At 34.8% G+C, this 144,179-nt stretch overlaps 8 protein-coding genes across 11 annotated transcripts; 4 read left to right on the top strand and 4 right to left on the bottom strand.

Annotated features, from left to right (window-relative positions):
- Positions 1 to 33,926: 33,926 nt before the first annotated feature.
- On the bottom strand, positions 33,927 to 35,502 carry LOC129877249 (protein EXORDIUM-like 5). Its single transcript, XM_055952739.1, has one exon. The coding sequence runs from the start codon at positions 35,323 to 35,325 to the stop codon at positions 34,267 to 34,269; it is 1,059 nt and encodes a 352-aa protein (XP_055808714.1). The 5' UTR covers positions 35,326 to 35,502; the 3' UTR covers positions 33,927 to 34,266.
- A 10,847-nt stretch (positions 35,503 to 46,349) lies between these two features.
- Positions 46,350 to 57,038, top strand: LOC129876585 (protein NUCLEOLAR COMPLEX ASSOCIATED 4). Its single transcript, XM_055952055.1, has 15 exons — positions 46,350 to 46,793; positions 46,886 to 46,978; positions 47,066 to 47,142; positions 47,598 to 47,659; positions 47,761 to 47,812; positions 49,502 to 49,602; positions 52,588 to 52,661; positions 52,829 to 52,930; positions 53,514 to 53,572; positions 53,670 to 53,844; positions 54,468 to 54,641; positions 55,000 to 55,162; positions 55,841 to 55,898; positions 56,005 to 56,110; positions 56,486 to 57,038. Exons 1-15 carry the CDS (start codon positions 46,419 to 46,421, stop codon positions 56,666 to 56,668), a joined length of 1,854 nt encoding a protein of 617 aa, XP_055808030.1. The 5' UTR covers positions 46,350 to 46,418; the 3' UTR covers positions 56,669 to 57,038.
- A 6,238-nt stretch (positions 57,039 to 63,276) lies between these two features.
- LOC129876341 (calcium-dependent protein kinase 4) lies at positions 63,277 to 70,887 on the top strand. Of its 3 annotated transcripts, none has more exons than XM_055951752.1 (9): positions 63,277 to 63,368; positions 63,516 to 64,349; positions 64,753 to 64,896; positions 64,976 to 65,128; positions 65,796 to 65,911; positions 66,095 to 66,262; positions 66,725 to 66,949; positions 68,200 to 68,343; positions 70,558 to 70,887. In XM_055951752.1, exons 2-8 carry the CDS (start codon positions 63,605 to 63,607, stop codon positions 68,320 to 68,322), a joined length of 1,674 nt encoding a protein of 557 aa, XP_055807727.1. In that variant the 5' UTR covers positions 63,277 to 63,368; positions 63,516 to 63,604; the 3' UTR covers positions 68,323 to 68,343; positions 70,558 to 70,887. The 3 variants fall into 3 exon arrangements, 2 of the variants coding, with proteins under 2 accessions (XP_055807727.1, XP_055807726.1); XM_055951751.1 differs by having other exon boundaries at positions 68,200 to 68,347; XR_008763366.1 differs by lacking the exons at positions 68,200 to 68,343; positions 70,558 to 70,887 and having other exon boundaries at positions 66,095 to 66,381; positions 66,725 to 66,834.
- Positions 70,888 to 71,030: 143 nt separating this feature from the next.
- Positions 71,031 to 75,245, bottom strand: LOC129876342 (uncharacterized). Its single transcript, XM_055951753.1, has 5 exons — positions 74,968 to 75,245; positions 73,999 to 74,441; positions 73,545 to 73,754; positions 71,478 to 71,678; positions 71,031 to 71,287 (listed from the first exon to the last, which is right to left on the bottom strand). The coding sequence occupies exons 1-5, from the start codon at positions 75,179 to 75,181 to the stop codon at positions 71,246 to 71,248; spliced, it is 1,110 nt and encodes a 369-aa protein (XP_055807728.1). The 5' UTR covers positions 75,182 to 75,245; the 3' UTR covers positions 71,031 to 71,245.
- A 3,240-nt stretch (positions 75,246 to 78,485) lies between these two features.
- On the bottom strand, positions 78,486 to 89,361 carry LOC129877677 (damage-control phosphatase At2g17340-like). Its single transcript, XM_055953204.1, has 12 exons — positions 89,063 to 89,361; positions 88,693 to 88,758; positions 83,324 to 83,390; positions 83,152 to 83,220; positions 82,608 to 82,748; positions 81,034 to 81,162; positions 80,829 to 80,915; positions 80,075 to 80,149; positions 79,922 to 79,999; positions 79,439 to 79,516; positions 79,126 to 79,188; positions 78,486 to 78,899 (listed from the first exon to the last, which is right to left on the bottom strand). Exons 1-12 carry the CDS (start codon positions 89,230 to 89,232, stop codon positions 78,819 to 78,821), a joined length of 1,104 nt encoding a protein of 367 aa, XP_055809179.1. The 5' UTR covers positions 89,233 to 89,361; the 3' UTR covers positions 78,486 to 78,818.
- Positions 89,362 to 89,753: 392 nt separating this feature from the next.
- On the bottom strand, positions 89,754 to 99,341 carry LOC129877676 (pentatricopeptide repeat-containing protein At1g62350-like). 2 transcript variants are annotated; one of them, XM_055953201.1, is made up of 3 exons: positions 98,895 to 99,341; positions 90,344 to 90,750; positions 89,754 to 90,093 (listed from the first exon to the last, which is right to left on the bottom strand). In XM_055953201.1, exons 1-3 carry the CDS (start codon positions 99,258 to 99,260, stop codon positions 90,009 to 90,011), a joined length of 858 nt encoding a protein of 285 aa, XP_055809176.1. In that variant the 5' UTR covers positions 99,261 to 99,341; the 3' UTR covers positions 89,754 to 90,008. The 2 variants fall into 2 exon arrangements, with proteins under 2 accessions (XP_055809176.1, XP_055809177.1); XM_055953202.1 differs by lacking the exon at positions 89,754 to 90,093 and having other exon boundaries at positions 90,162 to 90,750; positions 98,895 to 99,339.
- Positions 99,342 to 101,652: 2,311 nt separating this feature from the next.
- On the top strand, positions 101,653 to 105,535 carry LOC129876995 (cellulose synthase-like protein D4). The gene is made up of 6 exons (XM_055952471.1): positions 101,653 to 102,125; positions 102,293 to 102,670; positions 102,754 to 103,558; positions 103,642 to 104,049; positions 104,138 to 104,472; positions 104,569 to 105,535. Exons 1-6 carry the CDS (start codon positions 101,653 to 101,655, stop codon positions 105,533 to 105,535), a joined length of 3,366 nt encoding a protein of 1,121 aa, XP_055808446.1.
- Positions 105,536 to 109,952: 4,417 nt separating this feature from the next.
- Positions 109,953 to 113,880, top strand: LOC129877187 (cellulose synthase-like protein D4). Its single transcript, XM_055952672.1, has 6 exons — positions 109,953 to 110,425; positions 110,648 to 111,025; positions 111,106 to 111,910; positions 111,994 to 112,401; positions 112,493 to 112,827; positions 112,914 to 113,880. Exons 1-6 carry the CDS (start codon positions 109,953 to 109,955, stop codon positions 113,878 to 113,880), a joined length of 3,366 nt encoding a protein of 1,121 aa, XP_055808647.1.
- Positions 113,881 to 144,179: the final 30,299 nt, after the last annotated feature.

Here is a 144,179-nt window from a genome sequence, read left to right as displayed (position 1 = left end):
GGCCCAACAGATTTAATATCGGTATTCGGGTAAATACCAAACGGTATAATTATAAATACCGAATACCAAAATTAAAATACTAAAATGTTAAATTTCAGTACCGAATATCGAAATAGCTGGTTCGGTTCGCTAATTCAATTTTTGATATTTTATGCCCAGCCCTAGTGAGCCATACTAAGGTACTTGCAAGTTCCACAAATATATTTCCAAAGGAGTTAAAAACTACCCTGTGGGCCTTTGATTCTGCGGATTTTTAGTATGATAAGCTATAGAATGTAAGTATTAGCAGTAATATAAAGTTAAAGACAAGTTTCTTACCATAAGATAGACGATCGGAGCAAGTAGATTGAGAGTGTTTTGGGAAGTTTGAGTGAAAGAGTGAGAACAATGGGGAGGAACTTTCTTCTCTTCTCCTATACTATTTGTGAATCAATTTTAGAAAAGAAGAATCGTCACTTATTTTTTAAAGAAATTAAGAAAACTTAATTTAAAAGACCCTAACAGATTTAAATCTTAAAAATTCAGAGAAAAAGGTACGAGGTTCTTATTTCCACTTTGAGAAGGTGTTAGGCATTCAAAGTGGCCGCTAACACGCAATTATCCGACGATTTAAAAATTATTTGACTAACTTTTAAAAATATTAATTTAAAAGGAAACGACGACTTTAAAATAATTTTTTGAAAAAAATGATCAAACTTAAATATTGAAAATACCTTGTGGTCGGGCCCTTCCCCGGACCCTGCGCATAGCGGGAGCTTAAGTGCACCGGGCTGCCCTTTTTATATATATATATATATATATATATATAAAAGAGTAAAATTTACCAAATGTCTAAGTAAAGGTAGAAAATGATCTAAAGAGTAAATTAACATGAATTGGTTTATCTTTAGGGGAATCTAATTAAGTTAAAATAAATTAAAATTAATATCTAAATAAGCATAAATAACATAAGTAAATAAATTATTACAACCCGAATTAATATAAATAAACAATAAATAACACCTGAAAATATTGTCCGACATTTAGTTTCTGTACGCCTGGACTAAGCTGTTGGGTCATCTGTATTTTGGATCTTAAGCACAATTCCATTGTATATCGCATTTGTATACACACTGTATATCGAAATATATATATATATATATATATATTGTATATAGTCTATACAATTTTATTTCTTTATATCAAACTGTATACACATAGTATACCACCTGTTTGTTCCCTGTATCTGCTGGATATCACTGTCTATCAGACTATATATATACTATATATTAGTATATGCAATATTGTTTTCTTGCATATCAGACTATATAGATGATATATATCAGTGTATACGACACTGTTTTCCACCTATATTCTGTGTATACAACCCAATATCAATATATAAATCATGAATATTACCTTCTTTTTCACTTATCAACTTTCCAACAATTCAAACAAGATGATGGGAGACTCAAACCTCAACGATATGCAATGATGGGGTCCAAAGATGGATTCGAATTGATATCAAATGTACCAAAATAAAATTACATAAGTATTTACTTATTTTAAGCTAAACTAAAGAATATATCATGATATTTTAAGTTATCAAATTGATGAACATCCTAGAAGTGACTAACAACATGCATATATGTGGACAAAGGAAATTAAAGAAGAAATATATTCAAGTAATTAAAGAACACGGATTTAATATATATGCTATACTAGCTCAAATTTTAAAGAAAGGATTAAATTAATTAGGCAATGGAAGTTCTAATTGAATAATAACTTTAAGCATATTTTTGTTATCTAAATCATGTTAAAAGAAGAAATTAAGAACATGAAAATCTATATTGTCAAAGAAAACTATTTGAAAAAATAATGAACAAAACTAAGATCTTTCATTAAATAATCCTAACACATGATAGCTAATTATTTCTAACGCATACTAACTATTAAAATTTTCTATCATTAATCTAATTATTCTTAATACATGCTAACTAAAAAAAATAAGACTGCGAATCAACTAAATATAAAACATGAAATAATAAAATAAAATAAAGTTGAGAAAATATTTTACTTTTTTTCGGACAGCAACACTGAAAACGATGAGCGGAAGACAACTTCATCACCATCCAAGAGCTTGATGGAACTCCAATCTACAAAAAAAGAAAAGATTAAAAATTTAGACTCGAACCTTCATGGGTTCGACGTTATAAGAACACTGTTCTTAGCCTAAATTTTGACTTCAATCTCCTATTTTCTTGAAGAAAAATATAGATTGAAAGTTAGAAATTTTCACAACTTTTAGGCTAGGGACAAGAGTCTAAAATCTTAGTCAAGTTAAGAAAATTTCTAACTTTGGGTGGCTAAAAAAACTGTCACCTCTTCTCCTTTCTTAATAAGAATATGAGCCTTTATATAGGCTCCAAAAACTTCAAATTTTCATATAATTTTCGATGTGGGATATTGGAGATAATTTTTTTTTTAGAAAAAACTAAAAATTTTAAAAATGCAAACTATAATTAAACTAACCTAACTAACATTGTATTTAGTTAAAAAATAAAAAAAAATTGAGATAATTTTTGAATAACTACACAAATAGTAATCAAAGATATAGTTTATAAAAATATGTATATTATATTAAAATTTATATAAAAAAATAAAAATAGTTAAGAATAACGTGAAAATATCTTTGTTTCTATAAAAACTAATTATTTCAAAATATTTAAAATTTAAAGATACTCGATAGCTAATTTGCGTTGTAGAGGGTCTAAATTGGGTGCCAACAACAATAATATAAAGTTAATGACAAGTTTCTTACCATAAGATGGACGATCGGAGCAAGGAGTTTGAGCGTGTTTTGGGAAGTTTGAGCGAAAGAGTGAGAACAATGGGGAGGACCTTTCTTTTCTTCCCCTATACTATTCACAAAAAATCTCGTTAAAGCGGGATAGGGGGCACATTGAGTTTGTGAAATTAGGGCCAAATTTCTTTAAGTAATCCTTGTCGGATGTATGTTCGTAGTAATTATTTTAGCATCGTAATTTAGAGTACGCAATTTTTCCTTAGATTATGGGCAATGGTCATCTCATTAAATGAACTCTAAACCGGCTCATGTCTTTCTTCATGTGTCATTTGAGGATGAACGAGGGGTAATCGTCGTTAGTTACGATTAAAAAGAAATCGCAGAAATTTGGCTTGACTGGGTCCCACCATTCTACTAGAGCAGGATGGTCTCGCCTCAGTGGCACCTCCAGAGCAGGAATATGGTTGCTAGAGCCGGATATCGTGGGATATAACTAAAGTCGTGAATTTCTTATTTCTCTCATTTCTCCTAAGTGGAAGTTAGAGGCGAGAGTTTATGTAAAATCCTCCTAAAAAGCTGCTCTTGACCTGTAGAGTATAGGGGAGGGAACTCAACATTTGCAAGGCTTTAATCGGTGGAATTTAATCCGTTCCTTCCTGTAGAACAACCGGAACCAATGAATTTAGCAGCATTATCTCCCCATGGTTGCTTGGCGCCCATGTAGGTCAGGCTTCTCAATTTTGAGTAGTAAATCTATACCTATTGTGTTGTAGACAAGGAAACGTAATGAGAAATCATATAACTAAGCTGGAGTCATGGGTCACGAGAAAAATTTTGATTGTGTTAGGGTCTAATTTAAATGTGAATCGGGTAAAAAAGACTTGTAATAATTTGGGAAGTGTGTTGTGTGTGATATTATTGCATACAGACGGTTATTTTATAATAGGCATAGTATTGTGTACAAGGATATAAAACTAAGTAGAGATTGATGATAAACCTAAGGGTTTGGTAGTGTGTGTTGGTTTGGTTCTCGGAGTTGTTTTAATATGTGTAATTGTGTTACTTATGACATGCCTAAATGCGTACCGATAGGGGAAACAAGTTAGTTCTTATATAAGCGATTATTTGCTGGTTTGTTTGTGATGAACCTATTATGTTGATATAATGTGATATATTGTTGGTATTTTATGATTAGTTTGTATAATTGGATCGAGTGTCACATTTCGACACATAATTGGATCGAGTGTCATATTTCGACATAATTTTTGGATCAGGTGTGACATTCCGACACAAATATGACTCGATTGGGTCCTTTGAGAGGGCCAAGTATGTGTATGTGTGAATGGTCCCATGAGAGAAACTAATGATATCTGTAATTCCATGTAATATAAGGTTAGTGGCAAGTACACTATGGATTAAGAACCAATAAATGAACTCTTGAGTTGAGGTGTTGGTTATAAAGAATTGTGAGCTTGAACAACTTATTGGTGGGTAAGAGTATAGGTTGTACTGGGTCTTTATGTGATATATGTGTTATAAATTCATTCTATACTTATAAGCTTAGAGGTTGATGTTTTTGTTGACTGGGAGTTTTATCATTGAGTCCTCGACGAGTAGCTGAGGTAGTAGTAGTGGATACCGAAAATTGGGTTGAGTAGAAAGCATGGGTATGGGAGGGCTAGGCCCTATGTCGTGATACAGTTGGTCTAACACCACTGATGGTTGGGTGGAACCATTGAGTGGCTACGGTTGTTAGGTGGAGACTGTTAGTTGATTGAGCAACAGTAAAGTAGGCATCATAACCCATAAGTCTTAAGTTGTAACTAGGGTGGTAGTGAAGCTCTGAAGTTTGGAGTAGTGAACACCTAAGGTGGGAGTAAGGAGTGTACTTGTTTGGTTGGGGTGGATAAAATGATAAAGTTAATTATTATGATATCTCTTATTTTTCTGTTCATATCTTATGCGGTGGGTATCAGAATGAACGATGATGCCTACCAGTACGTATTGTTTGTATTGATACTATTCTTACTATGCCACTTGGCATAGTCTGGTTGCAGGGTCAGTTATGTCTCTTAGGTGAAGACGAATACGATCCTCCAACAACTTCTATTTTTCTTTCCTCTTGGTGAAAGCTGGGTCATTGGTCTTTTAGCTTATTTCTACTCTTAGCAGCTCTTGTACCTGTTTTAGACTAGTATCCACGGGGGTTATACAAGTGTATTACTTCAAATTTTTATATTTATAAATTTTTGGCTTAATTACTTAGGTTGTTGATTTAAATCTCGCAATATGTTTATATAAGGGGTTAATGGTTCTTCTACTTAGATTATAGAGTAGGTGCCCGCACGGTCAGTGGATTGGATCGTAACAACTATTAACTAACACAGAATACGTGGACCAACTAATATGTTCAAGAGAGAGTAGAAAAGAGTGATTACAATCAGGAGTCTTGGATAATTAAATAAAAAAGAAAGGAAAGAGTTTTATCTTGGACCGTTGGATATGATGAGATGTTCACACGATTAAAAGTTGGGTTTGAGATTTGAAATTGGGTCAAAATTAATTATTTTGGCTAAAATTGATTAAAATTCAATAGAATTGGCTGAAATTTAATAATTTGGAAGAAAATCGAATATATTGATATTTAACTAATAAAAGAATACACATATTAATAAAGGATATGCATCTCATTAAATTATATTTATATATCAAACAGATATGAAAGAATTAAAAGTATTAAGACCATTATTCCAAATTTAAAACGATAAAATAAATAGTGATTAATAAATACTAATAATTTTTATAAAATTATGTATATCAGTACGATTAATTTGATAAATTTATATCAAACAACAATTTAAATGAAGTATGCAAAGGTCAAAAGTTGGGATTAACATATAACAAATTATATCACATGTTTGTCTTCTTATGTAATTTTTTCTTAACAATTTAAGGTTTATGATCCTAAAAAGTTATGGTAGTAAGGAAAATAAAGATTATAAAGTTTTATATTAAAGAATTTCAGTGAAAGGGAATAGTAATTGCCACATTTATTTTTATACAATAGTGAGAAATAGATAAGTAGGGAGAAAATTGTCAATAAATAAAGGAAAAATAAATAAATAGAATCCTTAATCAAAGAGAATTGTCACATCACTCTTTTTTTGCCAAGCTTTATAATATATAAGATATAGATATAGATATCAATTGTTAGTAATATTTATATTAGTCTATTGGATGACATTGTATAAAATTTTATTTATTAGTATGAAGATGTGAGTAGTTTAATTCAAAATTCAAAAATATTATTCTAGTATAAAATATAGACTTTTTTTTTTAAAAAAAATAAAGATTCTTAAACTCTTTATTTCTATCTTAATTTTATAATATTCAAGCAACAACAAAAATCATAAAATCGACTATTAATCAAAAAAATTGGGGCGCAAATTTTTGAGGCCTAAGGCAAAAGTTTCATTAGTCTTCCCTTAATCCACCCCGAGCCCTTTCCCATCCAATCATTCAGTCGACGTGATTCTGTTAGGAATTAACCATGTAATTGAGTTATAGTATTTTATTTAATCTCTTGAAAGATCATTTATTTTATTTTATTAATAAACTCTTCATTTGAATAGATCATTATGTTATATGTGTGTCATTTGCTTTTATAATATACGATTTTGTGTATGAAGTTATTTAACTCATGCACGGAAGATTAAAATTGTAGGTTCTTATAAGTTATAAATTATTGTTCACAATCAAATATGAGATTAGACAAACATCTTGATGATTGTAACACAAGATTAAAAATGATTCGATCTTAATTATGGGAATGAAAAATTTCCAACTTCTAGTGCTAGTATATTTTGTATGTATTGAATGGAACAAATAGACATCTACATTTGGGTTCTGAATATTAACAAACAATATCTCTAGTCCATTATATGAATTTATACTCTTAATCTTGATATAATAATTATGATCTGTGTAGTCTTATAACGACTCGTCCAATCGTCATGGAAAAGCCAATAGTGGAAGGATTTGGGCTAGAAAGTTTTTGTGTAGTAACTTAAAAATTTCATGCTAGGTCAGTTTCAGACAGAATATGAGTAAGGTGAAGTCTAGGTAAATTCGAAAAAGAATTGGGGTTAATGTCTAAGCTTGGATTGAATTTTCTATTAGCTAAGAAGTTAATAAGTCCGTAGGACTTTTTGAAATTGAAATCGGGTAAGTAGAATGCCATTTATCGAACTTGGTGTGAAAGAGTTACTTTAGAACGTCAAGGTTCGAAGATGTGTGGCGAAATGGGGGCTTGGGAAAAGAATTTCCAAGTTTCTGTTTTTCTTGCAAGTCTCCGTAACGAATGAAATTCCACTATGGGGGATGCTATAGCGGACTAGTGACCGCTAATGTGGGCCAATGGCAAATTTAATATAGAAAAATCTCTAAATTCTTTTTATTCTGCAAATTTATTCTTGAGAAAAGAAAGGGTGACCTAGGGCTATTTTTAACGGTCTTCCACCAGTTTCTTTAGTAAAGGTAAGTTAATTCTTGGACCTTAGAATCAATAGTGGTTACTTTATGGTGGGGAAAGTCCTAGTTTGGGTGGGATGATCATGAATTTGGTATAGAGTTAGGATTAAGTTATATTCAGGTACAATTAGGTCATTGTTCATTGATTATGCTATATGCTTTTTATTTTAGAACAAGATAAATCCAAGACATTACAAAAGGGAAAAACTCAAGTTCTTTAGAGTTTTTAAGGCTTGATTCGAGGTAGGTGATGTTTGTTCTTTTCTGTTGTTGTTTTATGTGCTTGTAAACCGCTTCGTTAGTATTGCGTCCATGATATATGATTAGTGAAAAGGAAAGAGCAGGATTTGAAATAATAAATATTGTCAATCGCATGCAATGAATGTGTTTACTTGGGTGTACATGTGTGATTGTTATTCGTTATTGTTGTTAGTGTGATGTGTGAATTTTTAATTGGATCGGGTACCATACCGATATATATTAATGATTGGATCAAGTACCATGTCGGTATACTAACTAATGATTGGATCAAATACCACGTCGGTACACTAACAGTTTGTGTGTGAGTTCCATAAGAAAACCAAGTAGGTTGTGGTGCGATTGTTTCATGTTTATTGTGTATATCAATTTACAGTAATGACTAGAAGTTCAAGTTATGTCATAATTGTGATTGAATTATATATTGTCTGTTTTACTAAGTTGTAGTTGCATGTTCATATTTCGTGTAACGTGAACTAGTCGTATGATCCTACTAGTACACAGTGGTTTGTGTATTGATACCGTACTTGCTCTTTCTTTTTTGAACATAGGGCATATTCAGACGGCTGGTGAGAGACCTCAACTATGAAACTTCCACTCATTGAATCAAAGGATGAGCTAATTTATTATGATATAGTTAATTCATTCTTTTTCAAATTATTATCGTGATTATAAGCCCCGGATAAATAAATGTGCGATTACTACTATGCCTAATTAATTGATAGAGCTTGAAAAATTATAGAAATAATAAAAGTCGAGGTGATTATTTTATTCTATTGATCTTCTTAAAAGAATTGAATTTTTGAAATTTAAATATTGAACTAAGAGCAAAAAACGTGTGGCCTTAATAGCTAAAGTCGTTTTATCGTAATATCAATTTATTCCTCTATTGATTGCCTCTCTTCATTGCTCTTTATATAACCCGTGTTGATTTTTCCTCTTCATGCTTGAGGGGAAAAACATGTATAAAAGGGATAGAGATAACATAGGAGAACTCATCCTTCTAAAGCAATACTTGCCCACACAAGTACATGGCAAAAGAAACTAGTCAAGAAATAGTAGAAGATTGTAGCTCTGGATAATCTTGCCTTGAACAAGTTGTGCATAAGTTTTAACAGGTCAATTTTCTAAATTTGTTTATATTATACTGTTTATATCACGACTTAACCCATCGGGCTGTGCGGACACCTGCTCTAACACCTAAGTAGGAGAACCCTTAATCCCCTAAACATAAATAACATTCGAAAGTTTAACAAAATATCAATAATAGTCCTTAGAGTCAGAGATACACTATAATTGACTTATCAAAACTTTAAGGTTTAGTACAACAAATATTCTAACATCCCCAAGGATACTAGTGTTACACCCCACATCTTTGAACTCGGAAGGTCCCTTAAGTTACTTAGAAGCTAGTATGTGAGCCACTTAAGTTACGACACTATCAAACGGCTCTAAGGAAGGGAGAATGTGATACCCCCATACTAGAGAAGGTTGGAGATGAAATCATAAGAGTCCGGAAGGAATTGGAGGACAAGTAATGGGTCGTAGGACTCGATTTATCTACTTAAGCTACTAACTTGGAAGTCTTACACACTGAAGCTATTGGAGTACGTACCAAGTTTGGGTAGCATAGGTTACATAGGCTCTTAAAATAAGACGAGATTACGAACCTACGAGAGGGAGCAAAAACTAGTTTTCGAACTTATGAAAGTGAAGCAAGCAAGTGACAAGCAAGCAGGTGACAAGCAGGCTGGTGACTCACCTATTTGGGATGGACCTCACACTGCCACGTGGCAGTTTTGTGTTGGAAGCTTGGACGAGGTGTCACTCTAGGAGGCTGTCACGTGTCACCCTAGGGGGCTGCCACGTGTCACCCTAGGGGGCTGCCACGTGTCACCTCCTAAGAAGGTGTATATATACATGTTGGCTGACTCTTTAACTTATTTTCCATCCAAAAACATCAGCCAAATGAAAGGAAAAACGTGAAGAACCAAAAGGAACAAGGCAGCAACGTTTTTGAAGAATTAAAGGTGAGTTCTTTGATTTTTCCTCCATGAATTAATTAGCTACGGTGTTCCTCAAGCACGTGGAAATGTATATATGTATATATATATATATGATGATGACTTAGGCATCGTTTCTTTAACCTTACGCCTAGAAACTTGAAAGAAGGTTGAAGGAAAAAATGTTAAGAACTAATTAAACAACCCGTTTTTGGAAGGGACTGTTGTTGGTAATATTAGTATAACTTCTTGTGTACAGATTCTTTTCGAATGATTTAATATGTTTTGGAAAGGTATTTTATGGGTATATAACTTTAATTTAGACTCCAAAATCCAATTTTACTTTTAGAAGCTCGAAAAAGGGTGATGAAGGGTAGAGGAGGTACTGCCCAGATTTAGTTTTGGAAATCCTACACGGACAGCTGTGAGTATTTTGGTCATATCTTTTTGTACAAAATTGATGTAGGGATGATTCAAAAAAATTTGCGACCCTAAGACACATGTATATAACTTTCATGAAGGACGTAAATCCTTTTTCCCTCCATTACAACTTCGAAACGAAGCGACAAGGTAAAATAGTAAGCTGTCCAGATTTCACATTTTGGATAGTTTTGGCGAGTTTGACAAGTTTAACGTAAGGTAAGGCCTTTCCTTTTAAATTGGAGTTTATGGTATTGTTATATGGTGTATTACACCCCTTGTATGCTGCTTTAAGTTTAAGAATGTCGTAGAAATGCTCGACGTTTGAAATAAACTAAATTAGAGTCGCTAGAAGTGAATTGTCATCGAAATAAAGTGTCGTTCTTGTGAGTTGCTGCTGCAGGGGTGTGTCTTGTTGTTGCAGGGCCTGAATATGTACTAATGTGGGTTAGGGTGCTTCTGGTCTAAGCAACATGACCCCTCGTTACGTATAACTAAAGACGTCACAAAATAAAGGCTAGACGCCCTATTTTGATATCGTATTTTTGAATAAGTCGTTTGGAGTTTATGTTGTATATTGTTGGTATGAATTGCTGCAGGTTGTTGTTGTTGGTTGGCTGTAGGTATTAGGGACCTAATTGGAAATTTGGATAGGGCACATTACAGGGGAGGTGCTGCCTAATTTTCGTCGACGCCTTAGCGAATAACAAAACTAGTCGGGGAAACGACTAAGGAAATAGATTCCATTGATACTAAAGTGTAACCTAAGATGCTGGAAAGTTAAGAGGGGTTGATATTTATATTACTTTCATGTTGAATAGGTTCAAAGGACGGCGAGGCAAGTAGGATAAGGAATAATTCAGACAAGGTATGTAAAGCTTTCTCTTGGCATGTTTTGGTATAAGTTCGTACAGCTATCTTTCTTTCCTTTTGGCAAGTTTTAGCCTTAAGTGAATTGTGTGTGGAATGTGGGGATAATTCCATTCCCAAAACTCCAATTATGCCTCATAACCCCTATCCACTTCTTAGTATTGGAATTTCTGCAAGGATTGAGTATTGCCTAGTAAGGCTTCTACGTGTTAAACAGTAGTGTGTGGAAAGATATCTCTCATTTCCCTTGATACGTATTTGGTACGAAAGTGAGATTATGATGCCATAATGATTCACCGAGCCCCATGATGGGCCGGGTATGAAATATGTGTATGCAGATCCCATAAAGGAAAGTACAGACTATATATAGTTTATTCTCTTTCTTCTTCTGACATGTCTTAGTTGTAGGTTAAACATGATATGAGTTCCGGGGTAACTCCATTCTTAGCATCTCTTATTTACGTCTGAATATCGGACTTTTATAATAATCGAACTATTTCCCTGGAAACTTTTATATGTTAAAAAGGTAACAAATGTACAGGCTCCAAGTCTTACAAACTATTTGTTAACAAATGTTTCTGGATCCATGAGCGATTTGGCTTTACTTTAGTACATGTCTAGGAGCCTCGAGATTATAATTGATATTGTCCATAATGGCATTTAGAAGCCACTCGAGATGACTACACTACTACTCGAGTCCTCCGACAAAATTTTAATCTTCTTATACGGTCAAGTCTCTAATAATGATTTAAATTGCATATAGTTACTCACTACTCTACTCGTGTATATTGTAACATTTCTTTCTCTGAGTCCCGGGCCAGGATATATTCTCGTGCACAGTTCACTGCATTATTCACTGAGTCCCTCAATAGAGGGCCAGGATACATGCATAGATATATGATGATGTGATGTAATAAGGTGGAGATGGCACCGGACCTATGATGGTCCTATAGATATGATTCACCGGACCCCTGAAAGGGCCGACTATATGGTATGACTTAAGCATGCATGTTTTCCTGATTCACAGAGTACAGGTACAGGTTTCGAATTTGATATATTATCCCCTGCTTCTCTATTTCGAATATACCTCCAGTGTATTATGTTACATTTTACATACTCAGTACATATGTCGTACTGACCTCCTTTCTCGGGGGGCTGCATTTCATACCTGCAGGTACAGGTACGGGTTTTGGGAGTCCGACAACTTAGGATCCCGCTTAGCTCAGTTGGAAGAGGCTCCATTGTATCGGAGCCTAGTTTTGGGCATTAGCCACTGATGTGTATCATCGTTTTATTTATTCAGGGGTACGGCGGGGGCTCTGTCCCGCCATATGTTGTCAGTTATATTTCTAGAGGTCAGCAAACATGTATATGTGGGTTGTGTATGTCAGTTTGATTCAGCTGGGTCTACATGATATATGATGTATGTTACTATGTTATGGCAGCCTTGTCGGCTTGCGTGTCTTGTCATGTTGTGATACAAACAAAAAGGGCTACAGTTTATGAAAATGTTATCGCCTAGTGGGGCTCTGTTACATGATATTGTCTTATTTACGGTTCAATATGACCTCAGCTAATAGATATGTGTATGGGGGTCCAGGTCGGACCCCAGTCGCGGCCTACGGGGTTGGATCATGACAACTAGTCTAAATAGGTACAAAAGCTTCTAAAAATACATAGTGTAATTAAAGTAATAACACAACTCCACTAATTATCTTTCATTCACTCCCTAACACAAATCACAAAATTCTCTCTCTAAAGTTCTTTCCCAAGGTTCATATTCTTCCTCAAAGAAAATTTCAAGGGTTTCAAGCTCAAGTCTCCAAAGTCAAGAGCAATTTAGGTCTTATAAAGTCTAAGGTATGTGAAAATTCATCCATAGATCCTTTCAACCATGGAGTCCCAAGGTTTTCTCCAAATCTCTTTTATGAATTCTTCTTCTTAGCCCTAGTTATCATAAAATTGCATTGGGTCTTCTCAATTATGATATATTTGATTGTTATTGATCTAATTATGCATAATTCATATCACGTTGCATGATTTCAAGTTGAATTTCAATGACCCATGCCACATGATATTTTCAAGTATGTTTTCAATGAATTATGATTATGAATTTTAAGAGATTTCAATTAATGTTTTATGAATTATTATAAAGGCTTATGAATGACTAATGAAAGTTTATGAATGATGTTTCAAGCAAGTATCTATAGTGTGAAAGGTAATTCTCACACACTCATGTTAAAGAGGTGAAAGGACATTTCCACCAACTCATGTATTCTTATGAATCAATTATGCTAATGAGCTACTCTTGTGATTATTTTATGATAAGAATAGATATCTATTATTGTCCTTCCTAAAGATGTTAATGACTATAATTTATGAATTTCGTTGGATAATGACTAAGTACCGAAAGGAATTTAAGGTGGGGTTCAGTCCGATAGCCAAAGTAGCTACCCAAGGGAATCATAGTAACAACCTTTAGTCCCTAACTATGTTGCTCGCGTAGGTTTATGTTGCCAAAATGGCCTAGCTAGTGGATCCACAAAATAGCTCAATGTTAATGGAAGTTTCATCATGGAGTCTACCTTGGCAAGTAGCCTCCCCCTTCTTAGTGTGGGAGTACATCAAATTTCATGTTATAGGTCGCATGGTCTTATATATCGGTAAAAGGTTTTATCTCACACCAAGGTATATGAAAAAAAGAATGAGTTCTCATGATGATTCATTGATGCATTGACGACATGATATGATGTTTAAATATTTTCAAGGTTTTACTCATTTTCAAGATATTGGTCATGCATCTCATATTTATATTGATTAAGTCTTATTATCACTGTCCATGCATATTACCAACATACTTAGTGCATTTTATGTACTAACGCATATTTTTTTGCCTAGATTATATCATATGTAAAATTGGACGATCATTGCGCACCTCCCACTCATGGCTAGAGTTGAGCCTTATTTTCCTATTATTGATGAGTCATCATGATCCGAGGAGAAGACGTTATATTTTCATGGCTTCTTATGACATTTTCATCTTTTATATTAGATGAGTTAGGAGCTTGTCTTATGCCCCCATCTAGACTAGTAGAGGCATATTGGATGTCATGGAGCCTATGTTATCTTTCTATTTCGAGTTTGAGACTTATTCTCTTTATTGAGATTATTCTTGCTGGGATTTTATTTTCACTTTTATGTTTAAGTTTTATTACTTTATTTACCTTATATATGCTCATGAATAATATGATAAGAGGATTAGTTGGGGTCCTTCGGGATTCTAATCATTGTGTCATAACTAGAGACTAGCTTGGATCATGACAAAAGTATAATAAAAGAGAAAAGAGAGATCGCCAGCATAGATCAGCTACCTCTCAAGTATCCTCAAAAGCCTCAGAATAAGATGGAGAAACTGAATCACTCTCTAGGGTAAGAACTTACACAAGTGTAGATAGCAAGGAATGAATACCAAACAGTACGGTACTCAGCAAGTCAATTGACAAAACGAAGTAAATCTAATAGACACTAGAAGTCCTTTCGTCCCAACCAAACCTCCTCAACTATAACCTGCACAAAAATCATCACAATCTATATTACACAGTTCATATAGAACATAGATCAATAATAGCTGATCAACATCACTAATAAGTCACATTAGTATGAAATGTATCAGTCACACAGATACATAAGGGGCATATAAAATGTAATGCAATGCAATGTAATGTCACGTAAAGTGATGCATATTTGTTCTAATGATACACATTCGTTGAATCTCAAACCAGAACCCATAGGGATGCACAAAGTCTATGTATCCGCCTAAACCATTTTCCATCGGCATAATCATCAATCGCCGGAATCATTTCCTATTGGCACAGCTAAAACTATTTCCCATCAGCATAAGTATCAATCACCGGAACTATTTCCCATCGACATCACTATCAATTGTCGAAACCATTTTCTATGATAGTGTCCACAGTCACAACGCAATTTATATCAATAGAATTCATGTCACACTTTCAATAGTAAACCAACATCAACATTTACATCATTATAAGTCATCAAGACTCTATTTCATTACCCCTTTATCACAATTAGGAACAATCGGTGAGCAGATATTTCAAGTCTATTTCCATAATCAACAATGATCAAAAGAAATTTTCATCAAGTTCACGATTACATTAAGGTTATCATAGCATTTCATCATTTCACATCAAGTTCAAGTCAATAAATTCACATTTTCAATCGCAACCTTAGTACACATTGCCTTTTATCAACCCCGTTATTTAATTAAGCATAATCTATAAGATTATCATCCAAAATCTTGCTCCTATTACTCCCTAACACACATACGAAAGAAAGTTCAAGTAACTTATAAGATTTACGGGGTTTTAAAATTTCACTTGCCTTAGTCAATAATCGATCAATTAAGTATTTGAGCGTTTTCTTTTCACATAACCTACAACTCACCTAATCTAATCAAATAATGATTCACCGTCAAAAACTAATTCTAACAACACCAAAAATATGAAATTTGGATAAAAAGATCAAGACAACTCAAAATATCTAATTCCAAAAATTGTGTTTAAATTTGGAAATTTTTATACGAAAATCATCCTCAAAGCATTTGGAATCGAAAGGTGAAAACCAATTCAAAAACAAAGTTAAGACAAACTCAAAATCACCATTTTATCAAAACTCAAGTTCTTGAACAAAACCCCAATTTCTTTAATTTTAAAATCACCAATAAATTAGCCCAAAAAATCACTTCAAATATTGTGTATTCAAGCTTTTAGGTCTCAAAAATGAAAGAAATGAAATAAATTCTGGGTAAACCCTTGCAGGTGTCGCTTTTGCTACACTAGATCTCAGCACTAGAAATTCCTCCAATTTCTAAACTTCTGAATACACCCTCGGGATTCCTTCGAAATTCCTTACACACAACCCATATATGCAACCTTACTAATTTCAATGATCTGGACTCAATGTAACTGTTGAAATTTGAATTTAAGGTCTACTTGACCCGAAATCTGAAAAAGCCTCCAAGAAACTAAAGTTAGGTTCTAAAAGACCAATCTCCCAAATTTGACGAAGTCATCAAAATTCAATCTGAGCATCCAAATTCCGAATGTTCACCAATGTCAACTTTATAATAAAAAATTCAACAATTTCTAATTTAGGACATCAAATCTGTGATATTATTCCAAATCTGATTTCGTCAACTGTCCCAAATCAAATTCTATATTACGGAGCTAATAAAATTGATGGAATTCTTTTTTGAGACTCAAAACTCCAAATGGCCTCAAATACCACTATTTTATAACTTAAGCCTTCCAAACTCAAAACTTTCCAAAAACCTTAACTGTTAAAATTTTTTTAGAAGACCAACTTTGAATACTGACCAAACATGACCCGAGACAACTACTAAAAGGGGTGAAATAGTCATTTTATGAAAATTATCAAAAATGACCATCACGGTCATTAGATTGATGATCGAAAGGTCTGGCGCATAGTTGGAATGCGGGAACTAGTTAGGTTGATTCAATTTTTAGAACGTATCAATTAAAGGGAAATTGAGTCAATATGGTTTAATAAGAGTCTTGCATGTGGTTTACTGAAGTGGGTCAAGGTACAGGGTGTTCGCATGATTACTTGAGGGAGAATAGTAGACTGGTTAGCAGGATTGTAGTAGTCTTGCCTATGGGGAATCTCTATTTGATAGAAGGTTTAGGTTATGATCTGCTGTAAGGGTGGCATAGTACTTAGAATTGGGAAGTTTTAGCGGACTGTATAGGATAGTCTTGGTAAAGCTTTAGCATGATGATAGAGTGAAATGGTAAATGGCAGAGTTAGCAGTGGAAGAAGGTAAGAAGTTGGGATCAGTGTGTATTAGTTAAAGATAGTGTATCTAGAATAGTAGGGGCATAGTGGCCAGGTTTGGAGTGCAAAATTAGCGTATTGCATGTTCCCTTCTTAATGTCTATTTGATATTATATGGTAGGTTCGGAGATCAATGATGCCTACCAGTATATGTTGTTTGTATTAATATTACTCTTGCTATACAATTTAGCATAGTCTGGTTGCAGAAATTCAGTGATGGTCTATAGGTGAAAAAGATAATGATCTTTGACAGCTATTACTCCTCTTTTCTTATAGTGGGAGTTATATCTTATTTCTTTATAAATTGTACTCTTAGAAGATCTTATACCTGTGTAGACTACTTCCTTAGGTGTTAGTAGGTTTTCTTGTAAAACAACTTTGGAGGTTTAGTTCATTTTATGGTGATTTCACAACCAATTAGAGTGTTGTCTTACGATTTGTTTATTTTTTTGCATGTTATAATCGGTAGGAGGTTGAGGGTTCTCCTATCTAGATAGTAGAATATATGCCTGCACGGCACGCTAGATTGGGTCGTGACAAAGTAACTTACAAAATTTCAGATTATGGTATAACATTTTCTCACCATATTTTTTGTTGGATATTCTCCCGCTAAAAGTTAGAATATGAATTTATGGGAGGCTTAAAAAAATATGCATCAATTATCAAAATCACGTTTTTATTAGGCACTCTTCCTTTTTTGATATTTTATTCACAAAATTTTTAAATTGTACTCTAAAAGATCCATAAATTATTTATTACAAAAAAAACAGAAAAATCATTTACTAAGCAGGTTTCCAAAGAGGATAACTCATGAATTTCTACAACATAATGGAAAATGGAAAAGTGTCACAAACATTGGAATTACGTAGAAACTTTTCATATAAAAGAAGACCCCGTTTAATTATTTCCTTTTAGAATCTTAGTCTAGTATTTTAGATTTTATTTTTTATTTAGAATTTAAATATTTGTTATAATTAATTGCTTGTTGGACCCATCATATCAGTTAACTAAAAAAAGAACTATTTCTTTGCTTTTGGAAGACCTATTCACATAATTTCATTAACTCCCCTTTAGATACATAGAATTTGAATGAAAGTACAGACTTATCTCAATGAAAATGGAGAAATCAAACAAAGCAAGTTGGTTATTTGGCCATGAAATATTCTTACTTTTTTTAAAGTTAAACTTCAAAAATTATGTTTTCACTCTTTTCACTACCAATTACTCACAAAATTCAAAAAACAATATCAATTTATATTTATAATCAAACGCAACTCTAATTTATAAATAACAGTTTTAAAACATTTGTATGAAATTCTAGCCTCTGATTTAAATGGCATAGTGTTACGGACATAGACTTCAATTAAGACCTCCGTGCGGCACTTGACAACTTACTCATTAATTTTTCATAGTTTTGCAAGCTCAATTAGCCTTTTAGACTAGATCGCTAAGGGAACGCTAGACTAGAAGAAATACAAAAGAGCTTTTATGAAGAAGGCTTTGTATATTGCCTTGGAAGATTGCTTATTGATTGATGATCTTACAAATGAATGGCCCTCTCTATTTATACTACTCCAAAGAGGCTTAAGTGTAAATAAAAATTACTATACAAGTTCTTTCATATTTACAAAGAAGTCTCTACTCTAAAATTCTCTACACACTCTAGAGTATTCTAAGTCTTTCAAGACTTCTCTACAAGAATCTAGAGTCTTCTATTAAACTCTCCAACTCTCTAGATTCTTTCCACTTCTGAAAAATCAAGTGGCGGGTCATGACACTCTCCCCCACCTGATATGGCAACGACTGCGGTGCAATACTGCTGTAAGAATTCTCGGATGTGGTAATTAACTGCCATAAGTCTTCATATCTCTCCCATGTGGCCTCCTCCGGAGATTGTCCCTTTCGATGGACAAGAAACATGAAAATGACCTGTTGTCCCTATTTTCTCTTCGCTTGGTAGTCCATAATGGCCTCAATTTTTTGATCATGGGAGGCGGTGATTGTCCTCAAGGTATGGCTTGAGGACACAAGCATGGAAGACGGGATGAACCTTGAGATACAGAGCTAGCTCCAACTTGTATGAGATCTTGCCAATCTTGGCAATGATCCTAAATGGGACCTCATACTTCGCACCATGTTTTGATGCACGCCTCGCAATACTTTGAATTACTTGGATTGAACTTAACCAAGATCATATCTCCAACTTGATAATTGGTGGGACGACGCTTGCAGTCGGCAAACTTCTTCATTTTCTTAGTTGCTTTGTGCAAGTAGGACTTGGCAGTGTCAAGTTGATCTTCAAAACCCTTGGCCATATGATAAGCACCCAAACTCTTTCCCTCAAACGCGGCCAGTAGTGAATGTGAAGTTTGTGGTTATTAGCCTATGGCTAGCTAAAATGGTATTCACTCCATGGCTTCGCTCCACTTTAAGTTATATGAGAACTGGGCCATATCCAATAGCTATGCACAATCCTTTTGATGAGAGCTCATGAAATTCCTAAAGTAGCACTCCAATAAGGCATTGACTCGTTCCATCTAGCCTTCCGTCTACGGGTGGAAACAAGTGGAGAAGTGCAACTCCGTGCCAAGAATTTTTAACAACTCTCTCCAAAAGTTTCATGTGAAGTGTGGTTTTCAATCACTAATGATATATCTTGGAAACCACAATACTTCATCATATTCTTGAAAAATATCTTGACAGCCTCCTTAGTGGTGCAACCGGCTGTAGCAGGCATGAAATTGGCATACTTGGAAAATTTGTCCACTATAACCATAATAGTCCCATACACATCGGACTTTGTCGATAATGTTATGAAGTCTATAGTTACACTCTCTCATGGACGCTCCACTACAGGTAGTGGCTCCAAGATTCCTTCTGGTTGTCACTGCTCTACATTGTCTTGTTGGAACATAAGACAAGTTAGCATATAACACTCAATGTCATCTCACATACGAAGCCAATAGTAGATCACCTTAATCAATGCCCTCGTGTGATGCTGCTCTAGATGCCCAGCCCATAATATGTCCTGGCTCTCCTTCATGATCCGTCACCTGATGGTTCCGAATTTTGGCACATATATCCTTCATCAAGTGGTAAGCAGAAGTCCATTTTCTATCCAGAAAAGTCTTGTCTTGCCCTTTACGACTAGCTCCATAACCCTCCTTGCCTCCGGATCGTACTACAGGCCATTCTTAATTGCATCTTTGTAACACCCCAATTTTTTTCTGCCAAGACTCAAACCATTCTTCATGTGCATGTAGGATCAAAATCGGTGACTTCTAGTTGTATATATGAGTTAGTATCAATTACTAAGTATTTGAAGAATATTAGATGTGTTTTAGGATCATAAGGGATCTCTAACATCAAGCCGAGTCCAAAGAATGTTTATCAACTAAATTTTCCGATGAGTTCGTATAAGAATAAATTTCAAACGACCATATCTCCTAAAATATAATGAATTGATGGACCATGACCTATCAAATTAAAGGTCTTTGAGTCTTCATTCCAACACCACCAAGATTGCATTTTTCTGAGTTCGGAGTCAAAAGTTATGCTTGGTTGATCAGAGAGGTTCGCGATAAGTCTGCATCGCGGACCTGCAGCAAACTTGGACAATTTTTCCAGATTTCATTTTTTGTCAACTAGAAAGGTGCGCGACAAGTCCGTGTCGCGGACCTGTCGCCAACTTATCCAATTTTAGGGCATCTTGAGAAAATTACCTAATAATATATATATATATATATATATATATATATAATCTTGGATGCGTTTTAGGGCAAAATTCCGCCCCCATCTCAGTTTCTAAGGATTTTTCTCTACAAAAACATCCAAGAGCATAGAGAGCAAGGATTGAATAAGAAAAATAAGAGTTAAGTTTCTAGCCATTCCTTCAAGTCTTGATTTTTGGTGAGATGATCTTCATTCCAAGTAGGTAAAGCTAACCTAAAATATTGATTGAGTTCTTCCATATGCCCCATAGATGTGTTGGATGGAAATTGTGAAAGACTTGAACTTTCTATGAATGTTTTCTTGAATTTTTCCAAACTCTAGAATATTTTTACATACTATTAATTGATTGATGATTTTCATGACTTGAATTCTTGAATAATTACTTTTCATATTTTATTTCATAAACCATAGCTACATACTAACTACAAATGATTATGTATATGTATTGATTGGAATAAAAAGAAGGAATTGGGATAGCTATTAATGTAAATGACATAAATAGAAATGAAATTTTGGTAGAGCTAGAATGTTCTTTTTGTCTCTATAAATTGAATATAGAATTAAATAAGGATTTTGGAACAAGATGTTTGATGATGATGTGAATGATGATGTTGGATAATGATGTGAATGATGATGTTTGAGGATGATATGAATGATGATGTTTGAGGATGATGTGAATGATGTTTATCTTTAATAAAGGTAAAATGATCGATGAAGAGGTTATGTTGATGATGATGTTTTGAGATGAAATGGATTGGAGTCTAATTTGATACATGATATGTTTTGCTTAATTTGATTTGATTAGAGTCATATGAGTGTAAATGATTGTTTGAAAATGAGTTTTAAATAAATGATTTGTTAACATTTTTGCATAAACTATTTATACACTATTTTGAGTTTAAAGAATGATTATTTTTATCTTTGATTTAAAAATAGTTTAAGCATGAGTTGAGTTTGAGAAGTCTATTAATTATACTTTGAACATGATTATTTTGAGTATAAATGAGTTGAGAAATTTTACATCAAAATGTCTATTTTGAGTTTGAGTTGAGGAGTTAAAATTATGTTTTAAATGCATCTAATATTTTCTGCATTCATTGAGTTGAGATGGTATCAAATTCAAAAAGAAGAGTTTGATGATTGAGATGACTTGATTGTTAATGAAGGTCCAATGAGACCACATTGATTGAGTTTAGAAAAGAGTCCAATGAGACCAAATGAGTTGATTTGAAACTAAGTCCTAAGAGACTAAATGAGTATTTTGAATATTTTACTCACTTGATAGATATGTGCATATTGAGTCTTGGAGGGAGTATTGTGCATCGAATTGGGTAAGAGTATAGTCCATACTCGAACCTCATGAACTACATAGTCAACATAGGAAGGGATTGGACCGTTAAAGTCGGATGTTTTCCCATGGGATTGGACCATTAAAGTCGGATGTTTCCCATTTCATCGTCCTTAAATGATAGGACTTGATTGATTGATGGAACCATGATTGGTTGATTCGTTCATACCCTAGAAAAGTATGGGGGGACGTGTCAACGACTTGGCTCGTGTACATCACCTATTTATAGGTGGTGGGATTGTTGTTGGTTAGAGAAACTCTCAGTTTGTGCGGATTGTGCATAATATGATTAGGTGGATTGTTATTGTAGATGATTGAGTCAGATTCTATAACATTACTAAATTCTAATTTGCATATCTATTGAGTTGAGTCCTTTGACTTTGTTGTTGAGTTGATTATATATGATTGGATTGGATTGAATGGTATGTGATTGGATTCTAAACGATTGGATTGGATTAAATTGGATTGTACATGATTGGATTGGATTGGATGGTATGTGATCGAATTGTAAATGATTGAATTGAATTGGATTGGATTGTATATGATTGGATTGGATCGGACTGTATATGATTGGATTGGATCGGATTGTATATGATTGGATTGGATCAAATTGTAAATGATTGGATTGGATTGAATTGGATTGGATCGAATTGGTCTCTGTCTAAATTGTGTTCTTATTTTAGACTTATCACACTATGATTGCATCTCTTTTATCTTTATGACTTGATATATTTGAACCGGTACTGTTCTATCTTGAAACATATTTCATTCTGTTATATTACATACTCGTACATTCCACATACTGACGCCCATTTGAACCTGCATTATTTCATGATGCAGAGATAGGTTTAAGAGATCAACAATAGGAGCAGCGTTGAGGATCTGTTCACACTCAGCTTATTTATGAGTCCTCCACTACATTCGGAGGACACCACTTATGTTATTCTTGCATTGAGTTTAGTCTTTTCATTCTGATTTGAGGTAGCCATGAATTTGTTATTGGCACCAATTAGATAGTAGTGATAGAGGCTTCATAGACTAGATAGTAATGGATCGATTGAGTATTTTAGAGGCTTCATAGACTAGATAGTAATGGGTCGATTGAGTATTTTATTTTCTTGAATTATTTTTGTCAAACTATTTAATGACATAGATTGAAGTTCGATTTCTGGCCCTTGGCCTTTTTTTATTGAGTTAAATTGTTGATTGGGATTATCCACCTAATTATTTATTTATTTTAAGTCTTCCGCTGATTGAATGAATGAACGGATGTATGATTAGGTCAAGTGGTTCACTTGGGAGCCAGTAATGGTTTTTGAGCGCCAGCCACATCTAGGTTACCCTCCCGGAGTATGACAATCTTAAATGTCACAGCATGTTGTAGTGATGGAAACAAGCTAAAACTTTCTTCTCAAGGCATCGACCACAACTTTGCCCTTGCCTGGCTTGTACTCTAACTCATAATCAAACTTAAATAAGAAGTCCTTCCACCTAGATTGCTTTGGTGTGAGCTTCTTTTGTGACTGGAAGTAGCTAGTGGTCAGGTTATTGATCTTGACTATGAACTTGGATTCAAGTAGGTAATGCATCTACGTGCATAGGCAATGGACAATGATCGTCTTCTTCTTCTTCTTCTGCATAGTGTACCATCATTCTGTCTCGTTCAGCTTATGGCTCTCGAAGGCAATGAGATGCTTCTCTTGCATCAATAATCCCCTTATGGCATAGTCGAAAGCATCCATGTGCACCTCAAATGTCTTGGAGAAGTCCGGAAGCGCTAGGACTAGTTCATCTATCACGGCAGCCTTAAGTTCTTCAAATGCCTTCTTGCAATACTCTCTTTAAACCCACAACTTATTCTTCTTCAAGAGTTCGATCAGTGGAACTGCTTTGGAAAAGTAGCCACTTATGAACATGCGGTAGTAGTTAGCAAGTCCAAGAAAATATCTAAGTTCGATTACCTTTGTGGGCGCCTCTCACTCCTCGATAGCATAAACTTTAACCTCCTCCATCTGTACCTTGCCTTGACTATGACATGTCCCAAAAAGTGCACCTCGTGTTGGATGAACTCACACTTCTCCCGCTTGATGTAAAGTTCATTCTCGCGCAAGACTTGGAACACTTTCTTCAAATGCTCTACATGCTCCTCTAAGGTGTTACTATAGATGACTATGTCATCAGAGCATACGACGTGAACTTATCTAAATAAGGATGGAAGATCTTGTTCATAAGTGTGCAAAAAATGGAGGGTGCATTGGTTAAACCGAAATACATCACCAACCACTCACAAGGACAGTACCTCATCACACACACCATCTTTGGCTCATCTCCTTTTATTATGTGTACCTAGTAGTAGCCCTTCCTTAGATCCACCTTGGTGAAGTAATTGTCATGCCCAGTCTATTAAACAAGTCAGCAATGAGCGGGATGGGATACTTGTTCTTCACGGTTACCTTATTGAGTGCCCTGTAGTCTATGCATAGGCGCAATGAGCCATCCTTCTTCTTTTGAAATAAGATTCACCGTTATAAGGTGCTTTGGATAGATGGATATTACCAGCCTCAAGGAGCTCCTTCGGTTGGTTCCTATCTCCTCTAACTCGAGTGGAGCTATGCGGCATGGTAGGTATGCGAGCATCCTGGATCCAGGCTCCAGCTCAATCTTATGATCTACCTCACCCCTTGGAGGTAGACGTCTCGACAAATCCCACGCATCACTTCTTTATTCTCATCAAGTATCTTCTCTATACAAGGTGGAAAGGTCTCTTTAGCACCATTGTCTTTATCCAAGCTTATAATGACAACTATGAATATCGGTTCCCCCTTCTTTATGTCCTTCACAAGCTGTAGGGCCGATAAGTAGACTTGTCCTTCCGCCTTTAGCACCTTGATGAGAGGTACCATGCAGGGTCCCTCTCGCTCCATAACCAAGAGTTATTGGAGGTAGGGATCGATCATCGTGTGGCATCGTTGGAAGAATTTCTGCCCAAGGATTATATCAAAAATGTCTAAGGAAGCAACAGTGAAGTTGGTTTTACCTTGCCACTTGCCCAACGTGATGTCCACTCCATGAGTAACTCCGTACAAGGGTGTTAGTGGCGTATTAATCATCTTCAGGCGCGTATTTCTTGGACCATAGCTTTGCCGCAGACTTGGTCATGATGTTGGCCTCTGCTCTGGAGTCTACTATAGCACGAGCTGGTCATCCGTTAATGGATACTATACTCTCCCGCCTTCTCTGCTTGCTTTGCATTGGCTCCACATAGCTCAATCATGCCCACCTGAGTTGTGCCCGAACTGTGCCCTTGGTTCTGCACCTCTTTTTCCTTTCTTTCTCGCAATATGGCCCCAAGGTTGTTCATCTCCGAGCACATGGCATAGCCATCAGGACCCCCACATATGTAGAATCTACTTCCCTTGGTGGTATGCTCCTTCTTCTCGATATAGCCGTATCGTTCGAACTTTCTACCATTGGTCTTGTCATGACTCTTAGGGCGTGGGTGTTTCTCCTTGCTCTTGATGCATTCTCCCCCACCTTTGGCATGACTACTTCTTGATTTTTTATTTGTTCCTGTCATGCTTGTTATGCCTAAAGTTCATCAGGGCTTCAATTTGTATGATGACTTCATCGATGGTATTGAACTGTCGGCGGTCCAACTTTATCTTAGACCAACTCTGTAAACTATCCATAAAGTGGAATAATATGTCTTCATCCAACAGGTTTGGAATCTAAAGTAGGAGAGTAGTGCACTCTTTCACATGTGCCCGTATGTTGTCTGTTTACTTCAGTTCCCTAAACTTGCACTTGGCCTCATAGATAACATTGTTAGGGAAAAAGGTCTTCTTGAAATTGTCCCAAAACTACTCCCAAGTATTGATGGTGCATAGCCCCTTTCCTATCTTTGACTCCTTGCGCTTCCACCAGAGCCTAGCCATTTATGAGAAGTATAGCACGGTCATATTGATCCTCGTCTCATTGCACTTTACTTTTTTACACTTGGAGTTGTCCTCCAAGTGCCAAAGGAAGTTTTCCACTTCCTCCGCGTCTCTAGCGCCTTTAAACACGGGTGGATTAGGAGCCTCAATCTTTGCCTCCCTGTCCTTACTAGACGACGCGCATCTCGCAGCTTTTATATCTCATTTATCTCATACTTAGTATGTCCACGAGCCTACACTCTAAGAAGGTGATAGTCTTTTTTATATCATACTCGGCAGCCTTTTGCACATCTAAATCCTTCTGGATGTTGTCATTCTCCTCAAAGGTGAAATCCTCTAGAGTCTTGAACTTGGCATCGAACTTATTCAAGCGTTTTCCCAGTATCTCTATGGCCTGCCAGGCAGTATCCAACACTACATGATAGGAGATTTCTTCTCCCTTTCCCCTTTTGTAGTAAGTTGTTCTCATCGTTAGAAAAAGTCCAATGGAGAAGGGTTTCAGGGCAGAAAACTTTAAGTGGTAACTTCAAAAAAAAATAGCCTAGGCCAGACTTGGATGATTTCTGAGTCAGGTGAAGTCTAGGGTGTCTTGGTGAATAGTGAGAGATCGAATCTCTAATTTATTTGGATAAGATAATATCCGAGATGATACAGAATATTTATGGCTTTATAGAATCGCATTCGGGTGAGTAAAACTCCCAGAATCAAAATTGGTGTGAAGAGTATATTTTTATATGTCTTGGAAAGAGGGTATGTCGTAAAAGGGGAGACTTGAAGACTCTTTACGAACTCTCTATCTCCGCCTATCCTGCCAGAGCGGGGCCTCTAGATTAAGATTGGTCCTGCCAGAGAGGAGTAGTCATGACTTAAGTCTGGAAAAACTACAGAAATAGTCTTTTTCTGCAAAAAAAATTAAAAGACTTCAGGAGGCGACCTAGGGTGATTTTCATCAATTTTCCACAGATTTCCATGCTTAATACCAAGAACAAGAGGAACGAACCAGAAAAGAGAAAGCTCTTGCATTGTAAGGTTGTTGAAGTGTGAATTTGAGATAGGTGATGGTTTGTTTCTCGTATGTATTTCATATACTTTCTAAACTGCTTCATAATATGCATATGTGTCTATGAATAGGGGGACTTGCTAGATTATGTGTGAAATGATCATTTGCTGGTCTGTTTTTGTGATGAACCTGTTCTTGGTGATATAATGTTGTAAATACTGAATGTATTTATAATTGTGGTATGATTGGACCAGGTAATGTTCCGACACATAAATAGGATCGGGTGTCACGTTTTGACACACATTTGGATCGAGTGTCACACTCCGATACATATTTGGATTGAAGTTAATTATTTATAGGTCCTTGAGAGGACCCTTATGTGAAGTTATAGTATGTTGAAGATATTGATTGGGTTCTTGCTGAATATGGTTGGAGATAGGATTGGTTAAATTATTTATTTATATATATATATATATATATATATATATATATATATATATATATATATATATATATATATATATATATATGTTATGTTTAGTTTACTCTTTCTCTGCCTTTTGTTGAGTACAAGGCATATTCAGCCGTCTGTGGAGAGACCTCACCAAGATAAATAGAAATCTTATTCAAGTCCAAGGGTGAGCTATTCTGTCAAACTGCCAGGGACTTTCTCATTTGTCTTAGTCCTTCGTTCGGGACTCAAATGTTTAGACAACTATTTTAGTATTATTACTTCATTTTGGGAGTATTTTCCTTTCTCTTTATTGGTATTTGGTTAGAGTTTTGGTACGGGCGATGTTCAGTTCCTAAAATGTGTTTACTTTCACATATTTTTGGTTGATAACTAGTTAGTTTCTGAGTTTATGGGAACTCAGCATTTGTTCTTGTTTTACACCTATTTTGCATTTTTAAATTTGGGATTACTGTGTGATTGGTGTTGTTGGGCTGTTTAGGATGGTTCTACCACCAGAGAGTTAGTGTGGGTGCCAGTCACAGTGAGTCGAGGTCGTGACACCCCCCCTCCCCTCAACTATATTGGCATAACAACTGATGCACATCACACACAAAGATTTCCATATTTACTAGGAGGAATAAGTCACAATTATGTCTAAGGAATTCCTCTATCACTACCATTTAATAGGTACAATTTCACCCTATTGATCTTGACTATCCAAAATCTATAGTTTCTCTACAATTACTCATGGCAAGTTTTCCTATTCACATACGCATATGCATATAATGCAGTAATTTAGCAAGTATATAAAACACATATGAGAAACAAAACCATCACAAACCATACGATTGTTTATCATGAGGTTATGGCATACCACCCAATCATGAGTTTTTCCCTTTTTCTGATCACAACTTATAGAAGTCCACGCAATTATATCCCACATAATTTCAAGTAATTGGCACGCATACTTCACTGTCTGTTAACAATTCTACAACACTGTGCACATGTTCTCATTACATCACTCAGATAGGTACATTATGCATTTAATCACCTCATATGATTCAGACAAGTACAATAACCATAAATTCAAGTTAATCCACACATTGTAAATCAGGTAGACAACACTATACATATATTTAAAAATTTTGAACCTCGTCATATAGGCAAGTTAATTCCTTGTCTTAATTCGCTTCATGGATGATCATCAGTTGATCATCTATGCATTTACTCGGCTTGTAAGGCCGGATACCAATTGGAACCTTCTCAATTCCAACTTCTCTTGCTTGTGTTCTTTCAACTATGACTATGGCATCAAGTTTACCTCATTGAGATACCAATTAGAATCTTCAAATATCAATTAGATTCAACTCATATTACAAGCAACAAGCAGCACGAAAGCAGTAAAGAATTAGAATTATTTCCTAGAATGTTTCATAGCTTTCTAAAGATTTGATGTGGACATCAACACACCATCCTTAGGAGTCTATTCCATACTTTCTCTTGTACTAGGAGACTGGTAACCTGGACTTTGATACCAACTTGTCATGACCCAACCCACTGAGCCGTGCGGCACCCACTCTATGACCTAAGTAGGAGAACCCTTAACACCTTATATGAAATAAGTATTATGGAAGTTACAGAAATTTTAAATAATAAGTCAGGAAGTTCAACTAAAACAACAATAAGTCACTTTTAACAATTTTTATATAAGACTCTGATTAAACTCCCACAAGAATGTTAGTCTATACAAGTACAAGAGCTCTAAAAAATAGGAGATAAGACAAATGAAAGGATACAGCTTCAACCACGTGGAAGGAAAGTAGGAGCTACCGGGAGATAATCTTCGCCTTCACTTAAGCAACTTCACTGACCCTGCAACCAGACTATGCCAAGTGGCATAGAAAAAGTAGTATCAGTACAAACAATACGTACCGATAAGCATCATCGATCAATATGATATCTACTGCATAATATATGTATAAAAAAATAAGAGAGATTATAAACAATTAAGCTTTCAAACTTGTCCACCTCAACCTGCTAGTAAACTCATTACTCTCACATATATATGTATTCATCCCTCTACTAACCATGGATTCACTACCAACTCTCTTTTTTATGAACTTGGGACCTGTGGGTTATGGGCCCACAATGCCTCCCGCTACGCTCACCCTAATATTCAGCCAACCACAACCTTAACCACTCACAACAACTCAACTACCACTAGTTTTGACCCATTTACCTTATAACATAATTACCTAGCCATCTCTTATCCACACCTAATAACTAAATTATGATTCTTATGCAATAACTACTACTACCAATATCCCCTAACCAAAGCTCCAATGAGATCCACTCTCTGCCAGCAACAACCTCCACCTACCTAAAGGTGTAGACTGTCACACATACCTCAACGTGGCCTAACAAGGTCCGCTATCTTACCCACCAATGAGTCTTTGCTGACTCGTAGTTCTCTACTAATAACACACCACAAAATCAATGGGACTATTTTATAAATCTTATTCCCTAGCTTATTAACTATACTTGATATTCAATAATTATAGATATCATCGGGTCCTCTCATGGACCAATCACACACATTTGGCCCTCTCATCGGACCCAAACTCAGCCATATATGTGTCAGAATGTGACACTCGATCCATTAATGTGTCAGAACGTGACACTTGATCCAAGAACATGTCTGAACGTGACACCCAATCCGCACAATCACAAAATCCATATTTATAATTTAAATAGACAAACAAACAATGCATATATAGTCACTCAGGTCTTGCCCTCAATCAAAATGGTTGTTAACCCCTTCGATTTATCACAATTCTTCTCATATTTTCTACCAATGTACGTTCGATTATAGCATCTACAAATACACAGGTCTAAAAGCGACACTACCAACATAAATGTTCCCAAAATCATGATACAACTTTCTTCTCCAGGTCACCTCAAGTTTAACCACTAATAACACTCGAATTTCTACCAGTGACTAGGAGCTTAATCATGCAACCTCTCATTAAATTCCTTTTTATACTATGCAATGGATATAGATTTAACTATTCAGATAGAGAAACCTAGCCTACCTGAACGTCAAACAACTGTAGAGAGATAAAACGGCTCCAACTCTTGATTCCAGATGTCTGACGGGCAAGACAGGCCTATTTTGCCAATAAACCAATCCAGATTGTCTGTTGGTATTCTATAACGATTCGAATCGTCGTTAATTAAGGACGAATTTTTTTTTTAATAAGAGTAAGTTTATTGGGGCCTGCCATCCCGCCAGAGAGGGGGCAGTCCCGCCATAACGGCGCCTCTCCAGCAGGATACCAACGGGACACTACTATTTTTGTTTTTTAGTGTTGAGGGGTGGCCAAAAAATGCTTATTCCTTGCTAACATATCCAAATTAAATGTTGAAATGTCTTTTTCTTGCCTGACAATTTTAAAGGGCCAAGAGCTAGGACATTGGATTGGGGACATCACAATTAACTAACGTAATAAGTGGTCCAAATAAGATTGTCCAGCTCATACTCACCTGAATCCTCATCATGCACAGATTTAAAATTCGTACGCATATTTAAGATTTTAAATTTATAAACTCTTATAGTAATTTCAAATGAATTTATAATGATAATTGAATTTCTAACTCAATTTTTATAAATTTTTGATGAAATTTTTAATATGTATACAGAATATAAGTAAAATTATGAAAAAATTATGCGAATTAGCAAACATTACTAGTTTATTATTTAATATAGATTAAATTTTATATAATTATGAATCGCAACTACCGTTTAATGAAATTTATTATTATACAAATCTGAGGGCTTATATATAAATCTGAAAGCGAATTTAAGAGCTCATATACAGATTTCTAAAGCAAATTTATATTTTCTTTTGTATTGATATATTTCAGAGCTCATATACAAAGTTATGGGGGCTTATATACAAATATCTAAGGGTTTGTAAATGTATACAAAGCGATTTAAGGGTCCATGTACAAATCACCAAAGCAAATTTGTATTTGTATATAAAATCACTTTAAAAAGCTCAATTTGTATAATGCAACGAGATATACAAACGGAAACTTTCAATTTGTATAATGCAACGAGATATACAAATGGTAATTGGCATAACAACTGAAACTATAGCTATAAAACGTAATTAGGTGAACTGTAGTTAAGAAGCTCTTTTTACTATTTTTAAAAGTTCCTCCAAAATTATTGAATTTTTAAAAACTCGTACATGAAAAATAATGCTCATTTGTCTAATTTATATAACATAGTTGAAATTTTAAAAAAAATTGTGCAGTGTAATTCAAACTTATGATGGAGAGCAAATTTTAAACCACTACTGTATGGGAATTGAATTGGTTCCAAGATGAAAGGACGATATGTGATAATTAAAGTTGCAAAAAGTGTGTGGTCATAGCTGTAAATTTAAAATGCTCATAATTGTCGTGATCATAAATTAACTAATTCAATTAATCTCAAATTTATTTCAAAATTATTATTTTTATCTCCCCAACGTCGAGGGTTGGAAAAATAAAATAAAAACTTTTTGGTTTGAGGTTTTAAATGTGATTAATGCACTTTTTTTAATAAACAAATGAAAATATCTTGTTCTACTTCCACCTACCACTTTTAAGACATCCATAGATCTCTTTTTAAAATCTTACATAGTGAATTAAAATCATCCAAATACTCTTTTTCTCACACTTCCCAAAAGTTTGACCAACATTCTAAGAGGTATTCATTTCCATCTTCCTATACACAACAAAAAAACAAAATGATTTTAATCGCAATTGATATTGATAATGAATTAATTTAATGACATAAAAGTATATACTAATAATTAACCATGTAATATAAATAGCAAATGCGACAAAACTTTACTAATGAACTTGTCAATGTCATTTGGTTGTTGGTTTTTGCCATAACCGACTTACTTAAATTAACGTCGTAATTTAATTGATTAATAATAAATTTAAGTGAAGTATTGCAAAACATCTTTAAATTTGACTCAAATTATTAGTTTTATTTTTAAACTATTGATAACATTAAAACACCCTTTTACTTGACTAATAGAACTTAAATACACACCGATCTACCCCAGTCTGTCACACGATATAGCAAGTGGTTTCAAACTCTTGGGATGAAACGTTTGAAGGTCATGCGGGAACTTACTCCCATTTCACAATACACCTTTAAATCTTAAAGTCTTAGCTAACGAAAAATCAACACAAGCTTAGATATTTTACCTAATCCTTTTCTCGGATTGCCTTAAAGTTTTACCTCACTCAGAAATTGTCTGAACCTAACTTAGCCTGAAATTTACAACTTACTACCACGAAAGTTTTCTCACCCAAATTCCTTCACTATTAGCTTGCTGATAATGACAGAAAGGATCGTTAAAATTTGCTTAAAGAATTCATGATTGTTATAGAGAGTATTATTAGTATATATTTTTATATTTGACGTTTAGATTTATTTAGTATGATTAAGTTTTTCTCCTATCCTTCGGCACAAGTATATTAAAGTTGTTGGAGAAAAAACATAGTATTTAAATTGATCATACAGTGTACGTCATTCTTAATAGTAAATCATTTTTATTCTTATTTTGTTATTTTAAAATTTCATCATTTGTTTATCTCATGGTCGATGAGCATGGGTTAGAAAACAGCATAATTTATTCGATTACTTTTTAAGTATAGATTGCATCCCAGCTGGCTAATATCATTCCTTACAATTATTGAAAGTGTGTCAAATGTTCCCACATGGGCCCAAAGTCAAATTGCATAGATATTATTGTCCACTTAGTTGACTTAAACATACTTTCATCATACTATTCATTGGGTCTAAAAGTCATTTTGAGTGGACCATTTAATTTGCCATTCTTATTAAAAAATAAATAATTTAATTTTTTAATTTGATTTTTATATTAAAAGTAAATATTTTTCTTTATTAATTAGTTCTTATAAATTAAGAAAGTTTTATTTATTTATTTTTCCATTTACACCTCCGAACTTTGAGAAATAATTATTCTCTAAATTAAGAAAAGACTTTGATTTTTAAAGTAAAATTCGAAGATGTAGATAATTTTTACTCATTTATATAATATTCTTTGAATTTTAAGAATCAAACTTTTTTATTTTGATTGTCAATTCAGATATATGATCTTTATTTTAATTTACATACACATATTCAATATCGTTATTATTTAGACCAACTCTTTTCAAATTTATTAAAGAAGGATTAACATTTTAAATAATTAAAGATACTCTCTTCATCTACTTTTATTTGTCGATTACTATAATTTTTATATTTTTTTTCTTGTTTAAGTTAAAAAAAAAAAAATATCACTTAATTAATATTCTCTTTGCTATAGTCATTTCTCAAAGAATAATATTTATTATATTTAAATAATAACACTTACAATAAAATTATTATTTCATTTTCAGCTCAGATATCAAATCAAAATAGTGAACGAGTAAAATACCATGAAAGGTGTTACTATATACAAGTACTCAAGTATTGATTTCTCATCAGTGTCTGATAATAGCCGTATTAAAGTCTAAATTTGAATTCTTCCTAAAAGTCTCACTTTGAGGTAAGTATTCCCTAAGAGTATTTAAAAAATTCAAAATTAAAATATCTAATTAATGATAAAAAAATATTTAACATTCATCATAAACTCTTGTGGGAAGTATTGCAATTAGTAAATAAGAATCATAAGAAGTTTAATAAATATTTTTTTTTACATCAGTATTATGACTTAATGGAAATAAATCCAACAAAAAAAATTAGTAATACCCTCCCCAAAAAGCCAAAATCAGTCGGCAAACCGCTCACTCATGGACCATCTTCTTCCCCATTTCTTGCGACGCAGTAGTCATCTCACAGGCAGGAAATTGTAGTATAATGAGATTTTAAACCATCTTTCTCTGTTTCTGTGCTCTACCCATCTTTCCCTTCTCTCCATTTTTTCCTTTATTTTGATACTTCATGCAGTTTTTTTAGCTAATAATCTACAAATTCTTGAGTCCACTAGTCCATGGCATTGGGACCAGCACAAGCTTTGAGAATTGGACTCCAGATCCATTGCACCAAGAACTTCCTTCCCCTTCTCCCGTTCAAGTTGTAAGTACGGTCATCTCTGTCTTTCATTACCTGTCCCATGTATCCTCCACCACCCCCTGTACCGTACAATCCCTCACACAAATCACCGATTTCCGTCGGAGCAACTGGGTCCTCCCCTGCATACCAAGCGTTTATCAATGGATTTGAGGATAGCTCAGCCAGTTCATGACCTATAACACTTATCATACCGTCTACCCCGACGTCACCGTTTGGGGCTTTTAATGCACCAGGTCCATTTCCTCCCATGTATCCTGGCACTGCAAATGGGTATGCACAGACTTCAGGGCATTGCTTACCGGAATTTCCAACCCAAGCGTATGGAAGCGTGTAACCCACTTTCGATGCGAAGGTGAAGTAGTGAAACCCACAAACTGCTCTGCAGAAATCCTGCATCGTTACGTCGACGGAAGTTAAGACTAGGTAGATCCCTTTCTTGTGGTCGACTGTAAAGGGTTTCGATTTGACAGCTTCGGCAATGACGTCTTGAATTGAGAGGCGGGTGAGGTGGGTACCTTGAGAGTACTTACGATCGGAGTATTCTCCAGCGATGAGTACAGATCGAGAAATGTTAGCTCCGGTTTGATCGGTGTACAAGGAGACTGTACTCCACCACTCAGCAACTGAAGGTGAAGGCACAGCACGATGATTGAAAGTTGAAACGGAAAGAAGAAAATCCTTAATGAGGAGTTGTTGCGACGGTGCCCATTTTCCGTACCAAATGAGGTAAATGTTGATTGGGGAAGAAAGGACTGGACCCATATGGTAACGAAGGTTTACTAGTTCTGAAGAACCTTCAAATTTCTTGTTCGAAGACAGTGTCCTCGGTGGGAGTTTTGGGTTGAAGAAATTTGGGTTTTGCAGGTCAAGTGTTTGTTCCGCAGGGGATCCATTGTTGGATCCAAACTGAATAACAAGAAACAAAAGAAACAGATTCAGTAAAGCTCCACACATAACGAAAGAAGACATGAATGCAAACGAAAGAAGAGTTAACTAAGCTTAATGCGTGAGGAAGAAGAAAGGGTGGGGGGCAGATTATATAACGTGGGATTTTATGGGATTTGAGTATAGGAGGGAAATTGGCTGGAGACAGCTGCCATTTTTGTGGGCTCCAAGCACCACTCATCCAAAAAGGTTCTCGATTCCCTTGTTACTCTCAGGGTCTCTCTGACCAGAATATATAAACCCATCTAGTTTAGACATTCAAAAATTGGCCGATTGATGGAACTTGGTGCCCACCACACAAGTGATCTTTCAATTACAAATCATAATTTACATCACAATTGAAACAATAGCTATAAAACATAATTAAATAAACTATAGCTAAAGAGCTATTTGTCATGATCCGCCACTTGATCATGAAGACGGAGAAAAGATCTAGAGTCTTGGAGAGGTTAATAGAAGGCTCTAGAATGTTCAAGAGAATTCTTGAAGAAGGTAGAAGAACCTAGAGTCTTGGAGAGGTTAGTGGAAGACTCTATATTCTTGTAGAAGCTTGTAGAGAAGTTTTGAAAGACTTGGAATTCTCTAGAGTGTGTGAAGAGTTCTAGAGTAGAGACTTCTTTGTAAATATGAAAGAACTTGTATAGTAAATTTTATTTACACTTAGGCCCCTTAGAAGTAGTATAAATAGAGGGGGCATTCATTTGTAGAAGATCATCAAGCAATCAAGCATTTTTCCAAAGTAATACAAAAGTCTTCTTCATAAAAGTTCTCTTGTCTTTCTTACTATATATTGTTCCCTTAGCGATCTAGTCTTAAAGACTTACTTGAGCTTACAAGATCGTGAAAAATTCGTGAGTGAGTTGTCAAGTGCCGCACGAAAATCTTAGCGTGAAGTCTAAGTCTGTGACATCTTTCTGTTATTTTTGAAAGTTCCTCCAAAATTATTGAATTGTCAAAAACTCGTACATGAAAAATAATACTTTTTTATCTCAATTTATATAACCTAGTTCAAATTTTAAAAAAATTTGTGCTGTGTAATTCAAACTTATGATGGAGAGCAAATTTTAAACCACTACTGTATGGGAATTGAATTGGTTCCAAGATGAACGGACGATATGCGATAATTAAAGTTGCAAAAAGTGTGTGGTCATAGCTGTGAATTTAAAATGTTCATAATTGTCCAGTTGTGGCCATAAATGAAAATGATGTTACTTGTCTCCTCTGGCCAATAGGTGGGTCACTCCCGGAATAGGGCTAATTTGATACGCGGGATGGATAAATATGATATTTATAAATTGAATAAGAACATTTTATCTTATGTTTAGAAACCCTGGAGCCTTCCTCTCTATCCATTCCTTTTTCATAATCATAAAGGATGGAAATGCTTAGCTTACTAAACCAGCAACAGCGGAGTAAGCTCCCATATCCGTGAAGGACTGCTTTCCAGCAGAGGAATAAGATAATAATGTTGTCATTTTTAATATAAATAATAAGATAATTTTAGAATTAGTTAATAGCTTAAATTAAATATGAGATAATATTAATTTTAAATTTGTTTCAAAATTGTTATACTTATTTTCACGTATCAGACTATTCCTAGAACTTTGATATTAACCAGGGTTGGAAAAAGAAAATAAAACCTTTTTTGGTTTGAGGTTTTAAATGTGAAGTGCTTTGATGCACTTTTTCTAATAAATAAATGAAAATATCTTGTTCTACCTTTAAGACATCCATAGATCTCTTTTTAAAATCTTACATAGTGAATTAAAATCATCCAAATACTCTTTTTCTCACACTTCCCAAAAGTTTGACCAACATTCTAAGAGGTATTCATTTCCATCTTCCTATACACAACAAAAAAACAAAATGATTTTAATCGCAATTGATATTGATAATGAATTAATTTAATGACATAAAAGTATATACTAATAATTAACCATGTAATATAAATAGCAAATGCGACAAAACTTTACTAATGAACTTGTCAATGTCATTTGGTTGTTTTTCCCCATAAACGACCCACTTAGATTAACGTCATGATTTGATTGATTAATAATAAATTTGAGCGAACTATTGAAAATACTTCTGAACTTGACACAAATTATTAGTTTTATTTTTAAACTATTGACAACCTTAAAACATCATCCTACTTGACTAACTGAATTTAAATACACATCGATCTGCCCTAGTCTGCCACACGACATATCAAGTGGTCTCAAACTCCTAGAATGAAACATTTGAAGGTCGTGCGGGAACCTACTCCCATTTCGCAATACACCTTTAAACCTTGACGTTCTAAACTAACCCCTTCACGCCAAGTTCGATAATGAGAGTACTACTCACCCGAATTCACTTTCGAAAAATCCTACGAATTCCTTAAAGTCTTAGCTACCGGAAAACCAACACAAGCTTAGACATTTTGCCCAATCCTTTTCTCGAATTGCCTTAAGTTTTACCTCACTCAGAAATTGTCTGAACGTAGCTTAGCCTGAAATTTACAACTTACTACCACAAAAGTTTTTTCACCCAAATTCCTTCACCATTAGCTCGCTCATAATGACAGAAAGGATCGTTACAATTTGGCTAAAGAATTCATAATTGTTATAGTGAGTATTGTTAGTATATATTTTTATATTTGACATTTAGATTTATTTAGTATGATTAAGTTTTTCTCCTATCCTTTGGCACAAGTATATTAAAGTTGTTGGAGAAAAAACATAGTATTTAAATTGATCATACAGTGTACGTCATTCTTAATAGTAAATCATTTTTATTCTTATTTTGTTATTTTAAAATTTCATCATTTGTTTATCTCATGGTCGATGAGCATGGTGTTAGAAAACAGCATAATTTATTCGATTACTTTTTAAGTATAGATTGCATCCCAGCTGGCTAATATCATTCCTTACAATTATTGAAAGTGTGTCAACTGTTCCCACATGGGCCCAAAGTCAAATTGCATGCATCAATAAATAATTATTGATTTTAATAATATTTTTTATTTATTATCATTTATAATAATATATAGTAATATTATAATATATTTATTATGTATTAAAATTGAATTATATATGCAATATAAATGTATTATAAGTATTTTAAAATATATTATGCTTATTTGCTAAGAAATTAACACAATATATTATAACCGTATTAAAAATGTGTGATAAATATATTATTTATGAATAAAACTTGTATTATATGAGTTTTATAAATTATTCTCGATAATATGTATTAAAATTATATTATAAATATATAATTATCTAGTGAAAAAATTTATTATTACTATAAATGATAATATTTTTTAATGTACTATATTTATGTAAATTTCCCTTGACTTATTTGTCATTGAAAGGTTGAGTGGACCATTTTATTTGTCATTCTTTATTAAAAATAAATAGGTTATAATTTTTATTTTATTTTTATATTTAAAATAGATATTTTATTTATCCATTTTAGTAAATTAAAATTTCTTTTATTACTCTATTTGTTTCAATTTATATATAATATAATTTGCATTTCAAAAGTCAATCTTAGATTTTAATTGTGAATTCATATACATGATCTTTAAGATTTTTAAAAATAATTAACACACACATGCTTTAATATTATAATTATTTAGACTAAATTTTTTTAATTTATTAAAGAAGGATTAACATTTCTAATAATTAAAAAGATACTTTCTCCATCTACTTTTATTTTTCCACTATAGTAATACATATATATACACACACTAGATGGAACACGAATATTTGCTCATGTTTTGAGTTTGAGAGGTGTGAGTTCATGAACAAGAGAACGGAATTTTTGATCTAAAATCAATCGTTCTTCCTTTGATCAATTATACAAATTTATCAAATTACATATTGTTGGAATCTACAACATTTATCAAACAATGATGAAGTGAAAGTAGGTTTACCCTGCATCATTAGATGAAAGAGCAATAGGAAGTTGTGAATGCAAGTAGTTAGAAGTCTTCAACAGGTATTTGTAAGAACTTTGAGTAGGATGATGCACCACTTCGTGACTTTGGCTGCAGTTGAGTTAAGAAATGAGTATAAACTTAGAGAGCACACCCATTTTACACTAACTATTTGGTAATTCAGAAACAAATATAAGCATACCGAATGATGTGCATTCAAGAGTAATTGATCATGGCATAGCAAGCCAGTACTTGAGTGTAACAAATGGATTTTCAATCAACATTTGATGTCTATAAGTTTTACTAAGCTTCATGCAGACTCCTCCTTAACACATTTGATCAATTCGATTGTAACATCTCTCAATTAACTGGCATCGTCCGGAGCTTACAATAGGATCAGAATCTATCATTTCAACACCAGAGTTTTCACTTTGGTCTTGATTAATATTTTAGTATGCTGGAGTTCATCCATAATATGATGACATGGCTCCAAGCTCATATTTGTTGTTACATTTTCTTTTAATTCAACAATCCCCTTCACGTTTGTCCATGGATGTAGTTCATATAAACTTACTCTATTCACAAGGATCCGACTGGGTTCTGTCGGAAACAAAACTTCAACTCCTCGATCGGATCCTACCTTGCGCTGTGCAGGAGCAACGCTTTGTTGGCGCTTGGTGTGTTGAGGTTGCCAATCAAGTGTTGCATCCATGGAATGATTTCTTCCGGTGGTAGGATAACGTGTGGTAATTTTGGAGCATGGTTCAGGATATCCTTTTCGAAAATTCTATGTGGGTTGAAAGGTAAGAAGCGAGCAAGGGCACGGAAAGACAGCCAGACAACAAGGCTTCAACTCCTCCCATATGATTTCATTGCACATGGTCAAGCGGGCCAAAATGTTTAAAATTGCCACAAGTCATTACAATTTTACCACAAGTAATAAGTTGATTGAAAGGCCTTACCAGTACCCAAGGTAGTTTACCATGAACTTTTGAGTCCAACAAGCAAGAAGCAAGTCTTTATAAACCTCCATTCCCTAAAGCTGCATTTAGTTGTTGTCAGTCATTACACTAAACAGCTTAAGCTAATTTCAGTATACTACTATCCGGAGTATGTCACACATCAGATAAGCTTCAATTTGGGGGTATTAGGTTGGGGTTTTTGAAATAAAACTATGGTAACCTTCAATCTTTCTCATATTAGAGTAGATTTTTAAGTGTCAGTAGTAAGTATCCACAGAAATCCAACCTGTCTGGTTACATCTTCTACACTGTATCCGAGATTAGTTACAGCATCTCGATAAGGTCCTGTTATGCCTAAGTTATCAATAGCATTGAGTAAGGCTATTCCCTGCAAGTAAGGAAAGCATGTTAAAGCAAACTAACTCCAAATGAACAATCTCTCGGTCAAATCATAAACAATTGGGGTGCATATTCCACTTCCTATCACATTAAAAGGAAAAAGAAAGGGACAATTGGACAAAAAATATATATGGATGCAATGTCGTCTTCATTTTTTCTTCACAAAAGGAGAACCATTATTTATTTGTATTGAGAAGCTTAGAGCAAACCATTCCACCGCTAATCAATTATCTCAATTCAAAAGAAATATAGTACCTAGCTAAAAAGAGTTCCAACTTTCATTTCTTTCCCATTTATACAAAAGGTTCTCGTCTCTATTTTTTTTCATGTTGAGTGCTATCATTGTGGCATTAAAAAGGGCACACAAAGAAGTTCTGTCAGAAATTAAAGAAGGAGAACAAAGATAAAGAGGAAAATAAAGAAAATGACAATGAAAATTGCCTAGCCACCGTCTCCATCGAAGATCTTGTTATAGTCCTTGATGCAGACCTGATAAATATTACTTGTGATGAATCAAGCTGGGTTGTGGACACTGGTGCCGCATCTCACGTGACATCAAGAAAGGAATTTTTCTCTTCCTATACTCCTGGTGACTTTGGAACCTTGAGTATGGGTAATGAGACTGTATCTAGGGTGGTTGGTGTTGGTACAATCTGTTTGGAAACTAGTATTGGAACTAAACTAGTTTTGAACAATGTAAAACATGCACCTGATGTTCGTCTGCACCTAATTTCTATTGGTATTCTAGATGATGAAGGATATGTTAGTACCAATGGTAATGGAAAATGGAAACTCATCAAGGGTTCCTTAGTTGTGGCTCGTGGTGACAAACATCGTGGTCTATACTGGACCACGACTTCTACTTGTACAAATATGGTGAATGCAGTTGAGAGCGATAACTGCTCAACGTTGTGGCACAAAAGGCTTAGCCACATCAGTGAGAAAGGACTCAATGTTTTGGCCAAGAAGAAATTGTTGTATGATTTTCAAAGTGCTAAATTAAACAAATGTGAGCACTGTTTGGCGGGAAAATAAAATAGGGTCTCCTTTAAGTCTAACCCACCTTCAAGAAAGACAGAGTTGCTTGAGTTGGTGCATTCTGATTTATGCGATCCAATGAAGACAAGGACAATGGGTGGTGCACTCTACTTTGCCACTTTCATTGATGACTGCTCAAGAAAGCTTTGGGTCTATGTCCTGAAGACTAAAGATCAAGTGTTGAGTGTCTTTAAGCAGTTTCAAGCTTCAGTTGAAAGAGAAATCGGAAGAAAACTAAAATGTATTCATACTGATAATAGTGGTGAATATTGTGGATCATTTGACAAATACTGCAAGCATCAAGGCATTAGACACCAGAAGACTCCTCCTAAGACTCTTCAGCTTAATGGATTGGCTGAAAGGATGAACAGGACCTTGATGGAAAGAGTTAGATGCTTGCTTTCTGAAGTAAAGTTGCCCAACTCATTTTGGGGTGAGGCCTTATTGACCGCTGCACATGTTATTAACTTATCTCCTGCGGTTGCTTTGCAAAGTGATGTTCCAAATAAAATTTGGTATGGAAAGGATGTTTCCTATGACCATTTGAGAATATTTGGTTGCAAAACCTTTGTACATGTGCCAAAAGATGAGAGGTCAAAATTAGATGCTAAGACAAGGCAGTGTATTTTTGTTGGATATGGCCTTGATGAATTTGGTTACAGACTATATGATCCAATTGAGAAGAAGCTTGTGAGAAATCGCAATGTTATCTTCATGGAAAACCAAACCATTGAAGATATTGACAAAGTGGAGAAGCTAAAATCTTTAAGTTCAGATGGAGTAGTCCATCTTGATCCAGTTCCTAATACAAGTGTGGATGATGTTGATGGGCATAATGATCATGGTGATGCTCAGAATCAAGTTCCAAATCAATATGTTGATGCTGATGATAACAATGATACTGTTATTGATAATGCTCCTGCTAATGAAGTTGTGGAAAAAGTAAATAATCCTCTTAGGAGGTCCACAAGACAATGTATTCCCTCATCTCGTTATTCACCTAATGAGTATGTGTTACTTACTGATCACCTAATGAGTATGTGTTACTTACTGATGGGGGTGAACCAAAGTGTTATGAGGAGGCCATGAAAAATAAGCATAAGAATTAATGGATTGAAGCCATGTAAGATGAGATGAAATCTTTACATGAGAACCACACTTATGAGTTGGTGAAATTGCCTAAGGGCATAAGAGCTTTGAAGAACAAGTGGGTGTTCAAAGTTAAAGTTGAAGAACACAGTTTGAAGCCCAGGCACAAAGCTAGATTGGTTGTTAAAGGATTTGGTCAAGGAAGGGTGTTGACTTTGATGAAATATGCTCCCTTGTTGTGAAAATGTCCTCCATTCGTACAGTTTTTGGTTTGGCTGCTAGTCTAAATTTAGAGATTGAGCAGATGGATGTGAAGACGGCTTTTCTTCACGGTGACCTAGAAGAGGAAATTTATATGGAACAACCTGAGGGCTTCAAAGTAAATGGTAGAGAAAATTTTGTGTGCAAACTCAAAAAGAGTCTCTACGGGCTAAAGCAAACTCCTAGACAGTGGTACAAAAAGTTTGAATCTGTTATGGGGGAGCAAGGCTATAAGAAGACTTCTTCAGATCATTGTGTATTTGTACAAAAATTTTCTGAAGATGATTTTATCATCCCCCTGCTATATGTGGATGATATGTTGATTGTGGGCAGGAATATTTCCAAGATTGAAGAGCTGAAGAAAGAGTTGTGTAAGTCTTTTGCTATAAAAGACTTGGGTCATGCCAAGCAAATTTTGGGCATGAGAATTTTTTGTCTCAAGGATGAAAGAAAGATTTATCTGTCACAAGAGAAGTACATTGAACGCGTACTGGAGAGCTTCAATATGAAGAATGTTAAGTTTGTTAACACCTCTTGCTGGTCATATGAAGTTGAGCAAGAAGATGTGTCCCACAGTTAGGGAGAAAAAGAGAGCATGACCAAGGTTCCATATTCCTCCGTCATCGAAAGTTTAATGTATGCAATGGTATGCACTAGACTTGATATTGCTCACACAGTTGGTGTTGTCAGTAGATTCCTTGGCAATCTAGGAAAATAGCATTGGGAAGTTGTAAAGTGGATACTCAAGTATCTGAGAGGAAGCTCAGATAAATGTTTGTGTTTTGGAGGATCAAATCCAATTTTGAAGGGCTATACAGATGCTGATATGACAAGTGACCTTGATAATAGAAAATCCACTACTGGATATTTATTTACTTTTTCAAGGAGAGCTATATCATGGCAGTTAAAGTTGCAGAAGTGTGTTGCACTGTCTACAACTAAAGCTGAGTATATTGCGACTACTAAAGCTGGCAAGGAGATGATATGGCTCAAGCAATTCCTTCAAGAGCTTGGCTTGAATCAGAAGGAGTATGTCGTCTATTGTGATAGTCAAAGTGAAATGGACTTAAGCAAGAAGTCTATGTACCATGCAAGGACAAAACACATAGATGTGAGATATCACTGGATTCGAGAAAAGATAGAAGACGAATCTATGCAGGTTGAAAAGATCTCTACAAATGAGAATTCTGCGGATATGCTGATCAAAGTGGTAACAAGGAACAAGTTCGAATTGTGCAAAGAACTTGTTGGCACGAGCTTTCTCTAAGAAAATGAAGACATCTCCTTCTGGTGAATGGGACTGGAGGGGGAGATTTGTGGGGTCCAGTTCCCCACCTATTTTTCAAAAATTGCTGGCCACAATTTTTGTCAAAAGTTGTTGGCCAAAGTTTTCAAAATTTACAGCTTCTTTGTGCTCCTTTTTTTGTCAACAAAAGTGGGCAACGGTAGGTGCAAGAGCTCCTATAAAAGGAGCTTTCCAGCTCCTCATTTTTGCATCCAATTCACAACCAAGATAGAGAGAAAAATATTTGAGTTGTGAGGTTTTCATAGACTGTATATATAAGAAAATAGTCTATGAAGAAAAATAGAGTGTGAGCGATATTTTTTAGTAAGGTGGAGATCAAAAGAGTGTTATTCTTTTTTGAGTGTGTGGTAGTCATTTTTGAGTATTGTACTTGGTACTGCCCAGTGTAAAATTCCTTACTATAGTGATATCAGTTGCTCTTCTTGGCCCGTGATTTTTTCCTTATTTAGAAGGGTTTCCACGTAAATTTTTTTGTGTCATTATTTTTTCATTTTATTTCTACTATTCTTGACTATATATATTTTTGTATTAATCCGTTTTTTCCAATAATTTAGACCCCAAATATAAAATTGAAGGGGCTTCTTGGAGACAGGGAGAAAGTTTTAATTGGTGTGTTATATTTTTATTAATAATACTATTGATTGAAGAATTTTTAGTCATTAAAATAGATTTTATAAAGTCAAAATTAATGAGCTTTGATTTAATAAGATCGCGTGAGCAAGAAGGACAAGAGACAATTGAGTGATGAGAGAGGAAGAATTAGAGTAAGAGCCTCTTTGAATAAGTTTTTTAAAAGTTTTTTATAAGTTGGAAATAAAAGATTAAGTAACCCAATTTATTTTATTTGGCTTCAGCTTATAGAATATTTTAGATAAGCTAAGTTAAACAAATTTAATTTTTTTTTAAGGTTTATTTTAAGTACAAAATGATTTTAAGTTGACCAGCCAAACACTTTAAAAAAACTGAAAACAACTTATAAGCTAATCCAAACGGGCTCTAAAAGTGATATGATTTGAAGTGAATGAGTAAATCAATGAGATAATTAAGTGGGTAGAACTCTATTTTAAGTTAATTTTAAAGAGTGTTGTATCTTAATTTATTTGACTCCAAATCTTGTACATAATAATTAAAGGAAAAATTGTGCGTATAAGCAAACATATACTAGTTAATTAGTTAACATACCTACAGTTTAATTATCATTCGCCACTAACTTACAATCATAATTATATGGCCACGTCTAGAATTTGTATAATTCGGCTCCTAATTGTATAACTCCAGAATTTTTCTAATTGTATAAGTCCTGAATTTGTATATGCTTACCCTCACTTGTATCTAATTATCATGTTGATACATTTGATTTGTATAAATTTTATAAAATTTCTAAATGTATAAATACGGAATTTGTATTGTATATTGGCAATGAATTATACAAATGGAAATATTCATAGCAAATGAAACTATAGCTATGGAGTGTAATTAGACAAATTATAGATAAGGAGCATAATTAAAATACTCATAATAACTATTTGTAAAATTTTCTCATTATTAAATACTGGAATAATATATTTGAAACTATAGAAGAGATTATTAGATATGATATCTATTATGTATTTTTTTAGAAAAAATTACCTAAATACAGATTTTATTTTACTACAATCTCTAAAATTTTCTACCATTTAAAATAATTTCAAAAATCTCCTCTCGAATACATCTCTTTTCTTTCGTTGATACATCCTTATCTCCCTCTCGGATACATCCCTTCCCTTTCGGATACATCTATTCCCTATATATCCGAAAATACTATCCCCTTTCTGATACATCCCTCCCCTCTCGGATATATCCCTCCTTTATGTATCCGAATGTCGGTATATGTATTCGAAAATCAATAAATTTTAAGAAATTTTTATAATTTGAAAAAAAAATAAAGAAATAATATAATTATGAAATTTTGTAAATTACATTTTTTTAATCCTAATTTTCATAATTAAAATTAGTGGTAGTATTTTTTATTTAGTAAATTTTGAGGGCCAAAAGAAGAGCTAAAATAGGAATTAAAAATGCTAGTCTTTAACCCTAAAAATCAAACTTCCTTCTCTTCTGTTTTCTCCCCAAAATCAGAAGTAGCAGAAGAAGTTAAACAATGGCTTCTTCTCTGGCCTCAAAGAAGCAGAAGAAGAAGAAGAAGAATGATAAATACTCACTAGCAGACCTTAAAATCCTAGGTCACCAGCTTCTTTCTTCAAGAGTTCATGTCAATAACCTTCCTCTTCTCCTCTCATTCATCAACCCCTCTACTCGTCCAAAATATGCACTCGAATCTCTCCTTTCTCTTCAATCCTTCTTCACTCCTTTGCTTCCTAAACTCCCTTCTTCTACTCTTTCCTCTTCCCTCACTTCTGAATCTCAAGGTGATCCTGAGTTTATTTATCGAACATGGGTTCGTTCCAAGTTTGATGACTTCGTTCAATCACTTCTCGATATTGTTATCTGTTCGCAATCTGATGAAGCACTTAGAGTGAGTGCCAGCTTCACTTTTTAACTTTTTATTTTATCATTTAAGGATGTGATGTAGTGTGTGTGTGTGTTAACTTTGGTTTGGATGATTAGGAAGTTGTGTTGGACACGTTGATGGAGTTTGTGAAAGTTGGAAATGGTGGGAAGTTTCACTCTGCTATTTACCATAGGCTTCTTCATAGCATTGTAAGTTACATAGCGGTGGTCACCTCTTTTATTTATTGCTTTTGTAGGGACTTGATTGACGATATTTTGTTTGTTTCTATGTTGTAGGTTCGTTCCTCCCTCGAAGTCGATGATATTTTGCTTGATTTGCTCGCATCAAAGTATTTTAAGTACATTGATATTAGGTATGAAGACTATATCCTCAAATGATTATTAGTGAATGCATATTGTATTGATTTGGATAAAGGTTCCGGAATTAATGTAAACAACTAAGAAAAAAGAAACAACTTCATAGAATAGCCCTAATAGATTATTTCCCTACTTTATATATAGGCATCATTCCCGGGTTCCAAATGTTATTTGACATGTCCCCACATAGGTCCTCCATCTTAGTTATATTCATCACAATCAAAGTAGGAGATTTTATAGGAGAATGGAAGTAGAGGATTTTCTTAATTCTATGTTTAGCAGCATGGCTGACATACACTCTCGTATGCTGAGACATTTCATTGAACTTCATAAGTCCTGTCTGTTTGCTCCCTTAATCCTATTGGCTGCATTCATGTTTAATGAGGTTACATCATGATTAGCACATATACATTTTTACATGTTTTGCTGATCAGTTGGTTTCTTTCATTAGATATTTTACTTATATCAGCTTCGAAAAGCTTTCCCGAAGTATAGGAGCCAATGATATCTCAGGTATCACTACCTTATTTACTCCATATTAATATTCTGTCTTTTACCTCTTTTATTTTTCTTGAACCTGTTTTCATCCCTTTTTTTGCTGTTTCTACAACCAGATGATAGAAGGGAGAGCCTAGAAACCACCGGTTTGAACCAGCCAGAATCAAGGTTGGCTTAAATATCTGACTGGTGCTTATTTCCTTCAGTGAGAAATTACTTAATGGACAATACGTTTTTTTATCAAGTGGATGATACAAAAGTTTTTCTTACGCAATTAATGTATGACTAACTATTCTTTTTGTATTGGATGCTGACCGTTTCTAACATTTGATAGCCAGAAGGATAAATTCAGATTTTCTTTTCATTTTTCTTTAATTTTATAGAAGCACCTCTAAATTGAATATAGATAGCTAGGATGCTGAAGAAAAATAGGTCTGACAAAGGATCAGCTAAATTATATTTTCCAGGTCATTGCATCTTGCCCGTCAATTCTGATAGAGTTTCATTCGCATGATGGTTCTCAAAAACAGTATGGTTCACCTTTTATATCCTTATCGAATTATATGGAGGCCAAGTTTTGTGGCTATCTGAATTAAGGTGTCAATTGTTTTTCACTTCAACAGGTCTTCTTGCATAAATCTGAATTTTTAAAGTTGAGAATGATACATTCTCATTAGTTTTGACATGGAAGAAGTATTTCTGGTTAATTTTCTGGACAATTATTATCAGGCTAAACATTTAGCAAATCTTTTACTATAAAGTAGAAACTATTGTTGCCCTTGCCCATTTATTTACTAGTGAATACTATATTAGCCTGGAAAATGGTGGGGTTTTATTTGATCCCTGGAAATAGTTTTAAGTTCTGTTTTAGCACTAATAGCATGTTAAGATGAAATTATCAATCCTTGGTATGCATTAATTAACATTTCTAATAGAGCCACAGAAATCCAACTTGGAAGTGCCTTTCAAAATCTCTTTTATTGTTTCAACATGGAAGCAACTTGGTCTTAATTGTCTTCTGTTTTCAATATCTTGTTCTCCAACAATCAGTAAAATTTCATGATTTGTTGGGAATATGAGCTTACAATGACAACAAGCTACAGATGGTGAATATTAGGTTAAAGATATGCAAAGGAACTTCTAATTGTAGAATTATACCAGTATAATGATGAAAGTTGTTTATAGATAAAAGATTATTTATAAAAAGGTAGAATATAATATGAAAAATCAGCTTTTAAGAAAATTTGCTCGTTATAATGAACTGTCGTTATAGAAAGTGACTGTTATAGAATGTTTAACTATACAAGGTCCAACAACGACTCTTCTATCAATGAATATCTGAAATTAATTTCTTTTTCTTATTTTGCCTTGGCATTTTCTCTTTGATATGTTATCAAGTGTTTCAATATAATTTCTTATAGATAATAATAATTTAGTTAATGTAAATACAAAAGGTAAAGCTGAAATTGCAGATAAAAATGATCCCTTATATTTGGGGATAGGTTGAAAGTAATGCATTATATAAACTCTTGATTAGTTCCGGCATGTCATTTGTAAACTGAGCTTTATCACCTTTTTAGATCCAGGATATTTATCTAAGTATTTAATTTGCAGTAGAAGTCTTTTCTTTTTTATCCTTCTCATAAGATGTTTCTACTGTATATTAAATCCTTTGATATCCAATTTGAGCAAGTTGACATGACAGTTTTTGTTATGGTTCCGCATGCCGCATCTATTTTCAACTCATAGAAGCAATTTTTCCTTTTAGTCATTACCCAGAAGTTTTAGTTTATTAGTGGGATCAAAACATTGCGCTCAAGATTTTCCTTTTGTAACTTTGTTTTTCATGTTTTAAAGCTTGGACCTATCAGTTCACAAGTTATCTCATCTACTATCTCGTATCCCTCCCCTGGAAGGTTCAGATGACAAGGCAGAATATGATATGTGGAACCCTGCAGGTAATTTCACTTGACTAATTGTTGGATCCTGACATAGGGCTTCGTTTCTATTTGACATCTAAAACAAGTATAATAGCAGATAAACCTAAGTCCCAAACAAGTTGGGTTTGGTTATAAGAACCTTTCTGACCATGTTATTCCATTTACCTTCATATGACATATACTTCCATTAAGATATGGAAGAATGTTTGCCCCAATGGATTTCACGATCCATCATAGTAGTTAATTTGTGCTATTTACTGTTGTGTAATCTCTTCTTATGAACAAATAGCTTTTTAAGTTGTTAATGATGTATTGCAACTGTCATTATGAATTGAAAAGATCACATTTCAGGGTCCTGATCTAAAGATTACACTTCATGGCCTTATATTTTAGGTATTTGCAATTTTTATGCCTATTGTATTAAGTTGGCAAAGGAAGCCGGTCTGAAGAATCGTATAAAGGGGGGGGGGGGGGTTGCAATGGGTTGATGATCAGGGTAGAAACAATCTAATTATGATTGCATTTTGAGTACATGCAATTTCAGCCCCCCCAACTAATTTTGGATTGACGATTGCGGTATCTTTGTATGATTGCATTTTTAGTGTAGCTACCGAAATTCAATGCTCATAGTTTGACGAATGAGTGGATCTTTTTAGATTATAAATGCCCTACATTGTTTTTTTTGGGATAAAGTATCTAAATTTAGTAATGATGGGAAACCACATGTACAAGATGTATTCAAAAACTTAGAAGACCTACAATTGTCCTGATGTTAATTTTTTATTTTTTTGAAGTCGACCAATTATGTCATGACTTGAGTTGCACGCGCCAAGATTCAAAAACATATAATATGAAGTAGCTCAAGCTCTACGTGCAACGTCAAATCTCAAGTACCCCAAAACAAGGCATCTAAATATAACTTCAAATTATGAAAGCTATTAAGGTAGCGTTTGGCCCCAAGTAGTTTTTGGGAAAAACTTGAAAAATATTTGGGAACTTGTGTTTGTCAATACAATTTGCCATTATTTGGCAAATATTTTTGGCAAAATCCCCAAGTTCCCAAGTTTTAAAAAAAATTAGAACTTGGGAACTTGGAAAGTTTTAAAAATTTAAAAATAACCCCAAACTTTTATTATATTTTATAAAAACACGAATCATTTATTAATTCCAACTAAATATTTATCTACCAATTTACTCCATTAATATGATCAACCAATACCATTAATCCCTCTTAAATAAAATGGTATTGGTTAAAATGGTATTGGCCCCAAATAGTTTTTGGAAAGAATAATTTGTTTTTAATTCGATTAATGTATTGTATATAATGTTATTTTGTTGTCGTTGATTGTTATCAATTATGTTATAAAGTTTTTTTTTAACGGAACATGTTCATTATAAAATGATAACACAAACTTATGGGTATTTTTAATAATTTTTAGAACTTACAGGTACAAAATAATATTTTTTGAAATTTTACCAAAACTTGAGAAAACTTGGGGCCAAACGCATGGTGCAATTTCACCAAAATTTCTCCCAAGAATAACTTGCCAAGAATATTTGGGAACTTGTGGCCAAACGGGGCCTAAGAGTTAAGGGGTTTGTCTATGGTCAAGCGCAAAAGTGCCCAACACTTTTGGAAGTCCATGCGTCCAAAGTGCAAAAACAAAACTTGTGGAACATTAGAACTTTAAATTCTAGTATCAGGCCCCAATAATTTGTTCTTCTGTGACATCCAAATGTTTTTTGAAAGAACTCTCAACCAAGCCATTTTTTATACCTTTCATGGAGGAGATTAGTGCATAATTGATTTTTATATGACATGTTGCATGTAAAGCACATATCTGTATACATCTGACCAGATCTTAGATAGATGTAGTAGTGAATGGTTCTTGCACTTGGCATAACTTGTTTCCTTGCTGTCATGTTAACACCTAATCTGTTTAACAAAAAAGACACCCTATACAGATGGAAATGTCATCATGAATAATTAAAAGGACAAAGTAGCATGTCAAGTGAAGCGCAAAAAGAGTCTTTACAAACAGAGAATAAGAAAACAAAGACGAATAGAACACTAATTTGTACATGAAGAGTTGTCCCCCACCCCCACCACCTCCCCCGCTCTTTTTTCTTCATCTTTCAAAATTTAGAATTGAAGAAGCAATTGCTTTTCACTGGGATTGCACCTATATGTATTCTGTTTGATGTGTGTGCTTCTTTGAACTCTGTCCATGACTTGGTTCACCCATGGAAGATGATGACATTTCGCTTCAGATTGTTTCATACTTAGAATGATGGTGAGAGCTCTTTAAATAACATTTTAAAAGAAAAAAAAAACATTATCTCTTTGAACAACATTATGATTTCCTTAATAACATCATTCCCACCATTTATTGAATTCAGTTGCATTTGACTTCTCTAAAAGAAATCTCAACGAATACCACGTCACCTAGTTGCTACCTCTAGTAAAACTTTTGTCACCTAAAATACCTCTAGTCGCGGATTCAAACACTCCAAGAGTCTGGTATTTAATTGGAGAAAGGTAGAGGGCGGGTTTATTATCAGTCGAGTTCCATACTGTGCATCTAGTTATAAAAAAAAACTGAAACTTTTGCTGGCCATGGATCAGGCTACAATGGATTGATTTTTTTTAATTTTTTTTTGATAAGGGGCAACGATGAATTGGATTAGACTCTACTTTCTTGGTTGGTGTGTTCCCTGAGAGTGCTAGCTAGATACTTGTGAAGCAAGGGCAGTAAAATACCAAACACATAGCTGCGTTGTGTATACAATGCATATATCACTCTATTTGGTATTGATTTTTGAAACATTCATTTGGCAGGATTGTGAAATTCAAGTTTTAACAGTTTCTAGTTTTTACTATTTTAGGCCTAAAGCAAGCTACCCGTACCATTCTTCTTGGAAATGCTTGAAATGTGACCTATTCTAACTTAATATTGTTCTGTTATTGCCTATTGATGTGATCTTATATTTATGTGGATTTAGGTATATTTACCGGAAAAGAAAATGACAAAGGACACACCGGAAAGCAGTGCAAGGGTGAATCAACTAATATCAAGGTATTTAGTGAAAAAACCTTGTGATTTAAAAAGAAAAGAAATGAAGAATAAAAAAGGACCTTTTCCTCTGTGTACCTCACATTGATGGACCGTTCTTTTATGGACGTCTACTGATTCTCTTTGGGTTTTCATGCAAGCTAATATTATAAATACTTTGTGATCTTCAGGTTTTATCTCCAGCCAACATTGCAAAAAAGATGAAACTGAAATTTACAAAAGCCTGGATATCATTCCTTAGATTATCACTTCCTGTTGATGTTTACAAAGAGGTAAGTAAACAGTTCAATTGACTGGATATCTGTTTCATGCATTGGAACAGGGTCTTGGTGCTATTAGTCTTTTTACTTCCATTTTTCTGGGAACATTTGTTCCTCCATGATCTCTGCTCCTCTCCTCTTCTCTTATCCGGTTTCTCTTGATCCAAGTTGTGTAAGTGATGCGCTCATACTACACCTTGATTTTTATTTGACCTTTAAAGTTTTATAGCATACTGCATAGCATGTTTATATGAAGAAATGGATATCCGTCCTATCGCTAATAGTCCCTCTATATATGATTTAGCATTTTTCATGAATTTATCTTTATCGTGAAACTGTGCAAAATTGTGAAATTTATTGTAACTATAGCTTCGACCAACCCCAACTAGCCTTTGAAAGCCGATGGGAAGCAATTCTGGGGCGGAGAAGTGAAATCTATTTCACATTAATTTTACTATAGACCCTCTTAACAATTTGGTTGAAGTGGTATTATTCCAAAGCCATCTTTGTTTGAGATTCTGTTCTTCTTGCTTACCCCTGAAACACGATTATTATGATGATTTCTAACATTTTCTCTTTTGCTTTCTGATCTCAGGTTCTGGTGAACCTTCATCAAGTTGTTATTCCTTATCTGTCTAACCCTCTCATGTTGTGGTAACACATTGTACTTTTTTCTTGTTTGTCTCATTGATTCTATTCTTTCAGACTTGATAAGTTCTGTTGAGTGACTGCACTACTTTTTCATATGCAGTGATTTCTTAACGCGGTCATATGATATTGGTGGGGTAGTCAGTGTGATGGCTCTTAGCAGCTTGTTTGTTCTCATGACACAACATGGTCTTGAATACCCCAACTTCTATGAAAAGCTTTATGCTCTATTGGAACCTTCTATTTTTATGGCAAAACATAGGGCTAAGTTCTTCCAGGTAATAGCAAAAACTTTTACATTCCCCTTTTTGTATTGGTTGCTATGTGGAATATCAGACTATCAGTTCTGTTTTGAGGGATTATAGTTTGTGCTTAGAAGATTTTGGTTTCGAGTTCTGATTGACTTGAGCTTTTATACCAATCCCATATGTAACATAAATTTCCACCTGAGGGCAAGTACTAAGGCCAAAATATGTGCATCTTTGTTGCATGCTTCCAAGGAAAGTAAGAATTACTGTACCCTTGGAAATGTTCTGCATATGCTACATTTTCTGCATATGGTTTTAAGATTACTGTCATCTCTGTAGTTTAGGAAGTTGATTTCAGGTTCATAAAGTTCATCGTAGTTCCATCATTGGTTCTCTGACCAAGTGCATACTGAACTGATCTTATCAAGCAGTAAAGGGGATATCTGAATTATTTGATATTTTGTGTATTGCTCTTTAAAAAATCAGTTAATTTCTGAGCAATAAAAGAAGGTGTCACTTGTCAGTACAACATGGTTTACTTGTCAATTAATTTGCTTTATTGTCTTTGATGGAAATACCTTTGTCAATATGTCACAATATGGCAGATCTAGTTATTATGTTTATGGACACTAACTACAGAATATCACTTGCAGCTTCTTGATTCGTGCCTGAAATCACCACTTCTTCCTGCATATTTGGCAGCTGCGTTTTGTAAAAAACTCAGTCGGCTATCGCTCGCTGTCCCTCCTTCAGGAGCATTAGTCATTATTGCTCTAATTCATAATCTCTTAAGGAGACATCCTTCAATAAATTGCTTGGTGCACCAGGTATGACTATGGAGTCTTCCCATTCTTTTCTGCTGAAGTCATTGTTTGAGATGTCGTATCTATGACTGTGAAGGGATAAAGCGAGACTTAGAGAAACCCTAGTTTGTGTAGTAGGCAAGTTTGTTGAACAATGGAGCGAAACGGATCTAAATAGGGCAGAGTGGATGTACAAAACTCATATAGTTGACCCCAACTAGTTTGGGATTGAGGAATAGTTATTATTATTTTTATGAATGGATGACACACATTAGTGCAAAATATTTCTCTGCTCGGAAAATGTCATAGTAAAGTTTTGTGCCTCCTGCCTCATCGCTGAGAGAGATGTAAAACTCATATTTGAGATAAAAATTCTTTGTAGGAGGATGGTAATGAGACTACTAAAGACATTACAGGAGCAGAGAGTGGGGCCGATGATGACAGCACTGAAGACTCCAGTCCCAGCAGAGAAATGTCAAGCGTCAAGCCTGGCATTGATCTTTTTGATGACAAGCAGACTGATCCTTTGAAGACTAACGCAATGAGTAATTTTCTTGTTTGATTAGTTGTCGTATTATAAAGTTCAATCATTCAGTAATTTCATTAAAAAAATCAATTTCAAAAAAAAGTTCAATTGTTCAGCTATCTACAGTCTCCTAAACCACTTCTTGTTTCTTTCTAAATTGAGTTGAAAAGGCATTCCCATGGCATTATAACTCTAAGCTTCAGTCATTCAACCAATGTAGTGTCAAGCGTTTTTCCGTCTCCATTTTTCTTTCTAATCAGTTAAGAGGCTTTTCAAAGTCCCCAATCAACTTGAATTGGTACTTGTCTTTGTTTTTTCGGTTATTATTATTATTACTTTTTTTTTTGGTGGAGAATACTTTTCTTTCTTCTTTCGGTGGAATGGGGTGGCCAAGGAATTACTTGACCGTTCTTAGCTACAGGATCTTTGCATTGGTGTTGGTAACAAGTGTAAATTTCTCTGTGGATTTCAACTTTTGTTTTATTAGCGTAACTTGATCAAGTGTGCCTTTAAGTGGAATTTAAGTTTACTAGACCAACATTCGCAGTGTTTTTTGCTTTATTCATTAGAAATGTTTTGGTTGTTGGGGTATTTGTAAGGTATAGAAGTGAGTGCCTTCCTCAATGTATAGTTTTCATTTCCTTGTTTAAAACACTACTCTTGACATATATGATGTGTTAAATTCTACTATTCTCAGGGAGCTCTCTGTGGGAAGTTGACACACTCCGTCATCACTACTGCCCGCCAGTTTCAAGGTAAGTGTATCATATGATTATAGCTTTTCCTGTGTCAACGTGCATTTATGGTTAGTTTACTTGAGCCTTTGAACTAAGTCTCTTTACTTTTTTCTTTACATGTTAGATTTGTTTTGTCCCTTGAGAACGATTTGACAGTCAGAGCTAAAACTACTGAAGTAGCAGTCAAAGATTTCAGTTCTGGTTCATACACAACGATTTTTGGTGATGAGGTGATGTTCACTACGCAACTACATATGTTTTGGTTATACAATCATATTCACTTATCGGTTTGACAATACTTTTTTTTAGAAAAGTTTATTGCAATTGGCTGACATTCTTTCTTCAGTATTATGATTGCTTCTTTAACCGATGAATTGTGTCGTTTGGTTAAATGGCCTGAGTTGCTCTTCCATTTATTTTCTTGGGTTTGTCATAGACTCATAGTAGTAGATTAATATCTCTTCTGGTATTAGGTTTTTGACATTCCTTTTCCTGGTTTAGGCATTTTTCCTCCGTATCCTTACTGTATGCTGGCAATCTGCCTCATTTATTATATCCGTTAATGTTTCATGTAATTGCATTCTAACTATAATATCTCGTTGCAGATTAGGAGGCGAGTTAAACAGGTCCCTCTTGCGTTTTACACAGCAACTCCAACTATGTTGTTTCCAGAATCGGATTTTCTAGGTTGGACTTTCAAAATGAAGGAAAAGGATAGTACTGCAGTACTGGACAACACATCAAACGAAAATGGTTATATTTCTGGAAAACGCAGTCGAGGGGAGTAGAGTTCATGATTTTATCGAAACCAAAATGGTTCTCGACCTTCTGTCAATGTTCTTTACTAATTTATTGTTCTTTCTAATTTGTATCACCATCCATTCAAATTTCTCTTTTCATCCTTTCAAGAAGCAAATTTTTTGACAATTTCACTAAGCTGTACCTGAGTGCTTAGTGACTTAGTTGCATTTGCTCTTGGTAAAGTCTTGTATCTTGTCACTGTAGAATATTCACGAAGAGGATATAAATTGTGGGATAATTTACTGTTTGCCCACGATGCTCAAAAAGATTACCAGAAAAATACCCCTTTTAGAAATATTACAATGTGTGACAAATTTGGGTAAAATGTTTTATAAAATACTTAGGTCTGTTTGGTTATATGAGATGAAGTTGAAGTTTTGTTTGGAAATGTAAAAGTTGTATTTTTTTGCTCATAAATATAAAAACTCCATAAGTTGTGAAAACTATTAGAATTGTCCCAATGCTTTATACAATCTTACTAAATAAGCAGTAGTTCATAACCAAAGTATAATACACTATCAAAAAATTATTCTAAAAGAAATGCGACACTTATTGTTCAAATTTTAGTTCAATAAAAAAATAAAATTGAATATAACACATTGATGCATTTGCCATGGTGTTAGCATTACGGCAAATCCGTGTCAAATATATAGCGGATTTGGGCGCTCAACCTAGCTCACTCGATGAGTCCCTTCTCTTTTTTCTGATTACCCAATCTGCTCTCGCTCGCCGCTACTAACGGTCTCTGTTGATTTCCCTTCCTTTAGCTAAACTAAATATTGGGCAAGGGCGCGTACTCTCTCTTCTATGGATACTCGGGCATTTATTGAGGTAGTAAAATATTCTGTTTCAGAAGGATCTTTCCTGGTATTAAAGTCAGCCAGCAAGCATAGGAAAGAAATCCCCCCGGGGAACTGATTATTAATGCTAATCCATTTGCACCGACCATCCAATGGACCAAGGACTAAACGGCCACTGCCTGAAAGGACTATGTCCAGGGGACCGCCCCCCCTCCTTGGTTTTTGCTATTTTTTTTGGGAGGGCTTTGACCCGGGTCTACATCTTTTCTCACATAGGTCTGGATTTCACTTATTGTTCAAACTTTAGTTCAATAAAAAAATAAAATTGAATATGAGTTATAGTGTATTCCTCTTTAATATAAGTTGTTTGTTGGTTAATATCTTTAGTAAATATATTATTATGCTCATATGCCGTGAATATTTCATCTCGCAAAAAATTATATAGATATAAAATGTGGTTTTTATTTTACAAAATATAAACTTGTGGGTCCATTTTCGTATTTGAAAAATGTGAATATGATATGAAATTCTCAAATCAGGCTTTTTAGAGAATTTGAGATTTCATCTCATAAATTATGAGACGAAATCGCATGTCTAAATAGTGATTTTATATCATAATTTCAAATTACGAAATGAAATTGCATGTCCAACGCCTACTTAGTATGTATGTCATATAGTTTTGGCTGATGCATTTCTTATGTTATATTGTTGTGTACCTTAAAAGGAGTTGTTTGATTATTGGGATGGGATAGACAATAATATCTCATGGAAGGAGTTATCCCACCTATGGCTCCACTATTTTAGTATAACATTGGTTTCGGATTTATTTAATACTTATAGCTAAACGTGGAATAAAAAAAATTCAGCATTTTATGTAATTTACGATAACAACACAATTCTGTGTGATGCAAATTTAGTCTACCTAAATAATCACGTAAAAATCCCATAAATTTATCCCAATAAATGTATCACAAACAAATAAAAAATATATAATTGTTAAGATATGTTCAATTTTGTGTTCTCTCGATTTTTTTTGACTATCATTAATAGCACATTTTTTGAATTCAAGATAATGTGGATTTTCTTGGAATGTATTTGCTCATCAAGAACATCGAATATCACTTTGAAATTTTGAGAATTGTTTTGATCTTTTTGTGAATATTATTCGTGTAGCCCTCTTTAGTTTTGTGCTATTTCATCATATTCTGTCGGAATTTGTAAGAGATTATGAAATATTCGTGAATATCTCATTAAAATATATACCTTTTTTTTAAAAAAATAAGTGCAAATTCAAATTTAGAATGAAATAACCTCCTAGAAACTCTGATATCAATTAACTTTTTCCTAATAAAAATAGTAGCATGGCAGAAGGAGTGGAATCTCTATACAGCAAGTGGAAAATTGAAAATAAAAAGTAATAGTCTACCTATTGGTCTACACGAACTTGGTGACATCCATTACGTCCAGCTTTATATAGTGCAATATCCAATGAATATCCAAATTCATAAGTGGGGTTCTTGATGCTATATGGTCAGATAAATTTGTATGCATTTTATAAAATATTTGTTACTTTCATCCATAATAGATAATTAAATTAGCATGTTCATGAAAATTAAAACGGATGAAAAAATCATTACCAAATGAGATTCTTGCGGTTTTGATTTGAGAAAAATTAAATCTCAGAATTTCACTGCTCAAGAAATACTTTCTTCGTTTTAAAACAAGTGAAACTTATTTCAATTTTTCAAAAATATGTTAAAATAAATATCACCTCAATTTTTAAAAAATACTTATTAAATATGAATAACTTAATAAACTAATACATCATATTTATTATTTTTCTAATAGATCTAACTTTTGCTATGGTGATATTTAGTGTCATATTTGGACTACTTTAAGTTTAAATTATACTTTTTTTTTTACATTTACTTGTCCAATATTATAAAAATAAATTATTAACTTTTATTTTTCACTTAATATATCAAGAAAAAATATATTTTTTCTTTATAGTTTACCTTTAAATTTATTACTTATTTCTCAAATTATTTTTGAAGTATACATTAATTAATTTAAATATTTTTTTAAAAATATTTATAGTAATCAATATTTCTTAAAATATAAAATTCAATGGACAAATAAATATACGTACCTACCGAAGACACGTGGCTTAATGATGTTTCGTGACAATGCCACATTTGGATGCTTTAACATACTGGAGTTGTATTTTTAATTAAAAAATATTCATAGCATGTGTGTATATTCCCTTCCTTTGATTTTATGTATTCTAATTTGATAGGACATTACGAATTTAAAAGATTTTTTTTTTCGAAATACCCCGAAAATTTTGGTGTGAATTATGAGTTTCGTCTTTAAGTTATTGACAGTCTTAAAAATATTTTTTATTTGACTAATTAAATTTAAATATATCAGTGCTTTTGCAATATGAGTAAAATATATCTCTAAGTTATTGTCAAGTTTAGGGTATTTTCAACACTTCTCTCGATTTTTTATTAACAATCTCATGCTCCTATAAGAGCAAGAGACCTCTTGATATGTCATGTGGTAAATCGGGGGTATCTAAGTTTAGTTAGTCAAGTATAAAATTGATTTTTAAGATTGTTAATAGTTTGAAGACAAAACTAATAATTTGCGCCAAATTCAAGGGTGTTCTTAATATTTTTTCATGACCCGAATTCGGGTGTGATGACACTCATCTCAACCCACCGAGATAAGTCAGCCTAATACCCAACGGAAAGTAGATGCGGAAGAAAAAAAAGGAAATCAAAATTTAACTTAACTGAAAACACATAAAATAAACTCAAAATCCCCAAGATTGGTTGTCAAGTGTACAAGCCACTAATACAATATCGAAGTACGAAAGAAAATACAGTCACAATGTCTTTGTCTCTAGAATATGACTAAAACATATTAAAGAGTAAGAGGTATCCGTTAGATGGATGTAACAACTATCTCAACACTCGAGATGATAGCCTCAAACGTGGTAGAGAACACTAAGAGATCAAGTAGGTCCGGGCTCACAACCTACACAAGTGTAGAAGCAAGGGGTGAGTACCAAACAACACGGTACTCAGCAAATGGACAACTAAAACAAAGCAAAGCTCAATAGATACAAATACTCCTGTCCTTCCAACCGAACCTCCTTAACTACAACCTGCATAAAACCGGTCCAACTCTACACTTGTACAATAATAACAGTAATACAGTCCATGAATACTCATCAATAGTCTCATCAATGAATCATATCAAGTCAAGTTCAACATATACAGAGCAATAAAGGGGTAAACACGAATTCACAAATATCAACAAAATGCGATGTAATGCAATGAGATGATACATGTCTGTCCTATCGGTACACATCCGCTGAATTACAGTCCGGAACCCATGGGGGACATTTCTGTTCATGTAACCTGCCACGGAGCGTGTGGCCTGACCCCTTTATTTCATAATACCTGTGATAACTGCGTCGGAAGCCTCAGCCTCGGGTCTCCCTGGAAAAGCATAACACTGAGCTCCCCTACCACCTCCGACCTGCCCAACACCTCTACCTCATCCTTGAGGGACTATAACACCACCAGCACCCCTACCAGGAGTGCGACCACCTCTACTAGTCTAGGCTCTACCTTAACCTCTGACCGACGGCGCTGGTCCTCTAACTGAAATTGAAGAACTAGGCTGGGTTCCTCCTCGACCTTGAGATGTACACTGCATTGAAAGATGATCCGGATCACCACAAGTATAACATGCTCTCCCATGCGAAAACCTCTGCAATGAACCTGAAGAACTTGTATAACCACCCCGGCTCACCGGCCTCTACTGTGACCCCTGGTAACTCTGACCTGTACTGTAGGACCCACGAGGTGTCTGACCATCCTCAGAAGCCGGCATAGATGCATGAACTGGGACAATACCTGTACAACTGGTAGAAACGAGTCTCATTCTCAACAACTGTAAGACCCTTCTGCCTCAAATTCTCGAACCGTAATTGGCTCTCTTCCTTCACACTCCAGGGGACGAAATGGTCATAAAAGGCACTAGCAAACTCATCCCAAGTCATCTGGGATGACCCAACTAGCTTGGAACTCAGATACACTCTCCACCACTCTCTGGCTAGCCCACGTAACTGGAGTGTAGTATAACAAACTCCGTGAGTCTCAGCTAACCCTACTGCCTCCAACAACTCTCGGCACATGGTCAGGAACTCGTGTGCATCCTCAGTCTTCCCACCCTGAAACTGTGGTGGGTCCATTTTTCGGAACCTCTCATATCGGCGTTGCTCGTCATCAGTCAACATGACTACAGGTGCACCCTAGGCTCCTCCTCCATCCTCATCAGCTCTAGGGCCTGCAGGTGGCTGGCCCACCGGACCCTAGGCAACTGGAATCTGATGCTACTCGGGGTCTGAGCTCCTGCTCTAGTCTGAGAAACCTCAGGTGTACCATTCGCCCTTACACTCTGATTAAATCCTTCGAGCGCATTCAATACTCTCAACTTAAAAATGTATTTTTTTTCCAATGAATTAGTACTAATAATTTGTTTGATTAATTTTTTTGTAAAAAATATTTATTTTAAAAAGTTGAATCAAATTTTATTTTTTAAACTATGTACTTCTGAATAACAACAAAAGTTGAAACAAGTAAAAAAAAAAATACTTTTCAAGATTTTGACTAAGAGTTTATTTTTGTTCTACTAATAAAAGTATTTAAATTGTTGTTCTCTATTTTTTTAAAGCTTGATAAAATATGGTATAAATATATAAAAAAAACATTCTTTTTTTATTCACATGGGAGAAGAAATATGTTTGTTTACCTGAATAAGAATTATGGTGAACTAATAATTATTATTGAAATTTTTTGACTCGACTTTGAACCTAATGTGAGAACTTCTTGGAGTCCATCTATTTCACATTAGTTCACATTAATTAATTATTTTTTATTTTATGCGATACTTAAGAATTCATAAATAAAATAATCACTTTATCCATATTGATGAACATCAAACTAATTTTTGAAAAGTAATAGCATAAGATATATGAATAAATATCATTGAAATATATAAAAAGTAACTAATGAGCTCTTGATTTATTTATTTTTTTGAAATTTCTAAATTTGTTTAGGTTTTCAAAAGTATTAATTATAGGGAAAAATGCTTCTTTTTTTAAAAAAAATTTATTGTTATCTTAATTTAGTAAAGTGAACAAATATTTTGAATAAGATGATTAACTAATATGAGACGGGGCGAGTATTTTTAGTAGAAAAAAATTATTTTGGTGAGTAATTTTTAACAAATAATTACTGATTTTACTAATATTTTTTATTTATTATCATTTATAGCAATATATAACAATACTAAATTAAATTTGTATTTGTATTAAAAGTGAATTATGCATGTATTATAAAAAAGGGCAGTCCGGTGCACTAAAATTCCCGCTATGCTCAGGGTTCGGGAAAGGGCCCGACCACAAGGATCTATTGTACGCAGTCTTACCTTGCATTTATACATGTATTATAAATATTTAAAAATATATTATGTTTATTAGATAAAATATTGACACAATATATTATAAATGTGCGATAAATATATTATCAATCAATAAAATTTATATTATATATATTTTATAAATTATTCTCTATAATATATATTTAAATTTTATTATAAATGTACGACAAGAGAAAAAAATATTAATTGGTAAATATTTTGTTAATATATGTAAAGTTTCCCTTTTTAGTACTTGTATATTTTATATGTAGGACCATTTATTTAATAGAAGGTGACCATTGCTGGTGTTGGACTTTATTTATTCTCTTTCTCCTCTTTCCCTTTCTTTTTCTTTCAGATCTATCCTTCTTCCATTTCATATTTCTCCTCTGTAAGTTCTTGTTTTTTCCCCTGTTTTTGTTTCAATCAACCAAATTTCTATATTCATCTCTTTCCAAAACGTTCTATCTTCTTCATTACAGCTTCTTTACCAGATTCTTTGAATTACCCACTAATTTTTTTTGTGTTTTTTTTCCAGCTTATTGAAGAAAAAATTGTTAATGACGAAGGAATTAGTGATTCTGACATTTCCGAGCTGAGGGGTTTGTTGTGATTTGTGTTTGATTGATGGGCAATACATGCCGTGGATCTATCGGAGGCAAAACTTTTCAAGGCTACCCTCAGCCTGAAGATAGTTCCTTCTCCACCAATCACAATCCTTCTTCCGGAAATTCTTATTCTTCCTCTGACAAGTTTTCTCCTACCAGCAACACCCAAAACAATTCCAATCATAAGAAGGAACAATCATTGTCTCTTGTTAGTCCAAGAAAAGCTAGCATGAATCGTTCCGGGAGTAATCAGGCTTATTATGTAATGGGTCATAAGACCCCTAATATTCGCGATCTTTACACTTTGGGAAGAAAATTAGGACAAGGGCAGTTTGGTACTACTTATTTATGTACAGAGAATTCTACTGGTGCAGAGTATGCCTGTAAATCAATCTCGAAGAGGAAGTTGATTTCGAAGGAGGATGTGGAAGATGTTAGAAGGGAAATTCAGATAATGCACCATTTGGCTGGTCATAGGAATATTGTTACCATTAAAGGGGCTTATGAGGATCCTTTATATGTTCATATTGTCATGGAGATATGCAGCGGAGGTGAATTGTTTGATCGCATTATACAACGAGGACATTACAGTGAGAGAAAGGCAGCTGAATTGACTAAAATTATTGTTGGGGTTGTGGAGGCGTGTCATTCTCTTGGTGTTATGCATAGAGATCTCAAACCTGAGAATTTCTTGTTGGTTAATAAGGATGATGATTTCTCTCTCAAGGCCATTGATTTTGGACTTTCTGTTTTCTTTAAGCCAGGTAAATGATGTTTCGGATTACCTTTCTGGTCTTAATTACTTTTGTTGGGATGTTAATCATTCTTGTGTTAGAGAATACAGCTATTGATGCTTCTCTTTTCACCTATGCAATGTTTAGTTATCGAACAGGCATTTAATTTCCTCAAGAGTAGTTTTTTGCATGCTTGGATTAATGACTCTCTGTTGAGATATTCACGGCTGTGAGTTAGTTTCTAAGTTGATGCTGGAATCAATACTAAAGTGCATTCTTGGAGATGCTTATATATATATATCCCTAACTTGTCACTCTTTGGGAGATATGTGAATACTGGTTTCTGAGACATTGATTCTGTAGCGATGTTATTCTGTCATTTCCTTATGTTATGTTGTGTTGGTTGAATGGTATCCGTTGTTTGCTCCTGCAGGCCAAATTTTCGCAGATGTTGTTGGTAGTCCATATTATGTGGCTCCTGAGGTGCTTTTGAAGCATTATGGTCCTGAGGCTGATGTGTGGACAGCAGGAGTCATACTCTACATACTGCTAAGTGGTGTGCCACCATTTTGGGCCGGTATATCCTCTAGTAATCTTAACGGGTATGTTCTCAACTTTCTTTCTGTCTGAATAAACTCACAATCTGAATTCTACAGAGACACAGCAGGGAATATTTGACGCAGTTCTGAAAGGGCACATTGATTTTGACTCAGACCCTTGGCCGTTGATATCTGAGAGTGCAAAAGATCTCATCCGGAAGATGTTGTGCATGCAGCCCTCAGAGCGGTTAACTGCTCATGAAGTATTATGTATGTTTACCTTATTAAGTGAAAGCAACCTTTTATTTGTATATCAGTGGAATATTTTTGTTTTAGCTTCATTTATTCTCCCTGTTGGCGATAATTTGGCTGGTCTTGCTTGATGTATCAGTGAAGAAAGCAGATTTGTAACGTTGTCATGAAACTTTATTTATTCTTTTCTTTGGTGATGAATGTGGGGATTCTTTTTTGATGGTTATGGAATGAAGAGAAGCAGATTTTGTAACGATGTTATGCTTTGTCAAAGTTGAATTTTTACGTAACAATGTAAGACTTTTGATAAAAATGTATTGGGTGTTAGACCATGGGAATCCTTCATGGCTATTAATCTGATTTCTAGATCCCCTTTCATGCTTAGTGTAATTTTTTAATTTTGACTGCAATGAGAGTTTCTCAGATCTATGTTATAACATTGTTCTGATTATGGTTTTGATTGGTACATTATTCTGATTATGTAGGAGCCTTTTGCAGTATCAGGCTAATTTGCTATCAAATCTATAATTACATTGTTCTAATAGAAGAGTTAAATTTGGTTCATCGTGACTGGAAAGGTGTCGATTTGCACTGTTTAAAGTGTATCAAATTGCATCTGTGTAGTATACATGTGCCTACATCAATGAACTAAGGTTCATATTACAATATCCTCTAAATTCTGCAGGTCATCCTTGGATTTGCGAAAATGGTGTCGCTCCTGATAGAGCCCTTGATCCTGCAGTACTTTCTCGCCTTAAACAGTTCTCTGCTATGAACAAGTTAAAAAAGATGGCTTTGCGGGTATGCGTTCAAATCTTGTTATAAGTTTATGTGTCAAGAAATACTATAAGACTCAGGTTCTTCCATGTCGAATCACACCAATATAATATTTTTGACAAACTTTATTGTGTTTCCTCTGGGTTGCTTGACATGTATTTGAAATGTGCGACATATTGAAGCTTCACACATTCTTTCTGCTTCCAGGTGATTGCTGAAAGCTTGTCTGAAGAAGAGATTGCAGGTCTGAGAGAGATGTTTAAGGCCATGGATACTGATAATAGTGGTGCAATTACATTTGATGAACTAAAAGCAGGGTTGAGAAAATATGGCTCTACGTTAAAGGATACGGAGATACGGGAACTTATGGATGCGGTAAGGCAATCTTTATTGCAAAGTGATTAAATATGTTTCCAACATCTTCCTCAAATTACTAATGACGTGACTATCTGCAAAGGAAGTTTAGAATCTTCATCTCTGTGGAATTGCACAAGGTAATGATTGTAAATTTGATCTGTTTGGAAAGAGGAGAGTTGAATTGGAATTTCGGCTCTTCCCTGTGTTAAATTAATCGAGTACTTTTGTAGCTTCTGAAGCTCATTGGCAAGGTACTCAGCTTTTCTTTTATGTGTGACAAGTCTATGAAAGTTGAGGAAATTGTTCGGGCAAAACTCTGACTTGGAATCACTTTATTGTACAGTCTCTTGTTTCGGTCCACATGATTTCTCTGTTTATCTTTCTAGTGTCCCTTAACCACAAACATGTGTTTCTATGAGGTTCATGCAAAGCCCCTTCAAACTCTCTAAGGTGATTGATGTAGCTAACTCACAATTTCAGGCTGATGTGGACAATAGTGGAACTATTGACTATGGAGAATTCATTGCGGCAACTGTTCATCTTAATAAATTGGAGCGCGAGGAACATCTCATGGCAGCATTTCAATATTTTGACAAGGATGGAAGTGGTTATATAACAGTTGACGAGGTCCAGCAAGCTTGTATAGAGCATAACATGACAGATGTTTACTTTGAGGATATTATAAGAGAAGTCGATCAGGATAATGTAAGTCCACTGTTTTAGAACATAAATTTGTCATTAGGTACTAAATATGAAACTGAAGTGCTTTAATAGTTTACCAGACATCTCTGTTTATTCATCATTGTTTGGATGCACTCAGATTCTTTTCAAAAGTATCTTTGAAGATTATGTTATACTTTATTTGGTCTGATTGCCTAAGCTAAGATTCTCAGCCTCTCATTTTCTAGTCACACTTGTGGAATTATAATTGTGCAAGTATTATAGGATACATTAAGTGAATGAAACATGTAACTTATGCTCTTGGATCAGTGTTTAATAAGGAATAATAGGAAGATAAAGTACTAATTATGTAGTAATGTCTCTTAAGTATTTCAAATCATGTAAAATATAGGTTGGCTTTTGATAAGTCCTCCAAGACTGCAGGTTTCTTGAGTATGAGCCTGCTTGATCAAACTTTTCTAAAATCTGCTTATTTTGAGTAGTCAATAAGTGCTTTTTGAGAAGTACTTTGGAACTGTAGCAGTTTGTGTTTAGCCAAATCATTTGAGAAGTGCAGTCGCTAAATATTAGAAAATTTGTTTGAGTATGGTCAATCCTTTCAAAGAAGTGCTTTCAAGTGTCAAATTATGAAAAAAACATGTACAGATTTACTTTACAATTAATGTTATTTAAAAAGAAAAACGATTAAGTAATTTATTATTAGAGACTTTGATTAATTTTTTTAATTTTATTTAATTGAAATTCATCCTTTGTGTGAGATTTGCAATAAGAAAGAGTTGGGAAGATAATGGCAAAAATCCATGGTGAAGAAGGAGAAGGGGACAACAGTTTAATGGTTGCTTTCCTTTTTAATTAAAATCAATAAGGGGTAGTTTCGTAATTTTTTTCATTGATAAGGATATGTAGTTTCTTCCCCACCTCAGCAGAACTGCTTTTTCTGTTGTTTAAAAGCACATTTCCATTAAAGTTACCAAGTTCAAAAATAAAACACATTTCCATTTTGCTCAAACACCTAATCTCCAACAGAAGTGCTTTTAGCTTCTCAAATGTTTGGCACAAATTCACATCCTGATCACTCAGTTGATTTTATGCCTCCATGCAGGCAAAACCCGATACTATAATTCATTAGAATTTGTGCCTGAATGTGCCCACCATGTAGGCAAAATTACCTCTGAAAAATCTCTCTGATTTATATGCATGTAATGGTTTGTTTTGTTTTTATATTTGTTACTCTGCATTTATAATAATCTGTTTCCTGGTGCACTTCTTTCCAGGATGGGCGAATTGATTATGGAGAATTTGTTGCTATGATGCAAAAAGGAAATCCATGTATAGGGAGACGAACAATGCGAAATAGTCTGAATTTGAGCATGAGAGATGCACCGGGAGCTCATTAGCTTCTCAGACAGACATCTCTAGTAGGTACATTCTTGCCCCTTTTTTTCTTCAAAGTACCCTTTTTTGTGGATGTGCATCATTTTTACTGCTTGCCTTGTGTTTCAATTTTCAGTTTGTAAAGGCGTGTGTCCATTTTACATTTAGAGTTGTTTAACTTTTGAACTTGAGTCTTTTAAGATTTTTTTCCTTTTCAGCTAGGGTTATGCACTCACTTGTGCTGTCCTACATAAAATTGTTAAATGATTGGGCTGATTTTTGGGGTTGAGACCTGGACGAAGGAAGAAGAATCAGTAGCGATTATTGATAATTGATTAGAAATGTACAAGAGGGCTGGTTTTACACTATTTGCAATGGCTCTCATATTGAGAATTTCTGTCTAATGGCATTTGATCACAGAGTCTCTTGAGAACTGCATAAATGACTTGACCTTTTTTTTCAACTGGCAGTGGTGCATATTGTGGTTGTTTTGTTACTTCTATCAGCCTTGCACCTCCTTTGAGTAATGCTTGAGTTGTAACATCAAGGTCTGATATAGGAGTTACTAGGCCAAGGTTTGCCAACTATCTTTTTCGGTTATTCAGTATATTGTAGTGGAAGTTGCCAAGAAAATTTGATTGAACCTTTGAAGTTCAGTGAGGTGTATATGTTAATCTATTGGGCTTCCTAATTACGAGATTATAATGTTTTCTCGCAATTTGGATATTCGATAAGTGACCATGATGCTGATCAGTATTGTTAGACCTATGGTTTTGTTTAGTTGACTTGAAACGATAACAATGTGGAGCTCATAATTGGACTGGGAGAGGAAGGGGTTTGGAAAGTGGGTATGAAATCAGCTAGAGGGGAGTGTGTACAGGGCTGTATCTAGCTCATGATGTTCTTTTTGAGGGTGGAGAACAAAATGACATGGTTCAGACCAAGAATCATGCATCATGACAATACATGAATTAAAGGAAGATACAGTGAGGACGGGACTTTAGGCATGACATTGGCTTACCTTCTTTCATATTAGGCAAGACTACTCCAAAATATGTTAGTGATTTATCAGGAGTTACCTCATTTTGGGACTGACTCAGTCTTCTAGGCGGCTTCAGTTGATGTGGAAAAGAACAGTAATCCAATTTCAAGAGTGTGAAAGAAGAGTGAGAACTTTTCAATCAATCAACTTTAGCTCAAACTTAAACTAGTTGGGGAAGGCTATATGGATTCTCTATTCACCCTCTAATCAAAAAAGAAAAAGCTATTGTTTTTTCTCTCAGTAGATGATTATTGAAATGTTGTCCTGCATCATCCAGATTTGCAACTTAACATGATTGGTGGATCATCCATGAGGTATGAGTGAGAATATGAGAGACACCCAGGTGGTTCAAGGTTTCTACAGAGTTTATATTAGGGAAAGCATCACAAAACATGGTGGTTTGGTGAACATATGTTTGATATTGAAGATCCTCTCGTGAGTATGCTATCAAAATGTATGATGGTATGTATTAGTAGCATGTTGTAAATTGATTTTGATGTAATTGTGAAGGTCCTTTGATGGCTTTGATTGGAACAAAAAGGAAAATAGTCAGATCATATAGTTGGAAAGAAAAGGGCTATGATGCAAAGGAGCAGAAGCAACATACTTTTTGGTTTCGAGTCCGAACAGATGGGGAGTGTGGGATTAAGTTGAGCTAAGAGGGGAAGAGAGTTGGGAAGTAGATTTATGAATTCAGTAGAAATTCATGCTTTGCTTTTAAGTGGATGCAGCAAATTGGTGATTTGAGATGTACGTTCAGTTCTTTCTTAGATTGCATTTGAACATTTTCTTAGCCAGCTTCCAAAAAACGTTTGAAAGGTTAATGAGATTAATAGGTTTACAAGTTCCAATGAGAGTGAAATTTCTTGCATTTCTTTTGAGCCCTGATTAATTGTTGAGATCCAAGTCCATTTGCTAATCTCTTCACAAGAAGCGATGTACAATTTATCTCCTCCTTTGTGAAAATTACATAATCCTAACTTTCTTAGCTCTCCTAAAAGTAATGAAATATTAAGTCATGTACTGTTTTGTGTTCTACCGCATACAACCCTTGTTCTCTTAGAAATTTGTGGAGATTTTGAGAAAAGATGTTTGTATGGATATTTGGACTTGATTGAGTCTTGTAGAACATGCTGCATTGCAAATAAAATGAAGATTGGCATGATCATGTATTCTTCAAAAGAAGATTCTAATTTTGGCACTGGCTTGTTTGCAGGTTGTACAGAAAAGAGGTCAGGGCAATAGACTTTCATGATAACATGGTTTCTCCTTACCTAATTCTCTCCGAGTTTGCGTTGAAGAGGATGAGTGAAAGACCCTGTCGGACAGCTATATGCTTCCACGAATTGTTGTGAGCTTTATATTAGTTCTTAGTGTTGAAAATGTTCCAACTAATGTGTTCAAATTAGTTGAGGCTTTGTTCTTGTTTCAGATTGTTAAATTAGGTTGTTGATCTTATGATGTATTATTCCGTGAATGATTTTCCCTTTTCACTCGTGTAATTTATGCTATTTAATTTTTATGCTTGTTTATAGTATTACTCCAATCCCTATGTTTTTCTTTATTGGAGGATTTTTATTTTATTTTATTCAGGGAATGCATATCAATCAGTTGGTACAAGACTTGATAAATGCCATTAGCAAAGTGATTATTACAACTATACCTAAATCTCAATCAAGTTGAGAACAGTTATATGAATCATCGTGTCCCATTCCACTTAAGCTTATATCAACCAATATCATTTATCTCAGACCAATATTACACAGAGAATGGGTTGTCACTTATGAATAAGACCATGTTGAATATACAATTATATACTTCTCATCCATTAATTTAGTTCTGGGACAGGAAATTGAACAGTTGTCTTCCTACTGCTCTGGCCATATGTTGTGGGTAACCGTGCTCTATTGTGCTGGTGCTGCACTTTCACATGCTATAGCAATTTCCTGAAGAATAATCAAACAGAGTGTCACAACGAGCTTGGAAATTGCGATCCATTTAAAAATTGGGTTGTTGATACCCTCTTTTGTCTGATTTTGATTTGACATAGAGTTAATTAAATATATCATTGAATACAGACAGAATAAATAACAAAAAAGTTTCCTTTATGGGAGAAAGAATAAGAGAACTACTTGCCTTTAACTTCCCATTATCAGAAAATATACATTTGGATGTCATGGCACGCCCTTTTTCGAACAACCACCCAACTTCACAGCATGTTTCACCATCTACAGTGTCTTTCAAACAACACCAGAGTTGCCTTGGGAGCACAACAAGATCTAATTCATCTCTTACTGTCTTCCTGGTGCTGCCATCGACAAGCTCTTGAATAACTTTCTGGCAGTGTAATTCAGAACTCCCCATTATTTATTCCTTCTGAGGCTGACATGCTAACATGCTAAAAATTCTTTATCTCTGATTTAACCACAGACATTGCAAGTCATTTTTCCAAGATTACTAGTTCCCTAGAGAGCAAGTCTAATTGCAGTAGATTGTAATTTGTAAGCATGAAACAACTAATTACCAAAGCATGTCGTGAAGCCCTACCCCTTAAACTAGAGATCTTGGCACATGGAAAATAGAGTTCTCTTTGGTGGAGAGCATTAAAATCCCTATAATAGACTATCTACGGGATGGATTAGAATTAGTAAGCCCAGTGGATTCCAAATACCGAATGGTTTAACATAATGAAGCATGAAACAACTACAACTACATTAATAATGGGGAAAGCTGAAAAATGAAGTCAATAAGATGGTGATTTGTGTACACATGCACTATTCAATTTGTCCATCTTTACATTTTAACTACTCCCCCAGCAAGTCAACAGTCTGAATTCTTGTTGTAATGCATGAAGGTTTATTTTCTGAGCAAGAAAGGATATCTACCTGATTACATGGAAGTTTCACTGAAATATTAAGGAACCCTTATAAGGTTGACAATTGTTTCTGTCTACGCTAGCCTTTTAGATATCATAGTTCAGGTACAGAAGAAAATGGTGTCCTAGATAATAAAAAGTATTTCAGTAGTTTTATGATTTTGATCACTCAAAAAGAACAATTGGAATTGCTGCATTTTTTTTGGTCAAATTGTACCTGAACAATGAAAGTTGATCAACTTAGTGCACAGAATTGAAGAAAAATGGTCTTAAGACCAAGCTTATTTTTCACTGCAGGCAACAGAGATGTGAAGGATTACAGGACTACTCTCTGTCACTCTTCAAGAGCTGTATAACGCATTGGTACAAGTGCAAATGTCACAAAGAGTTTCAGCTCTCCATGAACTATTGATGTGCTCTTCCCAAATGTATAGAAAGGTAAGCAAGAATCAATATTGAAGATACATTCTACAAGTGTGTTGAAATGATCTGGACAACAACACCACTACTCACTTGGTTTCACATCCACTATCAGTAAATCACTTTTGGTTTAAAAGACATTTGGCTTTGGTTTGGTAAAAAACCAATTCCCAGTCAATTTGATTTCTTCCAGAACTAAAACAAGGCAGCTAAAAGTGACAAATGAGCAATTAAAAGAAGAAATTTTAGCATTTCATTTGTTGATTTAGGTTCCTAGAAATGAGGTGAAGCAACCGTCTGGTTTCTACGTTCAAAGTTTCAGCCTCCCAGGTTATCTTAGGGTGCAGCATTTAACACATGAGAATATGGTTGACAGCTTCTGGGGTTAGGAAGTCAAGCAAATGGCTAAATGTATGGTAAATTTCTCAAAGTACAATTCTGAAAACACTCCTAAACTTGCAGTCAAGGCACTTAAATGTGAAAATATATAATTCTGCTCCAAATGAAGTTGTTGATGCTGCACCAAAAACAACAAGGGGAGAAAGGAAAAACCTACAATTACAATGATCAGATCGTTTTTTTGCATGGGATATTCAGTGGTCTGGACTATGTGTTATGTAATGTTAGTCAGCCTTGCAAGTCACAAGTAGAAAGCCTGCTTCAACTTGATAATAGCAGGATGATAGTGGAGAGACATAATAAAATTAACTAATTTTTTCTTCTCTAACTGCTTAAGCTTTTAGATGAGATGGTCACACAATTTAACATGCTATTAGAGCAGGCAAGAAGTTGTGCGATTCAAATCTCACCGCCACCCAAGTAGCAAATAGTATTGCACGTGTTTACTTTTAGTGAGATGTCGCACAATTCAATGAATAGGAGATTGGATAGGGTCATTTAGTGCTTACTTCTGAAGCATTGTTGAAACTGGAGATGGCATGCTTACCCTCCCAAACACCAATGACTTCTGCAGGGTCCAATGCTTGGGTAGAAGCAAATGCAGAATCTTGAATAGCACACCCACCCAGCTGATCCCCGTTTTGAAATGGCCCATACCAATGTTCACAAAACACCTTAATGTTTTCCAATACCAACTTCGAATCTTGAAGGCGCACGACCTGAATCAGAGGCAACAAATGGGCAAATTGAATTAAATTTGGGCAGGTAAAAATGGGTTAAATCAATAAAAGGGTTGATTTCTAAGATGATCACTCAGCTAATAATTATTATCTCAGAAAAATCGACTTTCTTCTTGATTCCAATTTTCTTCAACAAAGAAAGTAACTTTCTGAGATTAAAACTATTATTTGAGTGACCATCCGAGAAATCAACTCAATCAATAAACACGTGATGACTTCTAACCTGAACAATCCGCACCCTCGACTCCTTGTCCTGAGGATTAATCAAACAATGCTCCAACTCCCATGACAAATAGGGAGCTGTATTATAATTTCCATCATTATTATTGGACCAGGCGGCCACATAACATCCGGTGTATTGATACGAAAATGCAGAAACATTGGCATCAGAAATATTCCTCTCGTCGGTGCTATACCTAGTTGCAGCATCGGCTTCACAGCCAACAGTAGGAAGGAGCCGAATGAACTTGTACATGAAAGAGAAGGCGTCATCATCATGAGCAAGAGTAGGACATTGAGTTTGCCAATCGAATACCTTCACCTCCCACTCCCTGTAAGCTTCAGGGACTACAGATTCCGGTAATTCAATTGGCTCACCTTGCTTGCTAAATTCTGCTCCAAACCCATCCCATTCGCCCGACACATTTTTCGCAAATGCAACCCATCCTTGAACGGAAATTTAGCCAAAATTAACACATGAAACTATATTTTGACCAGCCATTTAAAAATTGAACGAATATGTAACTCAAATTTACTTATGAAAAACCTTTTCAAAATATCCTTCACTAAGACATTCTTTTTGTTTGATAAGTTATATTGTATATAATAAAGAAAAATAAAATTTAAGAACTGAGAGGGGTTGAGTTATGATATGGCATGCTTTTTAGGAGAGTTTGAAAAAATTACTATCAAACATAGCGAGGGTTTTTCAAATTCTCCCTGCATCACTAATACAACAATTTCTGAAAATTCACTCTATACAAAAATTGATTTGTATCTATTTCTATATCAATGATGCAAAGGGAATTTCAAAAAAATGTTGCTACATTTGGTAATTATCCAAACTATTGTTATGTTTGGTAATTAAGCCTCAAACTATCACTATTTCTGAAAATTTTCCAAGGACATTTGAATTTCGACAACCCTTCCAATTTTTTGATTTCTCATATTGATGGTGTATTTTTTTGCTTACCTTTAACGGAATTTGTAGTTGATTGAAGTTGGGAATCTGAGTGCTCCGTTGTGTTTGGTGCCAAGGAGTGTATGGAGATACTGCTGGGTATTCTTCTCTTCGAAGTAGTAGTAGTAGCAGCAGCAGTAGTATAACTCTCAAGTTTATGCTTAGTGAAAGATGAATGCAACAAGGTGCGAACGCTCACATGGGCAGAAGCAGACAGAGCAGCCATAGATGATACAGTCACGAACGACTCTGCAGCTATTTTGCCTTTCTTATCTCTTTTCACTCTTCTATTTTCGCCAAACTTTTCCGAATTTAAAAACATTATTTTTTTTTTAATTATAAAAGTAATTTTTTTTTTTTTAGATAATTGATGGGTTTGGCTAATCTTTCACCCCTTGTTTGTTTAAAGCATATTTGGTAATTGAGATTTGATATAATTGGGTGTAATTATATTCTTTGACATGTTTGGTAGATCAAGTAATTACTTGATAAGAGAATAATTGATGTAATTAAAGGAGAGTAATTACACTCTTCAACTTTCAACCGAGGATAAGAAATTGGTGTAATTGCATCATATAATTTTTAAAAGTCTTCTTTTATTCATATTTATATTTTTTCATTTTAATTTATTTTTTATTTCTACTATTTTATTATTCTATAAATATATATTTTTTAGTTTTTTATTTATATTTTATTTTATTCTCATTCTCAACCTTTACTTTTTCGTTTCATGCAATTTTTCATATTATTTATTTATTATTCTATTTCTTTTTTAAAAATAATTTTGTTAGTATTCTAATTTTTAAAAACATATTTATATACGCTGTGTTAAAGTTTGATATAAGAGTATTATGTTAAATTTTTTGTTTTGAATTTAGAATTTATGTCATATTTTCAATTTCATTTGTTTTAGTACTATTGACTTGATATTTCACATTGCAAAACATTTATTTCTTAGTTAAACTTGATAGATTATTTTTTTTGTCAAATGTTTTAATAATTTTATGACATAATATTTATAATATTAACATTTTTGTCAAACATACATTTCATGATGTTCATAAAAATCTTATACTTTTAGTTTATTTGATTAAATTATTTAAAATATACTAATTTTAAAAATATAAATAAATTATTTTTTTAATAATGTTAGTTAAGAACATATATTTATTAATTAATTAATTTAATATTATTTATAAAGATCCTTATTTGTCTAAATAAATTTTAAAATTTAATATAACCTTGTAATTATACTTGTGCAACCAAACAGAACAATTGTAATTACATTGGAATTACACTGTGGCAAACAAACAGGTCATCGTAATTACTAGACTGTATAATTACTAGGCTAGTAATTACTATCCTAGTAATTACACCAATTCCAATTACCAAGTGACTTTCCAAACAGAGCCTTAGTGTTTGGCAAAAAAATTTCTCGACAATATTTGACTATTTCAAAAAATATTATTTTATATCCATAAGTTTTTAAAATTATTAAAAATATCCATAAGTTTGTATTATCATTTTATAATAAACATGTTCCCTTAAAAAAAAATCTTATAACATAATTGATAACAATCAACAACAACAAAATAACAATATGGGCAAGAGCAATACATAAATCGCACTAAAAAGAAATTGTTCCTTTTTTCAATCTTGTCACTCAAACTATTTTTTTCCGGAGGAGGTACCAACAAACTATTTGCCAAGCTATATGGCCAAACACTAGTTCCCAAGTTTTTTTCTAGTTTTCCCAAAAATATTGGGGGTCAAATGACACCGATTGTTGTTAACTATTGTATTGTGTTGTTCGTTTTGATTGATATTTAAATTTTATTGTATCCTATTATTAAATTTATTGTTACATAATGATGAAAAGTCCTATCTTATGTAATGATAGATTTGGTGTAATCACATTTTTATCTTATATTTCCTTTTTATTTTGTCTTTATTTATCATCTAATAAGCTTATTTTTATCTTTTATCCTACCTTATTATAATATAATTGTATTTCATACTCTACTTTTTTATACAGATTTGTCTTTTAAATTATTGATATATGACATTATATAACAATAAAGAACGATTAATCTATTCAAATATTGTAGCAGTTGTTTCCAGCTACTCTCCCAAGGGCAGGTTCTGACATATTGATAGGATAGTAGGAAAAGTTAAAAGTATATTCAGAGAAAAAAATAATCAAAATAATATATTACAATCCAATATAATAAAACACAATACATTATGAAATGATATATACCAACCAACCAAATTCCAAACCAAATAAGTACTTTAAAACAGTAGCAATTTATTTTTTCAAAAACAAAAAAAAACATAATTTTTGAAAACATATTTTTTGAACCCAAAGCACAATGTACTTCTCTATTATCGGTAAATATACTTTTGAAACCAACTAGTCAAATGCAAATTACTATTCAATAAAAATATTTGTAAATAAATAAATTTTAGAAGTTTGATTAAACAATATATCAACCATTATAAAGCTTCAGTCCATTTTTGAGAATATACTTTTGGTTTTCATTTAATTTGAATTCATGTATTGCAAGACTCATTTATGAAGATGACACTCCTAATATTTTCTTTTCTATTTTTAAAAGTTCAAGCTTGAAACATTTGATTAAGTATAAAGATATCATAACTATTCCATCGTAACTCATGATGGTCCCAAAATATATTTTTTCCGTTTAAAAAAAAATGATCTAGTTTGGCTTGACTCGTAGTTTAAGAAAATAAAGAAGATTTTTCAATTTTGTGATCCTAAATTAAAGTTATATCAAATGTATCAAAATATCCTTTAATCTTATAGCTTTAAACATGTCATGTGGAAATCTGAAATTAAAGTATTACAAAAAAAAAGATCATTCTTTTTGAAATAGACTAAAAAAAATAATATTATTTTTAATACGGAGGGAGTATAATTTAAGGAGAAAGAATATTCCATTTTACCACACCCTAGCCTTTTACGTCACCATCTTGCTATTTTCTACTCACCTCTTTCGACCCACATGTTTATTAGGCCTCACATTAGTCGTGCATCAGTTTCAGCCTCATGCTTCGACAAATTAGGAATTCTCTAATTTTCTAGTAATTTGTTAATAGAGGTATCAAAATAATAATGCATAATAAGGAATATACTTTTGAAAAGCAAGGAGGATTCATGTGCTTAGTTAGGCATCCTTAGTATGAAAATTAGACTAATTTACCACAATCATATTTTCCCCTATTCATTATGAATTATTCTCATTTGCCTCCCAAAAGTATGGATAATACAAGATTATACTCGCCCCATGACTCGGCTAATTCCAATTTGTCATTTAAGGCCTGTTAAAGCGTGAGTCCCTAAAGTTCAAATTCTAAACATTTTGTTTTAGCATGAAAGGATCCATCCCATCCCACCACATTCTCTCATTCCGTAACTATCGTACTGTTAAGCCCCTAGATGTAAATCTCTTCCATGGTTCCATCAAATTAATGCAATAGTCAAATGTTTAACGGCCACGCTTCCTAGATCACGGATAAGTGGGAGAATTCTATTGATATAACTTCTTCAATTGTAGCCAATGTCTTTATTACAAGTGATTCCCAGAACTACAGGAGAAAAATAGGCATTTACTGTTTGAAAGACTACTTGGTAAGATCAAGCTGCAACTGTGATACCTGCATGGCCACACTATTGCAGATGCACCTAAGCACAGGTGCTTCATTTGCAATCCAGCCTTGAAGAACATTTTCTGCAACAAAGTTGCAAATAATATCCAATATAATGATTTACCATTATCTTCAATTTGTTGGGTTTGTCTGAATGTCCATTAGAGAACTGATATAGTTGATAGCTAAACTATTTAACTTAAAGCTTCATTAAATTTGAAGACGCAATCATAAAGCCTTCCTCCAAGAAACTGAGCAACTTCCGGATGTTTTACCTGTGTTTGAGAAACAAAAGAACCTTTTTTTTTTAAAAAAAAAGATACGGTAATAATAACAGAAGAGCAAAACTTTGTATAAAAAGGGAAAAAGCCCCTGCAAATAGGGGTGTTTTTAATTTCCTTTGTCCTTTCTTTGGTACCATCAGCAAGACATAAAGGGTAAAGGAGGGGGAGGAGTTGGGGACGGCTTGTTATGGTTATAATGAAAGCATGAAGGTATTACCATTCCAATCTTGAGGGAATCACATTTAAATCGAGCATACAAGTTTGTCTCTATTCCGCGGCCCTGCAAAGAATTCAACTTTGTATAAATTCTAAAATGTCATGCCACAGGGGAGACAACAGTCTCCACCAATAACTGCAGCAGCAGGATTTAGAAAATGATAATTTCCCTGTGGTTATACTGCAGTTTCAGAAGAGCATTGATACAGAACTAGAAAAAAGCTGACATGAAAAGGCCTTTCCAAAGGGATTATTTATTTGAGACAATTTCCAAAGGGATTATACTGCAAAAGAAGTGATAGCAAAAGCCTTACCATGCCTTCTAAAATGACAAGGTCAGCATCACTTGCCAAGTATGCCAGCTCCTGAGATACCGTTGTAAGATCAATAACCTGCAACAACATGCATAAATGCATTCAGTAAATAAATCTGACAGCTGGACCAGCCCGAAATTGCCTTGTCAACCTGGCATTCATGTAACTCATCACATGCCTAATAGCCCAGCCAAGCCAAGCTGGAGAGTAAGCTCAAGGGTAGGTGCATACTAAATTTAGGCTGGGTGAAAACCAAAATAAGTTAGCCCTGAATTCTTCTCGCTTGCTTAAAAGTAGGAATTCTCAATAAGCTAAGACAAAATGTATAATTATGGGCTAAGCAATAGCAGCATGAAATTAGGAGATTGATTGTGAGCCGAGAGGGAATCTAAATCTAGACAATAAGTTTCCCATCCTCTCCTTGGAGGGTGTGGGAGGAAGCTCTGCAGTATGCAAATGAAGCTAAAAATAACTGCCACTTACCGGCAAATCATTACCAGAATTGGCAACTAAAAGATTGGATGTGTCAACACCTATGAGCTTCCCATGCTCATCTTTCAACTGTTATAACCAAAACATGTTAATACCAAACTAAAGCTGAGAGCCCCACAAGTTGAAACATAAGACATTTATTACCTTAGAAATAATCTCTACTAACTCAGGGTAAGTAACATCATTGATAGAAGGTAAGTCATTAGCAGCCAAAACAACCTGGCCAGAGAAAGCAGTAGTTAAATGAGAAATGGAAACAGGAAAAACAAATTGTTAACAGAAATGCTTTCATTTACTACCAATAAGAGCTAAAAATAGATTACAAATATCAGCTAATCAATATGTGGTCGCCAATTTGATGCACTTCATACTATCATCATGGTGACATATACAAAAAGTATAACTTATTCGCTGGAGCTTTGTACCTATTAAACTAGGGTTTCGAGGTCCTACACTTTCTTCACTTCAGGGGATTGATGAAATAGAAACAAGACAAGAATGACGATATTTACTACACAAAAGGTGCTGCAACTATGATCAAGCCATAAAAGAAATACAAAACCCCAGCTCGAGTGTAATGTTTTACTGGAAATAAACCATTTTCATGAATATCTCGATGTCGCAAAAAGAGCCAAAAGAGCAGCAAATGAGAATGAAGTTACACTCTCAGAAGAGGCAGTCAAAATCCTCTCACAGTGATGTATACTACATATTGAATTTGTGTGCACTCGTAAAAACCCACAAACCAAGCATATCAAAATACACATAATGGTGTTTCATTCAATGCAATAAAATCAAAGAACAGTCCAACTATTGGTGACATACACATTGAATTCATTTCATTAAACACGAACATTTCCAATCTGTACATAAACGGAGCAGGGACTCCAAAACAAACCTGTGCTCCATGACGAAGTAATTCTCTAGCAAATGGCAAAATACCCAAAATAATATCTGCACCAGAATTATCAACAAAGATTACAGCCTGTGTAAGAGTAAGAATGTCAGTGAAGGAACAGACATCAAATGTACTGGGTACTTGTCAAAATAAAGATCATAATACTTGAAGTCTAAATGACGACGAAATATGATAAAATAGTCACCTTTTTCCATGTTTTTTTGCTCCATTTTGTAATGAAAATGTCCAAATCATCTATAACCCAGGGTCGAGGGACAACATTTTGGCAACTAGCTAGAAAGGACATACCATCCTCTGAAAACAGCTCTGCAAGCTTCAAGAGAGGTTAAAGAAAGTAGATATTAATTACATGATCTTGAAAACTTTGAATCACTTTAGAATTGCTGGCTGTGCAGGACACAAGATTAAGATATCAAATTAAATCTTGAAGGTTGCAGCTAGTTGGAGTCTGAACAGGTCCCAACAAGATGCTCGGGGATATCATCTTTTGTGCAATTCACGGAGCTCTCCTATTGAAATCTGCATGTTGTGATATGTTACAAGGACTCAGGTGTGCATGTCAAACAGGAGAATGTATATAGGCATGTTCGATTTCTAGCAGGTTTAATTATCTGTAAGGATCTTTACTGGGAATCTATATTCATGTAACACCCGTTTGACATGAGTAGCTTTAGGCAAATGAAGAGTTTTAACTTTTAACATAGGTGTTATGCAACAAGTTTCTCTAATGAGAGCAAACATTCCAAATGATGAATCTAAACCATCTGAACTGGCTGATGCTGGTAATTTGAGCCTCATGTGTTACTGCCAATGACTAAGCACTCTAAAAGACCTCTCTGCTGATTCCAGTTGATTTGCATCTTTCATAAAGTTTTTAAGCTGGGAAATACTCCTGTTAATAGTCCAGGGAGACTGTAGAGTCCTAAAAATTGGAGAGATAGTGCGAAATGTAATCAACTATTAGTCTTAAGCACAACTGCACAAGAAGTTAGGAACCATGAGGCAGACAATAATTTTCTGATCCTGGGAGTAAGACCGGGCGATACGACTTTTTGTTTGTCTGATACTTCAAACTCATGCAATAAATCCCAAAGAAGGGTACAAGGGTGTTATTGCAGATACCAATCTTCTCGTAATCCTGTGAATAAGAAGGTCCCCCTCTAAGTAGGATCAGTATTGGGTGCTGAGCTGCTGACCTTTGGTGTAACAAACCCTTAAAGCAAGAGCATATTGCAGTAAATAGTATGCGAGGTTGCAGCATTTGAAGTAGATTATGAGTATTGTCAAGGAATTGAATAAAGCAGCTGAAATCTGTCATCTAGAGTGGCTGTATGTCCGGAATGCACTTCTATTCAAGTTTTAAAGGTGGCAAGAGAAGGGAAAACAATAACTAAAGGAGCCAACTGAGGAAATATGAACTTGACCAACTTAACCTTCCACTAGAATTGAAAACCATCTATATTTGTTGATGTTTCTACTTTTGGTATATTTGTATGCTTTTTTTTTTGCCCAAACATTAATAAAACTTATTACTTCATAATTTTTTTTTAAAAAATCCACTGGAATTTCTAGATAATTTGGGCATTGCATTGGATCTATATTGTCAAAAGTGCTATAGGATAAACCAAAGCAGTTGATTGAAAAAGTTTAGTTGCCATAACTTGAATTACTGCCAGGGTAAATATACAATCCAAATGAAATAATGGTTCAGAATATTAATGGACTTCATTAAGTCATGGATCAAAAAGCGTGGTTTACCTTTGCGGAGCCAAGATCAAATATATTTCCTGCGAAAATTCCTCTGACCAAATTCTCTACACGCTTGGCTTCATCCTCAATAGCGTCATTAAGACACACTACATCCTTAAATAACGATATAGCCTTCGCGTTTTCTTCATCCTAGCAGATTTTAATACACCCAACAATGTAACAAAGTAAAAATCTGATACTAATTTCTAATGTTGCATGATAAGGAGCAGAAAACAATTGATGATCTTTAAAGAAGTGGGATTGTTTATTTTAAGGTATGTCAACATCCATATGCAGACATGCTTCTTAAGGTATGTCAACATCCATAAGCAGACACCCAGAAGCATGTCTGCACAGCAGATGCAATGCCAGTCCTTTTTTTTATTATTGTAATATCTTTCCCTCAACTATTTTATTCTTGACCATAGGTAATCAATGAAATTTCATATTAGAGATTTTCATAGAACTCTTCATTTCCTTAGGGTTACTTCTTTGACCACTTGCTAACAGGAGAGTAACTTGAGGAATTTAATATTGGAGAAATGATACTAACCTTGACTTTTTTAAATATATCTCTGAACCCCACTTCCCTAAGCACTTGCTCTCTAAGGCGACAAAGAAGCTGAAAGAAAACAAAGGAGAAAGGGCTTTAGCTTCGTAGAAAAAAGAAGTTATCAGGAAACTTAAAGAGTCAACAATTGCTAGCTTAATATGGTTGAGCTTACAATGCAATCAGGAGGCCCTCCATGACTTTCAGGATCTTTTTTTAGATCCTCAAGTATTGCAGCATACCTATCCACCAAAGACAATACAGGTAAAAATTGGAAGCTATCATCAATTTTCAATTTGTAAATATAAACCTCAAACCTTCTGAAATATACTGACACTTGCTCAAGGTATGGTCTAAAGGTGACTTTATTTTTTTCATCATTTTGATGACACGTCAAAACCACTTACAATTAGAAGTAACTAAGTAACTTGCACAATAATTTTTTTCGTTTATTAAGTAAATATTTTTTTTCGGATAAGTATTGACGAAGTAAGGTATTTTGTTTGATTGGAAGAAAATGAAATAAGAGCTGGTCCGAGTAAGGTGTAATAAATTAAGAAGATTCATATAACCAACCCCAATTAGTTTGAGATTGAGTCGTAGTTGTTGACTGAAAAGGGAAAATCTCGTATATAATACACAGACTAATAGAGAATCTTGTACAAATGATTCTCTACTTGTAACACTCAATCATCTATTGCTGACTTGTGAATCTTAGGGTACTCTAAAGAATGTACAATCGAGCGAAAAATCCCTCCCACACTTACCATGGCTAGAGTAAATTTGCACCCCTTTCAGTTGCACACTTCAAATGGTTGACCACTATATTGCTTTCACGTCTACTTTTCAGGACCAACTAGGGCCTTTTTTAATCAAAAAATTTAGTCCTGCTATATCCTCCCACTTAACAAGCCCCACCTTGATCATGTTTCTTTTTTATTCAGGTTATTCATTCTGCTCTCATTTCATAAGCATAAGACCTCCATGATTAACATTCCCAATTTTCTCCCTCTCATCTGTCCGCTTCTCATTTCCTTTGTTAGTGTTGTGGAAGGCAGGCTTAAGGAGCTCTAAGACCCTAAGGTTAGGTGCAACACAAGATGGACACTTAGCTTCATTTAGGCGACACTCTATAGTATATGCATCAAATTGCTGAAGCATGTGACCCATCACACATATGGGTTCTATCTAGAAAAGCAACAATAAACAGTGGGTATAGTTAGTACAGTGATACATTAAATGTTAATTAAGCAAATTGAATGAGATGCTAGTAACTGGAAGTAGGAAATAAAGGAGTTATTATAGGGAAACTAGTCTGGGAACCTATAGTAGAAACTTCAAATACATCTTCGCATATCAATAAGAAATTTGAAGCAATTTTTTTGACTTGATTGACATCTTAATTGTTGTTTTTTTTGTCAATTCCTGTGTCTATATAATTTTTATTTGTGTTTATAGTTAGTCTTCCTTGAATTACATTTATTTTAATTTTTCTACTTATGCATCTAATCGCAAAAACTTTTGCTTGGTGAACTATGTGTTTTTTTCCTTTGATAACACTGCATTAGTTGGAAGTTGCATTATCTAACATAAAATACCAAACTTGAAAAGCCATGATATGGCTCTTTACATGTGGAGACATGGTTGTCACATGGCAGAAAAAAATATGATCCTCATTCACCTAAGTATTATCTTTCTCATTCGCCGTGTTTTGTACAGCTATATTAGCTTAACTTCTCTTCTCTATAAGATACAACAGCAACAACATACCCAGTGAAATCTCACAAGTGGGGTCTGGGGAAGGTAGAATGTACGCTGACCTTACCATTACCTTGTGGTAGAGAGGCTGTTTTCGAAAGACCTAGACTCAAGTGCAACAAATCCAGATAGAAAGAAGGAGACAGTGAATAAAATATAGCAAGTCACAAGGTGACCGGGCAAAGTCTACCAAAAGGGAGCAACAACAACGAAAAAATAATGCAATAATAGAAACATAATAAGCAACATACTAGGATAGATTATTGAAAACAATGATGACTATCAAAAACAAGAACTACAGTAATACAACTAGTACAACGGCAAACACCAACCTTCCTAAGCAAGACAACACTACACTACCTACTAACCTTCTACCATAATACGTGTCCTCCACACCCTTCTATCTAAGGTCATGTCCTCGGTAACTTGAAGTTGCGTCAAGTTACTACAAACCAACAAGTTAATTGAAAAAGAAGAATTTTTTGTACTAAAGGATTACTCAACTATGTATCTTATAGAGAGGAGAAGTTCAGCTTATGTCGCTATACAAAAGGCGGTGGTGAGAAGATAATACTTAGCTAAAGGAGGTTGATATTTTTCTCTGCCATGTGACAACCATGTCTCCACATGTGAAGGGCCATACCATTACCAAAGGCCATTAAGTGAAATGCCAAACTTTCGCAACAAGAAATCTTATAAAATAAATATATTTAACACAATCCCCACATATTTTAAAAGATGAAGTCGAGAGGTAAGTCTAAGGAGTAAAGGTGATATAATGTTGCACAAGAATATTATGTTGAATGTTCTAAGAAGACACCTGTAGCCACTCATACTACCAATATCAGTGCTATCTCCACTGCTCCACTTCCTATTGTCCTACCATATGCCAAGCCGTTTTCGGACATGTCAAATATTTGAAATTTTTGCTAATGAAAATTTCAAAAGGTGGCAAGAACGTGTTTTCTCACTGCTCGATGTTCATGGTGTTGTACACACATTGTTGGATCCACATCTTAGTGCAGATGCTAATGACAAGATACATGAATCATGGCAATATGCTAATAAGGTATGTCGTCATACTATATTACAGATTGTTTCTAACGAACTGTTTGATGTGTATTGCAGTTGCAAGAAAGCAAAAAACTATTTGGGAAGCTTTAACCAAAAAGTTCACCGTTGAAGATGCTACAAAACAAAAGTTTGTAGTCGAAAAGTATTATCAATGGCAAATGAATAATGAGAAGCAGACGAAAGTTCAAATAAATGAACATCAAAAATTGCTTGAAGACTTGAAATTCGAGGGAATTTCTGTTCCAAAAAAATTTGTTGTTGGAGTGTTGATCAAGAAATTGCCCGATTCGCGGAATGATTACAAAAACAGCTTAAAACATAAGCAAAAAAAACTTCATCATTGAGGAGATAGTGACCCATATCCTAATTAAAGATACCAACAGAAAGGAGTCCTTCAAAGCTTGAGAGAGAGCTCTCAAGGCAAATCTTATGTAAAACCAAAGGAACAACAGTAAAAGGTATGATAATAAGTCTCAAGGTTACAAGCCTAATAACCCCAATTTTAGAAAAAAGAAAGGTTCTTGTTTCACTTGTGAAAAACCAGGTCATTATGCCGTATAGTGCAAAAAAGAATAAACAATGACAAAGAAGAATGTTATCTTCCCAAGGCTAACTTAGCGGGTAGAGATGATATTGTTGCAACTGTCATTTCTAAAGTACACATTGTAGCACATGTAAACAAATGGGTGGTAGATTATGGGGCTGTTCAGCACATTTGTGCAAATTGAGAAGGATTTACCTTCTATACACCAATAGGAGATGACAATTAAGTGGTCTGCCTTGGAGAATCAAGGACTATCAAAGTCTTGGGTAAGGGTCAACTTCTTTTGAAAGTAAAACATGGTTTCTGGCTGATTTACCTCCTAGTGTAAAACCTATTGGTTGTAAATGGATTTTCAAAAGGAAACTTAATCCTGATGGCTTTATAGATAAATATAAAGCTCGTTTAGTAGCTAAAGGATTTTCTTATAAACAAAATATTGATTATTTTGATACATTTGCGCCAGTGACTAGAATCTCTTCTATTTGAGTTCTAATTTCCTTAGCATGTATTCACAAGCTTTTTATTCATCAAATGGATGTCAAAACATTCTTTTTAAATGGTGATTTAGATAAAGAGATTTATATGGTTCAACCTGAAAAATATATTATTCCTGGACAAGAAAATAAAGTTTGTAAGTTAATGAAATCACTTTATGGTAAACAAGCTCCTAAGCATTGATAAATTCTTAATAAGAGACGATTTCGCTTCAGTTGAAGTGGATAAATGTGTTTATACTAAATTGGTAGACAATAATTATATCATAATATGCTTATATGTTGATGACATGATGTCGTCAAGCAGCTGCTGAGAGATGAAATAATTTCCATTGATTATGTGAAGTGAGATATGAATTTGGCCGATTCTCTGACTAAACCCGTGGAAAGAAAATTAATTCTTCAAACCTCAAAAGTGATGGAGTTAAGACAAATATGATTGTCAATAAAGATGGTAACCCAACATATATAATTGGATCCATGAAGTAGGTTCATATGGGTAGTGTATTAACAAGTCAATATTGACACTGCGCACTAAAATGAGAGTGTTTGAACTACTACTAATTGTGAAGATGAGTTATTAACTCTTAATGAATTCATAGTCTTAAGGATGGTGTATTTACAGTAGTATACACTTGATGAAATCACCTTATGGCCAAGTTTCTAGAGCTTTCATGAATAAGCAGGCACACAAATGGCTTCTCGGCGCAAAACCGTGTTGAACAACAAAATATATAAGTCAAATGTGATTGGTAAAATCTCTTACTTTCAATAAAAATTATTGGTTCATAGAAATGTTATTTCACCAATAATTTTGTAAGTTAAATTTTATAGGTCTAAGTTTGGTTCATAGTCCGAAAGATACCAAATCTATTGCATTTTGATCATACAAATCCAACAAGTCTTACCTCTAGACTCCATCATTTAAAATATGTGGGGATTGTTGAAAATATATTTATATTAAAAAAATTTTGTTGCCAAAGTTTGGCATTTCACGTGATGGCCTTTGACCATGGTATGATAGAGAAAAATATCATCCTCCTTCAGCTAAGTATTATCTTCTCATTCACCGCCTTTTGTATAACTATATAAGCTTAATTTCTCTTCTCTATAAGATACATGGTTGAGTAATCATTAGTACAAAAAGTTCTTCTTCCTCAATTAACATGCTGATTTTTATAGTAATTAGATTTTGTTGTCTATGTTTCTCTTATAGAGAAGACTTGTTTAATCACGGGGAAACATTTCACATAGCTGAAATAGTTTCTTAGGAGGGTGCCTAGCACGACTCAAGCATGGCTTGTACTAGCTTATAAATAAATATTATATTATTATTATAAAAAAAAGAGTGGAACGAAAACATAATTACATGAGAAAAAATGTCTACTACTTAGCCCGCCAGCTACTCCCCACACCCTTTTCAGCACATTGTACTTGAGCTGGCTTGTTGGATAAATAGAGAATCAAAGAAAAGACTAAAAACAGCACTCTTTCAGCACACTGTACTTAAGCATAATGGAAACTAGTTCTTCTATTTTAGTTTCATTGGTATCCACCGCTTTCCTCCTCAAACAAAGGGGAATGAAATAGATGAACTTTTTCTCTATTCCATTGACTATCCTACTCCATGAAACAAGGGGTAATAGGAAAATACAAAATGATACAGAAGGGCACCTCTGAGCAAACTTTTCGGCTCTTAAAGGAGCATCTGGAACAGTGTCATCACTCGCAGCCCTCATCCTGCATTAATCAACAACAAACAAGAAATTTAATGGGTAATCCAAAAAAGGATCAAAACACTGCACCACACACTGATACCTATGTTTTTCCTCTCAAAGATGATAACAATACATGTTTAATTACAATGCAGTATAATCAGAAATACGAACTATTTCGAGCAATAGCTAACTTGATAAGGTGACTCTTAAATCCAAAAGGTATGATCAACACATCATTTCTCAAATCTACAACAGGAGGTGGAGAACGAAACAGTGCTGACTGTAAAAAACGCAAAAGTCTAATTTGAACAGAATAAAAAAAATACCTAAAAGAAGGGATAGAACTCATAAAAAGGTCGATCCAGGAAAGCTCGGTAGGGGTTGGTTTTTTGGGATTGTCGGAAGGGAACCTGTAAGGAATGGTACATGCTCGATAATTTGATTCAATCGGTGTCATCAGTAACGGGAAAGGCACCAGTTCGCCGGAGCTCTCCATTTTTTGTTCCTTCTCTAGCTGCGGTTTCAACTCGCACAGTGAACCCTCCTTTCTATTCCGTCGCAGTACGCAAAAGAATATTCTAATTTTTTTTTTTGGTAATGGCCTAGTGCACCCTCCCCCTTCCGAAAAAAACAAATTAGGTTGTATGTCTTTGGAGAAAATATTTATACCACTCAATTCATTTTTATACAAAGTTGATACATTCTGTATAATGTTTTTTCTAAGATATGATATTATATATTAAGCTACAAATATCCATTTGTTTTCGTCATAATATTACCTTTTCATTACGGAAAATGTCTTGTTTTGCCCTTGATCTCTTAATCAAAATAGTTGAGAGATAAAATTAGAATATTTTTTTTTCTAAAGAAATTACACACATAAAGTCCATCTTTGTTAGAACTTCTTTCTTAATAGTAGTGGAAACATAAGACAATTGGCTAACCATAAAGGTATGAACGGACCAAAAGTATAATTGAGAGCTACATTGGGCAATTTCAATTGACATTGGGACACATTTGGACCTTTTCACATAATAGAATCACGCTTTAAGTTGATATTGTATTCAAAATGCATTTACCATAAAACAAGTTATTGTGAAACACTATTTTCTGCAACTATGAGAAAAATGCTCTAAGAATGTTAATAGGTAATAGGGGAATCTGATTAATACATAAGTATTCAAAGATACTTTTTTTTTTAGTTTTCTACCCGATGTCTGCAACCTGCATTGGAGCCGCAACTAAATTCGGATCGCGCATTGCAAGGCCCATTCAAGAGTGGCGCTCCCAATAAGATTTTTCTCCATACCAAGGCTCGAACTCGAGATCTCTGATTAAGGATGAAACAGTCACATCACTGCACCACAAACCATGTTAGTTCAAAGATACTTTATCAAGATAGAATGAGTTAAGCTCAAGTGGTAATTGGGAACCAATTTGCATAGTCAAGTATATTGATGCAATTCATCAAAAAGATGTGTCCTTTTAGGTGCAGTTCAACTCTAGAGATGAAACAATAACAAAATCTAAATTCCAGAAGTAAATGAAAGAAATAATCAAATAGCCTTTTCATCATAATATTAACCACTGATCAAATAGTTCAATACGTTTGCTTTAATCTTGGCACCTCCTCTTCGGTCTCATGTAGGAAATCTAGGGACTGGCCATAATACTTCTCTGCTTCCTGCCTTACAAAAGCTGAAAGATTCATTTCTTCATTTGATTCCAAACCATTTATCAATAGTTTAAAGGTCAACTTATCAGGATCACATCCTCTCAACTTCATCAAGTAAAAGACCTCCAGTGCAAGCCTCGTAAGATTAAATTTCATTAAGCTTTCCAACAATGAGTAAAAGCTCTCAACGTTAGGTTCTAAACTACTTTCCATTTTCAATGCCATGATAAGACAGTTGACATCTTCAAGCATTCCATTGCTTCCCAAACAGGACACAATTTCAGCATACAGTTTGATCTGCGGCCTATAGGATATCTCCTTCTGAACTTCCTCAAAAACCTATATCAGGGTATACATAATAATTAGGAGCTGCCAACATCGTGGTAGTCAATAAATGCTTGATTAATCCAGAAGTGCAAAGCAAGTGTGATGTAATAGTTACAAGTACGACTAATCTCACCAAAACTGTTAGGATCGAGAACTCGGGTAATGCGGAATTTAGCCAAATAATGTTATAATGACAATAGCAAATACAATAGTAAGTTGATAATAACGAAAGTAAAAGCAAATAAAAAAGACACAAATTTTATGTGGTTCAGTCGGTGTGACCTAGCCCACAAGCGGAGAAGAGGATTTTATTATATCAACAAGAGTACAAAAGAGAGTACAAAATTAAAGTAAATACTCTAATTAATCCCAAATACCCTAGAGAATAACCTTAAAAGATCACTTCAAAGAAAGGGTTAACCCAAGTGTTTTCCAACACTAACTCTCTTACAAAATAACTCTTAATGAAAATACAGAGAAAGAAAGCAATGAAATGTTTTCATATGCTTCAAAATGTGTTTCAACTAATGACCAACTTCCCTATTTATAGGGAAAAAATGGGTTGCTTGATGTCATGGATGATATCATTTGAAGTTACAAAAATTCAACATATTTAGTGTGAATATATCAAATATTGTGGCTACCAAATCTTTACATTTATGGTTGCCAAATGTGAACCTTATCAAGTATACCAATTTTTTGACAAATATGATTGCCAAATTTCAACATTTGTGACTTCCAAATCTTTGACAAACAAAGGCATTACAAAAACTTTGGTCATTAGAATGTCTTATATAGTCTCATCAATCATAAAATTGAACAGGAAACTACCAATCAAAGCACAACTTGGACAAAGGAAAGAAGAAAAAGAGTAAGGATAGCTAAATTAGAAAGTAGATAAAAGCGGGAACAAAACATGAAAAGATTGATCATGTTAACCTCTCCTTTTAGTCTCTACGAGAAGGATCTCCCTCTAGGATGACATTAAATAAATCTCTATGACCATGTAGCATAAATGACACTCATGCCATCTTGGAGTAAGATGACTGGATTGTTGGTTAAAGAATGCTTCCCCACGTTTTTGAATCCCAGGTCCCCTCACACTCTAAGAAAACCCAAGAACCTCTAGAAGAACTTCAGTACTTCACCACACCTGCAGTCTCCAAGTAGAAATAAAAAAGGGCAGCCTGGTGAACTAAAGCTCCCGCTATGCGCAGGGTCCGGGGAAAGGCCCGACCACAAGGGTCTATTGTACGCAGCTTTACCTTGCATTTCTGCCAGAGGCTGTTTCCAAGGCTTGAACCCGTGACCTCCTGGTCACATGGCAGCAACTTTACCAGTTACTCCAAGGCTCCCCTTCTCTCCAAGTAGAAATAACCTAAACAAAATGTGGAAATTAAGAAAATGCAAATGGAATTGAATATGAAGAAGTCTAATCAAGTCATATGTTCTGTAAAGTTAAGAAAATCAACGGAGTTATAAGTTGAATGTGTAAAAATTCACTGCATGGCTACATTCATTGAACACAAGCGGGAGAATACTGTAGAACCCATAGAATATTATGTAGAATGTTCATATTCCATACATTATCATGTCGAATACACCGTAGTCTGTAGTAAATTTCCTATTTAAGGAGTTCCTTTAAATTTGGTTAACCAATTCACTTGTCTAACATAATATCAGAGCCTCTACTATCTAGGTAAACAAATAAGTAGTGGCTTAAAGCTGCCTGTGCCGCCAAAGTATTTTGTTTTTTGTTTTTTTAATTGTTCTTCTTTTTCTTTTCAATGAGTTCCTGATAGTACAGTCTTTCTACTCTCCTTTGTATAGCTCCTGATTCATCAGCCTGTCAAGTTAGCAATTCATAATTGTCGAGAGTTAATGCCATTGGTTCAAGTCAACAAACTTGCCAACTTATCACTCTACACCTAACCAGTCAACTTATCAATCTTTTTGAATTGATCTATTAGGTCAACCGCCCACAGCTGTCCAGTTAGCATTTAGTCAACTGCGACAACAATATCAACAGTCAATGTTCTTGTCAACTACCGTATTCCTTTCAAGTTAGCCCAGTGCATTGCCAGTGATCACTAGCCAAGCTGGTAGTATCTAATCACTTTTAGTAATATAATCAAATTGACCGCAAATGTGTCCCAAATTTCTATGCTTCATGAATTCATGATAACACCATGCCCAGTTAGTTTTTCCTAACAGCGGCAACAAAAGATAAAAGTCAATTTGACATACTCGCCTTGATTATCCAGTTCTGATATTCAAACTCAAACAATTTCACCACCTTATGTTTTATCAGGGAAACTTGTTGAATCGGGAACATTTTTTAGGTTATATGTTAAACTATATCAAAATTTTCTAGCATATCTACCTTAGGCTCGATGCAGCGGCTAGGGTTCTTTGATGAGCAAGACCCATAATGGTACATGAGGAGTTGAAAGTGAGGGCCACTAACATGTATAAGTGACCTACAGAAATATCTATGCTGAAGAAGGTGTTTGGAGTACAAGATAAACTGAAATGTCAACCTCGTCAACCAACTGAATGCCTTACTATCATTCAGGAAACAGCTGAGTTCTGTGACTTGCGTGATGGACTTTTTCTTTATAACGGTGGCATCCGGCCCAGTTTACATGCACATCAACTATTCCACTATGTACCTGCCACCTCCCATCAACTCAGATACTAGGTAACTTAGCCCACCAAGGCTCAGGTATATGAGAAAAAAATTACATAACATTGTATCTACTGGAATTTGAACCTTGGTTTTCAAGATTTCCCGCTTCATTGACAACTACACTGACCACAAGATCATGCCCTTTAGGTACTTGTGTTGTGGACTTTATGAGTACTGAACACAAACCAGGTAATCTTTTTGCTCAAATCGTCAAAACAAATTCAGTCTTTGAGAATGCAAATAAGTAGAATAGTTGGAAGAGGCACACATATTAGACAAAGATGACAGACATACTTCAATAAATTCTTGAACGAAAATGGGACATATATTGTGCTGGACAATTTAGAGCACTCTAAGAGTCGTCGAGATTTTGGGTACTGTAGGGAGGTTAGGAGGTTATTCGTAAGATGAGAAGAGGGAGGGTGACCAGGCCAGACAAGATCCCAATGGAACTTTGAAAGAGCACAGGTAAAGCAAGTATAGAGTGGCTAACTGGGTTGTTTAACCTTATTTTTAGGATGTCAAAATTGCTAGAATAATGGAGGTGGAGTGCAATGATCTCGTTGTACAAGAACAAGGATGATATTTAGAATTGCAACAACTATAGGGGAATCAAGTTGTTGAGGCACACTATGGAAGTTTGAGATAGGCCGGTGGAGATGAGAACGAGGAGGGGTGTGTCTATTACCGGGAACCAATTTGGATTCATGTAGGGATGTTCAACTATAGAAATCATTCATCTAATAAGGAGATTGATTTAGTAGCATAGGGAGAGGAAGAGAGATTGGCATATGGTGTTCATTGACCTAGAAAAAGCATAAGGCAAAGTCCCAAGGGGGTTTCTCTGAAAATGTTTGGAGGCTAGAGGTGTACCTGTACGCTATAGCTTACATTAGGACGATTAAGGACATGTGCGATGGAACCAACACCCGAGTGAGGACAATGAGAGGAGACTTATAGCACTTTTGAGTCATGATATGGTTGCATAGGGTTCCACTCTTAGCCCATTTCTATTTGCCTTGGTGATGGACGAAATGACACAACATATCCAAGGGGAGGTGCCATATCCATTGGTAGGATATAAATGTGTGTCTATCGATAGGACAAATGAAAATGATCCATCGACAGGATATGATGCACGTCTATTGATAGGATGAATGAAAATTCATTGGTAGGATATGTTGGTCCATCGATAGGACTAATGAAGGTGATCCATCGGTAGTATATGATGCATGTCCATTGGTAGGACGAATGAAAATTAATCCATCAGTAGGATATGATGCATGTCCATTGGTAGGACGAATAAAAAGTGATCCATCGATAGGATATGATGCATGTCCATTGGTAGGACGAATGAAAATTGATCCATCGGTAGGATATGATGTATGTCCATTGGTAGGACGAATGAAAAGTGATCCATTGGTAGGATATGATGCATGTCTATTGGTAGGATGAATGGAAATTGATCAATCGGTAGGATATGATGCATGTCCATTGGTAGAACGAATGAAAAGTGATCCATCGGTAGGATATGATGCATGTCTATTGGTAGGACGAATGAAAATTGATCCATCGGTAGTATATGATGCATGTACATTGGTAGGACGAATGAAAATTGATCCATCGGTAAGATATGATGCATGTCCATTGGTAGGACGAATGAAAATTGGCAAGTTGCACTTTAAATCTTCTCTGATATTTGATGCGTCTTACGTAAGCCCTTCAGGCGTTTATAACACTGGAAAATGATGATGTTTCTCTTCGATGAAATCGATATACAATGCTATTTGCATATGCTATAGTATTGATTGATGAGACTTGAGATAACGGATCTCAGAATCTAAAGGGTTCAAGTTGGGCAGTACCAAGATTTACTTGGACTGCAAGTTCAGTGATGAAACTCACGAGGTAGATGTAGAAGTGAGGATCGATACATAAGCCATCTCCAAGAAAGGAATTTTCAAGCATCTTGGGTCAAAAATCCAAGAAAATTGGGAGATTGATGATTATGTGACACATCGATTGAAGCGGGATGGATGAAATAGAGTCTCACATTCAGTGTCTTGTGTGATAAGAATGTGCCACCAAGACTTAAAGACAACTTTTATAAAGTAGTTGTCATACCAGCTATGTTGTATGGGGTGGAGTGTTGGTTGATCAAAACCTCGCACATACAGAAGATGAAAATAGCATATTGAAAAGGATGTGTGGGCATACTAAGAGGGACAAGATTAGGAACAAAGACATTCAGGACAAGGCCAAATGGTGGACAAGATGAAGGAGACGAGGCTAAGATAGTTCGAGCATGTGAAAAGTAGATGTACAAATAACCCAAATAGGAGATGCGAGAGGTTGGTTATGGCAGAATGGAGATAGGTAGAGATAGGTCGAATAAGTATTGGGGAAAGGTGATTAGACATGACATGACACACTTGCAACTTACGGAGGACATGTCCCTAGATAGGAAGATATGGAGGTCAAGGATTAAGGTAGAAAGTTATTAAGCAGTTGAGCATTGTCTAGACTTCCTTATCAGTTGTTATTACTACTCACATACTATCTTGTTCTTCCATTTTATACCTATTGTTTTCTTTGCTTCGGTTACTGTATTATGTGTTGTTGCTATTGTTCTCTTCTCCATTATGTGCAACATGATTGCTTCACTACTGTATTTTCCTTTCCATCTTAATTTTATTATGTTTGCTTGAGCCGAGGGTCTATCAAAAACAACTTTTACCTTCACAAGGTAGGGGTAAGGCTACGTACACACCACCCCCCTAGACCCCACTTGTGGGATTACACTAGATATGTTGTTGTTGTTAGTCCTTTCTCCAACTCATACAATCCTTGGATGGAAAATCATCTCAACCTTACATGGAGAGAATCAGACTGCAATGACACCTATGAATGAATTCTAATCTCAATCTCACCCTAGCCCATCCTACTCAAAACAAGATGTCTTTGGAGGGTGTTCATGAAAAGAATATGTGCATATATTAGCTCGTAACAACTGGGATAATTCTATTTTTTGTTGACACTACTAAGTAAGATCCTTATCCTACATTATTATAATTGTGGATGATATGGTATAACTGAATATGATCAGGTACCATCTAAGTTGCGCGGACTCTTCATATTTCCTGCCGCACCCATGTCGACATGAGATGGGTGCGGGTGCGGGATACGTGTGGGATTCGGTCAACCCACATCGGATACTTTGACTAAGAGTCCATGGACAACCTACATCAGATACATCAAACGGGTGCGGGTGCAGGATGCGGTCACAACCCACATCAGATACTTTGACCAAGATACTTTTCCTCTTGGTCAATATTCGTAGCTTCATGTTTCAAGCCAAACAAAGAAATGCTAAATATTCAAGCGGTGGTGTTCCGACTTATGGTAGACAATAACAATGGTCTGTAAGGAGAGTTGGTTCAAGGTCTTGAATGACGTTCTCTATCTTTTCTGAGGGGAAGAATATCTTTATCTTTATAAATACATTTTTATAATATTGAATATTTTAGCCGAATCCCCGTACCCATATCCATACTCGGATTCGTATCCCCGAATCTTAAAATTTAGATTATGCCGACTCCAACTCTCAGATTCGCATCCGTCTCGGACACCCGCACCCAAGTCCGAGCAACTTAGGGTACCATAGGAAGTGATTGAGGAATTAAAGCAACACATCCTTTCTAATTCCAGTTAAAAGACTTGAGATGACTTATGTTCTTTTTGGGAATAAACTTAGTCCCCAGCTGGAATGTGTCCATCAGAAAATGGGGAAGTACTCTTGATATCTTTGCTAAAAGCGGCATGGTTGACTGTTGACTGATCCTGGTCAGAAACTTTTATGCGAAGATTAGGAAAATACTCAGATTATCAGATTTAGAGAAGCAAAATGAACTGAAACTCTATCTGATAGGTGATTCACATCCGGTATCATGTACTGATTGATGGAAAATTGATCTCTTAAAACAATAAGAAGCGAAGGTAGTTGTCGCCAAGATCAAGCAAAGAAGTCGAGCATAGACCTATGACATTGGTAGCGTTTGAACTTATGTAGTTGAAACAACTACCTGAGAAGTTAAAAGTTTGAAAGTTAAAATAATCGAAATTGATTTGTGACAATCAAGTTATGATACATATTTTTTTTAGTCCAGTATTATATGAGACATTGAGTTTGAATGTCAGTTTATGTGATAGTAAGTACCACTTGAACTTCTTCTAATTCTGTTTGGCTGATACATCCAGCAAAGCATTCTAAATACCTAGGAAAATATATATGTGAGGCAAGGTTGGAGCCTATGATCTTACTCCATCTTGAGTCGGAACGTTACAGTATGACCAGATTCATTGCATTATTAAAGAAGAATAGAATATTCCAACCTTCCAGAGGATATTGTAGCATATTTGTATTTAATCATTGGATAGTTGTTAGGCATAAAGAATAATTACATAACTAATTTCGACATTGTTCGCAGCCTTAGACCTTTATCTGAGATACTGCTTTTGAGCATAGTGGCGGCGGCAGATCCAAGATTTAAAGTTGATGGATTCGACCTTTAAAGTTGTTAGCACGAAACTCATTATATTTTTTAAATTATGGGTACACATTTAATATTTGTTGAAATTTAAGTGGATTTTCACATATATTCTATGCTCAACATGGTTTCGGATGAGCCAATTGCCACAGAGCTACATCTCCCACTGCATAGTGTCTCATTAACTGAAATAAAATTCTCTTTTTTCTTCTTGTTTCACATCTACTAACCCAGAGTCATTAATTGGACTTTTGTGTCCTAAAAGAAACAACCCCTCCCCTGCTGCCTTCCATTTCTGGGCAAGCATCTTCAAAAGACTATAATACTTCCCAGTTCCTGGAATCATTTAGGCACAGTCCCCTACTTTCCAGCTCAAAAAATTTAGCTTCATTGTGTTCCCTCCCACAACTGCTGTGGGATTTCAACACACGGAGGATAGTCAAACATCTTCCTACATTTTTCCTCTACAAAATTATCCTCATAATTGACTGGAAACTCCAATGCTTCCATCTTACCTTTCTGTCTTGAGCTGCGAGGACTCTTCGGAGTAGGATTTTATTATTTCTCCACCCACCTGCTCTTGAATAAAGCTTGAACTTCCTCTTCGAGACCTTTTTATGTAATACCCCCAATTGCTTGCTTAGTTTTTGGAACATTCATTTTACCATTTTGACACTTCTGTTTCAATAGGCCATACCTGACTCCCTAGCATGTTGAAGGAGGTAAATGATCCATACTGTGGGTGTAAGAATTAGTGTTTTTTTCTTTGTTTCTTCCAGTTGCGAGATTTCTTCAAGGATATCCATATTCCGAGGCGGGGAATCACAATTACAGTATCGTAAAACTAGAAATTGGAGATAAAGGATTTGTGAATTGAAAAACTAAACAAGAGAATAAACTAGGATATGAATGGATCTAACCTTAAGAGCTAAGAGGCATTGATTCTGTCGGAGAAGTTCCCGGAGAACAGCTATCATATCACTCTTAATCAAGCGCCTGACCTTGCTATTAAACACCTGTTCCACCGCGGAGTCATTGTTTTTGTTGGCCACCCGCTTCAGTGCCTGAACAGCTTGAATGGCTTCAATACTGAGGTTTCTCCCCTTCTGCAAGGGTTTTCGATTTTTGCTCCTGTCTCTCATGCTAATCCTCAGATTTCCACCACATTTAGACCAAGTCCTAGACGCTATCGAACTGAATACGATTTCCGATGGAAGTCGCCGGCCGTGAATCCCTGTGTCGAGAGGATACGCCGGCAATCTCACACATTGGTACCCGCTACTCATTATGACACGAAAGAGATGGAGAAAACTCTGTTCGTGGCTTAGATACTCTGTTTTGAGATAGTAGGTGTTATATAAGAGGAAATTAAGGGGTCCTTTGGTAGCTACTCTGAAAAAAGAGTTATGCAAGTATTGTACGTGAGTAATATTGATTAGTAAATCACGTATAAAATTAATATAGTATTTGATTTGTAATTTAAAAATTTGCATGACTAATACTTGCACAAGTTATAAGTGAATCTATGTATTATTTTTATATAGGATAGAAAGTGGAATAACTAATCCATATATAACTGATACCTATATAAAATAATATGCAAATTTCTCATAACAAATTCCTACATTACTAATATATGCATAACTCTAACCAGTTATCAAACGTCTCCTTAGCAGTGTCCCAAAGTGTTGGTCTTAGAATTTTTGTTCCTGTTCAATAAAATAACGATAACTTAAGAAAATTTGTGGAAAAAATATGTGTTGTCCCGAGACATAAATTTAATGTTTGCCTTGGGGCCAGAACTTGAGGTGAATTGAACAAGTTCAATGTCTTGAAATATTGTGAATGTTTGTTGAAAGTCAGAACTTATATCTAATTGACAACATATTTAAATTCAAGTTTTGCCTATAAACAGAACTCCCAGTCAATTGATCAACTCTAGTGTCTTAAAATGGTCTGAGCGTCTGCCTCATGGGCAAAAGTTAGAGCTTATTCATGATGGGCAATATACCTAAGATCTATTTTTGCTTATAAGGCATATGTTATAGTCAATTAACTACGCTCATTATCTTAAAATACCTTAAATGTCTGCCATATGGATAAGACTTAGACTATTCTAAAGTGGGAACTGTTTCTTTTAAAAACAATTGTTAAGTAGCGCTAAAAATTCAAGACCACCTCTTATGAAGATCATATTTGTTAAAATTTTCTTAGGGGAACAAAATATCAAGAGCAGACCATCTTAGGATCATTTTTAAATTTGACCCGTTCTATAAAGACGAAGCCCTAGGCGCACGATCCATGAAGTCTCGAAAGATGACCCTATGGGGAAGCATCCTTGGAAAAAAAAAATAGAAAACACATCATACCCCTGGAGATGTGGATAAAAAAGATAAGGGAAACAAAGATGTCAGAAGATACGGGTGCGCGGACAAGCTCATATGAATCTAAACATGGCAGGAATATTAGCTGACATTACCAATGGCCTCAACACGTGGCCCACATTCATTGGCCTCATACTTTAGGGCTCTAATGGATCTTTCTTATTGGTTAAGACCTCACTCTCTTGTAACATATAAATAGTTTACTCTATTTATTTGTATAGGCATTCTAAATTCCAAGTAACTCAAAGAGTAATACATTATTTTCTTGAGCATTATTGAGTCCTTGCTTAGCACATTCATACGTGATTACTTTCGGAGCTAAGACTGGAGCTCCCAGACACACTTACAAACACCTCAAAACCTTTGAATCTATACTGCTTACTCTCTACTTTGCTTTATTTACTTTGCATAATAATTAGTCAATATTCAAACCGTTAGTAAACGAACCTAAAAAAGAGTTATAGGATAAACAATAATAATATTTAGTATTGAGGAAAATATTCTAATAATCAAACACTAAAAAAAAATCATTAAAAAGGAAAAAAAGACATTAATTCTTCACTTATATATTTTTTTTGATAGTACATTTGAAATAATATAAGTACTGAAACTTTAGAAAATGTTGGATAGTGAAACAATTTCTTATAAAAAAAAATATTTTTTTTTCCAAAAATTGTCCTTTACACCAAAAACGTAAAGTTTTTTTTTTTTAAAAAAACAAAATACGGAACGAGGGCGACCCGTGTAAATACATCGGTTTCTTACTCGTGCAAAGGAACTCTTTCTTGGCAACTTGGACAACTTAGAACGATGTTTGTCCCGCGAGCACTCATCCATAAACCGGTTACTGGTACAAATAACATAAAGAAATGTAACCAACGTTTATTGGAAAAAGCAACACAAACACATAAATTTAGTATTTCATTTCCCTTTTCTCTAAAACTCAGAAACTCATTGGTTCTCCGTAGTTATAGGAGAACTAGTAAAAAATAATTTTGTTTTGTAATATTGATTAGTTAAGTGAATTGAATTAATTCAATGACAGCCTTTCTTTTCTTTCCTTTTTAGTACTCTAAATAAAAATACTGAGGGTGGTCATCGACTACAACATTGATCAAGAGCAAGAGTGATTCCCAAAAATTATGATGAAGAAAGGAAACATTTGTTGTCATTGTTGAGAAGAAGACCACCCAATTCATTGTCACGTACATATGTTTTTCGCGAAAATAAATTAGCTAGTTTTTCCATAGCTTATAAGGTTATGTTTTGAGAAAATTAGAAAAAAATATTTAAAATGGCAAGCTTGTCGGGTGCACCATCGAAGAAGACAACACGTAGCAGTAGAGGAACAAATCCAGGAGACTCTCAGGGTGGTGGTAAGGGAAGTTCAGGCGGGCAAACAGTAAAATTTGCACGAAGAACATCTAGTGGACGATATGTGAGCCTGTCGAGAGAAGACCTTGATATGTCGGGTGAATTATCAGGAGATTACATGAATTACACTGTCCAAATCCCGCCTACGCCTGATAATCAGCCAATGGATACGTCTGTTGCTGCCAAAGCAGAAGAGCAATATGTTTCTAATTCGTTATTCACAGGGGGATTCAACAGCGTCACCCGCGCACATCTCATGGACAAGGTGATCGAATCGGAAGTTAGTCATCCTCAAATGGCTGGATCCAAGGGATCATCATGTTCCATGCCTGCTTGTGATGGAAAGATCATGAAAGATGAAAGGGGTAATGATGTAATCCCATGTGAATGCAGGTAATATATTTATGTTTATACGTTAGGTAATTAACAACTTGCTATTACAAGTTAAAAGTAAAAAAGAATACAAGTTGATGTCTAAATTGGGGCTAGAGAAATGGAATGTGAAGTATTCAACCAATTGAGCTAATTCCTCGAAGTTGATGTGTTTGTTTTGTGTTTAGGTTCAAAATATGTAGAGATTGCTACATGGACGCACAAAAAGAATCAGGTCTATGCCCAGGTTGCAAAGAAGCTTACAAGGTAGGGGATCTTGATGACGAGATCCCAAATTTTTCTAATGGAGCATTGTCATTACCGGCACCAGATGGTTCGAAAGGTATGATGAGGAGAAATCAAAATGGAGAGTTTGATCACAACAAATGGCTGTTCGAGACACAAGGCACGTACGGGTATGGAAATGCTTATTGGCCTGATGATAGGGATGGAGATGATGGTGATGGAGGTATGCATAACACCATGCTAGATACATCTGCTGATATACCTTGGAAACCCCTCAGTAGGAAATTGCCAATACCACATAGTATCATTAGCCCTTATAGGTTTGTACTTTTTAATTTTGTGTATGTAAACTCAATTGTATGTTGGTTTGATCTGTTTTTAATTAATTGCAATGTACGTACAGGTTGCTAATTGTTATTCGACTAATAGTATTGGGGTTCTTCTTGACATGGAGAATACGGCACCCAAATCCGGATGCAATGTGGTTATGGTTGATGTCAATTACATGTGAAATATGGTTTGCATTTTCATGGATCCTGGATCAGATGCCCAAGATATCTCCAGTTAATCGGTCGACTGACCTAGTGGTACTTCGCGAGAAATTTGAAATGCCATCACCGTCCAATCCTACGGGTAGGTCGGATCTACCAGGAGTTGATATGTTTGTGTCAACGGCTGATCCAGAGAAAGAGCCGCCCCTTGTCACTGCCAACACCATCCTATCCATCTTAGCAGCTGACTATCCCGTGGAGAAGCTAGCTTGCTATATTTCAGATGATGGCGGTGCCCTTCTAACATTCGAGGCAATGGCAGAAGCTGCTAGCTTTGCTGATTTGTGGGTACCATTCTGCAGGAAGCATTCTATTGAGCCTAGGAATCCTGAAGCCTATTTTCTCCTCAAGGGAGACCCTACAAAGAACAAGAAGAGAACTGATTTCGTTAAAGATAGACGAAGGGTAAAAAGAGAATATGATGAATTTAAGGTAAGGATAAATGGTCTGCAAGATTCAATAAGAAGGAGATCAGATGCGTTTAATGCTCGAGAGGAAATGAAGATGTTAAAGCACATGAAAGAGAATGGTACTGATCCTGCAGAGGCAATCAAAGTGCAAAAGGCCACTTGGATGGCTGATGGAACTCACTGGCCTGGATCATGGTCTGTCCCCAGCAGGGATCATGGCAAGGGTGATCATCCCGGGATCCTTCAGGTTACGTTCTCAAGCAAATAGTACATAGTTGTTAAATCCTAATTATGAATATTAACATACATAAATGAAATTGTAATTTATAGGTAATGTTGAAACCCCCAAGTAGTAATCCACTAATGGGAGACGGTGATCAAGATAAGCTATTGGATTTTTCGGACGTGGACATTAGGCTTCCTATGTTTGTATATGTGTCGCGTGAGAAAAGACGTGGATATGATCACAATAAAAAAGCAGGTGCCATGAATGCCTTAGTTCGAGCTTCTGCCATATTGTCTAATGGCGCATTCATACTCAACCTTGATTGTGATCACTACATATACAACTGCTTAGCTATTCGTGAAGGCATGTGTTTCATGATGGACAGAGGTGGAGAAGACATATGTTATATTCAATTCCCTCAACGATTTGAAGGAATTGATCCCTCAGATCGTTATGCCAATCACAATACTGTGTTTTTTGATGGAAATATGCGTGCTCTTGATGGCCTCCAGGTAGTTATAATTTCTCTATTCAAATTTCTCGCTCATACATTTAAAAACATTATTAAACTTGCTTGATCGTCCATTGTGGTATATATAGGGTCCTATGTATGTTGGGACGGGTTGCATGTTTAGGCGATTTGCACTTTACGGGTTTGAGCCAGCAAATCCTGATAAGACACCACAAAAAGGTGCAGAGGCTGAAGCATTGAAAGCCACAGATTTTGATCCCGACTTAGATGTGAGTCTACTACCAAAGCGTTTTGGTAACTCCACAATGTTAGCAGAGTCTATTCCAATTGCTGAGTTCCAAGGTCGCCCTATCGCCGATCACCCTGCTGTCAAGTATGGACGACCTCCTGGTGCTCTTAGAGCCCCAAAGGAACCACTTGATGCAACCACTGTTGCCGAAGCAGTCTCTGTCATATCTTGTTGGTGAGTAAACTAATTAATTTATCCAATGTGTAATTTCATATTGATCTTATAGTTAATTGAGCGACATAACCGTTACAATATTAATTCAATTATTAGGTATGAAGACAAGACAGAGTGGGGTGATCGTGTTGGATGGATTTATGGTTCGGTGACGGAAGATGTGGTGACAGGATATCGGATGCACAACCGTGGATGGCGTTCTATTTATTGCATCACCAAGCGTGATGCATTCCGCGGATCAGCTCCCATTAACCTGACAGATAGGCTACATCAAGTGCTCCGTTGGGCTACAGGATCTGTTGAAATCTTTTTCTCAGGGAATAATGCCTTTTTAGCATCCAGAAAACTCAATATCCTCCAACGCCTAGCTTACCTTAACGTCGGCATTTATCCCTTCACTTCATTTTTCCTCATTGTCTACTGCTTTCTCCCTGCACTCTCCCTCATATCCGGTCAATTCATCGTCCAAAATGTCAACGTTGTGTTCCTTATATTTCTATTAACCATATCTCTCTGTCTCATCGGTTTAGCTATTTTGGAGGTGAAATGGTCTGGCGTTGCTCTAGAAGATTGGTGGAGAAATGAACAATTTTGGCTCATTTCAGGTACTAGTGCCCATCTTGCTGCTGTCGTGCAAGGTCTCCTTAAAGTTATCGCGGGAATTGAAATATCTTTTACTCTCACATCAAAATCTGCTGGAGAAGACGTTGATGACGCCTATGCTGAATTGTACATGGTCAAGTGGACATCATTGATGATACCGCCTATTGTCATTGGTATGGTTAACATAATTGCCATTGTGGTTGCATTCTCTAGGGCCATATTTTCCGTTGTACCCCAATGGGGAAGATTCATCGGTGGAGCATTTTTCGCTTTTTGGGTGTTGGCTCACCTGTATCCTTTTGCTAAGGGACTCATGGGTAGAAGAAGAAAAACACCCACAATTGTCTTTGTTTGGTCAGGACTCATTGCAATAACACTCTCCTTGCTATGGATAGCTCTTGGTAACCCACAAGGGGGTCCTGTACAAGGGGTTGCTGGTGGTGGCTTTCAATTTCCTTAAGTAAAGCCACATGAACTAAAAAAAAACATGATACTTATGTTCCATCACGATTATTTAATTAGAGAAACTAGATTACAAATTAATTTATGTAACTTATTATCAATATTTTTTTTGGCTTTACAATTTTTTATAGAGTTAAATAGAGCGGTTTCATTCAACTTATGTTCTGAAAAGTTCAGCTATGGAAATTAAACATTTTGCGCTAGCTTGTATCTAATGAAAAAACATTGTTGTTGTGGCTTATGTCTATGTTGTGTCTTCTGCACACATTCATGTACTTAATTCCTTACTCATATTCCTATTTCACAAAATGACCAACTTTCTTTCCTTCCATATAAAGGCAACGTTGTTATGACCTATTTTTATCGAGGTTTGATAAAGCAGAATTTATATACTCAAAGAATTGATTATTTTATATATTCACTACCTAGTTTTTTAAGGAAAAAAAGGAAACATATTTAATGTATGAGTAATGTTTAATTTACGAAAACTAGTTTAGATTCTAGGTAAGAGTTTAAATTATTTTGAAGGGAAGGTGTCAGACACCGTTCAGAATTCACAAAATGTGATACTCAACTAGACTTAATTTATCAAAAAGGGTGAAGATAAAATTATTGTTTGCAAGTATAACATATGTATAAAAAATATGTACTAAAATTGTGTAAAAAATGTATGTATAAAAATGTTTGTATCAAGTAAATAATGTATATTATTGTAAATTGTGTGTATACAAATATGTAAAAGATGATATAAATGTAATAAAATATGCGTGAAAAGAAAAGTAGTTTTTATGGAATACTAAAAGAATTGCTCTTGATTAAAATGAAAAGAAAGGAACTTTTTACCATATGAAAAAAAAACACCTTTTGTAATATGTGGAAAAAATAATACATTTTCTATTGAAGAAGAAGTACTCTCTAATAGCATTTTTAGCTTACAATATTAATGAGAGAATATATTACAAAGATTAAATAAAATAAAGATTATTCTAAAGGAAATAGACTGTATAATATCGTCTAAAATGTGAATTAAGTGACTAAATATTTAAACGAATTAAATTTCTTTGTGTAAGTATTTACGGCCTAAGCTTTGTCTAAGCATGTAGAAATAAATATGTAAGTAGAGGCTACTCCCGCCCGATGCCCCAAAAGTAAAGTTTTTACTATACTTTATTTTTATACAATTGTAAGAATAAGATATAAACATAGAATTTAAACTCCTTTTAAATATCATTTCGGGAGATATCTCCGAGAACCTATATAAACACTTGGTAAAAAATAATGAGTAAATAATTATCAAAATAAATTAAAAATATATGTGTACATATTTATATAAGAAAAACAGAATTTTATTATAGAATGAGCTTAGATGTGTAATTGTACTAAGTATTAGAGATGCCATGGCTGATAAATGGTTGCTCGAATAATCGGCCCTCCAAAATCAACTCGCTTAAATACAATATCCTAATAATATAAAAATGTTGTCATCGCCCAAATTTATATTTTCTTGTCATATATATGTCTTTTTATTGTGGAGGCCTCAAAAATTGAAGAAATCTTTTTCATTAATCAATTTATTTTTGTTATGTATATATGTATATATGCGGGACTTTAATTATATTTATAATTCATACATAAACTTCTGTCTTTTATTATGGAAAGACTTCAAAAATTGACGGAGAATTTTTTTCATTGGCCAAAAGTATAATATTTGCAAGAGTTAAAGAATGTATATAAAAAATATTTAACAAATGTATATGAAATGTAAAGAAAATTTTGTAGAGAAAAGTTGTAGAGAGAACGAAATACGTGAGGTGTTATGATAGTCTTGATACGAAAATATAAAAACAAAAATAAATGCTTGCAAGTATAAAGAAAATGTATACATACATAAAAGTACATAAATTGTTAAGAAGATATAAAAATAGAAGACATGTAGCAATAGTGCATAAATAATAATCATCATCATATATCATATATCATACTCTCTCTATTCCATATTAGTTGAATTTGTAATGCACACATATTAGGAAAAGCATTCAAAGACAAAATTTGAATCATATTTTTTTCTATTACCTTTTGTTTAATCAACATCATAAAGATGATTATATGTCAAATCAAAAAAAAAGTAGTCTTTTATTGGAGTATAACTTTGCAAGTAGTGTAGTTTATTCCTAGAAAATTATAAAACTTTATAAATGGAAAAGGTAAACATGAAAAAAGTTTCAAACATTGTTCTTGAACTTTGAACAATTCACCTATTTTGAACAATGAAAAAAGCTCTAGAAATTCAGTTAATATGAAATATAGAAAGTATATTACTAAAAGTGGGAAGCTCAAAATGAAAAGTTGAATTATCATTTTACTCCTATATTAAATTAAAATATTTTAAAATATCGAATTAATTAAATATTAATAGTAATCATATCATATTATTATACTAAATACTAAAAGTGGAAAGACTTAAGTCAAAAGTTTGAAATACTATTCCAATAATAGTTATGAACAAAGAAGTAAATACATATTTAGTGAAAATAAAAAGATTTGATTAAAAAAATTTCAAAAATTGATTCAATGAAATGGTCAGCTGCCTTTGGGCTTCTCTGAGGAAGTTGTAACATTTTTTCCTTTTGTATTTAATATTATAAACTTTTAAAGTGTAATAAATATAAATATCAATTATGATAAAAACAATTGTTACTTAAAATGGAAAAGATTGTTTGCTCTTCCGATTTTAATGCAGTTCTTAACTTCAACCCCTTTATCTATTAATTTCGTCCTTTGAGATGCCACTTTAATATGATTGCACTAATCCTTTCTTTCATTTATTTATTAGTTTCTTTTTTATTTGCTTAAAATATTTACTTTTATAACTCAATCTATTTACCTATTCAATTGCTACTTTTAATATCCATAGCTCTCATATTTTTCATATTCATAATCTCCAAATATTTAATAGAAAGCTTTAGGATTTCTTTTGGTATTCCTCCATTTTTATCTATATAAATTCATTATTTTTATTTCATGAGACTCCTACACAAGGTTATCATTTTTCCTTTTTTAGTTAAAGTAGTGAAACACTTATATCATTATTGTACTATTTCATTCATATTTTACTATTTCAGTTTGACTCGACGAAGAAAACTCTTGAATTTTGATTAGTTATGGGAGAAGGTGTTGACAAGAACTCAAAAAATTATGTACTGATTTTGTACTTCACTTTCCATCTGTATTGTCATGAATCAATTCTTAAGAAGGATTTGTATTTTGTATTTTTTTTCCTTTATTTTTTTGTGTGTTTTCTTTCCATTAGACTTCTTTAATTTAATTTTGTATAAAATTTGTATTTATATTTTTATTTAGGCTTAAATCAACTATTTGTGACTTTATTGGAAGTTTGCTAACTACTAGCCAATGTTCAAAGTTGCATGTGTATAAAAATGTTAAGACTATGTATGTAAAATTTAGAGACAATATATGCAAAAATGTAGAGATAATGTATGAAAATTTGCTCTTACTTTCTACATTCGTGGACTGCGCTAAAAATATAATTAATGCAAAAAAATATATTGATATGTAACCACAAAAATATAGATAAAAATGTAACGATACCTCAAAAGATGAATTGTGTTGTGTACATGTGCAAATCACAGTGAAAAAAAATGAGATTATTAAAATTGCACAATGAGAATAAATTGATAAAAAATTATTTATGATATTAAGGATGATTATCAATAAATTGTAAAAAGTGAAAAGATGACAATAAATTAATAAAAATCCTAAAATAAGGGTAATTATCACTAAATTGTTAAAAATTGAAAAAATGCATAAAACATTTGTATTTTGTGCTGTTTAATGATCAAGAAGCTTGAAGATGTAAATTTTAAGTATGGAGAGTTAAAATTGGGTGTGTTGTTATTATTATACTCTCTCATTTCGATCTATAACTTTCCTACTTAATTGCTAATTTTCTATGCCTTTTCTCTTTCGCGCAACTCTCTGCCATACAACCAAACACCCTCTCATCCTCCCCTTAAATTAATCCTCACAAGTTTTTCTTTACTTACTGTGCCTCTCAATGGTTCTCCATAGTAATCGGAGAACTCGTAAAAAGAAAAAAAAATTATAATATTGATTAGTTAAGTGAACTGAATTAATTCAATAACAGCCTTTCTTTTCTTTCTTTTTTAGTACTCCAAATAAAAATACTGAGGGTGGTCATCGACTACAACATTGATCAAGAGCAAGAGTGATTTTCAAAAATTATAATGAAGATAGAAAACATTTGTTGTCATAGTTGAGAAGAAGACCACCGAATACATTGTCACGTACATATGTTTTTTCGCGAAAATAAATTAGCTAGTTTTTCCATAGCTTATAAGGTTATGTTTTGAGAAAATTCGAAAAAAATATTTAAAATGGCAAGCTTGTCGGGTGCACCATCGAAGAAGACAACACGTAGCAGTAGAGGAACAAATCCAGGAGACTCTCAGGGTGGTGGTAAGGGAAGTTCAGGCGGGCAAACAGTAAAATTTGCACGAAGAACATCTAGTGGACGATATGTGAGCCTGTCGAGAGAAGACCTTGATATGTCGGGTGAATTATCAGGAGATTACATGAATTACACTGTCCAAATCCCGCCTACGCCTGATAATCAGCCAATGGATACGTCTGTTGCTGCCAAAGCAGAAGAGCAATATGTTTCTAATTCGTTATTCACAGGGGGATTCAACAGCGTCACTCGCGCACATCTCATGGATAAGGTGATCGAATCGGAAGTTAGTCATCCTCAAATGGCTGGATCCAAGGGATCATCATGTTCCATGCCTGCTTGTGATGGAAAGATCATGAAAGATGAAAGGGGTAATGATGTAATCCCATGTGAATGCAGGTAATTTATTTTTGTTTATACATACAATCAGATCACTTATTAAGTAATAATTAAAAACTTGCTATTACATGTCAAAAGTGAAAAGATCCATAAGGAACAAGTTGATGTGTAAATTGGGGGCAGGGGAATCGACCGAACCCTCACCAAATGGGTCAAAGTTCAAGTGTTCAACCAATTGAGCTACTAAGATTTCTCAAGTTGATGAGTTTGTTTTGTGTCTAGGTTCAAATTATGTAGAGATTGCTACATGGATGCACAAAAAGACACGGGTCTATGCCCCGGTTGCAAAGAAGCATACAAGGTAGGAGATCTTGAAGATGAGATCCCAAATTTTTCTAATGGAGCATTGTCATTACCAGCACCAAATGGTTCGAAAGGTATGATGAGGAGAAATCAAAATGGAGAGTTTGATCACAACAAATGGTTGTTCGAGACACAAGGCACGTACGGGTATGGAAATGCTTATTGGCCTGATGATAGGGATGGAGATGATGGTGATGGAGGTATGCATAACACCATGCTAGATACATCTGCTGATATACCTTGGAAACCCCTCAGTAGGAAATTGCCAATACCACATAGTATCATTAGCCCGTATAGGTTTGTACTTTTAATTTCGTATCTGTAAACATAACTGTACATCGGTTTGATCTATTTTTAATTAAGCAATCTACGTACAGGTTGCTAATTATTATTCGACTACTGGTACTAGGGTTCTTCTTGGCATGGAGAATACGGCATCCAAACCCGGATGCAATGTGGTTATATGTGATGTCAATTATATGTGAAATATGGTTCTCATTTTCATGGATCCTGGATCAGATGCCCAAGATATCGCCAGTTAATCGGTCTACTGACCTAGTGGCACTACGCGAGAAATTTGAAATGCCATCACCGTCCAATCCTTTGGGTAGGTCAGATCTACCAGGAGTTGATATGTTTGTATCAACGTCTGATCCAGAGAAAGAGCCACCCCTTATCACAGCCAATACCATCCTATCCATCTTAGCAGTTGACTATCCCGTGGAGAAGCTAGCTTGTTACATTTCAGACGATAGCTGTACCCTTCTAACATTTGAGGCAATGGCAGAAGCTGCTAGCTTTGCTGATTTGTGGGTACCATTCTGCAGGAAACATGCTATTGAGCCTAGGAATCCTGAAGCCTATTTTCTCCTCAAGGGAGACCCTACAAAGAACAAAAAGAGATCAGATTTCGTCAAAGATAGACGAAGAGTAAAAAGAGAATATGATGAATTTAAGGTAAGGATAAACAGTCTGCAAGATTCAATAAGAAGGAGATCAGGCGCATTTAATGCTCGAGAGGAAATGAAGATGTTAAAGCACATGAAAGAGAATGGTACTGATCCTACAGAGGTGATCAAAGTGCAAAAGGCCACTTGGATGGCTGATGGAACTCACTGGCCTGGATCATGGTCTGTCCCCAGCAGGGATCATGGCAAGGGTGATCATCCCGGGATACTTCAGGTTACTTTCTCAAGTAAATAGTACATATTTGTTGAATCCTAATTACAAATATTGACATACATAAATGAAATTGTAATTTAAAGGTATTGTTGAAACCCCCAAGTAGTGATCCCCTAATGGGAGGGGGTGATCAAGATAAGCTACTAGATTTTTCGGACGTGGACATAAGGCTTCCAATGTTTGTGTATGTGTCGCGTGAGAAGAGACCTGAGTATGAACACAATAAAAAAGCAGGTGCCATGAATGCCCTAGTGCGAGCTTCTGCCATATTGTCTAATGGCCCCTTCATACTCAACCTTGAGTGGGATCACTATATCTACAACTGCTTAGCTATTCGTGAAGGCATGTGTTTCATGATGGACAGAGGTGGAGAAGACATATGTTATATTCAATTCCCTCAACGATTTGAAGGAGTCGATCCCTCAGATCGTTATGCCAATCACAATACTGTTTTTTTTGATGGAAATATGCGTGCCCTTGATGGTCTACAGGTAATTATAATTACTCTGTTCAAATTTCTAGTTCATAGATAGAATAACATTATTAAACTTGCTTGATCTTCCCTTGTGTGTATATATATAGGGTCCCATGTATGTTGGGACGGGTTGCATGTTTAAGCGATTTGCACTTTATGGGTTTGAACCAGCAAATCCAAATAAGACACCACAAAAAGGTGCAGAGGCTCAAACATTGAAAGCCACAGATTTTGATCCTGACTTAGATGTGAATCTACTACCTAAGCATTTTGGTAACTCCACAATGTTAGCAGAGTCTATTCCAATTGCTGAGTTCCAAAGTCGCCCTATCGCTGATCACCCTGCTGTCAAGTATGGACGACCTCCTGGTGCTCTTAGAGCCCCAAAGGAACCACTTGATGCCACCAACGTTGCCGAAGCAGTCTCTGTTATATCTTGTTGGTAAGTTAATTAATTAATTCCAAGTTGTAATTTCATATAGATTGTATACATCACACTTTAGTTAATTTCAATATTAATTCAATTAGGTATGAAGAAAATACAGAGTGGGGTGATCGATTCGGATGGATTTATGGTTCAGAGATGGAAGATGTGGTGACTGGATACCGGATGCACAATCGTGGATGGCGTTCTATTTATTGCATCACCAAGCGCGATGCGTTCCGTGGATTAGCTCCTATAAATCTAACAGATAGGCTTTATCAAGTGCTCCGTTGGGCTACAGGATCTGTTGAAATCTTTTTCTCAAGAAACAATGCCTTTCTTGCATCCAGAAAACTCAAATTCCTCCAACGTCTTGCTTACCTTAATGTCAGCGTTTATCCTTTCACTTCATTTTTCATCGTCGTCTTCTGCTTTCTTCCTCCACTCTCCCTCATATCCGGTCAATTCATCGTCCAAAATATTAACGTTGTATTCCTTGTATTTATATTAACCATAGCTCTCTGTCTCATTGGTTTAGCTATCTTGGAGGTGAAATGGTCTGGAGTTGCTTTAGAAGATTGGTGGAGAAATGAACAGTTTTGGCTCATTTCAGGTGTTAGTTCCCATCTTGCTGCTCTCGTGCTAGGTGTTCTTAAAGTTTTCATGGGAATTGAAATATCTTTTACTCTCACATCAAAATCCGCTGGAGAAGACGTTGATGACGCCTATGCTGAATTGTACATGGTCAAGTGGACATCATTGATGATACCGCCTATTGTCATCGGTATGGTTAACATAATTGCCATTTTGGTTGCATTTTCTAGGGCCATATTTGCCATTGTACCCCAATGGGGAAAATCCATTGGTGGAACATTTTTTGCTTTCTGGGTGTTGGCTCACTTGTATCCTTTTGCTAAGGGACTCATGGGTAGAAGAAGAAAAACACCCACAATTGTCTTTGTTTGGTCAGGACTCATTGCAATAACACTCTCCTTGCTATGGATAGCTCTTGGTAACCCACAAGGGGGTCCTGTACAAGGGGTTGCTGGTGGTGGCTTTCAATTTCCTTAAGTAAAGCCACATTAATTTTAAAAAAACATATTACTTATGTTGCATCAGGATTTAATTAGAGAAATTAGATTTCAAATTAATAAATGTAACTTATTACCAATAGTTTTTTTGTTTTCCAATTTTTTATAGAGTTGGGTAGAAAAATAAATAGAGCAATTCCATCCAACTTTCGTTCTGAAAAGTTCGGCTATGGAAATTAGACACTTTGTACTAGCCTGTATCTATTGAAAACATATTGTTATGTTTTTACACATTTTGCATGTTATGTTTTTACACAATTATTATTATTATTGTTATTGATCTTTCGATTTTAAGATTCCAAAAAAGGTTAAATACATAAATAAAGAGTTGGAGAAGAATAATCTTCTCACTAGCACCAACAAAAGGTTTCATTTTGAATTATTTTGATAGAGTGTATTATGTTTACCCGAAAAGTGCTAGAATTATAATTACTGAAATTCACCATTTTAAAGATTTTACTATTAGGTTAATTAAACCTCTTGTAGGGAAGGACAAAGAACTTAAGAGTAACAATAATATTAAGTGACCATAATGATAAAATATGATACAACAACCTCTAGTAAAAATTGTGATTAATGCTACAGGAAAAATGGATATTATCAACAGGAAAATAGCACTTCTTAAAAAATCAACCTAGTCCCAAAATGTCATTAGTGATCTGAAAAATCTAATCTGCACTTGTCATTATAGGCGTGGTCACTAAAAGTAAAGACAATTATACCCGCGAGGTATGACGATTAATTCTATCCCTCACTTAGATGGTTATTATGTAATACTCCAAAAGTCTCTAGACCTGATCAGACCTTGAAAAGTTTTAAAAAATTAAAGTCTGCAGTATTTGAGTTTTTACAGATTCCATATATGAATCGTAATTGGAACCACGACTCATGGAATGGGTCCGTAGATGAAATTCAGAAAGTGAAAAAAATTGACCTTGTACATGATGAGTGGAGATTATGATTCATGAATGAGTTTGCGGGTTGTGGATAGGCCTTGTAAACCAAGTCCTGAAACATAAAAACTCAGCAACCTTCTCTGACTTTTACGGGTCTTGTTTATGGCTCATAGACTAATCTACGAACCATAGATAGGTTCCATAGATCAACCCTCAGAGATCCTACTCAACTTGATTCTACGAGCACCAACTACAAGTCGAGTTCCCCGTAAAAGGGTCTAGTTCAGAAACTATGTATTTCAATAGTTTCTTCTACAGGTTGCCAGTACAGGTCGTACTTTGATAGAAGGAACCACGGACAGTAGATGTCATCCATCGATGCCTCCGACAACTTTTTAGTCATGGGTTTTTCAGTCTTTTCTTTTTTTTTATTCTATGTGCTAAGTTGTTCTGGACTATTTTAAGTGGGATTACGGGATTCTTATCGGCCTAAGTCTGTCATTCTCTCATAATCACCCAAAATAGATTCCTTCTATCTCAAGTTTTCTCTCAAGCCAATAACAAGGGTTCCATGCTTTAAGCCTCCATTCCAAGATTCAAGGTAGGAATTTCGTTGCAGGTATGTGAGATTTCATCAATGGGTTCCCTTTCACCCATTGAGTCCCAAAGAAACCCTCAACTCTCAAGTTTATAGATTCTTTCAACCTAGGATTTTTATGATCTTCATGAGTTCTTATTGAATTTAAGTTATTTTCAATTATGCCCTCTAATTGCATGATTTTAAGTAAAATTTCATGGTTTCAACGATAATTTTATGAACCCATAGAATATAAGTAGTTTCGGTCACGCCCCGAGAGGGTAACCTAGGAGTGGCCGGCACTCGGAGACCATTGCTGGTCCCAAGTGAACCACTTGGCCTGGCTAACTCACTCAGCGAAAGACTTAACTCATGAAAATGTTTCAGATGGGCACTAATAGTATATACAAACTTAAATTCTCAAAATAAAATCTCAATACTCAAATATGTATAAAATATAACTCAATGTTTTAAAATCATGAACTCTAGAAATAATTGAATAAACTCTGTCTGTGACTAGTCTATGAAACCTCTAAAACTGACTCTGAAATAGGCACCGGGACAGGACCACGGCTACCTCAAACTAGCAAATAAAGACCGAAAGTTAAAAACTCAAGAGTGCCTCTAAATGTAAAGAGGTCTTACCAAAACTTAATGAAATTCTGATCTCTAACGATGTGCATGTTGAAGATCACATCATCTGTGTCTACATCATAAAATGATGCACCGCCAAATGGCATAAATGCATGGAATGTACGATATATAAAATAGCTAAAAGGAAACTTACTCAAAGTTACTCAACTCAACTCATATGAATCAACTCTGAAAATAGCTCAACTCAATAAAGCATGCAATATGTGTAAAAGACTGGTTTAAAAGATATGACTAAGTAAATATAACTCAGTATATAAAAATATCATACTTTACTTCTTGAAAAGTTTCTCTAACCGACAATCATCACTTATGAGCTAGTGATGATACAACAAACTGTTGTTGTTGCCACAGCCGTCCAATACTTTGCCAGGGTAAGGAACGCAAAACTCATCTATTGATCTAATGAAAGTCCTCTTTTGGGACAATGATAAGTCACCCGAATGAACGGTGCTATCCTATCCTACGCTGGCTATGTAGTTTATGCGGTTCGAGTTGTTCTATACTCTTGTCCAAATCGATGCTCAATACTACACCCAAAATATAGTTTATTATGCTCATAACTCAAGCGAGTATGTTTACTCAATTAACTCATTTAGTCTTTCTTGGACTTAGCTGAAAACTCATCTCATCTCAACTCATCTCTTCTCTTTAAAATGAATACAATCTCAACTTAATGAATGCATTTAAAAGCATAATTTAACTTCTCAACTCAATCTCAAAATAGATGCTTTAAATATATTAATATTCATGCTCAAAATAAATATTTTAATGTAATAATGCTCAACTCATTTATACTCAAAATACTCATGCTCAAAATAATAATTAAGAGACTTCTCAAACTCAATTCATGCTCAAAATCTTCTCAATCAAAGATGAAAATATTAATTCTTTAAACTCAAAATAACGCATAAAATAATTAGTGCAAAGCTCAACTAGGGTTCGTGTGAATGCAAACATGAATCCATACTCTCAACAAACTCAACCTATGAAACTCATCAAGGTATATTAAAATACATACAAGAACACAATGGAATTTGTACACAAAACTCAATAAAAATTATAAATAACTCAAGAACTCAATTCCTGAAATCTCAAAACTCAACTTAACTCGAATCAATGAAGATGTAGGGTACGTAGACGAACTTAATCCACGTTATGAGTAGCCTTACATACCTAAAAATTGAAGAACAATTGAACTCGAAGAATAATAATCAAGAGACCCTTTTTTGAAATTCTTGGATTTATTTTTTTAGAAACCCTATGGTAAAGATTTAAGATTTCTCTTATCGATTCATGAATAGATGAAGAAGTTTTGTTTGGAAAGCTTGAAATCTATGAAGAAGAACTTACCTTGTTGAAGAATCTTGAAAAAGAACCCTAATTTCTCCTCTTCTGTCCAATCCTTCCTCTCAAAAGTTTTGGGTGTTTAATGAGAGAAAAATCCTTTAGAAACTAATAATGGACGGAATTTGGTCTCAAACTGTCGTGGGCTAGGTATAGAAGGGGTGAGAAAAAGACCATAATGCCCCTCACTAAAATAAACCGAATCAGTATACTTTTACACATAAATCGCATTCGTGGAATGCACTTTATGTACAAAGCTTCAATCGCATTCGACGCATGCGTTTTATGGATTATTTTCATGAAAAAGATTTCTAGCCAGATTTTAAGAAAAATTACACAATGGAGGAGCAAGTCGACGACACAGACTGGTTGCGCACTTTTCTAGAATTGTAATTTTGCTCCAAAAAATTATCTTTTGATCCGATTGGCCTAAAATTCAACCGAGACCATTTTCTCATATGATTTTTCTTTCTGATCGATATTTCGGCCTCAGATTAACCAAAAAAATTAGGGAGGTACATCATACGAGTGCAAATCAAGAACTTAAATACTCAAACAATCAATCCATCATTACTCTGACTCAATAATACTCAACATATACTTAAACTCAAAATGAACATCAACTCTAAGATAGGGAAAGGAATATTACCATAAATATCATCATTGGAAGGCACGAATGCAATGCAAGAACTCAAAGACTCAAGCTCGTGAATAACTCACTCAATAAGGTACTATCTCAGAAAAAGGAACAGGAAAATTACCTTCAACATCGACGTAGAAGCAAAAATGAGAGGAGGGCTATAATCTCCAACGTTTTCATCAAAATTGCTCATGACTTCAGAAAAGAGGCTTATGAGGATATAGGAGTATGACCACTATGAATTAAGCGACATGACTGATAGCTTTCGAGCTTAAATAATCTTCTTTCTACATACAACTCTTTCTCGGCTGCAACTCATAACTCCCACAAGGATACATATGACTACCTTCACCAAGGCTTAGGAATCCAAGTCTAACTGCATGTTCTCATTATGTTCAATCCTAATGCTAAGTCACAGGGTACTACACATAATATAATTATGATAATATAAACCACAAGCTTCATGTTCTATACCTCTATAGAGAACCTCATCTCAAGAGTACTACTACTTTTCATTATATTCAACCAACCTCGAGTCCAAATCAAGAAACACATAATGCATCGTGCATTCATCCACATGCCATCAATACCACATTCAAGCCTAGTTTTACAACTATCTCAATACACTTACTTGAAACCCTCAATAAGAAATCATCAATAGCCTACTGCAATCACTCACATAATGACCACCGCACATGCAAGCCTATCATTCTAACCACTCTATGACTTCTTTAAAATCAACCTCTCTTAGGAATTTTCATGCCAACCTTAGCATGTCTACACCGACAATTGCATTAATTTCTACCAAAAGGTACAACAAATATACTCTTACCTATCCGTTGCACACAACAAGATCCCATCTCGCTCTTCTTCCATGTCTATAACCTTAAATGGAATAAGAATACCACAACTATCACAATAAGGAATACTCACTCTCTCCCATATGCCACCACTCATCTACTATCATCAACATCACTATCAAGATTGAAAAAAGAGGATCACTAGAAGGGCTTAGAGTGACAAATCATAAATACGATTCATTCAAGAAATTTGATCTGAGAACATTCATAACGTAACATGATCTCACTATCCTTTTAAGGCCTATCATGGGTTTATGAAACTGAGCATACTCCAAAATATGAAAGCATATATTATGTCACATATAACATATGGCTGAAAAATCATAGATTCAAGGAATAAGATCGGGATCACCGAAGGAAGTTAGCACTTCTCACTTTAGGAACTGAGCATGAACACGAAACAACATAAAGTGCATAGGTCTGGGCCATGGGTATGGAAATTATACACAAGACAGGAGTATGGTATCACCTCAACTGAAGTATAAGGAATGTAAGATATGGAAAAACACTAATGTCTCATCCTGGTCAACTTATCACTTTTTTAAACTCAAGACCCACTTTGATTCAATACATCATCATCCCCTCCTTAGCTCGAAGGTCACTACCCTGAGACTACGAACTGATTCTCTACACAAATCTAAGCTATAAGAACATTTCTCCACCCGGTTATATTATACTCCAAGATACAAAATCGCTACTAGGTCCTCCTTTTGAGATACTTTTCTTAGCTTATTTTTATCTTATAGGCATCTTCTTATCATTGCTGCTCTTATCAGTGCATATAGACGCCTTACCTAACTTTTAATAGTCTAACATTCCCCTTCTTAGCTTATTAATACCTTCATTCTAAGTTCATATCTATCTAACTAAAGGAAACTTGAACTACAATGTGGGACTCATCATCATCAATATATAATTCCTTCATCTAATTCTTATGGATACTATATAAAAATATAACTCTTACCTCAACCTTCTCTCCATTGGCAAGTAATAAATACTAACTAGGCACTAATAGCAATTCATAAACTTAGAGCCTCATACAATTATATAATATCTCAGATACACATCTTAACCCTTTTTCTTACCTAATGACTAGCCATAATTCACTATTTTCATCTAAGGGTCCTAACCCCCACATTCGCAACATCACACTTCTTGCATGTTAATATCTTAATCTCTCGCATACACTATGTCAAGCCTACTAGAGCAAATCTCAAAGCTAACACTATCACTCTCATAGTGCTATCCCTTTTCTCACAATGCTCTTCTAATATTCAAGCTTATTGACTATTACTAAACATGCACATCCTCACACTCCTCGCATACTACACTAACTTACAGCTACTAGATAAAATTGAGAAATATTAGACCACTTAAAACCTCATGACAAGTAATCGATCATTATCTCATAGTCTATCTAATTACAATCTATCACCACATCTTCTTTCACAACCTCAACACTATTTACCCATCAGTTTACCTCTTTTCCTAGCTATGTTCATGACTTTGAATATCACGGGCTATTTCTACAACATCATAAGTCCATATTAGATCTACCAATTCATGACTACTCTTCCGTTCAGTCCACTACTGACACATCAACATAACTTCTTTCTAGGTTCAAATATACTCTAACTCATTCTAATTAACAACTCTTCCTCTACCTTTTATCATGAAAGCTAGACGATACTTACTACTTAGTCACCCCATTGCTTACCTTATAGATACCTAACTCTAGGTACATGCCTCAATCAACCACTATTCTCACTATTTGGTTTCTACTCTTCTAACTCCATCTTTCTAGCTCTAGGATCATTCTACGAATCATAGTTTACCATGCCTCAAATCACATTCCATCGGATGGTGAAGCTAATTATTTAGAGACATAACTTTCCTTTTGAGGATAACATTTGAAGCAAGGTTTTAAGGAAGAAAGTATGGAAATACATCTTGCTCTAGCTCAACACACGATTCATATGAATGGGGGTGCATTCTTTCAAATCAATAGACTTGTGCACACTAATCCGCTCCTCTCAAGCCTGGTGTAGTGTCTTTAACCTCTGAATACTTTATCTGAATATAACTCATCAATAAGGATCTAGCTATACTGTTTCAACCACCTTAAGTATGAGGGGTAGTCAAATGGATCTGAGAACGCACAAATTTGGATAAGTTTCTTAAAGGACAACTCTATCGCATGATTAAGTATATAAAAAAAGGAAAACTTTTCTTAAATGTCTATAGTCCCTCATTTATAGAGGTGGGGTCCTCACAATCATAAATAAGATCCTACAGACACGGCTTCATAGACACCCTAGGATACTTGAACTCTGTGCTTTGATACCAAATTTGTCATACCTCGAGAGGGTACCCTAGGTGTAGCCAGCACTAGAAGACTATTTTTGGTCCTAATCGAACCACTTGGCCTAGCTAACTCATTCAGTGGAAGACTTAACTCATGAAAAGGTTTCAGATGGGCACTAATCGTGTATACAAACTTAACTTCTCAAAATAAAATCTCAATACTCAAATATATATAGAATATAACTCAATGTTTTAAAATCATAACTCTAAAAATAACTGAATAAACTCTGTTTGTGACTAGTCTATAAAGCCTCTAAAACTGACTCTAAAATAGGTATCGGGATAGGCCCACGGCTACCTTAAACTAGCAAATAAATATTGAGAGTTAAAGACTCAAGAGTGCCTTAAAATGTAAAGAGGTCTCACCAAAACTAGATGGAATTCTGATCTCTAACGATGTGCATGTTGAGGATCACATCATCTGTGTCTGCATCATAAAATGATGCACCGCCAAATGGCGTAAATGCATGGAATGTACGATATATAAAGTAACTAAAAGGAAACTAACTCAAAGTTACTCAACTCAACTCATATGAATCAACTCTGAAAATAGCTCAACTCAATAAAGCATGCAATATGTGTAAAAGACTGGTTTAAAAGATATGACTAAGTAAATGTAACTCAATATATAAAAATATCATACTTTACTTCTTGAAAAGTTTCTCCAACCAAAAACCATCACTTATGAGCTAGTAATGATACAACGAACTGTTGTCGTTGCCACAGCCGTCTAATACTTTGTCAGGGTAAGGAACGCAAACTCATCTCCAGATCCAATAAAAGACCTCTTTTGGGACAATGATAAGTCTCCTAAATGAACGGTGCTATCCTATCCTACACTGGCTATGTAGTTTATGGGTTCGAGTTTTTCTATATTCTTACCCAAATCGATACTCAATACTGCTAAAAAAATATGATTTATATGGCTCATAAATCAAGCGAGTATATTTACTCAATTAACTCATTTAGTCTCTTTTGGACTTAGCTCAAAACTCATTTCATCTCAACTCATCTCTTCTTTTTAAAATAGATACAATCCCAATTCAATGAATGCATTTAAAAGCATAATTTAACTTCTCAACTGAATCTCAAAATAGATACTTTAAATTTATTAATATTCATGCTCAAAATAGATGTTTTAATGTAATAATTCTCAACTCGTTTATACTTAAAATACTCATGCTTAAAACAATAATTAAGAGACTTCTCAAACTCAACTAATGTTCAAAATCTTTCTAAATCAAAGATGAAAATATTAATTCTTTAAACTCAAAATAGTGCATAATATAATTAGTGCAAAACTCAACTAGGATTCATGTGAATGAAAACATGAATCCATATCTCAACAAACTCAACCCATGAAACTCATCAATGTATATTGAAATATATACAAGAACATAATGGAATTTCTACACAAAACTCAATAGAAATTATAAATAACTCAATAACTCAATTTCTAAAACCTCAAAAATCAACTCAACTCGAATCAATGAATATTAAGTGAATGTGGATGAACTCAATCCACGTTATGAGTTGCCTTACATACCCGAAAATCAAAGAACAATTGAACTCAAAGAATAATAATCAAGAGACACTTTCTTGAAATTCTTGGATTCATTTTCTTGGAAACCCTATGGTAAAGATTTAAGATTCCTCTTAGCAATTTATGAATAGATGAAGAAGGTTGGTTTGGAAAGCTTGGAATCTATGAAGAAATACAAACCTTGTCGAAGAATCTTGAAAAAGAATCCTAACTTCTCCTCTTTACTTCAATCCTTCTCTCAAAAGTTTTGGGTGTTTAAAAAAACAATTTTTAGAAACTGATAAGGGATGGATTTTGGTCTCAAACCGTCGTGGGTTAGGTATAGGAGGGGTAGAAAAATGACCATAATGCCTCTCACTAAAAAAATAAGTCAGTATACTTTTTTACATAAATCGCATTCGTGGAATATGTTTTATGTACAAAGCATAAATCACATTCAACGCATGCGTTTTATGGATTATTTTTATAAAAAGATTTCCGGCCATATTCGGAAAAAATTGCACTATGGGGGAGCAAGTCCACGACGTGGACTGGTCATACACTTCTCTAGAATTCAAATTTTGATCCAAAAATTATCTTTTGATCTGGTTGGCCTAAAATTCAATTGAAACCATTTCCCCATATGATTTTTCCCCCTGATCAATATTTTGACCCCGAATTGACCAAAAAAGTTAGGGATGATACGCCATGTTAGTGTGTTATCCTCTAGGGGTATTTTGGAAATTTTTGGGGTATAACGGTTTCATAACCTAGAATTATGCTATTTCATGTACATGTCTATGATTATCATATTTTCATGATTTTAGATGTTTTTAGATAATATATTTTGATATTTATCATCTATCATGATTTATAGTGCTTTCAGATAAAGTATCTTCAGTTATTATCATTTTTAAATTATAATTTAAGAGCTACTCCATATTTATCAAATTACCAGAATTATAGTATTACCATATTATTACTATATCAGTTTTTCATGTGAGTATTTTTTAGCACCGAGCAGACTTAGGGATGAAGCATTCCGGTTAGTGTCCGTGGTCCTTTAATAGCAACTCCTACTTCCCAAAACTATGTGCCACCATAGGATTTGATCCGATTGGACATTAGCTTAGTGGATCCATATTAGCCCAGACTCATGCCTTTATACCTTGGCAAGTATATTCTGTCTTTTTGGTGTGACAATACACCATACTTCATGTTGTAGCTCATGTGGTTATATGTCGGTTAATAGTATCTCCCTCCATCGGTCTTTCTACTTTTTGTATTGATCTAGTATTTTAGTTAATTTAGTTTTTATGAGATATCATGTTATGTTACTTGATCATTACATCAACATATTTTACAGACTTATTATGTTCAAATATCATCTTTTATTATGCATATTTCTCATACTCAGTACATTCGATGTATTGATCACTACCTTTTACCTATATTGTTTCATAATAATATAGGTCCTGACAATTTCCATCCAACTCGCGATTGTACTATTTCCATATCAACTAGCAAACAAATTGGTGAGTCCTCATGTTTCGAGGACAACTATATCTTTCATTTCAGTATTTTTATCTTTCAGTTTTTTCAGATTTTCGAGTTAGCTAGAGCTTGTCCTAGCTACTCACTTATGTAGTAGAGGTTTTCAGACAATAATTAGATTCCACCTAAGTTTGTTTAGATATAATCGAGTTTGATATGTTAGACTTTATTAGACCATTCATGTTGTGTTTAGCTTCTCAGTATTTCTTGTGATTGCTTTGATGAATGTTAGTGTTATGCCCCGGGAGGGTACCCTAGACGTAACCGGCACTCAGAAACTATTTCTGGCTCCCAAGAGAACCACATAGCCTGATCACACATCCGTTTATTCATTCAATCAGCGGAAGATAAAAAAAATAAAGAGAATATTCGGTGGGCAACTCAAAACATCGATCTAACTCAAAGAATAAAGGCCATGGGCCAACAAATCAACTTTAATATTTGTCATTAAAAATAGTTTGACAAAAATAATGAAAGGAAAGAAATACTCAATCGACCTTTCACTATCTAGTCTATGAAGCCTCTATCACTACTATCTAATTGGTGCCAATGACATGTTCATGTCTACCTCAATTCAAAATGAAAAGGGCTAACTCGATGCAAGAATGATATAAGTGGTGTCCTCCGGATGTAGAGAAGGACTCACCAATACGCTGAGTGTGTATAGATCCTCAATGGTGCTTCTATTGACGACCTCTTAAACCTGTCTCTGCATCATGAAATGATGCAGGTCCAAATGGACGTCAGTATATGGAATGTATGAGTATGTAATATGGCAGAATGAAACATACCTCAAGGAAGAATAACGTTGGTTCAAATATCTCCGAATCAGAAAGATAAGAGAGACTCAAATAAGGCGTCATAAGTCTAAAGTAAGAATATATTTTTTAGACAAAGACCAATCACACATCATACAATCCAATACAATCATACACAATACAATTCAATCAAATTGTATACCATCCGATTCAATCCAATCGTATACAATCGGTTCAATTCGGTCATATACGATCCGATCTAATCCAATCATATACCTTTCCATCGTACACTATCCAATCACATATCATATAATCCAATCCATCACACATCACCTAATCCAATCATATAAAATCAACTCAAAGGACTCAACTCAATAACTATGCAAATTAAATTATGCAATGTTTTACAATTCAACTCAATCATCTACAATCACATTCAAACCAATTATATCAAGCACAATCCATTCAATTGGGAGTTTCTCTAACCAACAACCATCACCATATGAGCGAGTGATAGTACAATAAGCCGACGTTGTTGCCACATCCGTTCATACCTTGTCAGGGTATGAACGAATCAACCAATCATGGATCCAATCCAACCAAGTCCTATAATGTCAAGATAATAAAATGGGAAGCATCCGACTTTAACGGTTCCATCCCCTCCTACATTTGGCGATGTAGTTTATTGGTTCGAGTATGGACTATACTCTTACCCAATTCGGTGCTCGATACTCCTCCCAAGACTCAATATGCTCATATCTATCAAGTGAGTAAAATACTAAAAATACTCATTTAGTCTCATTGGACTCTTTCAAATCAACTCATTTAGTCTCATTGGACTCTTTTCAAAACTCAAATAAAATCTTGCCTCATTGGACCTTCTTTCAAATCGACTCATCTCAAATCATCAAACTCTTCTCTTTAAATTTGTACAAGCTGAACTCAATGAGTGCAGAAAATATTTTGTACATTAAAATATAATTTCAACTCCTCAAATCAATCTCAAAATAGTTATTTTAATATAAAAATACTCAACTCATTTAAAGGCTCCTCATACTCAACTCATACTTAAACTCCTTTCTAAATCAAAGATGAAACTAATAATTCTTTAGACTCAAAATAGTATGTAAATAGTTTATGCAAAAAGGTTCACAGATAATTTATTTAAAGTTCCTCTTCAAAAGATCATTTGTTTTCAAAATATTCATAGGACTCCAATCAACTCAAATTATGCAAATCACGTACCACATAATCACATTAAACTCCAATCTACTTCATCACACAACATCCTCATCAACATAGCCTCTTCATTCACATCATCATCAAATATCATTATTCACATCGTCATCATCACATCATCATCATATATCATCATTCACATCATCATCATACATTATCATCACATCAATCGTCAAACATCTACTCTAAAATCCTCATTTTATCCCTATGTTCAATTTATGGAAGCAAAAGGACATTCTTAACTATCCAATTCATTCTTTTCATTCCAATCAATACACATATACACAAAACCATCCATCTCAACTCAAGACAAATTATGACCAAAGAAATCTCATCTTGGGTTCATGTGAATGAAACATGAATCTATACTCTCAACAAAACTCAACTCAAGAATATCATCAACATCTATAAATATATATACAAAGATATATTTGTAGTCAATAATATAAAAGATAACTATTTAGTAACTCAAGTCATTAAAAACATCAATCAACCAAAAGTAGCTAAAAACATTCTATAGTTTAGGAAAACTTTCAAGAAAAACCTTCTTAGAAGGTTCAACTCTTTCACAACTCCTATCCAACACATCTACGGGCATATGGAAGAACTCAATCCATATTTTAGGTTAGCCTTACATACCTTGTGAAGACTTTGAAGAGACCTAGTTGTTGGGTCTTCAATGGGAGACTTGAATCCTTGAAACTCTTGAAGGCACCCTTTGTTGGAGATGGATTTGGGGAAGAAGAAAAAGAAGAGAGGGAAAATTTTAGGGCTTTTTAGAGAGAGGGAGGACTGAAAAATGGTCCCAAAACGTTCAAGGATAGGGTATATATAATTAGGGAAAAGTCCAAGTTGCCCCTCTTCAAAAATCTGAAAAATTAGGCAAAAACCTTGCTGGCGCTATAGTGGCGCGTCGCGCCACTGCAGCGCCAAGCCAAAATAGGATTAAAACCCTACACATCTAATAGTGGCGCATCGCGCCAAGCCCCAAACTACTGAGGTTGTTTTCTGGCGTGGGGCGCCACTGGAGCGCCAAGCCTAAATTTTGCCCAGGCCTAAAATTCCTGCAGTACTAGTCTGTAGTAAAATGGCCATAACTTTTGATTCCAAACTCCAAAAATTTCAATCTTGGTGAATTTGGAAAGAAGACTCGAAGAACTTTAATTTGGTAGGTCGTGGGCCACCCAGTTCGTTATATCCTAGGATATATGCTTGTTTGAAGTTGACCCTTATACTAACTCGTCCGAAAACTTAATCTATTGGAGTTCTTTGGACTCGACTTGGTGTTAGAGATCCCTTATGACCCCTAAACACATCTAAACACTTCAAATACTTAGTAATTAATCCTAACTCATGTGTATAATTATAATTCCTCTGGTTCGAGTCTATCCACACGTGAGGAAATATTCGAGTCTTTGCAAAAAAAAATCCGGAGTGTCACAGTTAGTGTTATGATATGTCGTGAGGTTAGATTAGGATCACTTGTGGCTCTAAGCACTGTGTCACATCTAGAGGATAGTATAGAATTGTGACATGTTACATATGGTTCCATAATATATCTGTCATTCCCTAAGTCTACACCTTAGGCGTGGTTAGCACTCAAAAATCATTATTGATTCTCAAGCAAACCCTTGGCCTGATTGACTACTAAACACAAGACTTTAACCCGATAAAGATAGTTTAACAACAGTAAGAAACTTAAATACTTAAAGAAATATCATATACTCTGGATAGAAATAAATAAATATATAAAACATAATCTCTGAAAACTGAAAGTAAACCTCTACTCAGTCTATGAACCCTTTAACTAACTCTTAATTAGTACCAGGACAGTCTCACGGCTACCTCAAAATAATAATAAAGAAATGACACGAATGTAAAAAAGCTCCTCCGAAAGCAAAGAGATCTCACCAAAAGTTGACGAAGGGTGATCCTCAACGATACACCTGTTGATGATCTCTAGCGTCTGTGTCTACATCATAAAAAGATGCAGTGTCGAATAACGTCAGTACATAAAATGTACGGTATGTAATATGGCAGAATGAAACAATATAGATGAACTAAAAATTGAATATAACTCAATCGAAAAAGACTATGATCATGTAGTGAAAATCAGTTTAGCTTACACTAGTAAAATATTCAATAAAAGCAACTTAAAATAATATAACTTTACTTTCTTGGGGAGTTTCTCTAACAAAAAACCACCACTATGAGCTTCGTGATGATACAATTAGGGGTGTTCAAAATCAGATTTTAATCAATAAGTCAACCACAAAATTAACTTATTGGCTTATTGATATTAGATTATCGAATAAACGGTTGAGAAACATATTAAAATTTTATAATTAACATCTTATTGGTATGGAGGTGGATTATTCAATTTTCTAATTGGGTAAACCGTTAACCCATTAAGAATTGCCATACTTACACTTTTATTTTAGGTATATTAGTCTCATTTAATATTTTACCATAATATATGAGAGTAATTATATATTTTTTCTTTGTTAGTCTTAACTCCGAAGGGTTTAAAGCCGTAAAGCTAGGGAAACTTATTTACTTTTTTATAATTATATATTTTGCTTTAAAGAATAGAGAGCAAGTCAGCAAACTCAAAAAAGCACTAAAGTTTAGAGAGATAAAGGCGTAAAGAAGACCCTGGCTCACTGCATTTAAAATAGTGAAAAAAAGTCATGTCTTTTGTAAGGTGCGTTCATAAAAAAAATGTACCATAAAAAACAATTAGAAGTTGGCCGATACAGCACTCGATAACCGCTCGATAACCGTTCGATAAATGCTAATTCATTACCAAACCAATCGATATCTTATAGTTTGGCTAGCGGATTAGTAAATTTAAAAAGCCATATCCGATAGGCTAAATTGTTAAAGTAAAATTATCCGTCCAATCCACCCAATAAGAGGCCTTAGATACAACTTCTTGCCCTCATTACCAGAGTCATCCCATACCTTGCTAGGGTATGGTACAAGCCTTAACTAATGGATCTATCTTATGAGCCTTCTCAGAGGCAATGAAGAGTCGCTCGACTTTCGATATGATCCTATCCTACGATGACTACCTAGTTTATGAGACTTGAGTTGTTTGAACTCTTGCCCAACTCGGTGCTCAACACTACTCCCAAAACATATAATCAAGTGCCCATGCTAAAACATGTTAGTAAAACTCAAAATGCTTCTTTTAGCTTTCTTTGTAACTTTAACTCATACTAGTCAAACTTCTCTCTCAAATCCATTCTTAAAATATTGTTTATGTTCAATACTCTAACTTATTTAGACTTGGTAAAATTATGCATAAAATCTGTAAAGTATATCTTTATGAACTCAGGTAATATAAAATGCTCAAACTCTCTTTTCTCAATCAAGACACAAAAATATGTCGTTCCTTAACTTAAAACAATGCATAGAAAGCAATGAAAATGCAACTACGGTTCATGGGAATTAAGTATGGACATTAGATTCAAGAATTTAAATGACGAGTATAATCACAATGGAGATAATATACAGAGAATTTAAACTAAGACCTTATAACTCACTCAAAAGCTTAATATAATAGGATTAAACTCAAACTTGAACTCACACGGACTGAATGAAGATGTAGGGCACGAGGAAGAACTCAGTCCAACATTATGAATAGCCTTACATACCTGAAAGAATGACGATCTTGGAAAAAATTAAAGAATTCAATGGGTTCATAGCTTTTTTCTCCACTCTGACCTTTGCTCTAATTCTTCTAACTGTTAATGAGAAAAAATTGTTGTAGGGTACTGATAAGGGGCTTAATATAGTCCCAAAACGTCAAGGTTTTACTTGGAAAAAAATGGAAAAAAGATAAAAATACCCTCATTAAAACTACCAGGAGACGTCTATGGGAGGCCTTCTGTGGACCGTACAAACTTCTACTGTAGAAGTTGAATGGGACTAGTGTCATGACTCAAAAAATGAGTTCATGATGTCACACATCCCAAACTTCATCCTGGTGTGTAAATCAAACATTAAAACCATATGAGACTCTCAAAGGGAAGTGAGACCACAAATAAATGCAATAAAAGGGTAACGATGAAATTAACCAAAAACCTGATGTCATAAGTGTAAAGAGCATCTAATAAAATGATCGAATCCGATATACATCATAAGTCTTCGAATAATAATAAAGACCAGAAATAAAAGCTAGAAATAATGGTTGTCTGAATCCCAAGACCTCACCACTAATCTAAATAATAAAATATTTACAAGAGAAAAAGATCAATTGTCACGCGAAATACCCTAAATAGAATTTGCATCAAAAAGGGACAAAGAAGTAGGGGTGAGTACAATCCACATTTACTCAGTAGGTTTAATCGAATGAGTATAAGAAATTAATTAAAAGCTATGGAATAAACTAAGGAACGCTTCCACCTGCACGCAGAAAAGTCCCACTCCAGCTACGCTGCCGCTAATTTATATAGAACAGTATGAATAAAGTAAACACACAAATACAGTTCATTATCATAATTAATAGATGGAACAAATATCACAAGTATCAATGTAATGTAATGCATTATGATGATGCAATGATATGATGGTACGAGGGGATCAAAGCTGTCGCACAACCTATTGTATACACCTGCCGAGTTGTGCTACCAAGCAGGACCAATGAGGGTCTCGCAGACCATATACCTCATCACAATCTCAATGTATAAACTACCTCGCCACTCAGCTCGTGATCAAGGACTCATGATACTAATGTCTAATTTGCTTGCCACCTATCTCGTGGTCAAGGATATAAAAGATGTCACATTTTCTTTCTCAAAAGTATTTCCATCGTTCTCAACTTTCCAATGATCAATGATAGTATGAATGAGGATGAATGCAATCACAATATATAAGGCATGGAGGTAATATTCAACTCAACATATAGTACAAAGTTCAAAGTTCTCAAAACTTAACCTAAGCATGATATTCACCCTCAATAGACAGTAATGGAAAAAAAATACATCAAATTAAGTGTTTACTTTTCTCAATAGTATCTCAATACTCAGGAATGCTCAAAATCCTCAACTCAACCCCTCAAGCAGGAATTACAAATCAAATAAGCTCTTCACATCTCGACTCAGTAAAGTCATAGGTTATACAGCCGCAATTACAGATAGAATATCACATAACACGGGCTACACAACACATATAAGCCCTCCACACGGGCATCACAATATTAATTATCAGTTTCAAAGTATACTACAACTCCATCTCTAAGTCTAGAACATAGAATTTGACTAATTACCCTAACTCAGCCCTAAGAAGAGTAGCCAAATCTATCTCAATTGCCGAAGCCGCACTCGAACGCCCTACCAGACAAGCGACCTTTGAATTCAACGCCCCAAATGATAAACCACTATCAAGAGTGAAATATACGTGTCATAAGAAGTCCAATGACACCCATATTGATAGGTTTCAAAACCGGGGGTAAAACAGTTCAAAAATTAATTAATTTCAAAAAGGGTCAAAACAAAAATTTTATTCTAAAATCACGTTCTACTCATTGAGGAGAGTTTGTGGGAGAAAAACCCTTAAAAATAGGCCAAGAAACAAGGTAGAAATTAATGAAGCCGAATTGAAATTTAAGCATTAAATTCCCCAACAATACTAACTTAAAATTAGACTTATTCAAGGATTAAAGGAAGGAAACTATAGATAAATGATCGCGATCCACTTACTCTCGCGATCACGAAGCACTGGGAAAAGACACTTTGCGATCGCGTCCCCTCCTCTCGCGATCGCAATAAACAGAGAAGTATACCTTCGCGATCGCATGGATAATCTTCACGATCACGTAGAGTAATTATTGGATACAAAGAACAAAATCACATGCACCAGAAACTAGATCACAACTGAGTGCTAAGTCTAAAAATGCTCTCAGTTGGACTCTGATAAAAATAAATTGAATATGTTACTACATTGGAATCAACATTCTAGACTCAATGGAATCATCAGATTTCCGAAAAGAAATTATTTTGACCAAAATACCCTTCCAGACCTCTTTATTGGCCTAAAATTCAACTTTTGGCCTAAAAACTCAAAACGACAATTAAGGTCCTGGGGCTCTAAGTCAATGTTCAACTAGACCTAACTTGATGTTCCGAACGCAATGAAATTGACAGAATTCTCATCTGACGCTCGAATCTCAAAACATTGACCGAAGTAAAACCCACTCATTTAAAACCTCACTTTTCAACTTAAGACCTCAAATTCACATATCAACCCCAAATCTGTTTCCGACGATTATCCTAGACCAATTTCCACATTCCGAACCTAATAAAATTGACGGAATCCCGTTCCAAGACCCGTAGCTCCATTTGGTATCGAAAACCACTTTTTCATATCTTAACTCTATAAAATTCAAGATTTTGCCTAATTCACTAACTATCAAGACTTTAATGCATTCAACCACACAAACTGAACAAATAAAACTCGGGGCACTAATGATAAGGGTAAAATGATAATTTTGCGCAAATTTTCTGAAAATGACCCTCAAGGTCATTACAACTGGGGTCTTAAAGCTTGGATCTACGGGACCTTCTACAGTCCTTAGACCCTTTTACGGACCGTACAAAATATCTGTGAGTGGTGTAGGGGTGGGTCCTTTGAGATTGGGTTTAGGAACCTCCTATGGTCCGTAAACCCTTTGAGAGGTCGTGAGAAGTTGCACTGTAAAAGGGGTCCTGGGGTTCACTTCTATAGGAGCTTTTGACGGGTCGTATAACTCTCCACGACTAGTGCAAGTGCCCGTGTAGGGCAAGGTTGATGAGTTTCGGGAAGAGTGTTTCACGGATTGATTCCACGGCTCTTGGAAGCTTCCCAAATTATTAAAATTGTTTACTTTGGTTCAAATACACAAAAACCAGCAATTGATCCAATTTTCTGATTTATGGATTCTTTAGCTTTTTTCAAAGTGTCTTAATTATGAGATGTTTTAAAAGGAATTGAAGGAGTGTAATTGATTAACTTTGATATTATTGTAATTGAAGAAGTGTCATTACAATATTCCAGTTTCAAGGAGTCAATAATTAGTTTAGGTAAATTTCTTTTACATTCTTTAATTTAATACAACTTAAACATACTCCAACTATTTCGATTAATCATTATAAATATTTGTTATAAGACTTATGATTACGTGATTTTTTTCAAAATTTTGGGTTATAGTGCGGATATATTATTTCGGATTGAAAAAATTATACGAAAAAAATATGATGAGGCGAAATTTTATTTCACCCAATAAAGAAATGACACATAATAAATAATTTTTTTTAAAAAAATAAAGATGGTGTAGTTAGTTTCAAGGGTATTAGTGAACCAAAAAGATGAGTGGAGAAGTATTTTTAGCATAATAGATGAATGGAGGGTATTTTTAGACCTTTTTCTATCGTTCAAGAATATTTTTGACCATTTTCTATTTTATCATTCATCATAATATATAGTTCTTTTCTCTATTAATTTTCTACCGTTGTGATATCTAAACTCTCATCTTTTACTAATTTTAAAGTTTTAAAATGTTCTAATTTATTCCAAAATTAATTGTTGGGAGATAGTGAGGAACTTTAAGGAATTGATTTTAAGATTAACAGTCATATTATAACTTTTGTAGCATGCATAATGGTTACATGAAAAATTTGCATTGGTATGTGAAAATTCGCGTTTGGTGTTGTGTTCAATGAGATATAGCTTAATTTTCATTTTATCACATAAACTATTTATTTAAAATCTTTGACTTTTGATATTAGTGAAGAAATTTTGTTCATTACATTTAATCTTGCTCCGTAATTATTAGTACGATGATGAGTTATCACATTGCTTTTTAAGTATAATTTTACGTTATTTTTTAAAAATAAATTGTGCTTAATAATATAACGTACACTCAATAATTTATTTATTTATTTTTATGTACATTTATTACTAATTAATACGATACACACGTGCAAAACACGTACACTTAACTAGTTAAAAAAATAGTTTATAGTTAAAATAAGAGGGGACATCAAATCTATTGCTAAAAATTGAAATAAAACTTTGAACTTTTAAAGTAAACTTGCGAAAATAAATTATTTCCACCTTTTTTTTTCTAAACTAAAAAAAGGTTCCTATCGTTTAGTGTTTACTCAAAACTTTACATCCTCCAAATATATATATATATATATATATATATATATATATATATATATATATATATATATATATAACTCCAATGTTCAAAAAAATTAATACCCTTTTGTCCAAACCCTAACATTCGTTCAAACACCAACCAAAGGAAACATATATTATTGACTTTAAGTAATTCTCTTTTTATGATATTTTTTTATGACTAGGCTACTTGAAACAACTAGGAAAGTAAACAGAATAGTAATAACAAGAGTTTTTGGGTCAATTTTCAGATTAACAAGAACGAAAATTTGATTATAACTAAATGGAATTGAAAAACATAAAAACGAAAAGTTGGTTCTTTATTGATAGTTCAGACTTGTCGATAATAAGGCAGGTAGGAGAGAATTTAGAAGAAGAAGGAGGAAAAGGATGCAGAAGAAGATAAAAGAGAATAATGAAGGAGAGAAAGAAATTGTTACCAGATTTCTGGATGATCTCTCTCCTCTTCTAATTTTGGCCTAACCCATCGGTGACCCCTCAAAGTTGGCACCAACTTTCACTTAGACACCTCAACTAAGTTTTGTTCATTTTAGACACCTCAAGTAAGGTTGACACTTTTTTTTACAATCACCCAAATATCTAAAGTGTGTGTTATGATGATGTGTCAAAGTGACCAATTAAATAAAGAAACGTGACAGATATATCAAAAATAATTTTAAAATAATGACTTTTGATTAGAAAAAAAGTGGTCATTAACTTCATTTAATTGTTCACTTTGACACATCAGCGGCAAGTGTATTACACACACTTTAGATATTTAGGTGATTGTAAAAAAAAGCATCAAAATGACACATCGGAACCTTACTCGAGGTGTCTAAAATGAACAAATCTTAGTTGAAGTGTCTAAGTGAAAGTTGGTGCCAACTTTAAGGGGCCATCAATGGGTTCCGCCTCTAATTTTTTTTAATTTATAACCATCAAACTTATCTCAGTCGTTGAGCCTCATTTAACTAGAATGGATCTTGACCCTTTATTCTAAATCCTTTATTAATGTTCACTCCCTCGACTTCTTTTATTTACCCTTTAACCTTCATTTCGTAACATACCCTCGGCCTTGAAAACATCATTGTCTTCAAGGATTAAAAGCAAGAAACTGAGCCTTAATATAGTCATAATTCTCCCATGTTACATCTTCCGGTGGAAGGTTGGATCACTGAACGAGGATCTTGACAGCAACAACATTTCCATTGTGCACCATTTGTCTGCAAAATGTTAACAAGAGTGATCAGACATTGGCCATTATCACTAGTAGAGGGCAAACAAGTCTGAACCAACACTCTATTTCCCACTTTGTTCTTAAGGACACATGAAATACACGATGAATCTTAGAAGTAGGTGGCAATTTTAGTTTGTAAGCAATATTCCAAGTTTCTGCAAAACCTTAAAAAGAGCATAATACTTATAATTTAACTTCAAGTTCTTCCGTAGAGCCAAGGAAGCCTATCTATAGGACTGCAGTTTCATAAACACCAAATCCCCTTCCTGAAACTCTCTCTCAGTCCTATGTAGATCAAAATAGAGTTTCATCCTTTCCTGAGCCTTGATGATATTATCCTGAAGCAATTGTTGCATTTGTTGTCTCTTATAATAGCATCTTCATCTTCTGGAGCTATGGTATGGTAGGCACAAGTAACAGGTGAGGAGGGCAATAACCATAGAGAGCCTCAAAAGGAGTACATTGCAGTCCAGTGTGAAAATTGGTGTTTTACTACCACTTTGCTAGTGGTAACCACTACTTCCATTGAATTGGCCTGCTGGATGTCATGCATCTGAGATAGTTCTCAATGTACTGATCAACTATCTTTGTTTGGCCATCACTCTGAGGATTGTATGCAGTGCTGTAATGCAACTGAGTAGCTAGTAACCTGAATAATGCTTACCAAAAATTACTAAGAAATAGCCTATCCTTGTCAGTCACAATAGACTCAGGTAATCCATGTGGTGTATGCACATGTTTAAGGAATTGTGAGCCACAATGACTATTGTAAAAGGATGAGCCAGAGTCATAAAGTGAGCAAACTTAGTTTTTCTATCCATAACTACCAGAATTGTCTCCTTGCCTTTAGACGAACATGCTGACTTGCCTCCAGACTGGATCAGGGATGGGAAGTAGTTGCAATAGTCCAAGGTAATGAACATGTTCCCCTTTGTTCCTTAGGCAAACTTCACAAGCAAATACATAAGTATTAAACAATGTCTCATACTTGGCCAATTGAAGACATGGGCTAACTTTTTAAAGGTGCCAAGTTGGCCTGAATGTCCCTTAACTGGGGAGTCATGAAAGATGGATATCAACTAATGTCGCAATACCCTATTAACTCTAATGTAAAGTTTCTCCTTAAGACTCCAAATGAGTACTGATAAAGGTGGGGTCTCAACTGATCAGTGATAACTTCAGCAATCATAGCCTCGGCTTGTGTATGTTCTGTTGGGGGAGGAAGCACCACAACTAAAATTTGATATGACAATAAATATGAAAATAAATTAGACACGAGAATTTTACGTGGAAACCCCTCTAAAAGATAGAAGGGAAAAACCACGGGGTAGAATGATCTCACTATTTTGATATGGAGTACACAGCTCTCAAATACAAGGAGAAAACAACAATTAACACTTCTCTCTTGTAAAAGAAACAACTACTAAAGAGGACACTCAAGACTACAATATTTATCTTGGTGTATAACTCTTTTTGTATTCTTACTCTCTCTTTCTGGGATTTTAGGATGATCTAAACGAGGGCAAGAGGCCCTCTATTTATAGGAACCAAAAACGCGTAAAACATTTTACGCGTTGCATTTTGTCAACCAAAAAGAACACATTTTTCTTTTTACGCATTTTTACCTTTTGAAAACGTTTCTTTTCCTTTTTCAATGAAAGTAGGCTGTGCCTACCTACCAACCTCTTTTTTGACTTTTCTTTTCACATTTTCTTTTCACATTCTCTCACTTGAAGATTTAATTGAGAATTAATTAAGTCTTCACACCATCCTTTCTACCCAGTTACTACAATGTTATATTTTTGCTAGGCCAATAGAAGATCGACACCATATGAACTTGTTACTGTTGATCGGCTTTGTAAACATATTTGCCAGGTTGTCATTAGTGTGAATTTTCTAAATATCCACACTGCCTTCTTCCACCTTCTCACGGACAAAGTGATACTGAACTCGTATGTGCTTTGTCCTTGAATGAAATGCCGGATTCTTTGCAAGATGCAAAGCACTCTGACTGTCACAAAACAGAGCAATCTTCTCTTATTTGTGCCCGACTTCCTCCAGTAACATCTGCATCCATATTGCCTCTTTGCTAGCTTGTGTAGCTGCTACATATTCTACTTCCGTCGTAGATGTAACCACGATAGATTGCAGTTTTGAAACCCAGCTTACAGCTCTTCCAGCAAGAGTAAACACATAACCTGTGGTGGACTTGCTTTTATCAAGATCACCTGCATAATTTGAATCAACATAATCTTTAACTTTAAAGTTTGATCCTCTATAACACATTGCAACATCTAAGGTACCCTTGATGTTTCTCAGAATCCTCTTAACAGTATTCCAATGCTCTCTACTAGGATTAGCCATGTATCGACTAACCACTCCCACTGCTTGTGCAATGTCAGGTCTTGTACATATCATGGCGAACATTAAACTTCCCACTGCTGATGCATACGGTACTCCAGATATTTCCATCCTCTCTGTTTCATTGTTAGGGCACATACTTGAGGATAACTTGAAATTAATAGAAAGTGGGGTAGAAATTGACTTATAGTATTGCATCTTGAAGCGTCTCAAGATTTTCTTCAAGTAGTTCTTTTAAGAAAGCCAAATCTTCCTATTATTTCTATCTCGGTGAATTTGCATCCCTAGAATCTTGTTTGCTGGTCCCAAGTCCTTCATTTCAAACTCCCTAGCCAATTGTGCCTTTAAATTTGTAAGACGATCTTTGTTGGGGCCTGCTACCAATATGTCGTCAAAATACAACAGCAAAATAACAAAATTTTCATCACCAAATCTCTTGTAATAAACACAAGGATCTGAACTATGTCTATTGTATCAAAGGCTTATAATGAAGGAATCAAATCTCTTATACCAACACCTCGGTGCCTATTTGAGGCCATATAGAGATTTGTTCAACCTGCAAACCAAGTTCTCTTTTTCCTGTTCTTCAAAACCTTTTGGTTGGAGTATGTAAATTTCTTCTTCAAGCTCTCTATGAAGAAATGCAGTTTTGAGATCTAACTGCTCCAAGTACAAGTCAAATGTAGCACGCATCGCTAGGACCACTCGAATTGTTGTGAGTCGAACAACCGGAGAAAATAACTCATTGAAGTCTATACCTTCTTTCTGAGCGAATCCTTTCACCACCAATCTTGCATGATACTTCTCCACTTAATCATTACCATTGCGTTTGATCTTGTAGACCCATTTGTTTTCAATGGCCTTTCTTCCTTGTGGTAATTGAACAAGATCCCATGTTTTATTTTTATGAAGAGCTTCAATTTCTTCTTGCATTGCTGCCACCCACAAAGATGATTCTTGGCCTTTCATAGCCTCGTGAAAAGTTGAAGGCTCTCCATCTTCTGTTAGTAAACAGTATGCAATATTACTCTCCATAGAATAATCTGAGTGCCAAGCTAGTTCTCTTCTCTCCCTAGTTGACCGTCGAACTTCTAGAGTTTCGATCTCAGCTTGCTCTTGTTCTTCGTGCTCTGGTGCTGCTTCAGAAGAAATTGGAACTTCTTCTATTTCTTCAACTTCAACTGTAGTAGTCTCTAATTTTTCTTTTAAATTACTACCTTCTTTTACTTGTATCTTGTTTTCAACAAATACAACATCCCTGCTGATTATCACTTTGCGGGCTGTGGGATCCCACAAGCGATACCCCTTGACTCCATCAGCATAACCTAAGAAAATGCATTCCCTGGATTTTGGATCCAACTTTGATTTTTCTTGGGTGTTGTACATAACATAAGTAGGACTTTCGAATATATGTAAGCGAGAATAATCAGCTGGTTTTCTTGTCCACATCTCCATTGGCGTTTTCAGATCAATTGCGATTGATGGTGACTGATTGATCACATAACAAGCAGTTTTGACTACTTCTGCCCAAAATAGTTTTTCCAACCCTGCAGTTGCCAACATAGCTCTTGTCCGTTCCAACAAGGTTCTGTTCATCCGCTCTGCTACTCTATTTTATTGTGGAGTATATGCCACCGTAAACTGTCGTTTAATACCTTCTTGTTTACAGAAGTTATTAAATTCATCACCAGTGTATTCTCCTTCATTATTTGTCCTCAAACACTTAATCTTTTTCTCAGATTCAAGTTCCACCCGCGCTTTGAATTCTTTGAAAACTGAAAAAACATTTGCCTTCCTTTTGATTGGAAACACCCAACTTCTCCTGGAGTAATTGTCAATGAATGACACAAAATATTTCGCTCCTCCTAGAGACTCCACCAGTGCTTGCCAGATATCAGAGTGGACCAGATCTAGTATTTCCTTGCTTTTAGCAGAGGAACTGCTAAACTTCAGTCTATTTTGCTTACTGGTAACGCAATGCTCATAAAAGGGTAGCGAAACCTTTTTGAGCCCTGGAAGAAGCTTTTGCTCAGCAAGAATCTTCAAACCTCATTCCGATATATGGCTAAGTTTACGATGCCATATCATCGTTGATTCTTCAAATGAGCTTACTGACGCGGTTGATGTTTCTCCTTCTTGGTGTGTTTCACCTTTAAGCACATATAGATTTGCAGCAAGTTTTTCTGCTTTCATCACTACAAGCGCTCCTTTGGATATTTTCATGACTCCACCATGAGTCTTGTATGAACATCCATTATCATCTAATTGTCCCAAATACAATAGATTCTTCCTCAAGTCTTTACATATCGTACCTCCTGGATGGTGCGTATCGTGCCATCATACATTTTTATTTTGATGGACCCAATACCAATAACATCCAAAGCATAATTGTCTCCCATGAACACAGATCCTTCAGAGATAGGTTTATACTGATGGAACCATTCTCTCCGAGAAGTCATATGTCATGTTGCTCCTGTGTCCATGATCCAGACATCAGTGAAACATTTTTTTCCTTCATTATTTGATATTGCTTCACTACATAAAATGTCGCTATCATCCGAGGTACATGCAACATTCCCTTGAGCATTTGATGGCTCAGGGTGTTCACTCTTCTTCTTGAACCGACAATCTTTCTTGAAGTGCCTTTTTTTACCACAGTTGTAGCACTTGATATTCTTCTTACTTCTTGATTGAGATCTGCCATGATTGTGACTCCCACTAGGGCCACATTCCATTGGTCTTCCTCTCACCATCATCAAAGCTTCAGCTTGCTGCGAACTTGCTTGTCTGTCTTTCTTATTTTTGCGCCTATTTTCTTCTTTCAAGACAGCGGCTGCAATTTCATCGAAAACTAGACTGTCTGTTGATCTTGGGCGCATTTATAAGCCCATGCACTATGTTTGGCCATTGTTATGTGGCATTCTGAGAAGTAATTGAAGCCAAATGACGTGTTTTGGATGAATATCAAGCAAGTGTGAAATAAGGTATGAGTTCCAACATATGCAGGAATTTTGCAAAGCAAAAGGCAGGAAAAATGGTCCTGGCGCTATAGTAGCGTGATGCGCCACTGCAGTGCCAAAACCTGCACAGACTTTAGTGGTGCGACGCGCCAGGATGCAAACTATTGCGGCATGTTTTGGGCGCGATAGTGGCGCGATGCCTCACTGCAGCGCCAAATGAAATTCTTTAGAAATTCTCTGGGCGCGATAGTGGCGCGATGCGCCACTACAGCGCCATCAACTTTCCAATTATTTATTATTCTGCCCTTCAATAATTGAAAGGAGGGAGAATACTTTAAATAGTGGGGTGTGCTAGGGCAAGAGGAGAGGCGTTTTTGGAGGCAGAAAGAGAAGAGAAGAAAGACAAAAGAAGAAGAGAAGCACAAAAACATCTTAGGTTCTTTTCTTACCTTAGTGTATTCTAATGTATTTGGAATTGATTCCTTGTTGTCGTTATTTACATATGAGTAGCTAAACACCCAAATTCCGGGGCTATAGCTACGAAACATGATTTAATAGCATTTAAACTTGGTGGAAGATGGGTTGTTGATTCTAATTACTCTTCCATTCTTGTGATTATGATTTTGATGTTTGGCCAGCATTAAGATATATATGTTGTTTATCTTGAATTCGGAAGAGGACAGGTAGATAGAACAAAGAAGGGAAGGAATGTGTTCATACTAACATGCGTTAGCATGATTATTAGATAGGATGCTTGTGACACATACCTATTTACCACATTTGGTTATGATAAAGGATGATAGTTAAATGCGTTTTTATTATTTCATACCTATCACCGCTCAATGATGTAGTTAGGTTGGCAATGAAGATAGGCAATTATAGATCGGAAAACCATAATTGGATTATTAACCCTTTTTATCAGTAATTAAATAACCCATCGAAAACTAAGATCGAATGATAGTAAACTTGATTTCACGTTATGCTATAGCCCTGGAATCTCTTAAAGCCCGATTAATATACATAATTATTGCATTGTCTTTACTTCGAGAAAGTGTTTATATTTCTGAAAATTAGTAACAAACAATCTCAACCTCATTGCATAACTTAATTAGTGGAGGCATTTGAAAGAAACTGTTTGCCTTATCAAGGTCCCTGTGGGTTCGATATCTGGCTTGAAAGAGCCGATTTACTACTTGAGAGACTACGTACACTTGCATGTGCAATTGTAGCAACAACATCTGTATTGTTTGTTAGGTTGATGATGAGTTGATCATACGAGTCAGGCAGACTTTGAAGTAGAAGCTCTGCACGTTCAGTCCCCTCTATTTTGCAATCCATTGTTGTAAGTTGCGAAAATAGAGTATTCAAAGTATTGATGTGTTCAGTAACTGACATGGACTCTGCTATTCGAAGAGTATACAATCTTCTTTTTAAGAAGATTTTATTATGTAAAGACTTGGCCTCATACAACCCCGTAAGAGTATCCCATATTTCCTTCATCGTCCATTTTTCTGCCACACTAGACAACACTTGATCAGCTAGTGCCAAGTGTAGATCAGCAACTGCGTTGTTGTCTATGTCGTTCCACTTGCTGTCATCAGTAAAGTCTGTGGGCCTGCCTTCAATTGCAGCTAAGCAATTGTCTTTTCTCAATATTGCTTTTATTTTTATTTTCCACAATGAGAAATTAGTCCCATTGAATTTCTCAACTTCAAACTTTGTTGTACTCGACATTGTTATTTGCGTCACACCCTTCTAGATCATTTCTGAATATTTTTGCGAACAATCGTGACAAACTATACCGTCACCGAAATTTACTATTCACGTGAATAGTACTATTCACCGAATTTTACTATTCACGAAAAGTTACTATTCACAGATAGTACCTTCGCATAAAATAAACAGAATAACCGAGGGCTCTGATACCACTGTTGGGGGGAGAAAGCACCACAACTAAAGTTTGATATGACAATAAATATGAAAATAAATTAGACACGAGAATTTTACGTGGAAACCCCTCTAAAAGATAGAAGGGAAAAACCACGGGGTAGAAGGATCTCACTATTTTGATATGGAGTACACAACTCTCAAATACAAGAAGAAAACAACAATTAACACTTCTCTCTTGTAAAAGGAACAACTACTAAAGAGGACACTCAAGACTACAATATTTATCTTGGTGTATAACTCTCTTTGTATTCTTACTCTCTCTTTCTGGAATTTTAGGATGATCTAAATGAAGGCAAGAGGCCCTCTATTTATAGGAACCAAAAACGCGTAAAACATTTTACGCGTTGTATTTTGTCAACCAAAAAGAACACATTTTTCTTTCTACGCGTTTTTACCTTTTGAAAACGTTTCTTTTCCTTTTTCAATGAAAGTAGGTTGTGCCTACCTACCAACCTCTTTTTTGACTTTTCTTTTCACATTTTCTTTTCACATATTCTTCATAAATACTACTGATCTCTAGCATCCACGTAGGCTCTACAACACTAAGAGATAACAATTGTCCTTTAGCTAGCTATTTGGAATCCTGTTTATCACTATTCTCAAATTGCCTAGATAAGACATCGACCACTTTATTCTCAGTTCTATTTTTGTATTGTGTTGCATAGTCTAAACCCATCATCTTTGTGAGTCCCGCTTGCTATATATAGTTGTAATAACCTTTTATTCTAATTGGTACTTCAAGTTATGATGGTCTTTCCTAACAGTAAAGTGTTAATACTGAAGATAGTGTCTCCATTTGTCAATGGCACTTAAAAAGGCCACATACTCCTTTTCATAGATAGATCTATCTTTATGCCTAGGAGCCAGCACCTTACTAAAATAAGCAATAGGTCTATCTCTGTAATGACCTTGAGGGTGATTTTAAAAAAATTGTACAAAACACGCGTGAACAGTAATTATTTGGGCAAAAAATGCCCCTTTCTTCCCATTTTAATATTTTTCATCATTTGTTTGAGTTCTTGAACTCCTTGAGGTAATTTGAGAAAAGGTTTTTAAGGCAAAGTATTGGATAAGTGATTTTTGACCTAAAACCTTCCCTTTTCATTAATTTTTTGATGATTTTAACCCCTAAAGTTTAGTTTCAAACCCCAAAAATCTTTGTTTCTTCCCTAATTTGAATTTAAGGAAAATGGTGAT

Source organism: Solanum dulcamara, chromosome 12 (genome assembly GCF_947179165.1).
Source record: "Solanum dulcamara chromosome 12, daSolDulc1.2, whole genome shotgun sequence".
NCBI lineage: Eukaryota > Viridiplantae > Streptophyta > Magnoliopsida > Solanales > Solanaceae > Solanum > Solanum dulcamara.
This window is presented reverse-complemented; position numbering and strand designations above follow the sequence as displayed.

What these genes read in the sequence shown, in the direction of transcription:
- LOC129877187 (XM_055952672.1), top strand. Translation starts at nt 109,953, where the DNA reads ATGGCAAGCTTGTCGGGTGCACCATCGAAGAAGACAACACGTAGCAGT. An exon ending in AGTATCATTAGCCCGTATAG is followed by an intron (nt 111,026 to 111,105) that starts GTTTGTACTTTT and finishes ATCTACGTACAG; the next exon opens with GTTGCTAATTATTATTCGAC. An exon ending in GTCTCTGTTATATCTTGTTG is followed by an intron (nt 112,828 to 112,913) that starts GTAAGTTAATTA and finishes TAATTCAATTAG; the next exon opens with GTATGAAGAAAATACAGAGT.
- LOC129876585 (XM_055952055.1), top strand. Translation starts at nt 46,419, where the DNA reads ATGGCTTCTTCTCTGGCCTCAAAGAAGCAGAAGAAGAAGAAGAAGAAT. An exon ending in TTGAACCAGCCAGAATCAAG is followed by an intron (nt 47,813 to 49,501) that starts GTTGGCTTAAAT and finishes CATGTTTTAAAG; the next exon opens with CTTGGACCTATCAGTTCACA. An exon ending in CTGTTGATGTTTACAAAGAG is followed by an intron (nt 52,931 to 53,513) that starts GTAAGTAAACAG and finishes TTCTGATCTCAG; the next exon opens with GTTCTGGTGAACCTTCATCA.
- LOC129876342 (XM_055951753.1), bottom strand. Translation starts at nt 75,181, where the DNA reads ATGGCTGCTCTGTCTGCTTCTGCCCATGTGAGCGTTCGCACCTTGTTG. An exon ending in CGAGGGTGCGGATTGTTCAG is followed by an intron (nt 73,755 to 73,998) that starts GTTAGAAGTCAT and finishes CCTCTGATTCAG; the next exon opens with GTCGTGCGCCTTCAAGATTC. An exon ending in CTGATAATGGGAAGTTAAAG is followed by an intron (nt 71,288 to 71,477) that starts GCAAGTAGTTCT and finishes ATTATTCTTCAG; the next exon opens with GAAATTGCTATAGCATGTGA.
- LOC129877677 (XM_055953204.1), bottom strand. Translation starts at nt 89,232, where the DNA reads ATGGAGAGCTCCGGCGAACTGGTGCCTTTCCCGTTACTGATGACACCG. An exon ending in AGTTCTATCCCTTCTTTTAG is followed by an intron (nt 88,759 to 89,062) that starts GTATTTTTTTTA and finishes TGATTAATGCAG; the next exon opens with GATGAGGGCTGCGAGTGATG. An exon ending in TTGTCATTTTAGAAGGCATG is followed by an intron (nt 79,189 to 79,438) that starts GTAAGGCTTTTG and finishes AATTCTTTGCAG; the next exon opens with GGCCGCGGAATAGAGACAAA.
- LOC129877676 (XM_055953201.1), bottom strand. Translation starts at nt 99,260, where the DNA reads ATGAGTAGCGGGTACCAATGTGTGAGATTGCCGGCGTATCCTCTCGAC. An exon ending in AATGCCTCTTAGCTCTTAAG is followed by an intron (nt 90,751 to 98,894) that starts GTTAGATCCATT and finishes ACCCTGATATAG; the next exon opens with GTTTTTGAGGAAGTTCAGAA. An exon ending in GTGCCAAGATTAAAGCAAAC is followed by an intron (nt 90,094 to 90,343) that starts GTATTGAACTAT and finishes TTTGTGGTGCAG; the next exon opens with TGATGTGACTGTTTCATCCT.
- LOC129876995 (XM_055952471.1), top strand. Translation starts at nt 101,653, where the DNA reads ATGGCAAGCTTGTCGGGTGCACCATCGAAGAAGACAACACGTAGCAGT. An exon ending in GTAATCCCATGTGAATGCAG is followed by an intron (nt 102,126 to 102,292) that starts GTAATATATTTA and finishes TTTTGTGTTTAG; the next exon opens with GTTCAAAATATGTAGAGATT. An exon ending in GTGCTCTTGATGGCCTCCAG is followed by an intron (nt 104,050 to 104,137) that starts GTAGTTATAATT and finishes TGGTATATATAG; the next exon opens with GGTCCTATGTATGTTGGGAC.
- LOC129876341 (XM_055951752.1), top strand. Translation starts at nt 63,605, where the DNA reads ATGGGCAATACATGCCGTGGATCTATCGGAGGCAAAACTTTTCAAGGC. An exon ending in TAAAAAAGATGGCTTTGCGG is followed by an intron (nt 65,912 to 66,094) that starts GTATGCGTTCAA and finishes TTCTGCTTCCAG; the next exon opens with GTGATTGCTGAAAGCTTGTC. An exon ending in GAGAAGTCGATCAGGATAAT is followed by an intron (nt 66,950 to 68,199) that starts GTAAGTCCACTG and finishes ACTTCTTTCCAG; the next exon opens with GATGGGCGAATTGATTATGG.
- LOC129877249 (XM_055952739.1), bottom strand. Translation starts at nt 35,325, where the DNA reads ATGTCTTCTTTCGTTATGTGTGGAGCTTTACTGAATCTGTTTCTTTTG.